The following is a 144179-nucleotide window of genomic DNA, read 5'->3' as shown; positions in this document are numbered from 1 at the left end:
ACATGCCTACCAACCCAAATATACCTTAGCTACATGAAAGAAATAGAAGGGGGAAGGTATCTCCCCATTGTATACACATCATACACATTGAAAAACAAGTGTTAAAGCTTACAATAAACAGAAGGAGGACATAGCATTGAACTGCACAGTTTCACTTGCTTAAACAAAAGAAAAAGCTAAATATAGTCTACTGTGCACACAAAACAGGAATAGGATAAAAAAAAATAAATGGACAATCACAGATACACAAACAAAAAAATATATATAGTTACTGCAGCCTCAATTTTACAGACCAATAATTACATACAAGTGTGAATAAGTGCAACAGCAAACATTTTAGTTCATCTTTTCCCTTTGGTATCTTCTTTTACTTTCCACATCATCAATTCCATGCAGGCTGTAGCATCTTCAGCAGAATCATGCCCACCAACTAACAAGCAAGAAGAAGAGTTAGTGTTTGCAAACACACTAGGTTTCAGTAAACTAGAAGAGGTTTGTGTATTAATGACTTCTATATCCGTTATCTATTATGGAGGCAGCTTATCATTCTTGTAAAACATTTGAATATTTTCCCAGACAATGCAATATTTTATCTTTGCTTAAAATCAGAACCACACCTCTCAAACCCTTCACTTACATGTTCGGTACCCCCCTCCCCATGGATTCAATCCCAATCCCTTGTAAGAAGAGAGGGGGGTTGGGAATATCCCACTAGCTTAAAAAATAAAGTTGCCACCAGACTCATGCATGTGTAATACAGTAGAATTTACATTTTACTTTACTGTATGTTCTATTCCTCCACTATTCTAAGCCTCCATAGGACTCAATGGTACTCGACAGATGAAACTTGTCCAAGTCTGCAGAGGGACACTGAGGTCTGGGCAGTGCTACACTTGTTCTCCTCCATTTCCTTAAAAGGGGCACCATCCATGGGGGGGTGAACAATTACATTTATGGGAGGGGTGCCTAATATACAGACAACCCAGTAAGCAATTATTACACCTTACTTTTTATAGAGGTCAGCATATTCACTAGACAGCTGTATTTTTTTCTTTGAGTTCCTCCTCCCTAGTTTATGAATAAAATGTACAAACTTCTTGCATGTGTGGGTGTTGGTTGGATTTAAACCTAGGAACCCAATGCTAACCACTGTGCAAATAACTTCCAGCAAGTGCAGTGAGTGTTTAATTCTCTCCCTGTTGGGAGATTTCCTGAGTGGGTGCCTGGATGTCTTCTTGGATAGAATGTTTTTCTAAGGTTAGAAAAATAGTCTAATTAAATGTGATCATTGTTGTATTTATAATAATTCTAAGCCTCCATAGGACTCAATGGTACTCAACAGATCAAACCTGCTGAATTTTTTTTTTGCCAAAAAAAGTTAACTAAAAGTTAATAAAATTATGAATTATGGGAGTTATTTAAAAAAAAAATTGAATTTTTCTAGAACCAATATCAGAAAATTTGAGTACTGGCGAAAATACATTCATAAATCTTGAAAATATCTAGAAGTTAAAATAGAATTTTTTTTAATCAAAATTGCTTATTAAATTGTTTAAAGCTGGGCATACACACGCTGATATCGTACAAAACGCGGTTTTGTACGATATTCAATGTGTGTATGGTGGATTGACGAAATGACAGATATCGCGAAAGCTTCAGATATCTGTCTCGCCGATTGAGCGGGACAAAAAATTTTGTGGTGCTGTTGAAGGCGCCAGAGTAAAATCTGCATTTAGGGCTGAATTATCAGATGGGGTAGAATTCCTATTTTTTCTACCTCCAAATCTGACAATTCAGCCCTGAACATTAGTGGAGAGTAAAAACCTGCGACCATGATCGTAACTGTAATGTCCAGCTTAAGTTTTGTGTAGATTTATTAGTCTAAGATGCATATAGGCATATCTTTATAACAGGAGAATTAGGAGTTATTTTTATTAGGATGTGTTTTTAAATCACAAACATGTTCAATGACTATATAAATGCACAATGCCAAATGGCATGTTTTAATATAGTTTATGGAACTTACATAGGTAGAATTTTTTTTATTTTTTGTGTCGTGAGTCATGCAATCCATTACCTGGATCACTTTTTTTTTTTTTATATCTTTGGAAATAGCTCACAGGTAATCCATTGTGCAAGCCATATCCCTACATTACTATTTCAGGTGAATGTTAAAGGGGTCTGGAGAAGATTTATGCTAGCTATACAGTTTAGCATATTAAAAACACATTTTTATTTTCTTTAAATACAGACATGACACTTCAACTTGCGCATCCTAAACACAGAATATCAATCCCAAAAACTATGCTTTCCATGGAAAAAAAAAAAATTCAAACCGTTACAACATAAGGTTTTTTTTTTGTTTTTTTTTTTAAAAAAAAGGCCCTTACCATTATCCTGAATAATGCGTCTAAGGTAGTCGGCTATTAAATTTCGGAGTGATCTTTTATGGGGTAGACCTAACCGATGAGGAAATACTATGGAGGTATCAACAACAGTGTCATGAATGAGCTGCAAAAATAATTTTTGTTAATAACTGGACAAAGCACAATTCATAAATATCTCTCAGATACATACCACAATATGACTAGTCATCTAGACAATATTTACATTTTTATGTCCCCTTACGCTCTAATCTCATTTTTAAATAAAAACTTGATTTTACTTTTAAGTTATTGGTTATGCACACAAAATACATTGGAACAAACTGGTTTTAGTAAGGAAAACAGTTAAGCAGTTAAGTCACCTTTAAATCACTTTCCTTGATTTTTATTTTTTACAGTACACTATAAAGTTATGTTTAATTGCTTTGAGTATTTGGTTTAAATTTTCACCTCTTCTGTTGCCCACCCAGGAGCACCTAACAGTTTAGAGACTTGTCAACCCCGACCTTCTAATGTATTTACCAACCGATAAGAAATCTTTCAGACCTACTAAGCGTGCTCCCTGCACTTTAAAAATAAAAAAAAAAAAAAAAGCCAACCATTGTGGTCATTCCTCTGATTCTGCTGAAAAATAAATGTACCAAATTGTAGCTATTGGTATCTGTTCGAGCTGCATATCTTAAACCCCAGTAGAAAGTGAACAACAACATTTAAAAAAAAAAAAAAAAAAATTTGTTATCCTATATGAAAGCAGTAGAACATGAAAAGTTTTTGAATGGCTCTTATCACTGAAAATTAAAATTGTTGTAGGCAGCAGTAGTTGCTTTAGATTAAGAGTAGAGTTTTGGACCATACGATTTTTGGCCGTGTGTTTGCTCCGAACGATCATCCTATAATTTTCTTGCCATGGTGATCAGTCGTTTAGATCAGCCAGGCTAGAAAACTGGTCAGATAACGATAACATCTGTGCATTTATAGTGTATCTTTGGGGGGGATCTACAATGGAAGACCCTTTCCTACAATTGGTATCCTCCAACTATTTCATGTTCAGAACATCCTCAGATTTGTATTTTAAAGGCTTTATCCTACAATTTCAATCTGAAGGTTTCAGATTCTTGCATTTAAATGTACGACAGATATCCAAATGTTGTCGGAAGACTACTAAAATCTGAACGTGTATGGCCAGCTTTAAACATTTGATAGTCCCTATTTAGCAAGAGAAGTAGCCTTCTTGGAATTTGGAAACTCCAAGGAAGTTTTAAAAATTCTTTGTGATCTTGCCATGTGGATATAAAAAGGATTGAATGGTAGTCACGTGTTTCCTTAAAGTCTTAACACCCACCCCCAGCTAATGAAACATAAAAGAATAAGTTCAGAGGCAGCTCAGTCATACTGCCTACATGTGTAGCACAGCTGTCAGATTATTGCATTGCCCTCAAGACCAGCATGACATGCATCATTCTCATAGAACTACACATTGAAGCTGCTAGACCCAGACAGCAGTGCTTAAGTACAGACATTAAATAGAAATCCCTATCCAACAACTGAAACATGTCAGTATGTAAAATGATTTACTTTGCCATTTATTATTTACCAGGTCACCTAGATCTTCTCAAACAGGAGATATGGTTTAAATGACAACTACAAACAGCCCAAAAATTGTACACCCTTGTGATATCACTGCCCACTGAGAGGGGGTGGACTTTAAAGATACCCAGAAACACTGCTAGGTGAGGGGGTGTGAGGATTATGAAAGTGCAAGCATAAAGGAAAGTTGATAAAAACAGGGATTAGAATACTTTTTCTATAACATGGTTTACCTTTAGAGCTAGGAGGTCATTTTCTAAGCTATGCCCAATTAAAATGGTATCGGCACTGAACATGTTGAGCATAACTGCCTGCACATCCAGAATTGATGTGGAAACATTCTTCAAATTATCTTCGGTAACACCAGAAAATCTACAAACCAATGAAAGTTACTAAACAAGCATTCAAATGTAAATCTCCAGTGTATATGTTAAGTGATACAGGACTTAAGAATTATATTCCTGCTCCCAGTCATATTTGCCACAACCCAAACAGTAATATACAGGTTATAAACATATATGCAGATATAAAGATAGATGAAAGTAACTTAATAGTAAAGAGACAGGTGCAGTACAATATGCTTCTTTACATCATGTAGACAGTAGTAAATGTAGCTATAATATGGTAATTGGCTGAGCTGGAGATGGAAGCTGCATTGATTTGAATATATGGATCACCTATACTTGTGGTTAACAAAAGGCAGACATTTCAAAAGCTAAGTGGCACAGAAATCATTTATTTGTATCTAACAGCATCCTCCTTGGTCTGGGCACACCACTCCCACCTGTGCTTTCCCACAGTTCTCACAATCGCAATAAGAGCTGCTTTTTTTGAGTGGAAAAGTACTAAGAGAAATGTGCTCTAACCTTAGAAAAACAAAAAAGCCAGGAAAAGGGAATCGGCCTTCTGACAAAGCTGAGGCAGAATGAAATGTATGCAGAATGGCTAAGTAGAGTTGGCAGCCAAAACAATCCAGTCATTTTTAGAATATGCATTTAATATGTTGCAATTGTAAGACTATTTCTTTTAGGATTTTATATTTTCTTCAACTCTGATCTATAGATGCCAGTTTACTCTGTTTCTTCTGATTTTAACTACCTGTTGTAATACCTCCAATACCTTGTCCTTAAAATCTTCTGGAGCCATCATGCTTTGCCATTTAATCATATTTTGATTTTTTATTGCCATGCGAACGCTCTCCTTCCTTTGCCTCTAATTATATTTTCCCCTACACTTCCATTTTCCTGCTCTTTGCGAAGACCAACATGGTCTTGTCTCCAGTTTGTTCCCAATAACATCCCACCACTCAAGCCAGTCCTCAGCACTGAACATGAAAAGGTTTGCTTGCCTGCCTTTGAACACCCATAAGAACCCCCAAACTCCCTACAAATAGCTCTTTAGCAACATTGCTTCAGGAGACTGCTCAGAACTCAGCAGTGAGTGTTAGTCAACTGAGGGCATGTGATTTGTACACTTACACTTTGGCCATGGTGAATGTTGCCAGTTTTGTCATAAATGATTAAACACTGTAATGAACCACATTTGGAAACATAAAAGCTAAACAGACATCATGGTTCCAGTATCAGATTCTGTAGTTTACCAACTAATAAGTTTGATGCAATTGCACATACCTGGTGTTGTAGTCAATAATTTCATTATCTGGTTTCACAAATGTTTCATATACCACTTGCAAACTGGGATCAACCACAGAGACTCTTGTTAGCTCCAAACCACATGTTGTATAGCACTGAACAAATTGGATGGGATAACATGTTAATATAGCCCAGGAGAAAACAAAACAAAAAACAAACCTTTTATAAATTACTTGCCATTTCACAGTCCACCGAGAAAATTCCAGAATTTCCATCTGAAGGTGGCAGTTTTATAAAAGTTTTTATAAAACCATCAAGATTTTCCTTTTGCCCATCATGAACATGAAGCTAGTGAAAACAAAGTATTGGTACTAATTTTGCATCAAAAGTATTGGTACTAATTTTGTTTGATGTAAGGAAGGTAAGAGCAAACAAAGCCCCAAAAGAAACATCTACTAAAATAGGTTATCAACATGTTTATCCATACATTTAAACGTACATGAGACCATAAATAGGTTCATCCCAACATGAAGCATCCAGATATATCTAAGAAAGCAAACAATCACTCTTCCTAAAGCTCAACATGAACAGCCTCTTGGCTGCCTTTCACGTTTTAGTATCATCCCTAGGGAGCTAGCCCAACTGTACTGGAGGCATTAAGATAAAGCCAATTGTGTTGCTTCTTCTCTACCCTGATGCAAAACTTTACAATGTAAAAGTTATAATCTTAAAAGAATAATTTATTTTAAATTACACATTAATGCTAAAAAATATATTCTGACTTAAAAACATTAGGGAAAAAAAAAAAATACCTTTGCTATCTGGCATCCTGGAGATCCCACCACTGCCTCACAGCAGCTGTAGCGTGTTTCTATACCACCTGGAACTAAACAACCAAACACTTCATAATCTGTTTAAAGAAAGTTTAATCCTAATAACAGACAGCAAAAACACAACACTTTACTTACCTCTGTGCCGTAATACCTTTCCAGAGTGGTAATTGCACTCTTCCTTACGTGTGTGCTTTCCTTGCATTGTTATGGAATAGGTTTCTCCACAGCGACAGCACACTCTTCGCAGCACTTTTTTTTTTTTTAAAAAAAAAAGTGTAAATATTATGCAATGTATAATAAAATTATACCAATGTAAACCAATTTCAAGGCACTCACGGGTCTGGGTCTAGCTTAAAAAGATAAAAAGTTCTACTAGAGCTCCAAACATCTACATGTTTCAGCCCTCAAAAGACTCCAATTGCCATTTGACTATTGCAAATGGATCCAAATCCTCAGTTACATAATTTAATACAGGTGTGGGACCAGTCATCAAGAATGCCCGGGGTCCGGCATATTTTCTGCATAAGGGGTCTTTCTGTAATTTGGATCTCCATACTGTAAGTCTACAAAAAAAAACTTTAAAACATAAAATAAAATATAAATAAACCCAATAGGATTGTTTTGCTCTAATAAATCTTCTAGGCAAAGGTAGACTGCCGGGCCCCCCAATAACTTATTAGGGTGAAGACAGAGCAATTAGTCGCCGCAATGACCAATTGCCGTGCCGCAAATCAGTAAACAATTAAACATGGCAACATTAGAGATTGTAGTCAAAGTCTTAGACATATATAATAGGACTATGAAGAGACACAAATTGCAAAGACTAGTGGGCAGATTTATTAAAGTACGAGTTCGAATCCAGAAATGGGAAAAATTCGGATTAAATACGATAAATTCTGATGATGGGAAATGTCACGAAAATGCTTATGAAAAAATCACGATAATATCATAATGGCGTTCCGAAAGTCACAAAATGTTCATATCACAATCGTAAATGGCGGGAAAACCTTTCTGCCTTTGATCCTTCTGTGCATGTTTTTGGAAGCCTCCCATAGGACTCAATGGCACTCTGCGGCTCCAACCTGGCCCGAGGAAAGTCACGATACTGAAGCTTGAATGAATCCGAAACTTTCATACTCATTGGGTCAAATACGATTGTCGCACAAATTGATGCAAAGTACAGAAAAAATGCGCAAATTAACGAAAACGTCGCAAAAAATACGCACAGTGTGTAAACGTAGAAAAAAATACAATTTTTTTGTATTCGAAAAAATCGTACTTTAAAGAATGTGCCCCTAGGATACCAAAGAGTAATTTGATTTCAGAAGTGAAACAAAAAATCATTCATTACATTTAGAAGGTTTCTTTTTATGAGCCAACTGATTTTAACAGGAAATGCTGTGTGTAGCATGATGCGTGAGAGTACCTTGTTTTTTTAAGAAGGCTCTATGTAATATAATGTGATATATCAGCACTTTGGTGGAATTAGAATAGCTGAATTAATGTGCTGCTTATTTTAAATAGGACAATATAGGAAATTCCTTTACATGCGTAAAGTTCTTTTCTTACCATCAGTACCTATAGACTTTGTTATTCCATTTTGCAATAAGGCACTACCAGGTTTCTCTGGATTTGGCTGGGGGAATCCATTGTCTTTTAATTGTTCATCAGACAGTACATATTCTTTGAAGAGATTGTAAAGGTCAATTCCTGAAACTTAAAAAAAAAAATAATAAATATGAATTAGTATTTATTCACATAATTTTACTTTTTAAATTGTAAATAGGTAAATGTGAATAATATTAACTGGCAGGATAAAAGTCCACAGGGAGAACAAAATCAATTGTTCATTAAACCAAGTTTATAAATATACCCTTAACTGGAAACATTAAAAAAGGGAGTACACAGAGGCTCAAGCACAGTTTCTGCACTGTACCCCCCTGTACATGCACCTGTGGGCATGCCTTCACCATTCATCCCCTTAAACATGTCAACATCAATGCTAGGGTATGCCTCCTCCCAGACAAAAGTAATTTAAACAGAATATTCTATCCCCTGAAGGATTTGCTTCTAGTGGTGCACAATTTAACAAATATCTGAGCCATTACTTTACTAGTCTCTTTAAAAAAACCTTCACAATATAAGTCATCCTGGTTCAGGTGCTATGCTCCAGACCCTTCACTTTGGGAGGTCTCTTCCTTTTTGGACAATTCAAAGCTTTAACAAATAGGACATGCATATGGTCACTCGCCACGCCGAGTCTGTGTGCAGCGCCCCAAACCCATAGCAAGGGGAGAGAATGTCACAGCAACAATTGGACACACACCACCACTCAGTTTCTCAGCGATGAGAATGCAGCTTTATTTCACATCCCGATGCCTTTTGTAAAACACAAAAATGCGTTAGGATGTTGTGTACATCCAATTGTTGCAGAGTTACAAGAAAAAGTAAGATGTAAAGTACAAAAACAATCAAATTTAAAGTTTACTTCGCATTACAGGCTCACAAACAGATACCTACCACAATTTAATTTTTGGGTGATGAAACCCTTTACCTACAAATTTCAATTGCACCATTCTATTAGCAGTTGTGACAACCCCCCTTTAACTTAAGGTATTTTTTTTTTTTTTAGCCAGTGTTTTTGAGAATACAACAAAGCACCTTTTTTATCATCTTGTTTCCTTAATCCAGATGCAGAAACTTTTGTTTTTGGTTGCTTTGAACCTAAAAAGCATATTTGTGGAACATACACACAAAAAAAAAAAAGTTAGCAACATAGTAAAAAAAGATTTTGGCATCACTTAAAAATCTTTCACTAAGCAGAAATGAAAAATAGCATGTCCAGTCAATTTTAAATCAAAGACACAGCTAGTCACTATCTGGGTACTTATCTAAAGCGGTCGTTCACCTTAAAGTTAACCTTTAGTATGTTATAGAATGGCCAATTCGCCAAGAGGGGAAAAGCCATTTGGTGAAACAATTGTCGAGAAGGTGTTGGGCCACTCCTTGTTACTTTTATATAGCGCACCAACAGACCTAAGACCAACATTTAATAAGGGAAGTTCAGAGTTAAAGTGTGCAGGTTACTCTGGCTGTTGGACCTTGGTGGGACCGCCAATACAATTATTGGACATGCTTTCCTGCACACGGATGTCGCAGATAATTATGTGTTTAAAGATGATCAATGATTTCTTTTCATTTAAGATCTGGATATAGATATACTTTAAATTTTGCTGGCTGAACTGAACAATAAAGGTTGTTCTCATTTATACAAATACCGAATATGTTTTATTGCTTCTGGGGTCATCAAGTCCCTTATACATTTAAGATTCATTATTTTTAAATAAGTAAAAAACTACAAATAAAAAATGATCACCAATTGCAAAGTCTCAGAATATTACTCTAATTCATACTAAAAGTTAACTTAAAAGGTGAACAACTCCTTTAAGTGCATTACACATCAGGGGTGAGGATTAACAGTAGAAGAATTCACTGTTACATCAAAGCATTATCAGAATTTTGTGAGTTTGTGCACTCTAACTACTTTGGTTGTGCAACACAATAAGAGCCATCTTTCCAAGTAGTGTCAACAGAAATAAATACACCCTACCACTTGGAACATTTCTCTGGTCTCTTAGCTTCTTAAGGCTGTTCACAGCTATGCTAAGATACATGTTTCGACTTCCACAACGGTCATATATAGCTTTTTCCTCTGCCAAGGCCTAGAGAGAAAATAGATACACACGAAAAAGATAGCTTTGCAAATAAATAAAATGCACTATAATCTTATAAACAAAGACCACTATCTTGGAAAATCACCCTTTTATGAATTTAGCACAGACATATCACGCGGCACTTTACCGAAACCGTCACTTTGAGGAAATTGGGATTGCAATGCCCAGTTAGTGCAGCCACTAAGACTATGAAAAGGGGGTTTGAAATTTAAAGGATTCCTTACATTTTACTCCCAAGGCCTTTGGCACCGTTACAGTATGTGGAATACTATGAAGATGCATTTCCGCGAGATCTAAAACTTATATTTTTCAGTCAAGGGATACATTGATAACATTAATTCACATTGCAAAAACTGGCAAACCATTAGTGGGAATGGCTGACAACTCCTTGCAGACATTCAAACTAACAACAAATATTTCAAATATATAAATTAAATATTATACATATACACACACACACACTTAACCTTGTCAAATGCCTCTTGAACAGTTCCAGACACTTTTAAGAATTCCTCAACAAAAGAGTTAACATAGCGTTGTCTTGTTTCGTGGGGCACTTTAGAACTAGATTCTGATGCAGCAAAAGGCTTCTTGCGTGTACAGCTCTGAAAGAAAAGACAAAAATAAACAAAAATGTTTATGCCATAACACTTTTCTAAATATCTATACAATTTGATTACTATTACCTTTACAGGGATAGTCTGCACTGTTCTTTTTTGAGGAACACTCATAATGGTCGAAGTGGCAAGTTTGCTTCCTTGAATGAAACCAGTAAATGGACTTCTGTTTGACAAAAGTGGCTGGACTTCAACCAAATTGACACAAACTAAAAAGAGGAAAAAGTTTAAAGAGTGAAATAAGAAATCCAATTTGTGCCTGTATATTACCTGACCACTTAGATTGTAAGCTCCATGGGGCAGGGACCTCCTTCCTACTGTGTCTCATACCACATGGTGCTTAAATTCAATAAGTATAAATACACAGATTAACACTTGTCCTCCCTGTGTGTAACTGTGTATATTGTAAGATTGTACAGTGCTGCGTATCCTTGTAGCCCTTTATAAAGTTAAACATACAAATACAGCAGTAAGCTGTACATTAAAGAGATATGGACACTAGAAATTAAATCTATTTACATCCATCATAAAATTGACTTTTTATGGCAAAATTGAAATTTTGCCATAAAATTATTTGGCCAATGCTGTTACAGTACCTATCTGATCCCCCATGTTACTTTATAAGGGGGCTGCCATATTTGTGCAGCATAAGTTACGTTAGCATTTGAAGCTATAACCGATAGGCTGAGAAGGGACAGTCAGTAACATAGTAAGTTGGGTTGAAAAGAGACATACGTCCATCACGTTCAACCATAATGACTACATATAACCTGCCTAACTTCTAGTTGATCCAGAGGAAGGCAAAAACCCCATCTGAAGCCTCTCTAATTTGCCAGAGGGGAAAAAATTCCTTCCTGACTCCAAGATGGCAATCGGACCTGTTCCTGGATCAACTTGTACTAAGAGCTATCCCCCATACCCCTGTATTCCCTTACTTGCCAAGAATCCATCCAGCCCCTTCTTAAAGCTATATAATATATCAGCCAGCACGACTGAATCAGGGAGGGAATTCCACAACTTCACAGCTCTCACTGTCAGTCTTAGTGAGTCAGATTTAGGAACTTTAAGTAACAATAACTTTCACAAGCAGCACTATCAGTGAAAAATGATCAATATGACCTATAGTTAACTTTTAATGTACATGAATATTTGGAAAGTAGTTTTTTAGTGTCTGTAACACCAAGGGGCCCATTCACTAAACCACAATTATTTATGAGAAAAATTTGTATGTTTTTCGTTAAAATTCCACAACTTTTTCATGGTTTTCATTAACTCCCACAACCAAGTTGTACTTATTGCAAAGACTACAAACATTTTGGAATTCATTCAAGCTTTGGTATCGTGACTATCGTTTCACCAGGTTGGATCTGTAGCGTGCCATTGAGTCCTATGGAAGGCTTCCAAACTCATACATTGAAGGTTTCAAAGTCAGAAAGGCATTTGTGCCGTTTACGAACATTCGGATTAGAAAATTGTGACTTTTGGAAGGCAATTACGATATTTTCCTACGACCGTTAAAAGCATTTTCAGGAGATTTTAGAACATCAGAAATTATTGTGGTTACTCCAAATTTTTCCCATATTGTGATTTTAAGCCCAAAAATTCAGACTTCAGTGAATTGGCCCCCAAGAATATTACAGTGAAATGTGTAGAAATCGAGTCTGGTATAGCATACCCATTTGTCCAAAGTTGTTAAAAGCTGGAGTTATGCAGCCAGTGATTTTCTTTTGTGTTGAAGCTACAAAGGCCTGGCCACTTTTAACTGCTGCAGTTATCTGAACAGCTTGTTGCTGGACATTTAGTATTCTTGCATGAGGTATCTGCTGTTGTGTAGGTCCACGATAAGGAACCAATATGCAGTTGCTTGATTTTGTCTGCAGTTAGAGAAAGCAAATATCCTGAAGAATTTAAAGTAGTTAACTATGGCTTTGTACTTAAGAACATAGAGCAATGCTGTAAATGCTTAGAAGATAGAAGGTATGGTGGATATATTATTATCATCATCAACATTTATTTATAAAGCACCAACATAATCTAGGTAATGTTTTGAAACAAATTCTGGAAACTGGCCTAGCTACTACTTTCTTTATTGAGATTTGAAGCTTAACAGTTGTGTGTACAAAATCAAACATCAGAAATTTGCTACAAAAATGTTTGTCACAGCTCTTTTGAGTACTATTAACCATTGATAAACTGCAAACACTAAAATATAGACTTGTCAGTTCTGGAAATTAAGTATGCAATGCATGGACTAAACAACTATGTAAATAAATATTTATATATTATGCTGCAACTGTCCTAAACATCTGTTAATATTTTATAGTATATAAAATGCTACCATAACTTTTTGCCGTTGTGTCAAGAAAGGGAGAACTTTTGTACATCTGCAGACAGGCTATACATATTATTTTAACAATTATTTAAACAAGGTGAAATATGTCATTAAGGATACATTACTATAACTGCATAAAGAGTGTATAATTCCTAGATTATCACTTCCCCCTAAAGCTCAGGCTGCTGTATAACTTAACAAAATAGAACAGAAACCTTGCACAAAGACAGAACTTCCCTGAACAAAGTGTTATTGCAAGTATACTTTTCACTGTAGCATATTGTCAAGGCATTTGTTGAGGAAGTGGGTATGGTAGGGATGGGGGATGAAAAAAAAAAAATGAGCAAATGTTGCTGATGAATGGATTAGCCAGAATGGGACATTGTTCCTCTATCCAGAGAAGCCATACTTTATCAAATAAACCTGGTCACTTTGTAGACAGTAAGTTTGTACAGCGCAATACAATTTTTTTTTTTTAGTGTAGGTAATGGGGCTAGAATCCCCAGACGACTATTACCTCAATGAAACGAGGGGGTCCAATGGAATAGGACAAGAGTCAAGGCAACAGAATCAATTATTTTTTTCCCCCTCAAAAATACTTGAATATGGGGACAAGACCATGGGGCTGATTTACTAATCCACGAATCCGAATGGGAAAAAATCAGATTGGAAGCGAACATTTTGCGATTGTTTTCGTAAATTGTCGCAACTTTTTCGTAGCCATTACGACTTGCTCGTAAATTGACGCAACTTTTTCGTAGCCATTACGACTTTTTCGTATTGAGCACTCGTAAACGGCGGGCAAACCTTTGCGACTTTGCATGATTTTGGAAGCCTCCCATAGGACTCAATGGCACTCTGCAGCTCCAACCTGGCCCAAGGAAAGTCTGAAACTGAAGCTTGAATGAATCTGAAACTTTCGTAGTCGGCACGACGGCTACGAAAAAGTCGCTACAATTTACAAGCAAGTAGTAATGGCTACGAAAAAGTCACGACTATTTACGAGCAATTTGTAATGTCTACGAAAAAGTTGCGTCAATTTACGAAAAAAATTGCAAAATACAGATTACAAAAAATTCGGATGCTTTTTGGACGTTCGTGGATTAGCAAATGTGCCCCCATATGTAAAAAATATGTCAGGGAGGTAACACATGAAGGACATTCATCTGGGATTCATCTTTTGTAGCCTATGGAGAGGTGGTATTAAAGTTACCCTGGGTGTGCTTTAATACACAGTTGATGAACTTCAGCCTCTATAGTATTGCATGAACAAAATTTTAAAAGTAGAGCAGCATTTCTGTTTTTACCTTTCCTTTTGAGTCCTCAGTGAAAAGAAACCCCACATTTCATCACTTTTATTCTGTATAGATGATGTTCTGTGTCAGACTTCCTGCTCTGTTTGCTCCTCTCTCCCACTCCCCATTCTGCTCTCCCCCCTCCCCTCTGCAGTAATCTGAGCTGAAAGATGTTCCATGCCTGCACACTGCTGCCTGGAAGTGAAGTCTAAAAAATGGCAGCCGCTACCGGTATCTTAAACAGAGGGAGCTTCTATGGCTGTTTACTGTATGGTAAAGTATTTTGCAGAATAAATAACATTCTACCTTGCACTATTGTGATTTATCTATTGGCAATCTATTCACAATAAAATTCCTTTCCTTTTCCTTAAGAGCTAAATGTTGCTACCTTCCCAGGATTTCTAGTGCTGAATTAAACTTAGGAGAAGGCTGTACAAGGAAGGTCAAACAATCTTACGTTTTATGTAGTAATATATTTAAAACGTTCCAGATGAGATGTTCCATATTTGACCCTACTATTGCCATAGTTTGGGAGTGCCTGCAATAGATTATAATACACTATGCTGCTGTAGTACCAACTTTGTGGCTCATTAAAAATGTAAAGTATTTACAATAGGTTTACCAGATCAGCTGAAAAATCAGGGATACTTCTCATAAATCCAAGTTGCATGACCCAATACTTCCAGATCCCTACTTACATCGATTTTAGTAGCTGGATGAGCAATTCTTTTCTTTTGACTAGGAACCATATCGTCTGGCCTAGCTCCATTCATAAACTCTTCCAATTGACTCTGATCAACCTGCAAAGAGCAATATTAAAATTTAAAAACCTTGTCATTTGCAACTATGCAACAGATAAAGGGCATTACAGTTTGCTAACCCTAAGAAGAAAAAAAGGCCATCTCCCACAGACTCCCAATTTAAAAAAAATTCTTCCAATTCTTAGAAATGGATTTCCTTTATCTATGTAACAGTAAAACAGGACCCTGCACTTGATACTAAACAAGATAGAATTAATCCTTATGGGAGGCAAAACAATTCTGTTGGGCATATTTGAAGTTAAAATTTGTTATTAGACTTAAGGTGGCCATACATGGGGCGATTCTAGCTGCCGATATCAGTCCCTTAGAACGACAGGTCTGCCCAACCGACCGACACCTGGCCTGAAATCAGCCAGATCTCGATCAGGCAGGTTTGAAATTTAGTCAGCTCATTTATGCGGTCCCCAAACCGACGGACGCCAATACCTGTCTTTCTAATTCCATTGTTTGGCCCCAGGGCCAAACAACCAAATTAGCCCGATATCTCCCACCCGTAGGTGGGGATATCGGCGTGTATGGCCACTTTAGATCCAAACTACAAAAGAGATCCCTTGTCTGGAAGACCCCAGTTCCTGAGCTTTCTGGATAACAGAATCCATACCCATACAGACCAATGCAAATACAAAATAAGGCAGTCTGAGGTTAAGAAAAGCACACCCAATGGAATCAAATGCAGCTGGTATGTAAAGCACAACTTGAATTTAACATTGCCAATGCAGGACAGTATTGGAAGTCCCATAGAAAATGAGTGCTCAGTGAAGAGTTGGTCTTTATTTTCAAACTGCTCAAGCGCTGAAAACAATTTTGGCAAAATACATTAGCGGTATCCCCAAAGACTTGATGTCCTGAGGAAAGCATTTTATTACTGTATTATCAAAGCTTCCTATCAATATTACTGCAAAGCCTTATGTAGTGGTACATATGCAGTCCTGCTTATAAATAATAAATTTCAGATGAGCCAAAGGATGAATGAAGCCTTTCACGATCAGCCCTTCAGGGATGTTATCAGCAATTACTATAGATTCACATAAAGACACTTCCCCCGCCCTTTTGCTTGTAGGTTATGGATAAAAGAACACATATATACAGTGTAATACCAAATATAAACACATTTAAAATGAAAAAAAAAATCTAATGAAAATAAGGCTCTTGGTAAGACTACAATAGAAGAACCTGTTTGGAATTTCTTGTTGCTTCTTTTTCAGCAAATTCGTTAAAAATCCTGAGGCATTCTTCCATTGGATCATCAGAATCTGAAAGATCTGTTTCAGCTTCAGAACCATCCACTGCATCAGAGGAGGAATCTAAAACAATCACATCATTTGCAGTCAGTGTTGGACTCCCCAGCTGACATTGTTGTTCGGGTTTGGCACTTAATTCAGTTACTGCAAAAAGCTGTTCAGTAGCAGGAAGGCTTGCTTGAATGCCATTAATTCCGTCAGAACCACTATTCCCAAAAACATTTTTATTTTCCATTAAGGGATATTCATCCAACTTACAGCACAACTCATTCTGATTAGATACCAACATTATGCTTTCTAATTGTGGTGGCTTGTGATTATCTTCAATGCATTCTAAAGAGGTGACATGCTTTGGTTCATTCTTTTCTGTTTGAATGGGTAAATGTGAATATGCTGCTTTTGGACTTTCAGAGGGAAGCTTTTTATCATCAGCATTAATATTTCCACTCTGGCTTACAAAGGTTTCAGCCATGTTTATACATTTTGTTTCAGTTTCCCTTTTAGTGGTGTGTTTTGTGGTTTCTTGTAGAGAAATAAGACCACCTTTCTCCGTTGCAGAAGTTATTTGAGCAGTGTTTTCTACAATTTTGTCACAAAATGGCAAATATTTATCTTCAGTAGCATTACATTTACTCGGGTTCTGCTTTTCCATGTCAGCCTCTAAGGGAGGCTCATCTATTACAAGTATATCGTCATCATCGGATTCTTGAAGTTTAATTTCCAGTCTTATTGGAGATGCAGCTCTCAGTTTTTTGCAAGGGGCAACTTCTAAGTCATCATCATGTTGGGGACGTTTTGATTTACAAGTTCCAGTCTCTTTTAGTATTCCTCCAAAAAAACCAGCAGAGTAATTAAGCAGAGGGTCATATTCCAAATCGGTAGCAGGACAGCGTCTGTCAATTACATATTTTTTGGTACGCTCAAAGCTAGGGCCATTCTTTGAAATGTTAGCATGAACATTACTTTTTAAATCTCCGTCTTGCATATCTAGGCCTCTTGCTATATTGCTGTTGCTATCAGTCAGTGGGGTGACTTTTGATGTGCTGTGTATCCCATTTTTGTACAGGAGTAACTTCTTCTGCTTTTCTTCTACTTCATTCTTTACAGCTTCTATTGCTTTATTAATTCTTTCGAGCTCCTCTATATTCTTACCTATAATATAAATATGAAATATTATGAAATAAATGCACATTATAAATGTGTGTATACAAGGACTCTAAAACTACATAACATTTGTATAAACTTTTTTCTATATGGCCACAGTTTTAGGCGATGGCTTTTTAGAGCTGACTATATGGACTATACACAAAGCCAGTCAGGCTCTGCAAGTTGGCACAATCACTGACTGATGTCAAGTAGACAAATGGGATATTACCGTATATACTCTAGTATAAGCCGATCCGAGTATAAGCAGAGGTACCTAATTTTACCTAAGAAAACTGGAAAAACTTATTGACTCAAGTATTAGCCTAGGGTGGGAAATGCAGCAGCTACTGCTAAGTTTCAATAATCAAATTATTTAATAAAAGGACACTAACAAGTGCTTACATGACTACCATATTAATAAACACAAGGTATGGGCTGGAAAATGAGGCGCATCCAACATAAGATAACCATATGCAAGGTTGTACAGGTTAATATCTCATTTAATTTTACATACATATTGAAATTGTGATGTGTAAATTCCCTTTGGCGCCCCCCCCCCCCCCAATAAATAAATTGTGGAGGCAGTAGGCTACTCAATTAGGGCAAACTGCTGTAAGGCACAGGCTGGGAAAGTAGTCAGTGGGGTATACTGTACAATGTTCCTAGGTTTCACTTATACATGGTGAGGGGCTCCAGGGTAAGTGTAAGAAGCTTCAGCAGGCTTAGGCTGGGGGGGAAGCCTGGGAACTGGCTGCATAGAGAGAAGGTGCATCACTGGCAGCATCCAAATGAATACAGAATAAATTCTTTCATGCGTCCAGAGCTGGTGCAAAGCATAACTAGGTGGGAGGTAAAGCGCTTACCTTGTTTGGGGCAGAGGGTGCATCCTTGTCCTACCTGCAATCCCTTTGGCATGCCAGTCCCCCCCGTGTGCTACCACAGCACGCCGTGCTGAAACAGCGCTTACCTTGTTTGGGGCAGAGGGGCATCCTTGTACTGCATGCATTCCCATTGGCGCACCATTCCCCACCCCATGCACCACCCCCAGCACGCCGATCCAGCGCGTCACCCCTGGACGAACGTACACACCTCGCATGCCGCGTCGGCAACGAGTTACCGTATATACCCTAAAAGAAGCGCGTCCACACTCGTCCGTCCCGGGGGGGGTGCGAGCAAGGAGAGCGACTTGGGACACATGCAGACTTACTATGTACTCGAGTATAAGTCGAGGCTTACTTTTGGGGCACATTTTTTGTGCTGAAAAACTCGGCTTATACTCGAGTATATACGGTACTAAGTTACTCCTACTGCAAGGGGAAAAAAAAAAAATTATATATATATATATATATATATATATATAACACATTTCTAACTTTTTAAAAGAATTTCCTTTTTCTCTGCAATATTAAAACAGAACCTTATACTTGATCTCACCTAAAATATAATTAATTCTTATTGGGGCAAAAACAATCTGGTTTATTTCATGCCTAAATTAATTTTAAGACTTAAAAGTACAAAGATTCAAACTACATGAAGACCTCTTATCAGGAAAACCCCAGGTCCTCAGCATTCTGGATCCCACACCTGTACACAGAAAGTTAAATATCTGTGAATGTCAATAGTGTACACAAAGACAGTACTTACTGAAAATATCCCATATATTACTATACTTTGAAATATTTTGCGTTCTGTAACCAACTAAATGAGTATGTTGAAGGCCAATATTCCTTCATTTTTTGAGGTACTTTATCAAAACCTTTATCAAAAGCTAAGTAAAATCACCTCCGCTGGAAGCCTAAGGTCTCACTTACCTTCCCATTGGATGCAATTCAATTAGTGCAGGATTGTTGATTGGTATTAAGATTAGATTGTATCCCAACATTGCTGCACACCGTTGTAAATATTGCCAACATTTTCTAGGGACAGCCTGGTTTTGCCACTATAACCTGTTTTTTTGTTTAAAACATGCAGCCAAGAATTTCAAACATATAGCAGAAATATGTTAACATGAGAAGATGCCAACTATTAACAAGGTTTGCTTTAAAACCACTGTGAACTAATGACACATGAGGCATTTAGTTCACTGCGAAACCTTTAGAGAACCCTTTTGCTTACCTGATAGCTAGGCGAGACAATTTTTTTTCCATAATGACAAAGAGTTGAATGGAACTTCCACTGGAAAGAAGGGTAGTTTACATGACAGTTACAGGGCTCCCTTATTACATTTGAACAAATCATACCATCTGTACTAGTAAGACTACAAACTGTTAATACTGTAGCTTTTAGAAGGTGATCCAAACCTTGGTCATATTCCAAATCATATTGGTTGTAATGAATTTTGCCACTAGAAACACCTCCCTTCCTCCCCTCACAGCCCAAGCCCTGGTAATTGGATGTCCACTATCTAATGAAGTTGGTGCTGACGGCTAAACAAGGGCAGTTTTTAGCCTGCTTTATGAAAATTTTACCCGAAAAGGTACTAAACAAATGCAGATTCCTTCTACATTTTAAATAAACTTTATATAAGCTTTAAAGGAGAAGGAAAGGCTAATAAAGAGTTAATAAAAAGCTGCAGGCATACCTTCAGTTGTCTCAATAGTGCCCTTAAGTCTCCCCATATTTCTCCCGTTCTTTAAACAGGAAGAAAAACTCTGAGCTCTGTAAAGAAAGTTCCCATAATGCCTCACTCCTGCACCAAGACTGGTGTACATGCTCAGTTAGTAAGACTATGAGGAAGCTTCCTGCGGATTGGCTCAGATCCACATTCCTAAAGGAAGGGGGGGGGTTCTTACCATTCTTGAGGGAGGGGGGAGCAGGAGAGAGCAGAGAGCTGCGTGTCTTTGGCATAGGAAAACAGACACAACAAATCTTTTGACAAATAACTCAGAAGTGCAGCATTTCTGTAAGTGCTTATATGGCTGTATTTACATAGACCTTTCTGATAAAGCTTACTTAGTTTTTACCTTTCCTTCTTTAATGCATTATGAAAAATTATGGTACATTTCCCCTTTAAGTAGACTCCCTTCCCCCCCCCCCCCCCCCATCCCATGCACTTGACTTAAAAAGTTCTTTAAAAAAAATTGTATTCAACTATGTATTTTCTAGACAACTAAATCATATTTGGGATATTTGTTCCCAGGTAACACACTGTTCCCAACATGGTCCCTGGCAGGTAAAGAATGGCTACAAAAAAAGGTGGAATTTCTGCAAATTTACAGCAGGTGTGTAATTATCATTGTTTAAATTACAACACTGCAAGGAATGCAACCAATGCAACCAGTGGAATATTTACATTGCATTTTAGACTTTTTCCCCTCCATGAAAATTATGCAGATATATTGCCACACTATTGAGCCCAGAGCTGCCAGAAGCCAGAAATGTATAATGTGCACTGAGATTTGATCAGGCAGGAAAAAAAAACAAACACACACAACAACACATTCCCTTAATAAAACCCCTGCCCTGAAAATTCAAGAAATACAATGTTAGTCAGAAAAGCCACTCCAAAAGGAGAAATAAACCATTTTGTAAATATGCCACATTTTACAACATCTTGGCAAGTTAATTTTTTGTTTTCCCAGTGTTTGATAAATAAACCCCTTAAATGCTGGATTCGGGCATTGCAGCCCAGGAACACACCAGGTTACCTTTAAGCCTACAGTTAAGCATTAAATAACTAACCATTATAATTGAAACGCTTGGCCTGCAGGGGATATTTTCTTCAGTACATTGTGGTGTGTATATAGCAAATCATTCAGCATTAAAACACTGCGAGTAGAACAGGTACACATAGCAATACATATTATTAATACACATTAGTAAGCAGCACATCTCACCTAGGGCTTCCCTGGGAGTCCCGGCGAGCCCCTCAGGTGTAGTGACGCTCTCCTCACTGTCGCTCTGGGTTCCGTCTCCGTCCTGCACAGGACATGCATGGCGGAACTGGCAGTGAGGACGAGAACATCCAATGGCTTCATGCCCAAGAGTGAACGGGCATTCCAGGTTATGGAAATAACCAGAGGGCCGCAACATTCAGGCAGTTTTCCAACACACGCTCAAATCAAAGGTTAAACCACCAACACAGGCAATGGCCTTATCCCGCCTCTTACAGGCAGCACTGTGGCCCTTTCACCCCCACCTTATACCCTCCGCCGCACACCTCCGCGCAGCTGGTTTGGGCAAATTAAGAAACGGCGCCAATAGACATGTGTTTCCATTTAATGCTGTAAACGCTTTTCGTTTGGTACAGCATGCCCAAGGACAGATTCTTTTTTTAAAGTTTTTAAATATGTGTGCTCATCAAAATATATTAGGCAGGACTTCTTTTTCGATAGGTGCTAGATACATATATATGTTAGAACTGACCAAAACATTCTGGGTGCGTTGTTCAGCTGCAACCCAGAGATCTGTTTGGGTTGTAGAGCAGTGAGTGTTCTATAAGAAAATGTAGGACCATGTTTTCCAGCTTAACACATTAGGGGCACATTGATCAAAGCACAATTGATTCCAAATAAAAAAAAAATTACTTTTTCTAAGTTTTCAAACGGTGCGTATTTTTTGCGACTTTTTCATACTGTGCGACAATTTCCACATCAAAATCGCAGTTGTCGCAACAAGTACGAAAGTTTCAGATTCATTCAAGCTTCGGTATGGTGACTTTCCTTGGGCCAGGTTGGAGCTGCAGAGTGCCATTGATTCCTATGGGAGGCTTTCCTTGGGCCGGGTTGGAGCTGCAGAGTGCCATTGAGCCCTATGGGTGACTTTCCTTGGGCCAGGTTGGAGCTGCAGAGTGCCATTGAGGCCTATGGGAGACTTTCCTTGGGCTGGGTTGGAGCTGCAGAGTGCCATTGAGCCCTATGGGAGACTTTCCTTGGGCCGGGTTGGAGCTGCAGAGTGCCATTGAGCCCTATGGGAGACTTTCCTTGGGCCGGGTTGGAGCTGCAGAGTGCCATTGAGCCCTATGGGAGACTTTCCTTGGGCCAGGTTGGAGCTGCAGAGTGCCATTGAGTCCTATGGGAGGTTTCCAAAATCATGCACAGAAGGTTCAAAGTCAGAAAGGTTTTCATAGCGATGGTTTCCATAAGAAAATTTTAGATCGTAACTACGAAATCTTTGTATTCAAATGAACGGAATTTTCATGACTTTTGCAAACATCAGAAACTATCAGATTTCGTGATTCAGATTCGGATTCGTACTTTAATTAATCTGGCCCATAGTGTAGGTCATATAAAGAAGTGATTTAGAAACGAGTGATTGGTCAGCATTAGGGGGCCCATTCATGAAAGTAAGTTACATAAAACATTTCACAACTTTTTCGTGGTACATTCGTTATTTCACAAAAAAGTTGCACTTTTCGCAAACCACTACGAAAATTTCATTATTCGTTCAAAGTTTGCTATTGTTCCAACATCATACATTTTGTTTCAAAGCCAGAAAGGTTTTTGCGCCGTCTATGATTGTTCAGATACAAAAATTTTGTGACTTACGGATCACAACTACAGTATTTTCAGACGACCATGAAAAGAATTTTCGTGACATTTTTGTACATCAGAAATTATTGCGGTCACTCCAAATTTTTTCCAATCGTGTTTTTTAATAGCGAGAATTCGTGCTTTAATGTTTGGACCCCTAGTTTTTTTCCTGAACCCGATTTTTTAGTGCTAAAACGGTATTGGTATTTATAAAGGAAAACCTCCTGAAAACTCTAATGAAAAAAAAAAAGCTTGCGAGTTTATGTACAGCTCAATGGGAGTTGTCCTAGGCAAACTCAAGCCATGTTTTCATTCATTTCATTTGTTTTTTTTTTTTATGAATTTCCATATTTATAAATAAGCAAGCATTAGAATTTTTTTTATAATGTGAGTTTATTTGAACAAGAAAAACAATAAAATACACACATTTGGAAATTCATAAATAAGCCCAATAAAGTTTGTTTCTGTAACAAATGTCCTGCTTGAGCCATAAATGACACTTGACCCCTCCTTATATTCCTCTGTAAGAACTAAACCCATTGTATTTAACAGAGCATTTCTGTAATCTACTAAGTAACCTGCGCCTTTTCTGTATATTTTTCAGCTTGAATAGCTGCCCCATTGCTACACAGTAGGGTATTTATATAAACTAAACTGGTGTGTTTGCTTCAAAAACACTACAATAGCCAGTGCAGGGCAACATTATATTTTACTTAGCTATATGTTTTGGTGTTATTTTCCTTTAATTAGATTAAAACTGTAGATTTGTGCATAAAAAATATGTCATTCACAGCTAATGCGTGAGACACAAATAACCTGGAAAAGTACAGGTATAGGACCCATGATCCAGAATGCTCGGGACCAAGGGTTTGCCGGATAAGGGGCCTATCTGTAATTTGGATCTGCATACCTTGAATCTATTAAAAAATCATTAAAACATAAATTAAACCCAATAGGATTGTTTTGCATCCAATAAGGATTAATTATATCTTAAAGTTAATTTAATTACTGTTGCGTTCCATTCCCCAGTTTTAGCCACATTCTCTTTGTGGGTATTTTAGGGCCTATCCACTGCAAAATGATACATTTGTTTGCACAGAAAAGCAAATTTCAGGCAAGTGAGCTCTGGAATTTGCCCATAATGGCTTTTTGAAAAACAGCAAGTAGACAGCAATGTAGGGAAAAAGGACCAGGTGTGTGGAGATTAGAAGTATGATGTGATAGGTCTCCAAAAGTGCCTCAGCCTGGCATCTATGGCAGTTGCTGTTCTCTTTCCTGCCAAGCAATTCCGCTGGAATTTAATAGACCTGGTACAGGATATTTGTACTGTATCAGTCTATCATGGGAGGAATAATTGGTTCTTAGTAATGCTGCTTGTGTAATGCACTGTATAACTTACTGGATCTTGTGTTCAGGGCCACCATTAGAAGTACTGCCTAGTTGGGAGGGCAGTCCCTCTCCGGAGACCCAGGCTATTCCCACCTTGGCCAACTATGTTTATAGGGGCCCAATTAAAAAAAATATTATTTAAAGTTCAGACATATTTTTCCTGTTCTGCTCAAACCTGCCCAAACCCAGCCCATTCCTGGTACAAGTCTCATACCTTTTGTGGTCTATAATTTACCTTGTCCCGTTGGTCCTTGCTCGCTTGTGCCTCGGAGCTCCTGACCAGACTCCCACCTGTCACTACTTGATGGTGAGCCTGCTTGTATTATAAAAAATAATGTACACCCTGCTATAAGTAGGGGCCACACGGGCAGTATTTCACTGGCCCAGCCAGTAACATATTACATAATAATTTACTGGCAATGCAATTGTAAGAACTAGTTCTCTGGCCCTGACCCACAGCCTCCGATCAACCCTGTCTGCCTCTGTTTCCCTCTCCCAGCTCTCATTTCTACCTTGTGCTACTCACTACTGCCTTCTTACATGTCCAAGCCCTGGGCAGTATTTGACAAGACAAACGGTGGCAACCCTAGCTGTAGGTAAAAAGACTCAATAATTAGCTCCAATACATATGAACATTTTTGGTGACCTTTAAAGGAACAGTAACAGCAAAAAATGAAAGTGTATAAAAGTAACTAAAATATAATGTGCTGCTGCCCTTCACTGGTTAAAGTTTGGTGTTTACTTCAGAAAGACTACTATAATTTATATAAATAAGCTGCTATGTAGCCATGGAGGCAGCCATTCAAAGGAGAAAAGGCACAGGCACATAGCAGATAACAGATAAAACACTATTGTATTCTACAGAGCTTATATGTTACCTGCTATGTAACCTGTGCCTTTTCTCCTTTTTTCCAGCTTGAATGGCTGCCCCGTGGCTACACAGCAGCTTATTATATATAAACTATAGTAGTGTTACTGTAGCAAACACACCAGTTTTACCAGTGCAGGGCAACAGTGCATTATATATTTATTACTTTAAAGCTTTTTCATTTTTTAGTGTTACTGTTCCTTTAATATCCTTATGTTATAAAATAGTGGGCACATTGTTACCTGTTGGGGAAATGTAATGTAAGTTAATTGAAAAAACATGCACAATGCTAGTATATTTTCCTTTAATATTTAAAATACTATTTAATATAGGTTTCCTGAATCCAAAATATATTTATCTGTTAGCAGAAGAACAAATGTGCACATTTTAGTGTGTGCCTACATAGAAAATAGGTCATTACTTTACCACCAAAAGATACACTATTGATGCATGATTTTAACTTCCAGAGGCTGTATAATAAAGACTAAGAATATGCACAAGTTAGTTCTTATTTATGCATTTTTTTCCTATATACAACTTTTGTTACATTTGCCTGGGTATATCATACAGTTCCAAAAAATATGCTTACATAACCAGTCATTGATTTGTATTTTTAAGTCTTTTGCTGCCACCATATGGATACAAGTTAGAATGCAATACTAAAGTGTAGACAAATATTTGGGCACATTTACCAAGTTCAGAAAGGATGCAAAATGCAAAACACCAGCCCAGTTCAAATTGAAAATTATTTGTGTTACCACACATACTGTATCTGTGACAATTATGGGCTTATTTATCTGTTTTTAAGTTTGTGAATTCTACTTCAAATAATTTCTAATTCAAATAAACTCGAATGCCTGCTTATTTATTAATATGGAATACTTATTTAATTAAAAAAACTTGAATACCTCGAATTTACAAGTTTACAAACGCGAAAAACTCAAAAATCTTAAATACAAAATATGGCTTGACTCTAGGACAATCCCATTGACTTCTACATGAACTCGCAAGCTTTTAGCTGCTGAATTTTTAATTTGCTTTTTCAGGTTTTTTTACACTTAATAACAGACATCCAGGTTGTTGAACCATAACTCTATTTTTAGTGCAAAAATTTGAATCATGAAAAAAATGCAAATTCGAATGTTGACGAATTACTTAGAGTTATACTAAAATATTGCAAAAATTACATATCCAGGCTAATAACAAATATAGTATAATAAAATAATGGAAATGGCTAGAAATGCTGTTTTTATATGCTGAACTTAATGTCCTAGTCCATAAGACTAAGGGGCTGATTTACTAAGACACGATTTCGAATCCGAATTGGAAAAATTCCGATTGGAAACGAACATTTTGCGACTTTTTCATATTTTTTGCGTTTTTTTTGGCGTCTTTACGATTTTTGCGTAAAAACGCAAGTTTTTCGGCGTCTTTACGATTTTTGAGTAAAAACGCGAGTTTTTCGGCGTCTTTACGAAAGTTGCGCAAAGTCGCGATTTTTTCGTAGCGTTAACACTTGCGCGCAAAGTCGCGCCTTTTTCGTAGCGTTAAAACTTAAAAGGCGCGATGTTTCGCGCAAGTTTTAACGCTACGAAAAAATCGCGACTTTGCGCAACTTTCGTAATGGCTACGAAAAACGCGCGTTTTTACGCAAAAATCATAAAGACGCTGAAAAACTTGCGTTTTTACGCAAAAATCGTAAAGACGCCGAAAAACTTGCGTTTTTTACGCAAAAATCGTAAAGACGCCGAAAAAATCGCAAAATTACCGATCATTACGAAAAAAATGCAATCGGACGCATTCGGCCCATTCGTGGGTTAGTAAATGTGCCCCTTAGGCTCACATTCAACAAAGGTTCGAATACAAAAAAAATGTTGTTAATTTTTTTTTAAAGGTTACTTTTGTGTATTTTCTGCAACTTTTTCGTACTTTGTGTCAAAAAAAGCGCAACATCCTATTGTCATTCAAGCTTCGGTATCGTAACTTTCCTTGGGCCAGGTTGGAGCTGCAGAGTGCCACTGAGTCCTATGGGAGGCTTCCAAAATCATGCACAAAAGGATCAAAGTCAGAAAGGTTTTCCTGCAGTTCCCGATCGTTCAGATACGAAAAAATCTTACTTTTCGGACATTATACGATAAGATCCGATTTTTTTGTATTTCAAGATACAAATTTTTCATACTTTAAGAAGCACAATACAAAAAAATCTTATTTAATACGATTTTTTTGAATAATGTTTTTTAAAGGTACGAAAATTGTACTTTGATAATTCTGCCCCATAAGGTACTGTTTTATTATTACACAGAAAAAGGAAATGATTTTTAAAAATGTAAACTATTTGATTAAATGGAGTCTATGGGAGATGACCACCCCATAATTCTGAGCCTTCTGGATAACAGTGTATACTATTAGGCCCCCTGAGGAATGTTCCACCCGGAGAGAATGGTGTGTGAATGGCCAGTAACAGGGTTGAAGCCTTGACGTGGCGTTACTGCTTGCATGTGTAAGCATGTGCTAATTCAACCAATTATGAGACACTGGGTATGGTATTGTTGCATGAATGATATGGCATGAAACATATTTCAGCCAACCCAGGTTACTACGGCTGAAAACTCTGAAGTCTTTTAAGGGGTTGTGAACCAAAATGTAACATTTTACAGTATAAAATCACATCTCATTCTACAGAACTTCACAGTATAAATGAATTGCAGATGTTAATAATGAGAATAATAATAGGTGATAATGAAAGCAGTATCTGTCTGTTACTACCGCTGCACTGCAGGTTCTGACTACATACACCAGTACAAAAATGCTACAGTAGTGAGCTACCCACAGTACATTGCATGCTTTACAATTACCAGGTGTATTTATGCAGGAGAATAAAATACAAATCTGAAAAATAAAGTTTTTACAACTCTCAATTTTTGTTTTTATTATTATTTTTGAAGTATGACAGATCCACTATCTAATAAAAATAACAGTGTACAGGGGTATATTTATCATGGTGTGTAAAAAGTGGAGGGAAGCATTACCGATGATGTTGCCCTGGGCAACCAGTCAGCAATTATATTTCAACAGTTAGAAAACCAAAGCAAAGCATCTGATTGCTATGAGCAACATCACCAGTAAACTTTTACTCCAGTTTTTACACAGATTTTTGAAGCACAAACTGGAGTTTACGAAGTCTAAAAAAGACTGGGTTGTTAATAATTGAAAGATTTGGGGTTTTTTAGACAGTTCTAAGTAAACTGTGTCATTGAGGGCCTCTGAAAATGGAAGGAGATCAAAATATTTCTACTAGATGTCTAACTTTGGAAATACTTTGGAAAGCATATGGTACACCCCCCGTAACGTATATATAACTTGTATAATTTCCATTGTGCATTCTATATTAAGCCAAAGGACCATAGCAATGGGAAATACATAAATAACCCCCTAAAAGGTTTAATTTAATCCCACTGGGAATACAACACTTACAACATGAAAGTTGCTTTAGGTTATATTAAGGGTAACGGAGGATTTTTCTGAGAGAGGAAATCAGATACCGAAGAACATGTTTACAAAAAACGAGACAAGAAATCCTGTGTTTCTTTTGTGAGTGCTTATGGCTGTATTTAAATAGACCTTTCTGATAAAGCTTACTTAGTTTTTACCTTTCCTTCTTCTTTAATTCAGTTTATTCCTGGATAAAATTACCCTGCCTTGTGGTGAGCTAGCACAGCCACTGTCTGAATGCCAAGTCTGTGCAGAAGTCTGTTTGTTTCTAAATATTAGAGAAGCTCTATTTTCTGCACCGTTAACCTTCTTACAGTCAGGAGGAAGAAATAGACTATACTTGCTGCTTACACATCTAGCAATTCCACCACAAGTTTAGTAGGAGTGTGCATTATAAACAAATAGCCACTTACTTCCTATTGGCTGACTTGGGAAGCAGCAGTGAGATGAAGGTTTGGCAATAGTATGGGGAAATGTGGGCGAGGAAGAATAAGCAAAAAGAGCACTTGGACATGAAAACGATAATGAACTGGTAACAGGTTTATTTTACAAAGTACTTTATTTTATTTAATTGTTTTTCTTCATGACCCTTCATGAGCCCCTTTAAACAACATGCTTAAAGCCAGGAATATACTTTACTTTCCTTCAAAAGAGAAAGCTCATACATCATTGTTACAACAGAGAAAAAGTGAAGACGATTTCACTGCACTGCTGCTGTGCTTTTAGTCAGTAGCTGTTTTAATAAATATATTTTCTTCTCTGTTGTACACAGCTCATTTCAGCAACAGCAAAAAAGATAAAAAAAACACAAAAAGGTAAAAAAAAATGCTAAACCAATATGTTGTTTTTGCAGAATTAGTTAAATGGAGAATTTACACGCACACCATTTTCAAAAATATAAGCACACCCTTCAACGTTTATCAATAAACTTTGTTTATGTATAATGCAGTATTATAGGTTTTTATCTATAAAAAAGTTTTGCTTGTAACCTTCCAAATGTATGTCAGCTTACAGATAAAAAAAAAAATATATTTACATAGTGATAAAAATATATGCTAATTTTTTTAAAAGTATCCTACATATTGTCTGTACACAAATAGACTTTAAAGTGATACTGACACTAAAAAAATACTCTTCAAAATATTAATGTGCATTAAAAGTTACCTATAGGTCATGTAACGGGTTACAATAACGGATTACTGCTGCACAAATATAGCAGCCCCTCATAGAGGAACCTGAGGAATCAGGTAATGTAAAAGCATCAGGCAAACACTTTTAAGGCAAAGTTATGAATAGCATGCAAAAACAGTGTTATGACAGATGTAAAAAAGGTTTCATTTCTGGTGTCAGTATCTCTTTAACATTCCGAGTCAACGATATGGACTGACAGATTATGAATATGCTGTATTAAACCTATGCAGCCTCCTCAGCAGAACAGTCAATGCCAGCGTAGGTGAACTTTTCATATAGTGTTGTGTTGACATAAGTCTACAAAAAAAAGTGAAAATAAGTAAGTTAGGAACTACATATGACAGTAATTAGACCACTGCCTTGGAAGTTAGGAACTGAATATGACAGCAGTTACACTGCTGCCTTGCAGTGCTTGCAGTTCATTTCTGACCAGATTCATTGAATTTGAATGGAAATAGTAGAGGCCATTTACAAAGACCGTGGACTAGACACATGCTTGAACACCAAGATCCACTGACGCAGGGTCTGATAATGAGTGAGTAAGTAAACGTTGTCTACAATGTAGGGATGCACCAAATTCTAGCATTTTTTGGATTACAATACTTTGGATCCTTAGGGGCTGATTTACTAACCCACGAATCCGACCCGAATTGGAAAAGTTCCGACTTGAAAACGAACATTTTGAGACTTTTTCGTATGTTTTGCGATTTTTTCGGATTCTTTACGAATTTTTCGTTACCAATACGATTTTTGCGTAAAAACGCGAGTTTTTCGTATCCATTCCAAAAGTTGCGTAAAAAGTTGCGCATTTTTCGTAGCGTTAAAACTTACGCGAAAAATGCGCAACTTTTCGCGTAAGTTTTAACGCTACGAAAAATGCGCAACTTTTTACGCAACTTTCGTAATGGATACGAAAACTCGCGTTTTTACGCAAAAATCGTATTGGTAACGAAAAATTCGTAAAGAATCCGAAAAAATCGCAAAACATACGAAAAATCGCAAAATACCGATCATTACGAAAAAAACACAATCGGACTCCATTCGACCCGTTCGTGGGTAAGTAAATCAGCCCCTTAGTGTTCTGCCAAACAGAATCCTAACCCCTTAAAGTGTGAGATTAGAGTTTATCACAGAAAAATGTACCCATATTCTATTTATTACTATGTGATTTTGGAAGCATATTTACCAATAGGTCAAAGTTAGACTTAACTTAATTTTTAAAAGTGTATTTAATAAATACACATTTAAAAATCCCATAAACATGAATGGAAATCTCATATTTTGATAAATCTGCCCCTTAGAGTCATGTGAGTCTTACATTTTGGTAGAAGGACACCTAGCTTTATTAAAAAGTCAATTTAAAGAGATGTGTTTAAAGGACATGTAAACCCTGCATTTTCCAACCATGTTTATAAGTTGGACACATCTCTCCCACCCACACCACATTATTTGTACTGCAAAAATCCCCTCTTTTCCTAAAACAAATAGCAGCTTTCACCAGGTGGGCAATTTCCCCCTGACACATCATCAGTCACATTTACATCTGCAATCAGCACACGTGCTATAAAGTTCATGCAATGAAGAATGCAAGCTTACACAGGCAGAATTTACTTTGCTAAAAAGTTCTGCTTGGATTGAGCAATGTAATGTTACACTGAGCTCAGCAGAGGAGGTTAGGAGAAAAAGTGAAAAGAAAAAATAACAACCTTCTAGTGAAGGTATGAGGTACATCAGTACAATCAAAATAATATTGTAACTGGAAAAATATTGACAGCGATATTATAGTGTTAGCATAGCAAGGTAGTGAGTCAGGAGAATGTGCCATTTAGAAATTGATGAGATATGGCATATATGATATATGTTTGGCTTGTGGGTAAGTGTGTATGCTTAATGTAAGAGGTAAGTTTTAAGGGTATATTTAAAACTCTGTAAGGTAGCAGACACTGTGGGTTAGTGAACTCCACAGGTAGGGAGCTGCTTCTATAAAGTCTTGGAGGTGTGTATGTGAGGAGATTCTAGTGCAGAAGGAAGTTTAAGAACATTAGAGGAGCAAAATGGTGGATTTAGCATGCACATGGAGATGAGGTTTAAAATGTAAAGTGAAGCATTGTTATTAAGGGCTAGTATTTTATTTATTTATTTTTTTTTGCAATATTTTTAAGATCTAATCTGCAAGATTTTGAAGGGATTGGATATAAGGTATTAATGTGAATGTGGAACCAAACATGACTCCAACACAGCAAACCTGCATACCAGATTCAATGATAGCTTTGTTTAGGGCATGTGTGCATGTGTGGTAATATAGCAGAGAAGAGGATATAGCAGAGAAGCTATTAGACGCTTGGGATATGACAGAGGGGAAAAGATCAAGAGATGGGCATGATTTGGGTGTCATCAGCATATAGATATTAAAACCAAAGGAGCTGATGACTTGACCCAGAGATGCAGTGTATAATGACAAGAGTTTGGTCCAAGGACAGAGCCTTAAGGGACCCAACAGAGAGCTGGTGAAGAGGTTTTATCCAAAAATGAGACATAGCAGGAGCGGTTAGAGTGGTATGACTGGATCCAGGTTCTCTGCAATATTAAAAAAACAATGTGCAAGTCTTTACCTTTCTTTCTTCCAGCATTCGGTTAAGGGACACCACAATTTTGGCAAATGATGGTCTTTCATATGGCTTCTCACGCCAGCACTGCCGCATGAGGTCATACCTTTATTTAAAAAAGACAAAAAAAGTAACGATTTTTGCACAAATTATGTATAGATGGTATAGATCAATTCCCTTAAACAACACAGTGATCTGAAGCACCTGGCAAAGTTTTGCAAGTATTTTGGATCATTTTAGCTGCGCAATACCAAACTCTTCACTAGACACTATTATGGCAGCCAAAATGTACTAGGAACTTGCCAATTTAAACCAGTTGTTTTTTTTTTTTTTGAACACTGAGGTATATATATATATATATATATATATATATATATATATATATATATATATATATATATATATATATAGAACCTAATATGCATACTTTATGCAGGTTAGTAAGTCCTGGCCATTTTTGCATGTGCCTGTATACTGTATAATAGCACCACTTATTATTCATTACAGTTTGTCAGTAAAGTCTCTTACTTACACTTCATCATCACAGTTCAGAGGCTTCTCAAGTCTGTATCCTTGTGGAAGCTTTTCATAAAGTTCTGCACATGTCAGCCCACAATATGGTGTTCCACCTTAAAAAAAAAAGGCATAATTTACATATTTCGGTGGTATTTGCCATAAAATGGCAATTGCAATAATATACTTGTTACATATACATACACAGTGAAACATGTTTTAATCTTCTGAATGATCCGTATAGGGGTTCCCAAAATAGGCCCCATTAAAGTATTTTGGGCTTTATATAAAATGTTTGTACTGCACCTAAAAAGCAGCAATGAAGTTGAGGTTTAAATCAGTAAATAGCAATAGTGTATTTATTCATTTCTAAGCCAATGAAGTCAAATTTGGTCCACCTGTCACCACTATATGTTCTTCAGGCAAGCATTTCTGTGGAAATAGGTGAAAGGTGGAGGTGTTTTGCCTGTTGCAATTTTCCACCTTAGATTGGCCCCATGTGCCACAGACTTAAGAGCTGACTTTATGTAAAGTAATAGACAGGCGCTCAACTTATTAATATGAAATATGAACCTACTTTTCTGTCTGTAAACTGATATTAGGGAATTATTTTCACCTTATAAATCATCTCACTTATTTACAGAGCTGTGATTTTTATTTATGTGAGTCAGTGACCTAAATATATAAGCACTTACCCAGGCTTACAATTTCCCACAATAATACTCCAAAAGACCATCTATAAAGATATATTCAGAAAAAAAAGATTAATTTCATGCAGATTTACTAAACAGATTACATAACCATCAACATAATCATGTTATGAAATATGACTAGGAATAAGCGCTAAAATGATTAATTAAGGATAACATTTAGTCAAAGTAAAACATTATCAATTTATCATTTTTTCTGGCATTAAAACGATTTGGCTGCCTCATGATAAAATTGCCCTAGTTTTTAAACTGAGTTTGTTGGGAGGCATTATTTAATGTGAGCTTGATATATAAAGTTCTAAAGTTACTTACACATCACTGTTTGATGTATAGACACTGTAGTTCAAAGACTCAATCGCCATCCATCGAACAGGAAGTCTTCCCTGTTAAAAAAAGATATTTAGGTTTTTTTACTATTTTTTTTATTTTTATTTTAATATTACTCATAGCAAGTACAATGTTCTCATTACGAACATTGTCAAAAAGAAAAGGAAAACAAAATACCAAAATAATTACAATTTCAAATGATAGCTCCCATTTTTGTATAGTACAGTAAAAAAAGCAACAGATCTAAAGATTATCTGGTCCAGAGATATTCTTCCATATTTGCTGAGCTTCCTGTAAGTATCTTTTTCCTGAGATGCTTCTTGGTATTGCCATTTCATATTCTAGGTTGAGATTAACTTCTCTAATTAACTGAAAAATAATTGGTACATCTTGGTTTTTCCAATTTCTGGGAATTAGAAGCCTAACTTTATTTAAGATTTGGAAAATCTCTGTTTCCAGAGCTTTGTTTGGTATGCTGTCATATATGTTAGTAACATTGCTTCTGGGGATAAAACAAAGTTTTGTTAGAAGTAATTTAATAATAGAGAAAAGGCTGAAGACCAGAAGGTTTGGATATCAGAGCAGGTCCACCATATATGTAACAGTTTGGTGTTTTCTTATATTAGTGCTTTCTAAGGCAGGTGGGAAGGTATGTTTGTGCCCATAGCAGTAAGACCAAACTTTGCTCACTATTACATTTTATATCTACCACCAGAAAAATGTACCCTATAGATATCCGAATTACGTGAAAATAGTACAGAATTCTTGCTCTATATTTCTCTTCGAGAGTGAAGGCATTTTTCCTCCTGTTTTACTGTTTTTAAGCATTACTGACACAACTTGCAATTTAAACACTCATTTACTATAACCCTGTCACATTACATGTGGCAATCTTGGGTAAATGCAGTAGGAGGCATTTTTAAGATACTACCTTGGCATATAGCTATATCTATATAGAGAAAGAGATTTAAAATTTTACATTTTTATTTATTTCTTTTTTCTCCGTAATAATAAAACAATTGGCATTAATGGTAACTAAGCTGCATGAATCCACATTCATAGCAGAATAAACACATTACTGAAACACCCCCTTTTCTGAAAAATTCTAGGTCCCAAGCATTCTGGATAGAACATACTTATACCTGTATAAGAAATAAGCAGTATTTATTTTCATTTTAAGGATTTCCATACACAGTTTAGTTTTCTTACCATAGTTTTCTTTACATAAACTTCTTGTCCTCTGGATAAACCAAAATCTGCAATTTTTGCAACATAGTTTTCACCAACTAAAATGTTTCTTGCTGCTAAATCCCTATGAATAAACTATAAAAAAAAAAAAAGTTAAATTAAGGAAAAAAGTTAATGATATCCTTAAATTCAAGATAAAACCAGGAAAAGAATAATGATAGAAATTCTGTAGCTACTTTTTCAGTGTAATATAAATACCTACCTGCTTTTGGCTCAGGTAGTCCATACCTCGGGCCACATCTGCAGCAAAGTGTAGCAGCTGCTGGGAAGACAAGGTAGAGGCCGTGCTGTTGGCTATAGCAAATGCTGGGTCAGTTTCCAGTACCCGGCTTTTTCTTAGAAAGTCGAGTAAATTGCCATGGGGGGCATATTCAATAGCCAAATACAGGTAGCCTAAACAAAACAGAAAATTAAATGTAGTGAGCATAGGTAGGAACTAAGTGGCTCTCAATTATTTGATCATGTCCTGAAAATCAAAAATAAATAACTAAAAATGACTGCATGGTAAATTAAGGTTGTGGGGAGAACGAATCAAAACTCACCTCTGTGTTCACATGCTCCAAGAAGGTTTATGATATTTGGGTGACTTCCAAGTTTACAAAGAACTTCCAGTTCTCCTGCAAAATCTCTGTGATCATCTTTAGATGCATATTCTATTGTGGACAGAATTAAAGAAATATATCAACCCTTCCTAAAAGCCCAGTGATAACAAAAAGTGCATTAAATGATATAGGCAACAACTGAGATGTTTTATTTAGCTTATCTTACATATTTTTGATATCCAGCATTTAAATGTTGAATATCTAAATATTTTGTGATACTTAAAAGCAAATGTATATTGTATTTTATCCAGGATAAGGTTAATACGTTTTTTAAAATGTTAATCTGTACCAGGATGAATGGTAAATCAAAAACATTGATACCTATGTGGTAACACTGTGGTTCTTAAAATCTTTTCTAATATTTCACTCAGAAATGGTTTAGAACCAACAACTGTTTGATGTTCTTAGGTTTCCTATACATTACCTGAGGAAGATCTCATTTTTATCTTTATCAAGCTTTAATACATGCCTAACAATCCTTTTAATAAGGACCAAATCAGTTTTTATATTGTGTAACCAGCAGCACCCCTGACTATATTCCTTTTTTTATATACATTCTGATATATTAATGGGAAACCTGTTATCCAGAAAGCTCTGAATTATGGGAAGGCCATCTCCCGTAGAGTAAATTTAATGCAATAACTATAATTTTTTTAATTATTTTCTTTTCTCTGTAATAATAAGATCACATTTCAGGCAAATCAATTCTACTGTGGTTATTTAATGTTTAAGTGACATCTAAGATCCAGGTCCCAAGCATTCTGGATAATTCCTGTAATACTTCAGTTTAATGGCTCCCAAATTGTGGAGAGTTGTAAAAATATTGAACTCGTAGCAATCCTGATAAGGATTTGGCAAATATGCCCCTTGGTTTCAAATATATTCTGGATTTGTCAAAGAAACAGTCAGCTGTCAAGTTGCAAATAAATATGCCCACAACACTAAAATGCTACTCTCATTATATTTGAAATCTAAAAAACTTAGAAGACAAAATAGTTGTGCACTGCTATATATTTTACTATGAAACATTATTAACATATAGGGGCTGATTTACTAAGACACGAATTTGAATCCGAATTGGAAAAATTCAGATTGGAAAACGAACATTTTGCGACTTTTTCGTATTTTTGGCGATTTTTTTCGGCACCTTTACGACTTTTCGGAAATTGTCGCGACTTTTTCGTTACCAATACGATTTGCGCGAAAAACGCGAGTTTTTCGTAGCCATTACGATTCGCTCGTATCTTGTCACGACTTTTTCGTATTGAGCGCTCGTAAGCGGCGGGCGAAACTTTCAGACTTAGCATGATTTTGGAAGCCTCCCATAGGACTCAATGGCACCCTGCAGCTCCAACTTGGCCCAAGAAAAGTCACCATACTGAAGCTTGAATGAATCCGAACGCTACGAAAAAATCGCAACATTTTGCGCAACTTTTGGAATGGCTACGAAAAAGGCGCGACTTTTCGCGCAAGTTTTAACACTACAAAAAATCGTCAGATTTTGCGCAACATTCGGAATGGCAACGAAAAAGTCGCGATAATTTTCTGAAAAATCGCCAAATACCGATCATTACGAAAAAAGCGCAATCGGACGCATTCGGCCCGTTCGTGGGTAAGTAAATGTGCCCCATAGTGTTGGTACATTAGTGCATTTAACCTAATTTTGCCAGGACATAGGAGATGGCAATACTAACTCTGCTATACAATATAAAATCACATACCTTTCATTCTTTTGATTGCTGCATCCATTCTCAAGCCATCTTTTTTAATACGGGCCTTAAGAACCTGACCAAAGTTCCCCTCTCCTATTACATCTTTGAATTTGATGTCATGCCATTCCAAAACAGGATATTCCAGAGGATCTGGATTGTTCTTTGCTTTCCGTATTTGGGTGAGTGAACCTGAATTAAACTGTACAACAGGCTCTTCTCTCTGGAAAGAGTGAAATAGGATATGCATAAGAAATTGAATAGTATTCATAAATGTTCAGTATGTTGGCACAGCTGGATTGTCTATAGGAATCCTTTTGCAATACTTTGTACATATTGTTCCCCAAATACACTGCAATGTAGTTTTCTCTCTAAGCTATCCAAACTGCAGCGCCAGTCAGATTTGGTGGTAAAATAGGAAACATAACAATTGGAGTGGATTATTTTCTAATAATATACACAAGCCAAACCAGCCTTATATTGTGACATTTATATTCTGTTATACAGTATATTGTAACACAGATCTTCCCTGCAATATTTATGCCCTAAATCTTTAGTTAAGCTTTAGCTATCCTTTATGTTAAACCCAAACAGACAAACATCAATACTTTCCACCTTTTAAAAAGGTTTGACATTGTGTTATTTCCCAAAAAATAACCTACCACTCCATTTTGGAAAGCTTGCGCCATTCTGTTCTGGAAGTTGGCTCGTTTCAGTTGTAGCATGATAATGAACGCCAGTAGAATAGTCAGGCAGGTCATTCCAGCTGAGCCTAAGATAGCGATTAGCAGCATATTTCCATCTTTTGACTCATGTGCTCCTGGCAATGATGAATAGTATTTAAGGCAGAAAGTTGGAAAACATATGAATCAGAGAAACATTTTATTGTGGAACTTTAACTTCAAACTTTACTGGTGGTGCTCTTCTACCAGAGTGCTACGGGTAAGGTCACATGGGTGTATTGTCAGCTTGTGGCTTAAAAAAATCTCCTTGTACCTGCATCTGGAAGCACTGTATGCACCCGGTTGCAGGCACACACAGCCAATATCCAACTAATAACCAACTAACACAAGACTTGGCGTTTGTTTTTGGATAATGGCTGCATGTGCCTACACCCAGGCAGATTCAATACTTCAGGGTGCAGGCACAATGAGAAGGGTTTTTTTTAGCGTACAGGCATATCGCAGTCCTGCGATTTACCGCTAGCTAACAATACATCGATGTGACCTTACCCTAAAGATTGCTTATCCCTAAGGCATATTTGACAGTAGAATTATTGTCTTATGTAAAAATATAATGTTATAGGTTTTACCTTTTATTAATATATATTTATTAATTAATAAATATATATATATATATATATATATATATATATAGTGGAACACACCTGCTATATCCTACAATTGTTCCTGGGTGCCACATGAAGATAAATAAAGCTAGGCACTGTTCAGTAAATTAAAAAAAAAAAAAAAGAAAAGTTTATTGGCGTATCAGTGTCTCAATGTGACCTATATGTTGGATCTATTACAGCCTTTTTATTCCCTTTCTACAAGATGTATGACCAGCAAATACTAATTCTAAACTAATCAGTAGCCTCCCATACCTCTAACTTCTTCATGGGTCTTTAGTTCCTGTACAGGGTTTGGAAAGCTTTGTCCAATATTGTTCTCTGCACACATCTCAACCAAGTATGGAGTGTTGGCTTCAAGCCCTTTCAGCTGGTAATGCACAATAGTAATATTTCTGATCTTTATGTCATGGTTGTACTCAGTGTTTCCATAAATTTTATAGCGGATGATAATAGAGGAGATTGAATGACCTTCTTCAACTGACCAAGTGATAACAGCCGATGAGTCTGTTATATTGAAAATATTGATGTTTCCAGGAGCTGGTGGAATTTCTGTAGATATAATAAAATATACATGTTGCAATTGCATGTTAGTTGCAAAATGTACCATTATGCAACTCTCCTGCAATCAAGTTACCTTCTATACATTAGATATTTTTCTGTTGCATTTAATCTTAATAGTAATAATTTTATTTATTTATTTTTTTCCTCACATTTCAGACAGTAGCCTTGTGGCTAACAGGATCACAATGCATTATTGAAATAAGCCTTATAGGCTACATGACACAGGTTGCATAGCAGATACAATACAATGGGTTTAGTTCTTACACAGGAATCTAAACCCATAATATATATACTACAGACCTTATCTGCTATGTAACCTGTTCCCTTTCTCTGCTTGAATGGCTGCCCCCATGGCTACACAGCAGCTTGTTTATATAAACTATAGAAGGGTTTGGTTTCTGTTAATGTTCATTTAAGACTTTCAACTGGACATTAATGTGTTCCAGTGAAAGACCGCCAGACCAGATTTTCTTATTGTGCAGTCTCCAGCCTGTACTCAAGCTGTACAGTAAGTAGCTGGTAGTAAAGGAGTCCAAGAAATGATAGTATGGGTAAAATTATAGTATGAGTATTTCTCGGTTAACAGAAGAATTCCATTAACAGTGTTAATGGGTCAACGCGATATAGCATGAAATGCAAATTCTCTGCACTTTAAAGGGCAACATTTGTTAATCTGGCAATCACCCATATTGTTTGCATTTTCTCAGAAAACACATTACTAAAATGCAAGTATTTCTGTGTGAATTGTGCTAGGCAATCTGTTGATTTGCAAAAGTCTTCATAGTAGCTTGTCCCTTATAGTGCAGTGCATTTTTGGCACTGTTGTATTGTTTATTTTCCTTTATTTATATGGCATAAACCTTACTCTATATAAACAAGGTCTTAACCTTTTTTCAGTCTTATAAAGGCATATAGCCAATGTCAAACTCCACTATGTTAACAATTGTTTGGTTGCTACTTACACTATTACCAAAAATAACTAATATAATTTACTGTTACTAAAAAGTAGTACTCTTTCTGCAAATGGCACCTTTTCAAATTAATCCCAGTCACCTTAACATAGTAGAAGAGTAAGAGGAAAGCTTTCTGCACTACCTTATACATCTTTAGAAAAAAAATATTGAAACAGTTAGGCCAAACAGTCTCACTCTTACCAAGAACGGTAAATACATTACAATTATTTAAATTGGATAACAACATTACAGGCATGATAAAGAGGAACAAAATAAGTCATCTTACGGTCACTATGAGTCCAGGCTAGCAACATCTCACTCCATTCTCCCTGTGAATTTGTGTTTTCACGAACCCTGCATTGGTATAATGTCCTTGGCTCCAAGCCATCAATGACAATTCCACCTTGATTTACGCTCACTTTTTTGTTTTGAAGTGATACAGTAGTGTTTACTTTACTACATTCCACTTCATATACACGATCTTCTTCATTATTTTTAAAATCTGTCATCCATGTCAAGTTCAGTGAATACTGACTCTTGGAAAGCAACATTAGCCCCTTAGGAGAGGGAAGACCTGCATTAAATAGAGATTTATGAAATGATGAAAGAAAATTAGCAGGGCAAGCATTTTCCATATTTATGTATTAATAGATATGTTTACATACTGTATAGGTGACTCATATATATAGATGATATGCATATAATATATTGTAATTCAAACTTTCATCATCAAACACAGTGAAAGTATTTACAAACTCAAGATCATTTATGAATAAATTGAAATATGAAATGTTCCATTTATCACTACCCTTTGTTATTTATCTTTTAGCCAGTTCTCTATTAAAATACACATACAGTGTTTTCGAAGGCAATATTTAAATAATAACCTTCAGTGTGGTACTGGAAAACCTGTCCAAAATGTAACTTAATCAAACTACTGCAAACTCAAGGTTTAGGTTTTTACTCACCTCTTCCTGGAAGGCAATTATATTTTATTATGAGGATGTATTGCACATAAAGCCATACTGACAAATTCTTATAGTATTATCATTTGCAATATATTCCATTATCTTTTCCCTTAATACCACTCCAGAGTTTTCCTACCAAACATCGGTCAAGATCTTTTTTTAAATAATGGTGTCACAGTACTATTCACCAATCTCTTGGTATCATCAGAGAAAAGACTATCAAAGACAGGTTTGTTTTCTCTGGCAAAAGGGCACTTGCAAGGGGACATAAAAAAACCCTCAAAAGGCCACCCCTTTATACTAGCGTAAAGGCTTATTACACTTGAAACAATGCAAATGGTTCTTTACTTTGAGTCATTACTGTGTACTATAATGTTTCTGAGGCTATGTAATTATTTATCTTTAACAGGGTTTTAGATACCTTTCTTCCAGCACAGGCATAATACCCAGAAATACAGTAATATCCAATGTACTATGTACATTGTCCAACAGAGGAAATGGTAATTTAGGATTCCACCAAAATTCCGTACAGAGTACTAAATGAATATACAACAGTAATATTCGGAGCTACATTATAGCTATCATGTCAAGGATCCTTTAGAGCAGGGGTCCCCAATGTTTTTTTACCCACAAGCGACATTTAAATATAAAAACAGTTGAGGAGTAACACAAGTATGAAAAAAGTTCTTAGGAGGTGACAAATAATAGCCGTGATTGTTTTTTTGGTAGCCCAGTTTTAATTGGCAGACTACAGAAGGCTCTGTTTGGCAGTACACATTGTCTTTATGCTTCCAAAACTTGCCTTTAAGTCAAAAATTAAAAAATGGGCACCAGCTTTGAGGCCACTGGAAGCAACATCAAAGGGTTTGGTGAGCAACATGATGCTCCTGAGCCACTGGTTGGGGATCACTGCTTTAAAGACTATAATCACTGAAGTATTTTATCTCCTGTGAATAAAATAAACTTTTAACCCTCTTTATATGATTTCTGTCATTTCTGTATTAACCTGAACAGAGAGTTTTCTTCATTACATATACAAAGGAGCTCTTACATGGTGGATCGGTTGTTAAGACAGCTTCAGGGCCTGGGTGCCCAGCTCCTCCTTCTCCTTGGCGCCTCAGTTGAAAACAAACTTTATATTCTGTATTTGGTTCCAAACCTTCAAGTTTTATCAGTTTTTCATTAAAAGGAACTAAAAATGGAAGGCAGAATAATGCAATGTAATGTATGAATAATATGGTTACAATCTAGGACTTGAATACTAAATTAACATCATCCCAACACATTTAAAAAGTGAAAAACTATTCACAAGCAAGTTAAATTTTTTAGGACACTTATGTAAACCTATAATATAATAGGTACCCAAAAAAAGCAAGGCGGAGGGCGGCAATAGAAAGGGTTATACCTGCATGAGAGGTGGCTGTGAGGATAATATTGTCAACACAAGAGGTTTAAAAATCTTTGCTATAAAGTGTTAAAAAGTAAAATATTATAAATATATATAAAAACAAGAGACCCTCTGTATTCACCCATTATCAAAATATATAGGCCATTTAAGCCAGCGTTTTTCAACCACTGTTCCGCGGCACACTAGTGATGTTGCCTGGTGTGCCGTAGGCAGGGCCGCAATTTTTACTTTAAAAAAAAAAATCCGGGCCCTGTCATTGGTTGCGCCCCGTGTGTACGGGTGACGTCAGTACGCACGGGGCGCAACGTTATAAAAGGGCCTGTGTGCGGTCGCGTGTAGGTAGAAGTGCAGAGGCGGCGCGCGTGAGGGGAAGATGCTGCTGAAGCCGCCGAAGAGTAAAATGCTGCTGGGCACCAATGTATTAGGGGGGGCCACGGGGCACACTGACTTATGGGGGCACTGCTGCTGGGCACCAATGTACTAGGGGGGCTGGCTCTTGGCACCAATGTACTGGGGGGCACTGCTGCTGGGCACCAATGTACTAGGGGGGCACTGCTCTTGGCACCAATGTACTAGGGGGGCACTGCTGCTGGGCACCAGTGTACTAGGGGGGCACTGCTGCTGGGCACAGAGTTAAATTTTTTAACATTTTCTAATGGTGGTGTGCCTCGTGATTTTTTTCATGAAACAAGTGTGCCTTTGCCCAAAAAAGGTTGAAAAACACTGATTTAAGCAACTAAAAATGCCCTCCCCTTTTTAAACAAAATGGGGATTGTTTGTCCATATTTTGTGCTCACCACTAAATTTTAAACCATTAAGCAGGGGGTGAAATTAGAAAATTCATATAGACAGAGACATCTTGAGGTGGGCATCTTGTCTTTGCCTATATGAGATTTGTGGTCACACTCACATTGCTTCCCCACTTAATGGTTTAAAATTTAGTGGTGAGCACAATTTTCCCTTTTTTGCTATTGAAAAATAGAAAATATAGTTGGCATATTGTCTGTGACTGTCATACAATATTATTCATAGAAATGTAGAATGACACCTTACCCTCTATGGTCTGCCAGGATGCTGATATCAGTGAAGGCTTGTATAAGAGAACTGTTGATATAACTGGGCCATCTCCTCTGTAGGGATCAGCATTGACCTCAATTATAAAATAATGGGGCCCACTGCTATTTAACTTTGGGCTGTTTAGAGCGACTGGTGGAACTGAAAACAGATTAAAACATAAAGCTTTATTGTGTTCTGCACAACCATGGGTTTTACTATTTGTATAATAGTATTAAGTGATCTTTATTCAGGATGGACCCTCTGATAGCATTAAGGTTGCCCTGATGTGTAATAAAAGGCACTACATTTGCCCAGGTCTAGTCACCAATGGCAACCAATAAGATATTTTTTATTACATTACCACAATAGAGTCTTAATATACATTTTTAGACATATGTCCAGGAGCCAGAAACTGGATCTGAAGACAGCTAATGCCACTGTGCCAAAGATGGCCATTGCCACTGTGCAACTATACAGATCTGCACCTGGAACAGGTGGCTCAGATGGAAAGACAGCAATAGGGTTCAGGTGGCTGGGGGGCACACACACAAATTCAGTAGGTGTGTATCATATGATAGCCTTGGTTATCTACATTATACAGAACTGCAATGTGATATGATAATCAAACAATGTTTAAGATTTGGGCATAGCTGATATTATTTAAGTGCCAGTTAGAAAATAATGGTTTTAAAAAAAAACATCCACTGGTATAGCCAAACTAATTTAGCAATTTCCAGCACTGACATGGCTAAAGTATGTTCATGGCTAAAGTATGTTCATGGCTAAAGTATTTTTAACACAGTTAAAAAATAGAGTCATAACTTAAGATATATTGGGGCTCATTTATCGATACTTGGCAAATTTGCCCATGGGCAGTAACTCATAGCAACCAACTAATGATTACTGTTTTACAGCCAACTGCAGGTAGAACAACAAATGTAACAACTGAATTAGTTGACATGGGTTACTGTCTACAGGCAAATTTGCCCAGTGTTGATAAATGACCCCCACTATCCCTTCAATATTATTTTCCTATTTAATAAAAGTCCCATTTTTTTCTTACCTTTAACTAAAATATTGAAATGCTTCTCAGCCATTCCTGCTACTGTCTTGACACTGCATATCCAAATACCTGAATGTCTTTGCTGGATTATTTCCCCCTTAAAGAGTGCAATCACCTCCTTATTTTTGGTAGTAACTGACGCAGCCTGTTGAAGACAATAGCTATAAAAGTTGTGCATTCTAAAACAGTATCAAGTGCAGTCAAGGCCGGAAATAGGGGTAGGCAGAAGAGGCAGCTGCCTAGGGCGCAACTATTAGGGGGCGCCAGGCAGGAGCCTCTCCTGCCTACCCCTAGTCTTCCTCCTTTGTCATTGCCCTCACTGCTTGTCATTAGCCCCCCTGGAACTGCGCATGCCGTAAGCAAAATCAAGTTGTAGTATTCTATAAGGGCCTTGACACACAAGGAGATGAGTCGCCTATGATAAATCTCATCTGCCGCGGCGACTACTCTCCTCCAAATGCCTTCCCACTGACAATAATGTAAATCACTTGTGGGAAAGCATATGCTTCGCTTCACCATTCCAAAGTCATCTGAAGTTGCCTTGCGAGTGACTAATCTCCTCATATGTCAGGGCCCTAATGCAACTGTACAACTTTAGGTTATATAAACCTGTAGCAATTCTGTATCTTTCCTTGATACAGTGTTCTTGACACAGCCCAGGCCTGCTTGATCTTGGCTATGAAAAACAGTAAAATAAATAGTAATTGGGGGCGCTCTAGAGTAATAAGAATTCTCTAAAGGTCAGGTATTTAAATAAAATACATATAGTCTGTCCTACAGGTTTAAAAGTCCCAAAGGTTTGCAGTAGAGATCTTCCTGCAGGATAATATCACAGTCCCAGATGACAGGTGCTGCCACTTCAAAGATGAGTCAAACCCAATTTAATCTATAAAGAAAACTTCAACATAATAAACATGTTGGGCTGAACACTGCACTGATTTTTCTGTTTATTATGCTGAAAGTGCAATATTTTGTTTTTAATAAAACAGTTTTAAACTTTATTACACCAGAGAGCACGCCCTTCCCTCTGCTTTCTTTATAGTAAAATAAACAGCATAACTTTAGGGGGCGTAACACAAAGGAATAAGAAAAAAAGGCTCATAATGCTACCTTTTCATTTTGCTATTGTTGTATATTAATGCATTACAGGTCCCCTATCTATATGTAATATTATGTTAATATTAGTGTAAAGGGTTACATAACTTAGTGGTACTCTACAAATAAAAAACAGTGATGACCAACCTGAAGAACTGTTCCATCTTGCCTGAATAGCTTGAACTCCTGCTTTAATGGCAATGGTTGACCAGTGGCTTTGCAAGAGAGACTGAATTCCGTACCTATATTCATCTCCAATGTTTCTTCAGTTTCCAAAATCATTGGTGTTATATCAGCAGAACCTGTAGTTCAGGAAAGAAAAAATTAGTTAATCAATGTGGCAATTAACCATTGGTGCTATAGAGACAAACTGTGGGACCTAAAGTACATGGAAACCACAAAATGTGTTTCTGTGTGAGATTTTGGTATCACAGATGATAAATCTACAACTGGGAATATGGAGGTAGGAATGAAAAGATAATGTTGGCATAGTGTAGGACAGGTTTATTAACCTTTTTAATCTCAGAAGAGTGGTTAATGGAATTTTAATTAATCTACAAATAAAAGTTACGTTTTATTTTTTCCTGGGCATGAATTTACCTGGCAGATGGGGGAGGGAATGGTGCACTCATTAGGAGTCTTTTAGGTTCACCTGTATGGTGCTCCCTTTACTTTTCTATAATGGTGTAGGACACTTTGGGGAAGATTTATCAAAATGTGAGTTAAGAGCTTCCTGAAAGCAGGAAGCAGTGTTCTGACTATTATGTTAGACATCTGCCCACTCCAGCCTTTATAGATTACATTTTTGCATAACTAACTATATTAAAAATATTTTATTTATTTTGTGCAGTCTATCTATTTTACCCAGTTTCATTTTTACACTGAACTGTTCCTTTAATACATAAAAAGTCACCTACATTCTATTCATTCCTATGGGATTTTTAGAAGTGGATTTATCAGTGGGTGAAAGTTAGAACTCACCATTTAATAAACAGACCTCTAAAAAACCCATAGGAATGAATAGAATGTGGGTGAGCTATTATGTATTAAACTCTAATCTCACATAAATCTGGCCCATCATGTTCAGTAAGCAGTGTAAAGCCCTTGTGTATTTAGTAAGTTGTACACTGGATAAGGAGTGATTTTTGCACTAATTCTTGTAAGAGGTGGGTAACAGTTATCTGCAAAAACCTGCCTTCCTTTGCCATTACTTTTTGGTTCCAGACTAGAACCCTTCTTTCCCAAGATTGTGCTGTGCATTTAGCCATTACCATGTGAAGATGCAGTAGGTTTGAGACTGTTCTCGAACAACAAAGCCTCATCCTACTCTGTTTTCCAGGTGAAGGCTCAAAGCACAGTGCAGACTTTGAAACCAGCACTCACTAGTTAACTATAGAAAGAAAGATTTAAAGACAATTTGTAGGTCAGTGTTTTAAACCTTAAGGACTCAATTCAGCTGAGTTAATAGAGTTAGAACATGGAAAGCTATTGTTACACATAACCTCTCTACCAGATTTTAAAATAACTTTGCCCTGTTGCAAGGCCCCCCTATTAGTCTGGGACACCAATGATATCTTGAGCAGGCAAAAGCTTATTGACTAGGTCAAGTGTATGTTTTGAAATGGGCAGCATGGTGGTGCAATGCTGTCTTGCAGCACTAAGGTTCTAGGATTGACAATATCCAGAGCACTATCTGCAAGAAGTTTCTATGTTGTCTGAATGGGTTTCCTCCAGGCACTCAAAGCATCAAAGAGTTTACTGTATGGTCCACTAGTAGTTATAGTTATACATAGTTATCATATCTACCCGTAAGTGCATCATCTCCAGCGTAAACAGCCACAACTTGGCCAGTCTTTCTTCATAACTAAGACTTTCAATACCAGCTTTCAATACCAGACTTATTCTGTAATATCTCATTTGAGCACTAGAGACCAAAACTGCAATACATATTAAAAGGGCCATACCAGTGATTTGTAAACTATTTACCCTCTCTGCAAATCTTTCAATATGGCTCAAAACCTTGTTTCTGTTTGCAAAATTACCCCTTGGTTCTTCTCCATCATGGATTACTCCCATTAAACGTATAAGTGACATGTACAGTGTATTCTTACATGCCAATGCATAACCTTAAACTTATCAGCATTATTTAGGGCCTGCACATCCAGAATGGATTAACATCTTTTAAACAGATTACTATCCATATGCAAACAACGTAACCAGGACCAACAGATCTTAGTTTACAATTTGGCAGCACTGTATCAAAAGCCTTGGCAAAATCCAAACAGATCAAACCTACAGCAACCCCACGGTCCAAAAGGCTACTTGCTGCATCATTTAACGCTATTAATGATAACGATATTATTTGTACTTCACAAAGCTATGTTAATTACTACTTATAATGTCATTCTACAGAACATAATATAATGTGATCCTTTAGCAAACTTTTAAATAGCTTGCCCATTACAGTTCTTAAACTTACAGCCCTTTAACTACCAGTAATTCCTTTGAAATATTGGATTTACATCAGATTTCTTCCAGTCCATAGGTACCATATAGATATCTATTTTAGAAATCCAAAGCAATGTATGGATTATCCCTAAATCCTTATTAGGATTAAAAGCTCAGAAAGCATACAATTTTGAAAAGTGGCAGCCCTGTGATAATGTTTATGACAAAAGCATTTCCATGGAAAGGGACTTATTACAATGTTACCTTGCTTTACCTTCATTTTCACAATGTAGCCCTCGCCAGCCTATGGGACAAATGCACCCCTTAAATCTATGACAAGTTCCTTTGTTACAAAGACACTTCAGCTTGCAGTCAGGTCCATAAAAGCCATCTGGGCAAACTAGCAAAAGAGAAACAAAAATAAGTAAATATTGCCATCATACACAAATTTAAAATAAATCTATGTCTTTATGTATGTTAGATTAAAGGGATACTGTCATGATTTTATGGTATAAATATTATTTCTAAATTACACTGTTTACATAGCAAATAATTCACTCTACCACTTAAAATGTTATTCTTGAACCAACAAATGTATATTTTTAGCTGTAATATTGGGGTGTAGGCAGCCATCTCAGTGCATTGCGTCCGAGTCTGAGCTTTCAGAAAGAGCCAACACTACAGATTAGAACTTTCAGTTAACCTATTGTTTCTCCTACTCCCATGTTACTGGAGGAGTCCCAAGCCAGACTTAAATTTCTTACTATTGAATGCTATTCTGATATTTAATGAGAGCTGCTATCTTGCTACCTTCCCATTGTTTTGCTGATCGGCTGCCTGGGAGGGGGTGGGGTGTAGTATACTGTACCTTCATCACACATGAGTCCTTTCCAGCCTGAGGCACAAGAACAGCCATATGGATCCATAAGGCAGAACATATGTGATTTGCAGCCTTCATTTCCCTTACAGCTTTCTTTGCACGTTACACCAAATTTATTATCATCACATGCTAGAAAATAAACAGTCAAGTTTAAGGATTGGATAGAACAGAAATGTGGATATGGTGGCTATTATGCTTTTTATCAAAAGTCGGGGGCCTTCGTTGACATAGAATGAACTAAATATTTTATTTGCAGTAGATACATTGTAATCAGATGATGAGGTAATGATTTCTGTGTGGTACAGTTAGGCATTCCACTGCACACAACACATACTTTAATTGGAGCCCTAATCTTTGATCAAGACCAATGTATTGTGTATTCAGTGCTGATCTTTATCTGCCTCAGACTGCCTCTCTGTACTTGACATAAGAACTGAACCAGGGTTATTTCTGGCCACACCTGTTATGCCAACCACGTACAAGGAGCATAAATAAATATAAAGCACAAATAAATATATCTTTAAACTGCCAATAAAAAAATACATGTAAATATAAAATGTGTATTTTAAAAATGATCAAAAAGGAAAATAAGTGATAAGCAGCTCTACTGACATTTCTGGAGGGGGTTGTAGCCATTACTTACACATTTCACATGTTGTTCCCATAAATCCTGGTGGGCAGATGCATTCCCCAGTGTCCTCATGACATACACCACTGTTCTGACACTCAGAGCAATTGTTCTTGCATTGCGGCCCCCAGTTCTGAGCTGAGCACCCTATATAACAAATTCAGTTTAACATACATAGCCCCCAAAATAAAAATAATAAAATAATGGAAAAAAGGAATGCTGCACAACTGGTTTCATTTTACTTTCTCAGATGAGATTATATGAACTCTCTAGGACTCATTTTCTAACAGGTAAAGTTCCAAAAAAATCTATGTAATTTGACATGTTTTCCTGCAGTGCAACATTTTTTCCACAAAATACCAGTCTGATTCTGCAATAGAGCCAGCTGCAATTCAGTTGAGAAAAACCTGTTTATCACATGAATGGGGAAAAAATTTAACTGAATTATGGGAAATATCTTTTTTTGTTTCCTTAAATCGTATCTAGCCCATAAGTTTTCATGTGATAAACCATTAAATAAAATGTTTTCATTGATCTGAATCTGGCCCTATGCCTGAATAATGTTTCTCCATTAACCAACATGCACTGCTCTTAAATGGGCATGATGTGGGCATATATTTACACACCTTTCAATTGCAAGTAATTAACAATTTACAATGGTTGAGTGCAATGCAGAATAGGAGTAGAATTAAAAAAAAAATGACACTTTAGGGCCGTGGCAGATGGGGAGATCTCCCCAATATGCCATCCCACCGGCTAGAATGTAAATCACCGGTGGGATGGCATATGTGGCACCGAAATATCAGATGTTTCCTCTCAAGGCAAATCACCACGCAGCTTATGCCATCCAACTGCCGATTTACATTCTAGCCGGAGGGATGGCATTGCGGGGAGATTAGTCGCCCACAACAAGGGAGATTTGTCGTGGGCGACTAATCTCCCTGTCTTTCACGGGCCTTAATAGCGTGGGACATTCCTGAGCCACTTTGCTTTTGTCTGGGATATTTGTCCTGCTGAGAGATGAACCTTTAAACAAGCTTTAGTGTTTAAGGGACTAAAACAGGTTCCCTCTCAGTATTTTCATGTATTTCACCATCCATTCTTTCTTTTTAAGAAGATACCCAGTCCATGTTTATAAAAATCTGTCCAAGACAACGATGCTACCATCACTTTACTTAAATGAAGAATTTGTTACAATTAAATGATATATTTATTATAGTAGTGTGCACATCATAACAATTAATATTGGACTTACTTCTTACAATTAGTCTGGTGAAAGCAGTGTTAAAAAGGTTTCCTCCCATGTATGTAACTCGGTATACACTTGCATCCTTTGGCTGCACATTTGATAAGGTGAGCTCAAGCACATGTGGCACTTCATGCTTTGGCACAGTATCATAAAACGTCACTAAATGGAAAAGGAGAAAGGTAGTTCAGAGAAGCTCATAAATTCTAAAGTTTATTATAGTTAAAGTGTATTGGTCTTGCAACATACACCAGTAGCCCACTCACATTTAGAACTGGGCCAAGGAGATAGGATTGTCACCTTTCATGAGATGAGAACTTAGGCAGGGGACAGGGTTATGACATCACAGGGTGAGATTTGTGACATTAGGGGTGGGGCAGTCTTGACCGAGGTATCTCCTCCTAAAATGATTGTGCCCTAGGTGCCTCTTCTGCCTACCCCTAGTTTCAGCCCTTCCCTGCCCACACCTTGCAACAGATGTACATGTTAGTAGGAACTGTCAAAGCACTTCAGTTTTACTTACCATTTTTGTAGATCAGAACATCTGATTCTATTGGGTTCTTTTTCAGAAAAACAAGGGTGGTGTTGTCACCTTTACTTGCAGTTACTGTTAAGAATTTGGGAGTGAAAGAAGCTGCAATAGAAAATATTAGGAGATAAGGTAAATTGTGCATAGCTCCTGTTCCACAAAATATGACAATGAAATGTTTTAAAATTATAATTACTGTTATGTTCAGTACCCAAGCAATCTTCTGCAACACTTCTGTCTATTGTATACGTTTGCAGTACAATACTTTTTGCTTTGTGCTACTAATGTCTAACTATTGATTGGCAACTTGACTGGGGTGTATGTAAATAAAATCGTTACTAGTGTGCCTGCATTATTTTTTACTACTTTGGATTTAGTCTACTGTCACTATTAAGAGACAATTATATTATTATTTTCCTTCTTTTTTTGTGAAGGCTAAAAAGCTATACCCTTTCTCATCACTTTTTATAGATCCCTGTTGTTATAAACCCTTGAAAAAAGATGGCAAGGGGCATTTACAACAGCCTAGGGGAAATACACTGATGTAATTGGGTTTTGTCATCTGATGGGACTACAGATGAAATACTTAAGTTTTGTAATTGCCCCTATAAAGAGTTGACATGTATTACTATGTTAACATAGGGATTCCACTATACCAGTGGTTTTCAACCTGTGTGGCTGGCCCTGGAAGCAATAGTTGGTGGGAGGACACACCTTGAAGTTCAGATAGGGTGAGATCTAAGTTGACCGCATTTTAGCCCTGTACAGATATTTGATTGGTTTTCTGCATAAGGGATCTTTCCATAATTTGGATTGCCATACCTTCAGTCTAAGAAAAAATCATGTAAACATTAAATAAACCAAATAGAATTGTTTTGCCTCCAAAAAGGATTAAAGGAGAAAGAAAGGTAAAAACTAAGTAAGCTTTATCAGAAAGGTCTATGTAAATACAGCCATAAGCACTCACAGAAACGTTGCACTGATTCCTCTATTAAAAAAACCCCACAGGATTTCTTGTCTCCTTTTTTGTAAATATGTTGTTTGGGTGTCTGACCTCTCTCAGAAAAATCCTTAATTCCTGTGGTCAGAGTCTGCACAGTTCTCTCCTCTCCCCCCTCCCCTGCTCCCCCCTCCCATAAGAATGCTAAGAATTCCCTCCGCCCTTCCTTAGGAATGTGTGATCTGTGCTATAATGGCTAGACTATATACAGGAAGCTATTTAAAATGGCAGCTGATGTCTTAAGCAAACTGAGAAAGCTTCTAGGGCTCTTTACTCAGGTATGGTAATGCTTTCTGCAGAATAAATATTGTTCTAGGTGGCACTAATGTGGCAGTAAAATGCCAAAATGACTTTCCTTCTCCTTTAATTGTATCTTAGGATCAAGTACAAGGAACTATTTTATTATTACAGAGAAAAAGGAAATAATTTTCTTTTAATGGCGTCTATGGGAGATGACCTTTCCATAATTCTGAACTTTCTGGATAACAGGTCCCATACCTGTACCAGGATTCCCCTCATTAGGAGGGGAATCCTGACCAACTATCAAAACACAAATTGAGGTGTGAGCTAATAATGTCTAAGAACTAATGTTATATGCTAAAACTGATGTCTGCAGAAGAATTACTTTAAACAATCACTATGTACATGAAGGTTTTGCTGAATTTTGCTTGGCACAGAGGAATTCATATGGTAGCCCAGTTGCCTATTATTTCTATGTGTATGGTATTAGGAAACTGTGCTTATTGTTATGTTCCTCCCTAAGGTAACTGTGCATGTTGATCTTTTATGATATAGGGCATCTCATGACATGCTTACAGGCATTCTGAGAGACTTGGTGATCTGATGTAATTGGCACGCATTTAAGGTGAAGTAAACTCAACAGAAGTTTAATCAGTTTACAATATATTTGAAAGTATACAAGGGGGTCTTTAATAAGCCTTTATTTACCTTGCTCTGACATTTTCATAGTACGTGTTCTTGTTGTCACATCTCTGCTTTTCCACTCACAGAAATAACTTCCAATAGCTTCCGTCGCTTTTTCTCTTTTCCACACCACAGTTTTGGCTGATTTCCTTGTTTCATCTTGTATACATTCCAAAGGCTCCTGGGATTGACTTAAAATGGTATCTGTGTCTCTGACTATGGTTATTGCTTCGGGAGAACTCCATTCAGGAGCTATACAAGTGAGAGATGTTTCACGGTTTGAAAATAAGGGAAGTGAATTTACAATAATTAAGTCCCGGAAGGCTTCCACTCCACCTAGGATAAAATAAAAAGAAGGATTTTATAACTTTATTATTAAGGTAATAAAACAGTACAGAAATACAATCCTGCATTATTGTTTAATTAAAAAGTCTTTTATTAGCTCATTTATGGCCAGGCAAATGCATTTTACTTTGTATAAAGTATATTGTTTATTAGACTTTCAACACAATCTCATTAGAGAGTCATTTGCTATCATGTTGTTTTTATTAATATTTTTAATTAGCCGTTTTTGTAATGCCAGCTGACAAATGACATTTAAGAGCTGACAAATGTAAGAACAGGAAACCTTTCACCCTTAAACATTATACAATTTATTCAAGCTCATAGGTAAGACTAACACCTAGGCCTAGCTCAATCACAGAGCTTCCAAAAAAAAGAAAAAAAGAAGGTTTCAGTTTATGGATAGAGGTAACTCTCAGTTAATTGTAAATATAGTGATAGTATTCTTGTAAAGTCATATTCAATAAATTCATTTTTAATGGTCAAATTGACAAGAAGTAAGTTAATGTGTACACCAGCGTTTTTCAACCACTGTTCCGCGGCACACTAGTGTGCCGCGAGATGTTGCCTGGTGTGCCGTAGGCAGGGCACCAATGTACTAGGGGGGCACTGCTCTTGGCACCAATGTACTAGGGGGGCACTGCTGCTGGGCACCAATGTACTAGGGGGGCACTGCTCTTGGCACCAATGTACTAGGGGGGCACTGATGCTGGGCACCAATGTACTAGGGGGGCACTGCTCTTGGCACCAATGTACTAGGGGGGCACTGATGCTGGGCACCAATGTACTAGGGGGGCACTGCTCTTGGCACCAATGTACTAGGGGGGCACTGCTCTTGGCACCAATGTACTAGGGGGGCACTGCTGCTGGGCACAGAGTTAAATTTTTTAACATTTTCTAATGGTGGTGTGCCTCGTGATTTTTTTCATGAAACAAGTGTGCCTTTGCCCAAAAAAGGTTGAAAAACACTGGTGTACACACATAGGGAAGGATGAGGATCTAGCCTGGTTTGTGAAGTATATGTCAGAGTACAATGTGTTTAATAAATAGGGGGAAATGGCAGTGGCTCCATGGATACATACTGTAGCTATAAAATCCTAGAATTTTGTATGACAAGGATATGCATCAGCCACTCTGACTAACAGGATCCACCTGTACCTTACTTCACTACAGTGGATATTTTGCTGTAGCTTTACCATGGAAACAGTGGTGACTTAAATTCTATATAAAGATTATTCTATATATAGATTATTAGTGTATTTGTTAGTCAATGATTATTAATAATTATACATATTGTATGTTTGTATCAAAGCAAACAATGAGGTAAAAGACATGTTTTAACATTATTTTACCATTATTATATTTGTGCATTCAGTCAGTCAGACATAATTCAACCGTCCCTGTTTGCTTTGCCTTGGTTGGTGTACTATGGCTTGAAATACTAAAAATGTATATATAAACTGGTTGCAGCATCCCTAACAACTCTCTCTTTACATATTATACCATCCCCAACTGTCATACTAATTTAATAATTAATAATTTAATAATTCATCTTATACATTTTGATTCCTCTTATTTTAACCTGCAACAGATGTTCAAAGTGGAACTATCATTAAAATGCAAAGGTTATTTAAAGGAGAACTAAACCCTAAAAATGGATATGGCTAGAAATACCATATTTTATATTATTAACAGACTGCACTGGCTTAAAGTTTCAGCATCTCTATAGGATTAATGATATAGCAAACTAAGGGCTGGCAATCTTTCTTTCTCTTTGTGTATAATCAGGGTCGGACTGGGGGGTGCAGGGCCCACCGGGGCTCCCGCTCCCGCCCCAGGGGCCCTGCAGGTGCCCCAGCCGCATCCCCTAACCCCCCCCAGGGGCCCCCCTAACCACCCCGCAGGGCCCCCGCCTGACGTCCTCCCCGAGCGCGTATAAATTGAACGCGTCGGGGAGGAACAGTCAGTAGGGGGAGCGCCGGCAAAGGTCGGACTGGGCCGCTGGGGCCCACTAGGGCCGGGGCCCACGGGATTTTTCCCGGTGTCCCGGCGGCCCAGTCCGACCCTGTGTATAATTAATGGCTTTTTATCGTTTCTAGCAGCTGGTCAACTCCAGAATGTGGGTTAGACCGAGCGCTGGCACAAAGGTGTTTCTAGCAGCTGGTCAACGCTACAGCGTGGGTAAGACCGAGCACTGGCGATTTCTTTCTGTAGGTTGTTACAGTTGTCACAGAAGATAAGACTAATATTGCAGTCTATGCAGTACAAAGTAGGAGAGATCAGAAGGTCATTAGGGGGGAATCCTAATGCATAAAAAGGACATCTAATAATCAGAAAGAAGTTGTGGTTTTTTTTCTGTTTATAATTCTATCACATTAAATAAACAGCACAGTTTTGACCTAATGTGGCCGATTAAATAGACACATAGAGAGGCCTAAAATAGAAGGAAACTTTTTAGATATTGTTAGAGATGCAATGGAAAAGATCATTATTTGGTGTATTTTCCACCAGTGTCGAAGGTGGGATACAAGTGCCCCAGGTAAAAGTCCTGATTTTGCAGCAGGTAATGCTGTGTTTGTTACTGGCTTAGAAAAAGCCAGATAGGTGGGTCCTGGAGTAAATGGAGGGTTAATAGGATAGATCCTCCATTCCATACTCCAGGGGGCTGATTTACTAATCCACGAATCCAAATACGAATGGGAAAAGTTCGGATTGCAAACGAACATTTTGCGACTTTTTTGTAGCCGTTCCGACTTGCTCGTATATTGTCGCGACTTTTTCATATTGAGCGCTCGTAAACGGCGGGCAAAACTTTCAGACTTTGCATGATTTTGGAAGCCTCCCATAGGACTCAATGGCACTCTGCAGCTCCAACCTTGCCCAAGAAAAATCACCATACTGAAGCTTGAATGAATCCGAAACTTTTGTACTCGGCGCGACGGCTACGAAAAAGTCGCGACATTTCGCGCAAGTCGTAACGCTACGAAAAAGTAGCGACAATTTACGAAAAAGTCGTAACGGCTATGGAAAATCGCAAAATACCGATCATTACGAAAAAAACGCATTCGGACGCTTTTCGGACTTTCATGGATTAATAAATGTGCCCCCAGGGGTTAGAGCGGGGCACAGAGCAGAAAGGTTGCCTGCCTGTGTTAGGAACTCCCAGAGGTGCTGGGAAAATTCCCTAGGGATCTTTAACTTAACAGGAAGTTAGGAAGAACAAAAGTCCTTCCCATAACCCCAACAGCAATTAGAGAGATAATGTTAAGATCCACTCATTTGGCAACGCCACCAAATAAGAAGATCTTCTCCTGATATGCCCAGCTAAGGTGGGCTATATTGGGCTAATTTGATCATTTGCAGTCCCTGATCCAAAGGGAAAACCAAACCTGTGCGATCGACACCTTGGCGATTTTGGGCCAGATATCAGTTGGGAAGCCCCCACATGGGCCCCTATACACACGCAAATAAGCAAATCTGATTCTGGATATCACTGCAGGAACTAGATATGTGAAAAATGGGTTTAAAATAAATGCATAAAATTGGTAAGGTTCTTTATTATGTGGTGAAGCAAAGCCTCTACACATCTTCTGTAGCTGGTTCCAAAGAATCAATATACAGTTGTGTTCATGGAGCTTTTGAGTTACCGTCACTTTGCCACCCTTTGCAACAGAAAATAAAATGCCTTGTGCTTAATCCACACAACTTACACCAAGGGGCAATTTGTTAGACCCTCTGCTTCAGGCTTCTGCTATACATGCATATTTGCCATTCTGAGATCTGTATCATGAGCTACACAAAACTGTAATTTGTAAAAAGTTATACTGAATCCTCGTTGGTGTAGCCAGGCATTTGGTGCTGATTTAGATACCCTTTAGATATATATTTAAATAGTCTCTGCAGTCTCTGTCCTTGGGGAGATATTAGGACCTGGGGTCATGGCCACTATAAACCCAATACTATTACTACAAAATAGCGTATTATTTCAAGATCTCAATTTTTATAGTAAATGTATAGGGTAGGGTAGGGTTTGGAAGTCACAGGTGACCCCCAAAATGTTTCTTGACCTCCTTTTTGTTACAGAGTAGCTCCAAATGACAATATGCTCTTCTGCAGTAAGTAGTAACAAGTGAATCAATGTGATCTTCATGCCCACTGATTAACGTCAATCCAATTGCCCCATATTTTCTTTAATCTTTTCACTGCCATGGTTCTTTTATTTTGCCACCCAGCATTTTGCCAGTAAACATGTAGAATGGCATACTGTAGATGAAAGAGAAAACTGGACATGTAAAACCTACAGTAAAATCCTTAACAACTGCTGCAGTAGATTGTATGGTGTTCAACAATTAAAAAATCCAATAAAGCCTCTGGAATCTGGGGATAGAAAATCTGTAATCCATAGATTTGAACAGGAAAAAACAAATGCAGAAAATATAGATATAATAATTATACAAGCACTGCTCACAAATATAGCAATGGGGTCAGTCAAGTTGCATATACAAAACCCTTTGTGGCTAATGTTATCATTAAATACAGATAATTATGTCGACTTGTCATCGTCATTTATTCATGGGTAGAGATTGACAATCAGGAAATAGACGGTATGCACATTAGAGCATTTAGTCATAAACATGAATAGGTGCAACTGAGAATTGGCCAGAAAATTAACCCCATAGATTTGGGTAAAACATGCAAATTTGGATTATACAGAGTAGCAGTGATGTGTAGATTTTGTTTGATATGCCCAAGGCAAGTACCACGATTCGCCTTTACTGCCCACCCTGACAACCTCCCTTCTAGCAGCTGCAACCCCTAACCCACCCCACGGCCTCCTGCCATGGACCACTCACGTCACAGAACTTAATGCAAGACAGAGCGTATGTGAGCGGCTTATTTTCTTATTGTGCCCCCCAGCTGCAGCGCCCTAGGCAGCAGCCTACTCTAGTTCAAGCCCTGTCTATACTGTTGCCTAATGGGGTGCCTTTTGTCCTATGTATGTTTCGTCTACAAAAACTACATTCTGTAAACAAAAAAATATTTCGACATAAAATAAATTTCCTCAGGGTAAATTGTGGCCATAAACACTGATATAAAATATATAAAGCCATAATTTTAGTCAATGAACTATGTAAAAAAAACTTGAACAAAATACATAAGTGGGTAAATAGCTACTGTATACCAAAAGAAAGATTACATATCACAAGATCCATTATGTTAACAAAAGTAAGTGATTTATGAAATTAGAGGCATATTTATCAGTGGGTGAATGTTAGGACTCACCATTCAATAAATACACTCCAAAAAATCCAATAGAATGAATAGAACGTGGGTGAGTTTTTATGTATTAAGCTCTAAATTCACATTTTGATAATCTGACCCCAAGTTCACAAAAATAAAGTTTTCATTTCCACAAAATCAGCTCTGTGAAAAATTATGTCAGTCAAATTACTGAAGCAGTAAAAAGCAAGCATACTTCAGTCTTAAATAAGACCATTTACCGGTATTTCATTCCACTGTTTTAATTATTAAATGGAAATTCTTACAATCGTATGATAAATATACCGCTGTTGGCACAAAACTGGCTAAAATATGGCTTTTGTATATTTACTACCAGTGTATTTGGCTACAATTACAAATGTACCGCAAGAGAAATTTATTTTTTTGTCCAAATTTTCTTTTTTGTAAAAACAAAAGTCCTTAAGAAGGATATTAATGAGCTGGAGAGAGTGCAGAGACGTGCAACTAAACTGGTTAAGGGGATGGAAGATTTAAACTATGAGGTGAGACTGTCGAGGTTGGGGTTGTTTTCTCTGGAAAAGAGGCGCTTGCGAGGGGACATGATTACTCTGTACAAGTACATTAGAGGGGATTATAGGCAGATGGGGGATGTTCTTTTTTCCCGTAAAAACAATCAACGCACCAGAGGTCACCCCTTTAGATTAGAGGAACGGAGCTTCCATTTGAAGCAGCGTAGGGGGTTTTTCACGGTGAGGGCAGTGAGGTTGGGGAATGCCCTTCCTAGTGATGTGGTAATGGCAGATTCTGTTAATGCCTTTAAGAGGGGCCTAGATGAGTTCTTGAACAATCAGAATATCCAAGGCTATTGTGATACTAATATCTACAGTTAGTACTAGTGGTTGTATTTATAGTTTATGTATGTGAGTGTATAGATTGGTAGGTGTGGGTTAGGTGTGCTGGGTTTACTTGGATGGGTTGAACTTGATGGACACTGGTCTTTTTTCAACCCTATGTAACTATGTAACTATGTAACAATGAATTTTTTGTGGACAAAATGTACTTCGTACTAATGGCACCCTATAATTCTGTTTACACAGGGGAGAGACAAATGCAAAACATTCTGGGAGAGTCTTTTTTTATGCAAAGTGTGCTAACAGCGGTTGTTGTGCCCCGGTAAGACTTATAGTTTAGGGGAAGAATGTCTCAGAAACATGTGTAAATATAAAATATAAAGCACAAAGAACTGCATAAAAAGTGAAATAGAGACATTGCTTTACTTTTAATAACAGGGTTCTTAAACGAATGCTTCAGTTTTATTTTACTGATACCGGTTTGCTAAATATTCTTCCCTTCAATATGATTACAGTAATGCTAAAGGAAAACCTTTGACTTCCTGTTCATTGGAATTTCCTTCCTCCTGTGCACACATACATTCCAAGGTTTGTACATCTAAATACTTAACTTTCACTGCTGATGTGGGAGCTGTTCTTCAAGTTCTTGCATTACTTTGAGCTTTTGTGCTTCTTTACTGGATGTGCAAAGCCAAATTATGACATTTTTGGAATATAATAACGAAGCATCAGGCTTCAAATTCAAAATGAAGGAAAACTTTTGTAATAAACTAGAAACAGCAGCCCTCTATAATGCAGCCAATAAAAATATATAATGACTCCTGACCTGTTGTCCAAAGTTCCATAACAAAAAACTTTTGTTCTGAAAATTTAAAAACTGTAAATTTTATTTGATAGCAGCATAAACATAACACCCTAATGCTAATAAGAAAGAGAACTTAAAGGAGGTTATTCTACACATTACAGAAATGTTTTTAACAGTTGAAAAATATTATATACTAAGTTATATTCTTATAAACAGTAGGGGTCATTTACAACCACAAGTGCAGTTGCAGATGTGCCAGTGTCGGCCACAGAAAAAGTTACTCATTCAACTTTCTCATAAAAAATAAGCATTTGACCCTTGTTAATATCAGGGAGAAGAGGAGTTGTGTGTGATGATATTTGTTTTTTATTGTGATAAAACTTAATCAAAGGTTACAATCACTCCTGATGTCAGGATAAAAAGTGGGTTCTATTACATTAGTTTTGTAATAGATATCAAACCTCCATTGGGTCATAGCTTTTATTTGGTCATTTCATTTTGGGATATATCTATGTTTCCTCACCTAGTCTCTTGTTGAAAAGAAGGTGGAATTTCAAAGACAAAACTCTGCAGTTTGGCCTTTATTTGACTTGTAATTTAAACTCTAAACTTATTTTCTTTTTACCTTTTTTATTGTTTTTTCTTCTCTTTTGATCTGTTTGCAGTGCTTGACTTTTCAAGGAGTTGGAGATCATTTGGTTTCACTTCTGGTGCATTACTATGCAAAATTCACTAGGTTCTAGACAGTTGTGTTTTTAGCTGCAACACACCAAGGGAAGTAATTTCTCCTCAAGGTCAATATTAATTCCAGGGCTCCCTTGTGTCTATGCACCATATACCTTTCAACAAAGTAGGCTGAAGGGGATCATTGGCACTAGTTTCAAGTTGGAAGAAGTTTACCCATGTACCCATATTAATAGTGTTCAAGTGTGTGCAATTTTGCTTTGCACTTGCATTCCTAAATAATCTATTCTTTGTGGAAAGCAGTGCTTGGGTTTATAGTTCTAAAGTGAACCATAGACTGCAGAGTCTTGTCCTAAAGACCCAACACCAAAGCACATGATACACGTAATGTGGTCTATGCTGTCCAGTGTAGTGAAGAGTGCTCAGACTTATACACTGAAAAGACAAAACAACCTGTCTGTAAGAGAATGGCCCAACATAGGAGGGCTAACTCCTTAGGACAAGACTATCTATCCACACCTCAAGGAAAAGGGACACTGTTTTAAGGACTTTTAAGTGCTTATTTTGGACCAAGAAGATAGTTTGATGGTTTGAAAGAGGTGTGAAAGAGGCCATTTATGCCAAACTGGAAAAAACATTCCTGAACAGAGGAGGGGGCATGCGACACCGCTTGTCAGCAACTTACAATGCCACTTTGACTTCCTTACCCTGGCAGGTTCACAACGATTCACACTTCCAGTCATGTACTTTGAAAGATTGACACCTGCCTCAGTTAAGAATCATGGTACCATTGTGATTGTATCATACCTTGTTACACCTGCCAACACCTGAAACACACTGAATAAGTTCTATAGAACGTGATTGAATGTCTGTGACCATACTACCCTCAAGGGTTTAAATGCTGGAGAAATGCCACTCATTTGAACTAAGGTCAGTAAACCCCTCCCCTTCAGAGAGGACATGTCAGCCTTCAACCATCTAGCTGAGAGCTTTTAAGGACCAACCAAGAAAAATGTAACCATCTGCTTACCAGCTGAGTGATTATGAAGTTAAATAAAACATTTTGCTAAGATATGATTTGGTTACGATTTTTTTCTTTTAATTTGCTTTATATTTTTTTGTTTAAGCCTGCATGGGTATTCATCAGAATGGCATGTACCAACTGTGAAGGTATGAATACGAATTTGGGCATGCACATGTCATCTACACTAGAGATGAATATTTTCCAGTACAGTGACAGGACTCAAACTGGGACTCTTTGTTTGGAGAATTACTTATTATTATATTATTATTATTATATAAGGAATAATGTACCCACTAATGTAAAATATTATAGGTCAAGGAGGAGTTACATAAAGATAAAATCATAAGGTCATAGGCCATGGAACTCTGACTTCTAATACTCTTTCATCTCAAATAACATTTTACATTTGTTTTATAATACACAAGTTTGAGTCAAGTGACCCAAATTCCATCACTAAACATTTATTTTTACTGATGACATCATCATTAAGCACTATTTATAAGAATATAAGATACAGGGGATTCATTGCTATTTTGAGTTTATAGCAACGTTTTATCTGCTGAAACCTTTCCAAAGATCAAAATACTTTGTAAATCAGTAAATACAGCAGTCATAACAAAGGTGGGGTTTTCTTGGCATTTGCAGTGAACACCCAGACTGCCAGCTCTGCACAAGGTTTAATGGTGTCCTTTGCCTGCCCTTTTTATTTCCCCTCCATGTAGCAAATGTCAAGATCACTATTCTGACCTCACCAGCAGCTTAGCATTGTCTTTTTCCAATCCCTTAGGAAATATGAAATCACTGAGCAACAAAAGAAGGAAAACAAGTGTTGCTAATGAAATTACACTGAAAGTTAATATCCAACTCTGTGTAACTGTAAGAGATAGTAAATGCCTAAAATATTAAATGCCTAAAATATGAACAATAGCTCTCTGTGTTGTAAGGTTTATGAGGGAATGTCAACCATAAAACTCAGCAGGCTAGACATTTGCATTTTAAAGAATGTGCAATATGGAATAATGTCATTGTAGTGTTCTTTCAAAGACAAATCTAATTATTTTGTTGCAATTATTTGTCTAAGAATACTTGTACACTATGTCATATGAGCTACACAAATCACTCTGGCCAATAAACACAGTGGATCATTGCTATTCTGAAAATATGGCTATCAGGCCCTTGTGTTATAGCATCCATTGGAGAAATGTACAAATCTGCTAAGACACAATGATATCCAATAAACTCCACCATAGTAGGTTGGGTATCAAGAGCCACAACTTCATCCATTGATACCATTTATCAATTTCACTCAAAGACAGCATATTTGCCCAATATGTAGGGTATTTCCACAAACAACTAGTAGCCACATGTTTTTTTTATACATGCTTGAGTGCAAAGGAGTAAATATTTACATGGAGTTAAATTATGGAGCGCATCTAGAAAGAGCACTGCCTTAGGTAATAACTTTCAGGCACTCCAGTCAACTAGTTTTTGAGATCCACTACAAGATCACATTTGATTTGCGCACAAAAAGACTATAGTCCAAACATCTAAACAGTTAATGAGGACTAAAAAAAAAAAAGATGATGGTCCATGAAGCTCTACTGTGTAATTTTAAGCATCGTGGAAAACAAAACTTAATTATATTTTGCACCTATTAATACATATTGACACACATACAAATATTTCTGTTTACATACACATATATACAAACATACATGCATATAATCATATTTTGCCTATACAAAAAGACATACAAGCTCTTTTTAAGTCATTAACATGCCATCACAAACAACATCTTTCAGCAGGGCATTCCACACCCTCACCAAAAACAAACCCAACTTTGAAATATAAGCAGAAATGAGTCTAAACCAACTGGTTCTGATTTTTCTTATAAACATTTCACCACTCATCCAAGTGGCTTCTTTAGTTCAAGTGTTTCACACTTTCATACCTCTGTGAGTTCTAGCTAACACCTAACTGTGATATGATGTTGGTGATTGTACTACCCTTAAGGGTTTAAATGCTGGGAATTCCCTACCACTCAGTTGAACTGAAGAAGCCACTCAGATGAGTGGTGAAACCTTTTCAAGAAACTTTAGTTTCTTTCTACTTCTTTCTACTCTATATCATAACCTGAATAAATAAAAATCTTCACAGATGCCAAATTTGAAAGTATTTTCTAGTAGTTTCCTTGTTACGTTACGTAAGGCTTCTTATCTTTTTTTTAATCTCTTTTTATCTCCTTAACTTCAGCTGGTTTATTTCCCTAGAAAAAAAGATTTGCTGCTGAAAGTTAGCATTTCTTGCTAAATCTTAGAGCTATACAACAACATGAAAGCGTGAAAGTAAAAGGGCATTGATGAGGCAAATTACGGTACCTATTAAAAGGAGCCGGAAGGCAACTATCAAGACTTAAGAAGGCTATACCCGTTCAGATTTTAGTCTTATTCCGACGAATGTTTACATTGTTTTAAATGCAATGATCTAAAACTAAAATTCAGACTAAAATTGTAGGATAAAGCCCTAAAAATAACAAATCAGAAGATGTTCAGAACTTGAAAAAGTTGGCAGACACCAATCGTACGAAAGTGACTTCCTCGGAATGCATTGTAGGTCCCCCAAGAGTATCGTCAGATACACAATCTCCAAAGTTTTCTTCCAATATCCTCAATATGCTGGAAGTAGTTTCGCTTTGCGATGGTGGAAACGATCGCTTAAGTAACATAAATGTATTAACTTGTGCAACTATATTGGCCGCTAGAGACTGTGGTAATTTTGCGCTATATACAACAACAAGGATGATCAATCTATAAAAATTTAGCTTGAATACATAAAAGGAATTAACTTTGTAAATTAAGAACTTTTATCTGCCACTAATCCCACCAGGATAATTAAAGTGGAACCTGCATAGAAAATACAACACTTTCCATTTAAGTGACTCTTTTTTGCTTTTTCATTCATTTTGATTATTTTTAGATTTTGTTGGGATTTTTTGGATTTTTAAATTTTACCTCCTGCAATACAGTGTACTTATGGTCTAAAGTAAGATAATATATTAATGTGATTATATGTGGTTGTGAATGATGGTAGGCTGGCCAGCCAAGTTTTAAATTGATTTTGATGCGATGGTATATCAATACTAAATAAATTCTGTACAATTCAGATACACAATACATGCTCAGATTTTATCGTTATCCGACCTAAATTTTCTAACCTGTCTGATTGACTAAACGACCGATCAGCATGGTATGAAAATTATTGGGACAATAATTCTGAGCCCACACACAATCCGAAAATCGTTCGAACCTATGTTGCGTACAATTATATAGTTGCATGTATGGCCAGCATAAAGTCTGCACTAGAAGCTTCAGTTTTCACAAGATAAGAAGTTCCTTTATTCTGTGTGCCACCTTTAGCCCAACTTGCTCCACCAAGCTTGTCATATAGCTCAATACCTGTACATGTTTTCTCACTTTCCAGAATTTCCTGTAACCCATTATTCCCTTTCCAACCATTACTTTTCCTTCGAGTCTCCTATCTGCTTAATCTGTTCCTTAGATCGCTTCCTGCTCCTTGACACTCTTGCCTCCCCTTCCCTTTTCTCTCCCACTACACTGTCTATCCTGCTGACATTGCCTTATTCCACTTAGTTTTGTCTTCTCTCTGTCTTATCCCCTATGCTCTCATCTCCTTTACAATAACAAACCCTATTTCCTGGCAACGTTTTTATCTCTTACAGCTGCTGCTTCCTCCCAAGATTACAGTTAAGATTGATTCATTAAGATTTGATTTTACCAGTGTAAAAATGCTGGTAACTTTTAATTAATTCTCATAAGTTATATTTATATTGGGAAACTGGTTTGACTTAAAAATAATAAATTTTTTTAATGTTTATTTAGAAAAATATTGAAAACCACATAATTATATGCTAAGTGCAAAAACATGTAATAGTCATTATTTTTTTTAACTAAAGAAGGGGGTTGTTGCTGAAAGCCTGGGTGATGAAGGGCATGATTGATTTACCATGTTTGTGGACAAGATTATATTCAATGGAATGTCCACCTTTAGCACCATCCTAAAGATCTGGTAGTACAGATTGATTTGTAGCAGCCTTAACATATGGTGATCCAAATTAAGGAGAAATCCCAGGTCCCAATTATTACGGATAACACACTCTATGCCTGTACTTTGCAAAATAAACATTGATCCTCATTGATCCTTTGGGCATGGGCACATGGGGAGGATTGTCAGCCTGTGGATAAGCACAGGCTGACAATCCGCTCCTATTCCTAAAAAATCTTCTAGTTGGGGCTACACCCGGAAGCACTGGTGCCCAGGTTCGCTTATCCACAGGCTGACAATCCACCTTGTGTGCCCTTGGCCTTACATCCTGCTGTTGAACCTGGCCATTGGCTAAGCTCTTTGTATGACTTTTAATATAATTTTAATTAACAATGTATATTTATTGTATTTGTAAAAAAAAAAAAAAGTTTATTTTGCCTTTTTTTCCAGTACCTTGGTAAGATGTGGCTAAAAGCTGACATTCCTTATTTAAAATCCGCCCTCATACAGGTTGATGGCCATACAAATCCAGTAAAACAGCAGCAGACTTGTTCTCCAGCTCTATGCTAACATGTTTGAACTGCGTTGTATTGCTTTTTTTTTTATCTGTTTATAGAAGGAATGTCTGGGCAGCCCTTATCTACATGTCACATTAGTGGGTGTATATAGTCTTGGGTGTTGGGGACTGTTTTTCACAAGTTACAGTTTTACTGATAGGATAATTATCTTTTTTTCCTTATTTATATTTTATGCTTCTGTTTTATAGTATAAGGTCGGGGTTCCTACCTTATGCTATAAGGCATTCTATTCCGATAAGGATTTCCAGGCAACTATTTCCCGACAATTTCTGGCACAAACAGCTGCAGGAGCTTTCCATGCCATGCTGGGCATATTGTTATAGGCGTGCACATTTCTCTAGAATTAAGAAGGTGTATTTGTGACAAACTGTATTTGTGAAAAACACCGGTGTATATATAAATCAGTCCATCTTTCAATATTGATTTAATTTTTTTAATTGTTTAGAGAGCACCAATGATTTTCCATAGAGGAATATGGGGGAAGGGGAGGCAGAATTCTTGAGAGTGACATGGATTACATGCTAGTGTCACTTACACAGCCAGCAAACCTATTCCACTGTATTCATGTTCCATTGGTGTAGCCCACCACCAAGCCCTACAGCTTTTAAACTGCGCTACTTCAGGTTACAGGTTACTTAAGGAGCTTGGTACAGTGGCAGCCTGGGGAAGTGTGCTGTGTATGTGCAATAAATCAGCACAAAAGAAGTAGGACTTGGTGGAACCTGGAAGGTAAGTTCTACATGAAGGGGGAAAACAGGAAATAGTACTGTGATCTGCCAATGAGCTGGTCACTACTGCACATAGTTTAAAAACTTTGATCAGAAACTGATCTACAAAGACTGATATGTATGGTTTATATTGGGAGTTATTAAAATGTTAACATATTTTATTGATACTTGCTGAAAAAAGGTAGTCATGGTCAGGGTTCAAGGGTTTTCTAACAGACATCATATGTTGATGACACAGATCAGTGTGTACTATAATCAATGTATCCATTAGGTAATACTGACAAGTTCTTATTTCTGGTACCCAGGGATAATATTTTGGGAATATGGCCTTTGCAGAGGTTAAATGACTAGAAGTTTGCATTACTGCAAGAGTCAGGCCGCATACCTCCAGAATTAGTTTTTATTTACCTGCCACCCAGTCATATATCAAGGCAATTTACTAGGCAAAGGAATTACATCTGTCAAAAAATATTGCATTTACATATTTTTAGGAACAATCATTTCAGGCAGAAATACACTATGGGGCACATTTACTAATCCACGAACGTCCGAAAAGCGTCCGAATGCGTTTTTTTCTTAATGATCGGTACTTTGCGACTTTTTCGCGAATTGTCGCGACTTTTTCGAGCTCTCAATACGAAAGTTGTGACAATTCGCGAAAGTCGTAATGGCTATGAAAAAGTCGCGACAATTCTCGAAAGTTATAATGGCAATGAAAAAGTCGCGACAATTCTCAAAAGTTATAATGGCAATGAAAAAGTTGCGACAATTCTCAAAAGTTATAATGGCAATGAAAAAGTTGCGACAATTCTCGAAAGTCATAATGGCAATGAAAAAGTTGCGACAATTCGCGCAAGTCGTACTGGTTACGAAAAAGTTGCGACAATTTACGGGAAAGTCGTAACGGCGACGGAAAAAAACGAAAAAAATACGAAAAAGTCGCAAAATGTTCGTTTTCCAATCCGAATTTTTCTCATTCGGATTCGTAGATTAGTAAATCAGCCCCTAAATATCCCCCATTCGTAATAAAAGGCACAATGTTTGCCCAGGTGCAGTAACCCATAGCAACCAATGTGTTGTTTCCTTATAAACGAGCTGCCGGTTGGCTGCTATATGTGATAAGAACTGTACCTTGATCCATATATTACATAACCCCCTAAAATGGCTTCAGTCACATGAAGGGCAATAGCAACTTTTCAAGCTTATACAGGTTCATATTTACTCATAGGGCAAGAGAAACATTTCAAGCCTATACAGGCTGTTTATGAAGAACCTTACAGGCTTGAAAAATTGCTGTTGCTCTATGAGTGATGTAAACGACAGTTTATTGTCCTGCCCAAACCCAAGATACTTATTTAAGAGATCTAACATCTACCAACAAATACAACTAACTTTTACATGCCATAGAAAAAGTCAGTTTTGGAATTTTTCAAATGTAAAAATCTGGTTTTATGGTAAATACCTACAGTCTAAAACCAGTACCTAGAGACTGCTTCTAAAATTTCTGTATGAACTGGAACGGAAAAAGGGCTAACGTTCAAATATACATTGACATTTTGTATTATACACCTCAAGTAATTATTCAGAATAATTCATGGGAGGAATCAACATCAAATGTCTTCTAACACAAACCCAAACATGATAGGAAGACTTTGCATGCTATTATCCTTTATCTACACTATATTGTCAGGTTTACTATGAGACCAAAGTTGCTTTGCTGTGGTTTCTACAAACATTGCTACTATATATAGAAAAAAGTGGCTTAGTATATAAAGAAAAAAGCTGCCTAATTCAACCCCATAACCTTAGAATAAAGTGTGGGTCTTTTACTTCTTGGTTTAATCCCTTAACTTTATTCTGTGAAGGGGGGCACAGATTTTCATACAATTTAGTGTCTTGTCAAACAAGTGCAAGTGTAAAAGAATCAACAGCAGGGTCCACCAGGCCTAATGTTAATCCATATCACAGATGACCATAAACCTATCCATTGGATCAATGCAATATGGATATGTGTGGCTATATCTCCCCTAAGTGTTCAACTGAGCCTTTGTAAAAATGTCCACTAAATGATACGATTGGACATTAAGGGATGAAAACATAATTTTGCCTCTTTATACAGTAGGTCCGTGGTAAGGCCTCACCTTGAGTATGCGGTGCAGTTTTGGGCTCCAGTCCTTAAGAAGGATAATAATGAGCTAAATTGGTAAAGGGGATGGAATATTTAAGCTATGAGGTTAGACTGTCGAGGTTGTTTTATCTGAAATAGAGGCGCTTGCGAGGGGACATGATTACTCTGTACAAGTACATTAGAGGGGATTATAGGCAGATAGGGGATGTTCATTTTCCCATAAAAGTGATCAACGCACCAGAGGTCACCCATTTGAAGCTGCGTAGGTAGTTTTTCACGGTGAGGGCAGTGAGGTTGTGGAATGCCCTTCCTAGTGATGTGGTAATGGCCGATTCTGCTAATGCCTTTAGGAGGGTCCTGGGTGAGTTCTTGAACAAGCATAGTATCTGTGGTATATATAGTCTATGTATGTGAGTGTATAGATTGGTTAGTATAGGTTATGTGTGCTGGGTTTACTTGGAAGGGTTGAACTTGATGGGCTCTGGTCTTTTTTCAACCCTATGTATGTAACTATGGACTATAATTCTTACTGTATGCAGCAGTGTACAGCTGGCTTGGTAAACCTTCAGTTGGCTGTTAAGATTTTGAGTAATGTTGGGAGTTGCATTCCAAAACAGGTAGAAGAAACCAAAAGTGACTTCCTTTGCCAAAGGTAAATATAAGCTTTGTCCAAGGTATGCCAATAACTTGAGCCTAGCAAATTTGTGGTATTTTAATAACTTGATTGTGGAACATGTGGGTTAGATATAATTATTTCTGCATGATTGCTTGGAAAAATGCAAAAAATGTTGTTTAATCACAATTGCATTTTTCTGCATTTTTCATGTTTTACAAAAGTCTCTAATAGCATAATTGCGAGAAAAAACTTGATTGCCGAAATAAATTATTTTGTATAAAAGTTTAAGTTACACTTTTTAGCTGACTTCTTTGGCATCTTGGCATGTCAGGTAGCAAGATTTGATGTTGGGCCAAAAAAATATGAAAAAAAGATGTGATTAGAGAAAGGAAAACTATAGAAGAACCTCAGTTGCAATGTTTGCTGCAATTCACGGAAAAATCAAAAACACAGAAATTAAGACATTGGCCCATTGTGTACTTCTATAGTATGTGCTCATATGCATTAGACAATATTCTAAATAAAGAAGATTTTGATGTATAGATTCCTTTCTATACAGTAGGTATTTACATGTTTTGACTCAGCACCCACTTATTGCACCTGTTTAGAGTGCTGACACATAATTTGTATATTATATATATATATATATATATATATATATATATATATATACATACAGAGACAGAGCACACCCTAATAATAATCAACTGCCCCGGGTGCTTGCAAAAAACATGTATAAAGCAAGACAGTGAGCCGCACACACAGGGACTTAGTTCGAAGACAAAAAAAAATTTTATTAATGAAAAAAATTTCATTTTTCATTAATAAAATTTTTTTTTGTCTTCGAACTAAGTCCCTGTGTGTGCGGCTCACTGTCTTGCTTTATATATATATCTATATTTATATATATATATATATATATATATATATACACACACACACACAGGTATAGGACCCATTATCCAGAATGCTCGGGACCAAGGGTATTCCGGATAAGGGGTTTTCCTGTAATTTGGATCTCCATATCTCAAGTCTACTAAAAAATCAATAAATAATTAATTAAACCCAATAGGATTGTTTTTAATCCAATAGGGATTAATTATATCTTAGTTGGGATCAAGTACAAGGTACTGTTTTAATATTACAGAGAAAAAGGAAATCAATTTTAAAAATCTGAATTATTCAATTAAAATGGAGTCTAAGGGAGACAGGCTTTCTGTAATTCTGAGTTTTCTGGATAATGGGTTTCCAGATAATGGATCCCACATACATAATAAATATATATATATATATATATATATATATATATATATATATATATACATACACATATGGGTATAGAATCCCTTACCCAGAAATTCCAATTTTTTAAAATTAATAAAAACACTACCTTGTACTTGATGGTAACTAAGCCACATGAATCCATATTGGTGGCTAAATAATCCCCCTGGGTTTATTTCATGTTTAAGTGATTTTTAGCAAAAGGTATCGAGATCCAAATTACAGAAAGAGCCTTTATCTAAAAAACCCAGGTCCCAAGCACTCCAGATAATAGATCCTATACCTGTATAATATAATATATATAATATATATATATACACACTAAAGAAATCTTTTGTGATCCCCTAAAATCATATGGTGAGTCCCAATTATTGCAGATATTCTGCCAAATCAAACTACTGTGGGAACAGTATATTCCAATGCTATACAAGAAGTCAAAGGGCAAACAAATTAATGTCTATAACATAACAGCAAAACTGGGACATCTCATATGGGTTACCATAGACCAGTAGCAGAAGATGGACAAGGGGGGCATTAAATACCTTTATATATATTACTAAAGGGGTTGTCTAGGCTCGAACATTGTGAGTGGCCATTTCGGCATGTATTAAAGAATAGTTTTTAAATACTACGCCATAGTTGGGCACTCATTTCCTTTCTCTTCTATTATTCTAGCCTGCACGGGAACTCAGCTGGAAGTCTGGAAATGGAAGCTACTTGGCTGATAACTGAAAGTGGACAGTGCACAACACCATGGAGCACAGGACACAACGGACCCTTCAACATACAAGTTTATACTTTAGTCACTGCTGCTGCTTGACTAAACCCAAAGGATTACTTCTCCCATAGAGTTGTACCTCCATAATGGCTGCCCTAAGTACAGCTAGAGACAAGGGCAAGATCTTTCACATAAAGCAAATGAGAAATATTGTAGTTTCAGAATCAGAAAAAAGCAAAGTTTAAGTTTGTCACCCTCCACCCTCCAAACTCTAAACACATTTACCCACCCCCCAAACTACATTTCAACAAAGAAAGGAAATGGGACAAAAGTTAAAATCATTACCTGAAACCAGAAGTCTAAAAGCATAAAGAATAATATACGCTAAAAAATCCATGGTTTCCACAATCTCTCCATCCAATTTCCACAACAGTTCATGGAGGTGGATGGCACGTCACATATTCTTTCTTTCCCTTGCTTCTGCTGTGTGGCTTTCACATACAGCGGTTTTCCTGCTTTCCCATAGAGGCTGGTGTGCTACTGTCTCGCTGCTGTCTAAGCACTGGGAGTTTAGGTTCCCTTTTCCTGTTTCCTTTTTAGATTAGTATGTGAAAGGCAGGATCTTAAAGGTACTTTGTGTCAGCAGTGCTGGCAGGACATAGAAATTGTTATCCAGATTTGGAAAAAGATTGCTTCATTATTTAATAGTTAACAGAGGACAGATAAAAAAAAGTCCTCCATATATTACCCACCTACAAATGTTGTTTGGATGCAGAAGCAACCATTTTCTCATCTGCATTTTAAAGCAGATGTTACACAAATGGTATGAATGGTAGGTAAATGTACAAGAACTGAAATAATGCCACTAAACTGAAACAATCATGGAACACATTCTTTGATATGTGTTTATTTTGTGATTGAGTCGTGTTCAGCCATGATTAGTAGGATGTGGCCCCATGCAAATAATAGATAAAGTAATGGAATTAGGCCAATGGCACACTAGGTATTTTCTCTGTCTGTGTAGAAACGCCCAAAGAAACAAAGCCCATCCTCCCCCATCCCCCCTGTCTTGAGTATACACTGACAGTTTAGAAGGGGTAGATTTTGGTGGAGAATTATGAAAAATATTCATTTTGGTCAGAAATTTGCTCAACGCGTACACTGAGAAGATGATCCCATTTCAGTGGATACTGAAGATGGGAAATGCAGGTGGAGAAAATAAAGAGTGTGATATTGGCCTTAGGCACTGTTATTGTATCTGGGGCTTATGTAATCCAGCAGACATCAGATTCAATTTGATAAACTGTGAAATCATTTGGAAAACAAGGATACAGGTATGGGATCCCTTATCCGGAAACCCGTTAATCAGAAAGGTCCAAATTAGGGAAAGCCTGTCTCCCATAGACTCCATTTTAATCAAATAATTCAGAATTTTAAAACGGATTTCCTTTTTCTCTGTAGTAATAAAACAGTGCCTTGTAATTGATCCCAACTAAGATATAATTATCCCTTATTAGATGCAAAACAATCCTATTGGGTTTAATTAATGTTTTTTGATTTTTTAGTAGACTTAAAGGAGAAGGAAAGGCTAAGTCACTTGGGGGCGCCAAAATGTTAGGCACCCCCAAGTGACTTTAATCGCTTACCTTGTACCCCGGGCTGGTGCCCCTGTACAGAGAGAACAGCACCAGCCCAGGGTACCTGTAGCGAGCACTTCCTCCTTCCTGCTTCGTTTTGCCGGGACCCCACGACCGGCGCATGTGCAGTAGAGTGAAAAGCCGACTTCTCGGTAAAGTTCGGCATTTTTACTCTGCGCATGCACGAGAAGCAGGAAGGAGGAAGCCCTGCAGCTACCCCGGGCTGGTGCTGTTCTCTCCGAATAGGGGCACCAGCCCGGGGTAAAAGGTAGGCGATTTAAGCCACTTGGGGGTGCCTAACATTTTGGCACCCCCAAGTGACTTAGCCTTTCCTTCTCCTTTAAGTTATGGAGATCCAAATTACGGAAAGACCCCTTATCCGGAATACCCTTGGTCTCGTGCATTCTGGATAATGGGTACCTGTAATAAAATGCCCTTTTTGGGGAGCTAAATTCTTTTTAAATAAATGCACCAAATACCATCATTGCAGAGGCTCCATAAAGGGAATATTTATTACAATTTGAGATCTTGTATTTTCTGAAATTTGAGAAAACCTCAACAACAAAAAAACTCACATTTACTTGAATTTAAGTTATGTATATTCTTGAAAAAAATTAGAATGAAAACATCTGGCAAGTAAAACTTGGCACGCTTCCATGGAATTCAAAAGGATGTGTATTTTCAACATTCAAGCTATTTTTATAATTTATTATTAATTTTTTTTCACTTCAAGTTTTTTTACTTCAAGTTTTTTTTACTATATACTGTATGCTAGAACTGAGAATAAAATCCTGATTGCAAAAAAAAAAAACTTAGTAGATGAATAAATCAGCCTTCTCTTTTCTATTACGATTGCTTCTCATATATTCTCACAGTGAGTGTGCTCCAGGTCTGGTAACCTATAGTAACTAATCAGTAGGGAGCAGTCACTGGTCCGCTGTCCCACAGCAAATATACAATTTGTTACAGGCATTCAGTTAAAAAAGAAGCAAAGGTATAATCACTTGGCTAGTGCAGTTTTCAGCAATAAGGAGCACTGGCTCAGGGTCTAAGGTAAGCGATTATAACACTGGGGGGTGTCAAATATTTGCCCCCAACCCCCACAGTGATTATACCTTTCAATCTCCTTTAAATCCATAATGCTTCCTGGCAATGTCTATTCAGTTTCGCTGAACTACTTTCTCTTTTCCCCTGTACCTGTACTTTATTCCAAATGTTATATCAATATATATTAATTATATACTAACAGTAATAATAATAATGAAGAAAGATGTTAATATCCCAAACAAAGAAATTCAGAAAGGAAAAATGCTCAGTTTAAATCAGATCAGTTAGAATCAGGATACAGGCATTTCCAGAATCTAATTTTCAATGTTTTTCCCCACTACCAATCGTATGGCAGAGATAGCACATGGGCCATATTTGGGTAAACAGCCAGCCAAGAGCTCCATAGCTACATTGACTTGTATAGGATCTGCAGAAGTCTGCTCTAGCAAACTGCAGGGAAGTGTCTAACTCATATTGCTTACTTAACGTTTAATTCAAATGTTAAAATTTAATTTCCGAAGCAGAAAAATTTGTAGCAGGTAAAAGGCTAAAGATCTGGCAGACAGATTTTGACCTACACAAAAAGCTGGATATCAAGCTACTGATACATATATAAACATTAATATTTATCTTAAATATTATTATTAATATTTATCTTGAATATTTCCAGATATAATGTATGCACAATACAGTAAGAAATGCATTAAAAACCACAATTCACTTATTTCAGATTGTGTTTCCCCTATTCCTACTGTGGGGACATTCTAGCTTTGCTGGTGCCTTTTCCTGTACTACACTTAGGGGCCCATTTACAAAACCTTGATTAAGTATTTATGAGATAAAATCGTATTTTTTCTAACTTATCAAACATTTCGTAAAATCCATGGTAATTTTGTTAAAATTCCACTACTTTTTCATGGTTTTCGTTTACTTCCATGATCTGTCAAGTGCCATTGAGTCCTATGGGGGGCTTCCAAAATCATACATTGAAGGTTTCAAAGCCAGAAAGGCTTTCATGCCATTTATGACTTTTGGAAGGCAATTGCTATATTTCCGTACGACCAATAAAAGCATTTTCGTGACATTTTAGAACATCAGAAATTATAGTGGTTACTCCACATTTTTTCCAAATTGTGATTTTAAGCCCCAAAAATTCGGACATTAGTGAATGGGCCCCTTAGTCTTCTATATTTCACAACTCACAACTAGCTGTAATCTTGCCTGATCAACTATTATTTTCCTGATGTGCTGCCTTCTAGACAGAAAAACTGCCTTTTGACAAAAGCATTCATTTCACTATAAGACTATTACCAAGGTCATTTGCACTGCCTACAGCAAGCAATACTCATCCTTTCCAGCCTTCTTTATTAAAATTGTGCATCTGATCTATTTTTGGGGCACAGATTGTGGTATTATGTACTTTTGCATGAGCATTGGACATTCACTCATTTTTAAAATGTTGAATTATTTTCTTAAAGTGATACTGACACTAAAAAAACTACTCTTAAAAAAATGAATGTACATAAAAAGTTACCTATTGGTCATGTTGATCATTTTTCTGCTTTTGTAATTGTTACTTGGAATTTACCAACCTGACTGTCCCTGCAGTGGAGCAATTTATAGCCATTACTGATTGAAAAGTTTAGTAAACCCAACATGCCTAGTAAACCATTGATCTCCTTGATGGAGGGGATTGATGACTGATTAAACAATAACTGTATGCTAAATATTGTGAATAAACAGGACACAACATTTAAAAGCCTGCTAATATTGAACAAATGTATTTTTGATTTCTAACAAATGCTGAAATAAGAATATCATTTTTAGATGAGGTATGTATTTGACACATTATATGTACATTAGGTAGATTACCTACCTGTGTAAAGTATAACTGTGCTGATTTTTTGTTAACTTAATCTAGGTAAAAATAAATATTACAATTATTAAGCAAATGTACAGCAGGCTATATCTAATAAAACCATGATTCATCTGGTCTATGTAAAAATAGGTCTTTATTATGCTGTCTGCTAATATTTTGCTTCTTACTGCAGATGACTGCAAATGGATTTCTAGCCACAAGTCTAAATTTGTGTTGCAAAGATTTTTTTTTTCCATATTCATATATTAAATAATTATTTTAGTGTTTTGCGATGATCTTTGGCCAACAGCTGATCTGCTGAACGTGCATGTTTGCAGGAAGGAAGAGCTTGGGTTTAGTTCCTGGAGTTCTGTAGAGATTCGGTGAGAATTTTATTATATTCAGCAATTTGTTTAGTTACATTCTTCATCACATTCCTGTAGTCACTCTCTTGGCTCTTTGTAGCAATAACTTAACAAAAGTGCTTAAGGAAAATAGAAACAAAAAAGAATGCAATGTGCAGTTATTAGAGCCCAATTCCCATTGATATCCCTTGGGATTACAAGGAATGTCAATAAAGTGGGTTGAGTGCCTGTTCACCCTAAATATTGGCGACACATAATAACTATGCTCAGTATTTATAACTCACTAATAAAATAATTGTTTACACATTATTCACTATTATACCGAGGCATATGGAGTGATTCTTGGGAATTTTAACCACTGTGCCTTTAAATCCAGCATTAAATCACCCAATCCTGCCACCTTCTAATGTGTCGAATGGGAATGGTCTTACTTCCTTAGTTCTGGTTTTTCCTTTTAATGGACACATAAAGCCTACATTTTCCTACCATGTATATAAATTGGGTACATCTTTTAAAGGAAAAGTAACGCAAAAAATTTTTAACTAAAAAAATCTATTCTACCCTCTCCCAATAATTGCCCTATCCTGAAAACTATTTGTTATTTATAATGCTTTAGAAGAAATACCTGTAAAAAATTTGGCTTCGGGTCATTTCAACAAAGGCGATATGGAGATGCCGGGGAAAGTTTCAGGGGATATGGCCATGCAGGAGAAAGTATCGGGTGAAGTTTAACTATGCGGCGATCGACTGATCGAGTCTAGCCTTCCTTCTGTATAGGAAGGAGTCAGGCTAGACTCGATCAATCGATCGCCGCATAGTTAAACTTCACCCGATACTTTCTCCTGTATTTTCTTCTAAAGCATTATAAATAACAAATAGTTTTCAGGATAGGGCAATTATTGGGGGAGGGTAGAATAGATTTTTTAGTTAAAAATTTTTAGCGTTACTTTTCCTTTAAGGGGATTTCTATTGAACTGACATATTTGGTGTTTGTTTGCCTTGTGTCTAGTTTAAAAGATAATTATCCCTACAGTATTTGATATAGATCTACCTGTTTCAGTAATATGAGGAGTACCAGACTGATCCTTCAATTCCTTAGATTTTAAGTGAAATTGGCAAGTTTGCTGCACTATCCCATTACAACAGAATGGGTATAAAATGCAAATATTGCATTGCCAGTTAACGGTTACTGCAGTGGAACTGTGAAAGGCTTAATCACTGGGGTATGCAAATTACCCCCCACCCCCCCCCAGTGATTAATGCAGATAAGGGAGATGCAGCTGCTGTTTTTACAGATTGCTGTACTTCCACTCAGGCAGAACCATAACCCCTCAGCAAAGGCAAATTACAGTATACAGAATGTTATCTAAATATGTGTAAACTTTTTATATGAAATGAATGCTAACACGTACTGTGCACTACTGTACAAAAGTCATACTGTAATAACATGTATTTATATAACATTAAGTAACAGAAATAAATCTCAAAATTTATAAATCTGAATGTGGCACCACTTTCTCTATTAGTGGACAGTACTGCATAAAGGATACATTCTTTCATCACAAAGTTATTTTGCTCATGATGTTGCCATTTCCTTTCCAAATTTGTGAGCTGAAAGCCAAAAGAAAAGTAAATCATTTAAAGAAAACACTGAAAGCAATGTTCAGATTAACATTAAGTAACATTAGTATTAAGTATTTGTTTTAAATACAGATTCTCCCATACACAGACAAACAATATAAGCAAATAACTTTAATTTCAAATGACACATTCAACTGGCCTCTTACCTACACAGATATCATACCGTGACCATTACAATTCCCTGTTGAACAGATACTGACAGTATAACACCCATATCATCTCAATACTAGATATCCTGGGGATGCAACTTTTATTTTATTTAGAATGAAATCCCAATGTTCACACTTTGGAAAATGGGTTGCTGCCAGTGGAATGCTGTCCGTGACCAGATTACCGAAGCCTCATAATCAAGTTGGGCATTGCTATTTGGGCAGCTGTACCTCCAAAAATCTGTTCTAAGAAAAGCAAAATAATTACCATGATACTGGGTATGACACTGGCATGAATGTATATACTGTTTCTTTCCATTTATCCCAATTTGAATATGCAAAACATGCACTCAAAAATATCCCTCCTTCATTCATTTTGGGGGGAGAAAGACCATACCTGCTTTTCTCTTTAGACCTATTCCAAAGAAACCATTCAGTGATTAAGCGAATAGCGAATTAAGCTCTCCCAACCCCGCCCCTTTAAAGATAGCCTTGCAGCTAAGAAGGTATTTATTCGCTTAATCACTGAATGGTTTCTTTGGAATAGGTCATGCCATATAAAGAGAAAATCAGGTATGGTCTTTCTCCACCCAAAGAAAATATATTCTCTTTTTTCGCTAGGTTAGGACTGACGCAAGGACACTGCCTTGACGGGGCGCGTCAGCTTATGCATACTTTGTACAAACCGTGTAACTAAACGTGTCTCTTTTCACTAAAATGCAGACATTTTTCCTTCAGTGTGTGCAAAATTGGTTTTTAATTTTCTCTTGAAGCTTTATAATGGAGTGCTGAGGTAATGTGTATAGTATATAATACAAGCCACTCACCTACGTGCACCCAATTAGTTTTTATTGATTCATGGGATGAGCTGTATTTTTTTTGGATATATTTGTATGGTAAGGGGAAGTGGCTTTTCCCTTATTGAATACTTGCTCTCCCAACCCCGCCCCTTTAAGGATAGCCTTGCAGCTAAGAAGGTGTTTATAAGCTCAATCGCTGAATGGTTTCTTTGGAATAGGATATGCCATATAAAGAGAAAAGCAGGTATGGTCTTTCTCCCCACAAAGAAAATATATTCTCTTTATTCGCTAGGTTAGGACTGACGCAAGGACACTGCCTTGACGGGGCGTGTCAGCTTATGCATATTTTGGACAAACCGTGTAACTAAACGTGTCTCTTTTCACTAAAATGCAGACATTTTTCCTTCAGTGTGTGCAAAATTGGTTTTTAATTTTCTCTTGAAACTTTATAATGGAGTGTTAGGGTAATGTGTATAGTATATAATACAAGCCACTCACCTACGTGCACCCAATTAGTTTTGATTGATTCATGGGATGAGCTGTATTTTTTTGGATATATATATATATATATATATATATATTTATTATGACAACCACATTGAAATTAATGTAATATTCTTGCCATCCAAATGTTTTTAAATATATTTACATATATCAAGATGGGATCAAAATACATAAGCCTGTATTTGTCATACAGAGATGAATAAATACATTACAATAAATTCCTGCACTGAATTGCTAATATGACTGTAGCTGAGAAAGAGCCTTTACACAGTACCTGAGAGTTTGTCTCATTCTCTTGCAACAGAGACTTTAGCCTGTCATGTTCAGAATTCAGCTGCTCCATTATTTTCTTAAATGTATCCTTGCGCTTGGATAATATTACCTTATCCTCTTGGAGTTTCTAAGAATGGGAACAACAGACAAGGAAATAAACATGTCAGTGGAGTGGAAATAAATCCACAAAACCACATCTATAGAAACACAGCTTAGTATTAAAGGGACAGTAATGTGAAATATATGTGCCTCCAATGCTTCATATAAATTAATATATATAAACTTAGGACATAGGAGGCATTTTGATGAAGCCTTAGCCAAGGGAAGCTGCTTCCCATTGTGATAAATGCAAAATGGGTTGCTGTATAGCAAATGTCAGGTTCCATTAAGAAAGTATTGCTTTGTGTGGCTCTTGTGCAATTTCTCTTTTAAATCTTTAAAGACATGTGAGCAAAAACTTTCTTTTGTGTGCAGTGTGTAGGCATGCACATACAAAACCACACTAGCTGAGAAACACAGCTCATTATATTAACTGCATACAGGGCACTACTATCTCTAGGCTCATGGCAAACATGGCACATCCTATTGGTAGAGAATCGTCATAGGTTGGCAATACAGGCTCTCATTTGTTTTAATGGAAACTGCCTACTTATTTCAGCCCAAAACCAGCAAAGTGCTGGTGACAGGTGTTGCTCCACCAGCTGAAAAATGCTGGCAGAAAATACACCACTTGTCCTAAAAGCCTTATCACACATGGGCACAGGGGTTGTCTGTACAAAAAAATATGAATTATACAAAGACAGGCTAAGCATACACAGTGCCATAAAATTGTCAGGTGTGTGAGACCTGAATTGCAATTAGCAATTTACCCCTCCATAAGTGCAGCTAAGTAGAGATGTAATGATGGCACATTTGGTGGTGCTTTTGCATCAGATAATTGCAGTTGTACAGAGAAGGAATCTTAACAATAAATGCTTTACGTTTTTCTTTTCTTCAGCAGAGGCTCTCAAGGCATCCAAGTTACTGTATATCCCTAAATCTTCAGTCATATTTTGAATCTTCTCCTTCAGAGACGACAGCTCACTGTTAATTTTGGACTCCAGCTGCTCCACTTTCATTAGGTCTTGCTGTAGATTCTGACTCTCTGAGAGACAATAGTTATTTTTGAATTAACATAAAATACATTCATTTACCTTTCCTCAAGCTTCTGTGCACACACTTTACTTTGCCATTTTTTTTGACCTGGCTGTGATTAAGCAATAAAACAATGCAGATTGAATAATGTGCTGTACCGGTGCAGGCAGTTTCAGGAGACTCTACCTCTTCTGTAAAATTAGAAAGCATCAGGCTAATGGCACAAAGGGCAATGTATCTTCTGGTGCCATTCAACAGAAATTAGCAGTGCCCAGCAGCAGACAAAAGGACCCTGCCTGCCTGTCACCACTCCTATTATTATTTAATGGATAGTGCTCTGACTGACGCCATTAGCCTTACTCTTTTGCTTTGTCTTTCATACTAGAGTTTAGCGTGATGGTTAAAAAAAAAAATGCCCAAGGTTTAATTTATCTTTTTCTTCTAATCACAGTGAAAACTCTGCAGTAAAACATTTTTTTTTTAATAAATAAATAATCCCAGTCAGGAAGAGGATACAGCCCAGTTCCTTTAGATATGCGCTGAAGTAGCAGAAGGTGTGTACAAAGCAATCTTGCCTGCGACCATGCTCCGTGACCGAAGGAAAAATATCTTGGAAACAATAGCATCAGTGAATTTGTTTACTTTTCACAGTTTCCTTTTTCTTCTACAGCCCTGATGTCTTTTTTTTTTTTTCTTCAGGTATGCTGTAGACTAAAAGGATACTGGAAGCTGTTTAAAAAATAGTGCTTTAAGGGATATTCTACACTTCAGTTATGCATTTTGAGAATGTTAACATAAATTTTATACTTTTTTCCCGAGAAAAAGAAGGGAGCACCAAATTTCATTTAAAAATGTATCACTTGATAACGGTAAGAAATCTGCAATGGTTCACAATGACTTGGCCACTTATATCAGGAGATTAGGCGGATCAGGGGATCCTGGGGAGATGGAAGAAGGTGGCAACATGGCACACATACACAAGTTTACCGGCCTCTTCAGTTTTCAGTGAAGAGAAGCACTGGCATTTGGGGTCTCAAATTAGCAGTTATAATCAATAAAAGGTACCTAACAAATTTGCATCCTCAGTGATTATTGACTTTCCTTCTCCTTTAAGGATATTCTTATTATTAAAAATGTGATAAAAAAAGTTGTACTCACCAAAGGTCAGATTTTTGGCTGTACTCTGTGATTTATGCATTTCATTTTCTTTAAAGCTAAGGTCTTCCTGCATAATCTTTAGTTCTTCAGCAGTAACAGATGAGATCTGCTTCATTCTGTTCATGTTCTGGGGAAAAATTGAATAGCCTTAAATGAAGCTATAACATTATTAAAAAAGCACACACTGTATTCCACCAGTATGGTACACTAAAATGCTTATGGACTACAACTACTGCCATAAAAAATACTATAAAGTTAAGAGAGTTATAGAGTTAAAGCCTCTTGGAGTGGTACTGCAGCAATTCAAAGGCTATATTCAATGGGTATCCTATCTGCTCTGCACACAGCCAGCTGTTCAACAGCACTGTATCCACCATCCTAATGTGTTATATTGGCAAGCCAAAATATGCAGTAGTTTGGACTGCTTACTTTTACTGTAAGTAAAAATGATAGTGGTGACAGAATCGCTTTAGGCTAGGTCATGTGAGCTACCGAGTTGCCGGGTGAGACCATATTTGATGTGACCTGTGTGGCCTTGTACATAGTAGGATACAGACAACAGTGCAAGACATGTCAGTGATACAACCCCAAAGAAGTAACTGCTGATTTTCTAACAAAACTTAGTTGTTAGGCTGCTAACAAGCCCTTGGCAGGATATTTATAAAGGTGTATAAAATGTTATACACTAAAGAAAACAGTGTAAAAAATGGTTTAAAAAGAATTGTGGGTTCATACTGATTTTACCAATGTACAAGTGGTGATATTTACACACCTTTAGAGTGGTGTAATCCATTGGGAAATGACAGATAGTACACATTGTTGGCCACAGAAAAAAAAATGCCTCTTAAATGGACAACAAATACCCTACCCTCAGTGTGAATTCAAATTGCCACACATAAAACACTTTGCATATGGAAACCTGGCAAAAGAAGTTTATGGCAAAGGGGCGGTATTTTCAGGAGCTTAGTTGTCAGTGGGAGAGGCAGTGTCCCGTGGGTGACAAAGCTCCCTATGTGTTGTTGCCCTAAAATTCAGCAGGGCTAAAGACATATTCTTGATTATCAAGTGGTGTAAGTATAATTCGTAAGAGATGTTTTTTGGTTTACAACATTTTTTTCAGAATTTTAAACTCTGCAACACATTCTGTACACTGCTTTATAAATACACTTGATTTTACACATTGTAGCATGAAGTTAATGGGGTGATGTGCTATGTATTCCAATTCCTATTTTTTACCAAGCTTTACAAATATTTCCCTTAAATCTGTTTGGTCTCTGCTCTGAGTCTTAAATGCCCCACCAAAAAAAACAAAACAAAACAAAAAAACCTTGATTTAAAATTTTAGTACAGTTGTTCAGTGTTGTACCAGTGGTGGGCCATTGTACCAAGATGGTGCATAGTAACACTTACCCTGCTGGTATGTTCCAAAAGGATGACAATATTTGCTTCTAGTTCTGATTTACGCTCATGGTCCTGATTCTTACTTTCCTCAAAGTTGGAAAGAAATTCTAAATCCAAAATAAAACATTTTGAGTTCACAGTAATGGCATCTATCCACTGGGTTTTTATTATTTTTACCTTGCTTCAATCAGGAAAAACTGGGTTCTTATTCATTAAAAATGTTAATACCTAAATTAGGTATTATTATAATTAATAATTATTAATAACTACAAATACCTGTATATAAATGCCTACAAATATAGAATTTAAAATGTTTTGTGATAACTAAGAATTTTATGGGGGCAGACAGGGAAATGGTAAAACTTGATAATGTTCTAAAAGTTATTTCTGCCACCTGAAAAACATTTTTTTTCTTTTGTGCTGGGATTTCAGGAAATATGCAGCACTGATGAGTGTTGGCCACTGATCATTGCAATCCTTAATACTTCAGACCATTCACTTTTCCTGATTCTTTAAAAAAAATCCATTCCCTGTGATTGCAGGATGTGCGAAAAGGCAGGAAGCTAAGAAACTGAAATTTCCTGTTAAACTATATCTGCCTTAAGTAGAAAACACAACTTTTAACGGAAGCCATATAGATAAACAAACACACTGAGCTGGAGACAAATTCTTAGCTACTCTATACTGAACTGGAGACATATTCCTAGTAAGAATAAGTCACACTAGCAGCATTATACATTATAATTGTGCAGCAAGTCAGTATGTGTTGATATGGTGTTGATATATGGTCCTTTACTATACAGTCTGGGTTTGGGACTAAGAAAAATGACAGGTGAAAAAATGTATTGTAGTTCAAAGTAACTCCTTGCTAGGTTTTGTGTAATTCAGCATTCTGGTTCTACGTAATGCTTCTTAGTTCATCTCTGAATGTATCTATTACTTCCTTGCGACACACAGGTTTCCTTTCATAAATAAACAGAAGCCTGTCAATAACAAGCACATCCCTCTCACCTATCCTTATTCATTCACAGGCCATTCTAATGACTGCTAATGCATCATGTTGGCACTTACTGTCCATGCTTTCTTCTCTCTTCTTCAGCTCTTTATACTTTTGTTTCTTCTCCCCTAGAAAATATAAGTGATAATATGTTATTCATAGGTGCCTTTAGACTTTAACAATGTGAGTTATATTTTTAGTGAAGTTATCACATCAAGGCCCATAGCCTTAATTGTTACACTGCCCTGGAAATGTAAATGAAAAACACTAATTTGTTTGAACTGTCTATATTAAATACAGGTATGGGATCCCTTATCCGGAAACCCATTATAAAGAAAGTTCCGAATTACAGAAAGGCCATCTCCCATAAACTCCATTATAAGCAAATAATTCTTATTTTTTTTTTATTTTTCCTTTTTCTCTGTAATTATAAAACAGTACCTTGTACTAAGATATAATTAATCCTTATTGGAGGCAAAACAATCCTATTGGGTTTATTCAATATTTAAATTATTTTTAGCAGACTTAAGTTATGGAGATCCAAATTATGGAAAGATCCCCTTATCCGGAAAACCCCAGGTCCCGAGCATTCTGGAAAACAGGTCCCATACCTGTACTGGGCAGCTGAGACTTACTGATTGCCAGCTCAAGATCTACCAATATATCAAATTCCACTTTTTGGGAACACCTGATTAAATATATACTTAATGTGTTCTTGTCTCCAAAAGCTTTACACCTCTATTATGTCTTACCTTACTTATGTAAAATGTATTTTTATGATAGTTCCCCTTTAACATGTGTAGGTATCTAATGCTAATGTAAAATAAAATGATGATGGCTGAGGATGCATTTTTCCTTAATTCATCTGTATCCGCATCCTCTTTCCTTAATGTGGTAAAATTAAACAATAAGTGATTCCATTGGGACAGCCGGCTAGGGTTTCCTTGCAGCTGTAGGATGTCTTATTGGCTTCCCTTATAGTCTACAGAATTTTCCTTCTGCTCCCTTTCCTCCTTAAAAAAATAATTATAATTCTAAGTGTGATCTGTAATTGTAAAAGTGGTAGAGGGAATGACATTAGGTTGAATGGTGCACCACAATGGTTAAAGAGAAGACACTACATCACTAAGTAACTAGCTACTTTTCCCTGTCTGATCAGTCTCTGATGCTGAGCAATATGAAAAGACCATAGCAATAAATGACTAAGGAGAAAAAAGTTATTTAGTAAATTGTGAAGGTTTATAAGCAGTCTCACATTTGCCCATAATTCAGTTCAGTTGATCAAATCAAAAAGTCGACTAAAATGTTTTCCTGCAAGTAGAAATACTTATAATGTATATGTATTTAAAAAAAAGGTTTTGCTTGATAAAATGGGCCATTTTAAACAGAGCTCAGCATTGTCTGCCAGATGGAAATTCCATTGCTCTCTTTTCTATGGGATTTTTAGAGAAGCATTTATGAAAGTCTGACCTTTTACTTTCGTTGACTGACATAGATGCCCCTAGAAATCCAGAGAGAGTGGCAGAATTTCCTTTGGCAGACTTTGGTATATTCTGTTTTAGCCTTGGAAAAAACTGTAGACAATGTCAGTGCAGGAGTCCTGAAAATCTAGTGAAATGATTAGCTGTCCTACTATTTGTAACATGGTCAGCAGAACAGGAGTCTGAAATAAGTATTATGGCATCAGCAGGTCTACAACACAGAACATTTTAGCTATTACATCTGTATAAGATATTCTTACCTTCTGCAAAGCATTTCCATAGGTGAAAGAAGCAATAGAAAACAGATAAAAAAGCCTCACAGGAAACAGAAGTAGCAAGGTACACAAACAAACAAATTCATAGGGGGCAAAGTTACAAAAAGTTAAACTGGGGAATCCTGAAGGATCAGCAGTAAGAATGGTTTCCTTATTAACTTAAAGGGGTAATTCACTTCTAGTATAACGCAATTTGCAAATTATTTTTTATTTGCGGTTTTGAATTATTTAGATTTTTGTTCAGCATCTCCCCAGTTTGGAATTTCAGCAGCTATCTAGTTGCTAGGGTCCAATTTAACCAAGCAACCAGGCAGTGATTTTAAAGAAGGAAAGCAATATGAAAAGAGGAGGGCCTAAATAGAAAGATAAGTAAAAAAGGAGGGAAGGGATAGAGGGGGGATAGAGGGGGAGGAGGCATATAGGTGCCCCCCTTCTGCTACCTAACTTGCCATTATTCACACACAAGTAAGAAACACTAGTGAGGAGCAGGGAGCTCTGTATTTATCACCTGCCATAATTACAGGGCAGTCTTGTATCTGCCAGCACTGCTCTCCCCACCTCACACTGGATTTTTATACAGAAGTGAGGTGCTGAACACAGCATTACCAAGGGATTTTGTGCCCTTTAGTGCTCTAGCACTTGCATCTGTGTGAATGATAAATGGCCCTTTGTTTCGGCACAGAGAAAAGCATTATGAAAGCATTGATATTTCTTCAGAACAATTAACTCTAGCTAAAACAAAATCAACAACAAAATCTCCACTTACAGAATTTACAGAATAATGTACTAAACTCGCCCAATTCGAGTTATGGTTCAAAATCTATAATGTGTGGTATTTATTAAGTTAAAAAAAATTATGCTTCAAAAACAATACATGTAATGTATTCCTAATATGATTGTATTATAAGTTCAGTAGCCAGTTGGCCTGTAGCTACTGATCATGGGTCACTGAGTGGACATTAGTGTTATATCAGTCTGAAACCCTCTATCTGTGTACCTGAAATCACCTGCCAACATCCCTTTTTGCTGCATACACAGACTGCAAGTAGACATAGGTATTATCATTTTTATTAAAGATATTAATTTTTTTTAATGTATTTAGCTTTTTGTTCCACAGCTCTCCAGTTTCGAATTTCAGCTGCTTTTTGGTTGCTGGGGTCCAATTTAACACAACAACCAGGCAGTGGTTTAAAACAGACACATGGTTATATTGATAGAGAAGGGCCTGAATAGACAGATAAGTAATAAAAAGACAATAACTTTGAAGCCTTAGGGCTCTGGTACACGGGGAGATTAGTCGCCCGCGGCAAAACTCCCTGCTCGCGGGCGACTAATCTCCCCGAGTTGCCTTCCCCCTGCCATCCCACCGGCGAACATGTAAGTCGCCGGCGGGATGGCAGACGCGGCGGGGCGATTTCGGGGAAATCGCCGAAAAAGCCTCGCGAGTCTTTTTCGGCGATTTGCGCGAAATCGCGCCGCCGCGTCTGCCATCCCGCCGGCGACTTACATGTAAGGCAACTCGGGGAGATTAGTCGCCCGCGAGCAGGGAGTTTTGCCGCGGGCGACTAATCTCCCCGTGTACCAGAGCCCTTACAAAGCAGTCGTTTTTTGGCTTCTTGGGCCAGTGACTCCCCCATTTGAAAGCTGAAAAGAGTCTGAAGAGGAAGGCAAATAATTCTAAAACTATAAAAATAAAAAGAATAGGCCATTCTTTAACATACTAAAAGATGAACCACCCCTTTGACCTACTATATGCAATAATATGTAAGTAAGTTTTACTGACAACTCAATGAATAAATAATTCACCTGACACTGTGTTTTTACATATTTTGAAAATAAAACAAAAAATGCACCTTGATGTTCCTCCAAATCCATATCCAGCCTTCCTAGTTCTTCACTGAGCTGCTTGGCCTTTTCCTTTATGTCAGTTAATCTGCAAACAGTAGTAAAAAGAACTTAATGCAAAAAAAAAAAAAAAAAAAGCTAAAACAAAGTGTAACTATCTGTGAATTCCACAAGCAGCCTATGTACATTCTCTACACACCTTGCCCATTCATGAATCAACTACTCTTTTTTGACAATAAAATAGTAAAGCACAATCTCTGCTATTTTAGTGATCATTGAGGTCTATGGCATACAGGGCAAACTTTGGACATTTTGCCTGTCACATTTTTCAGCAAGCAGAAATTGTCACAGCACTATAAGATGCTATATGGATGGTGGCATGGGGTCATTTTGAGCATTTCCTACTTATTAACAAATGTGGTAGACAAAAAAAACACTAAATATACCCTGTGTGCCACTGGCACTACGGTTGCAATGATGTAACTTGCATTTTACAAATGGCGAGCTCTGAAAAGAAATACATGTCAATTAATAAGGAAGCGTTCATATTGGAGGCATATTCATCAGAGAGTGAACAGACGGTCGAACAAGGGAACCTTCAAGCAAAGAACAATGACATACTAAGGCATAAATGACTTGGATAGGCCTTAAAAAAACCCCATAACCCCTGCCAATGTATAAAAAAAAAAAAAAAAAAATTATTACAGCCAGCAAATGGTCACAGGGTTTTGTAGTCCTAGCCAGGCAATTATCAGGTGTTCTTTCAGTCATAGTTGCAGTAGCTGGTTTTCTCACACTTTGTAGAAAATAGGCTAAAATCAAATCATATACAGGCATAGGTTTTTTTTTTATGTGGAAACATAATATTGTGGATGCCGAAGTGAAACTGCTAACCCTTTCCCTTTTTCCTTTCTGTACCCCCTAAACCTTTCAATAAAAATTGTAAGTTACAAAAAAATATATATATATTGTGGATGCCACTGTGATCAAGGGCATTTTCCAAACCATTTATCTTTGTGAACTTTTCAATCAAATACAGTGGCTTGCAAAAGTATTCGGCCCCCTTGAACTTTTCCACATTTTGTCACATCAATTTTATTGGAATTCCACGTGAAAGACCAATACAAAGTGGTGTACATGTGAGAAGTGGAACAAAAATCATACATGATTCCAAACATTTTTTACAAATAAATAACTGCAAAGTGGGGTGTGCGTAATTATTCAGCCCCCTTTGGTCTGAGTGCAGTCAGTTGCCCATAGACATTGCCTGATGAGTGCTAATGACTAAATAGAGTGCACCTGTGTGTAATCTAATGTCAGTACAAATACAGCTGCTCTGTGACGGCCTCAGAGGTTGTCTAAGAGAATATTGGGAGCAACAACACCATGAAGTCCAAAGAACACACCAGACAGGTCAGGGATAAAGTTATTGAGAAATTTAAAGCAGGCTTAGGCTACAAAAAGATTTCCAAAGCCTTGAACATCCCACGGAGCACTGTTCCAGCGATCATTCAGAAATGAAAAAAGTATGGCACAACTGTAAACCTACCAAGACAAGGCCGTCCACCTAAACTCACAGGCCGAACAAGCAGAGCGCTGATCAGAAATGCAGCCAAGAGGCCCATGGTGACTCTGGACGAGCTGCAGAGATCTACAGCTCAGGTGGGGGAATCTGTCCATAGGACAACTATTAGTCGTGCAATACACAAGTTGGCCTTTATGGAAGAGTGGCAAGAAGAAAGCCATTGTTAACAGAAAACCACAAGCCATGTGGGGGACACAGCAAACATGTGGAAGAAGGTGCTCTGGTCAGATGAGACCAAAATGGAACTTTTTGGCCAAAATGCAAAACGCTATGTGTGGCGGAAAACTAACACTGCACATTACTCTGAACACACCATCCCCACTGTCAAATATGGTGGTGGCAGCATCATGCTCTGGGGGTGCTTCTCTTCAGCAGGGACAGGGAAGCTGGTCATAGTTGATGGGAAGATGGATGGAGCCAAATACAGGGCAATCTTGGAAGAAAACCTCTTGGAGTCTGCAAAAGACTTGAGACTGGGGCGAAGGTTCACCTTCCAGCAGGACAACGACCCTAAACATAAAGCCAGGGCAACAATGGAATGGTTTAAAACAAAACATATCCATGTGTTAGAAATGGCCCAGTCAAAGTCCAGATCTAAATCCAATCGAGAATCTGTGGCAAGATCTAAAAACTACTGTTCACAAACGCTGTCCATCTAATCTGACTGAGCTGGAGCTGTTTTGCAAAGAAGAATGGGCAAGGATTTCAGTCTCTAGATGTGCAAAGCTGGTAGAGACATACCCTAAAAGACTGGCAGCTGTAATTGCAGCAAAAGGTGGTTCTACAAAGTATTGACTCAGGGGGCTGAATAATTACGCACACCCCACTTTGCAGTTACTGTATTTATTTGTAAAAAATGTTTGGAATCATGTATGATTTTCCTTCCACTTCTCATGTGTACACCACTTTGTATTGGTCTGCCACGTGGAATTCAAATAAAATTGATTCATGTTTGTGGCTGTAATGTGACAAAATGTGGAAAAGTTCAAGGGGGCCGAATACTTTTGCAAGCCACTGTATAAGTGTATGCATATGTTTAATCTGTACTTCTGGGAAAGCGTTCACACAACTAATGGCACCAAACCAAATGTGTAATCCAACTAGTGCCATCTAGTGTGGCAAAGTGGTTTTTTCTTTTTAAACTGCAAAGTAGCAGCTTTGCAACAACATTTCTGTTCACAAAGCAGGAAATATATGAACTAGAACCTGTCATAAAAAATAGTACATACCATTATACTTAATATAAAATAAAAGTTTTTAATACCAGTGCAAGAAAGGTGTTAAGTGAAAAACTGAATAAGCCAATAACAGTAACATTTATCAAGTACAAATAAAGAAAACAAAAACACAGTGAATTGCAATTTTGCAGGTGTTCGACACTGTCATTCAGGGCCACAGGAATAAACAGAAAGTGGTTGCATAATATCTTTGCAATTTAAGACACAGAGCAGCTGGGAACTTATGCAGGTTTGTATATGCATATGGATCACCTAACATGTTAGCTGTGAGCCGCGGAAAAAAACATTAGAGTTTCTGGCAAACAGGGCAGTGTGGTTGAAGGAGCGTATACAGCTGAAGGTGCATGTTAGTTAAATTTATTTTTGCCGTGGTAATCGCTCTAAGTTCTATTTGCCACATGACTCAACTCACTAAAATACAGAAAACATATATATATATATATATATATATATATATATATATATATATATAGCAAGAAAAAAGAGCTGCACTCACCAGGACTTGGCAAAAATATAGTAAGTTTATTTAAGCAAAGAGATCCTCTTTGCTTAAATAAACTTACTATATTTTTGCCAAGTCCTGGTGAGTGCAGCTCTTTTTTCTTGCTTTATATTTTTTAGCCAGCACCCTGGGCATTTGAATTTCAATAGGGTGTGCTCCGTTTGTTCTTGCTATATATATATATATATATATATATATATGAGTCCAGAATGGGAAGCACACCATATAATGTTACTATACCTTGGTGCTAGAGCAAAACAAAACTTTAAACAGGAAAAGTGTCTGCACTCTTAGGATTTTCATAGAAGGACAAAAAAGTCACCAGGGCTTTTGTAATGCAAACGGTGAGTGTTTATTTCCAACGTTTCAGTCCCCACCTGGGACTTTCGTCAGGGAATTGAAACGTTGGAAATAAACACTCACCGTTTGCATTACAAAAGCCCAGGTGACTTTTTTGTCCTTCTATGAAAATCCTAAGAGTGCTGACACTTTTCCTATATATATATATATATATATATATATATATATATATATATATATATATATGTGCATATATTTAACCAAGGCAATGAGGCAATTTGCAATTGGTTTTCTTTATTTTTTGAGGTTTTTATTCAGCAGCTTTACAGTTTGGAATTTCAGTAGCTATCTGGTTGCTATGGTCTTGTTTACCTGAGCAACCAGACAGTGGGGTAAATAAAAGACTTGAATATGAATAGGAGTGTGTCTGAATAGTAGGAAAATGAAAAAAAAGTAACAATATTAATATATTTGTAAGCACACAGAGCAATTAAAAAACGAAAAAAAAAATAAACCATTAAGACCAATTGCAGATCACTACTGTGCCTTTTATGTTTACATGATAACATGCTCTTTAACATGTTACTTACTGTCTCTCCATGCTTGCTATTTCCTGGTTGTCTTCCTTTACCTGTTAAAGACAAAAAGGGGGCCAAATACATTTTTAAATGGTGGTAAGTTAACATTTACCAATACATATCTATACAAGCCCTTGGTAACTAAATTGGTTTAAAGTAGGACTAAAGCCTATTTAAAGAAGTAGGGCAGAAATGCTGTACATTATGTTTTGGGCTTCTGTCCCAACCCAAGGCAACCACAGGCCTTTAGCATTGAAGAGCTGTGCCTCTGAAGATGTCCCAGTAGCTCCCCACCTTTTTTCCTGCTGATGCACTGAACATGCTTTGTGCTGCTGTTAGTTACTGAGCTTAGGAACTGACGCACAATATACTGTATATACAGAATAAAAATGTCATAACATAAGGCTGATTATTAATTCATTCTGATTCTCATTACATGGCAGCTCTGAAACCTGTGCAATTAGCATCAGAATTTAATAATCAGCCCTGTAGCATCAGCTTTTATGATATGCTATCTAATTTCATGCTTGATAATTTACATCAACAATGAGCATGTATTATATTATGAACTGTGTCAAAAAGAACACAAGCTATACTACAAAAAAAATATATAGAGATGTAACTATACACATCTATATAGAGTTATTGTGTAGGCAGCACAGTTATAGCAGGCTACTCAGAGTATGGTGTCCTAATGAAGAAAGATGACAATTTATACAGTATATTTAATAAATGTGCTTTGTTTCATTAGGTAATGGCATGGTTCTCAATTCTTGCAAAAAGCCATTTATAAAAACTTTCCTGCATAGAAACAAAGGGGGAAAGTGCTATGCTAACCTATTTTGTGGTGAAAATGGAGTGAATATTCATAACAAAACATGCTAAGAAGGTTTGTTCTATGCTGCTAGTATAGACTAAATATATTACCTGCTTCAGTAATCTTTCTCTTTCTTCTTGTGGAGATCCCATGCTTTTGTCCTCTGCTATTGTTTGATCTCGGCGAGACTCCAGTTCATGAAGTTTCTCATACAACTTTACGGCTTCTTGCTTAACCTGAGAATGGGCAATATCCTGAAGGAAACAAACAACAGTTGAGGTAGGTCTAGAACTATAATAAATTAAATATGCATATTAAGTTCACTGTGTGGAGAAACAATAAGAAATCAAATATTAATACAAGGACTGAAACACTAAAAACCACATCTGTGGTTGTGAATTTGTAAATTTTTCCTTAATAAAGATCAAGTGGGTGACAAAAATTATGTCTTAATTTAGTGAATGGAAGAGTATACATACATACTAAAGCATATTTGTTAATTTTTAATGAATTTATTTACTGAAGTGCTAGGATCTCTTTAAACATGTACAACACATATGTAACACCAGATCAGATACAATAAAAAAGATTTGTTTACAAACTAGCTGCAAATTTATATGGCTTGCATTTGGAGGAAATAAAGTTGAGGAAACAAAAACAACCATATGTTACTTTATGTTATCTCTTTCTATTGCATCAATAGAATTCTTTTGATATTTATCCCTATACAGTTTGCTATGAAGAAAGAAGTGCAGTTTGTAGTGTTTTTGCCTGTACACAAAAGCAGCTATTTCTCACATACCATATAACATGTTCCATTGTAAATGTGGCAAAGGTGAAAAACAGTGTGCTTTGTAGGCAATATCCTCAAAAGAGGAAAATAAAGATAAGATATCAGTAGCTCTCTTTGCATTCTATATTGTTGGTATGCACTTATGCAGAGCCTCTGCAACTCATCTTTACGACTGGTTTCCAAAGTTGGTGACCCTAAGGACCAGCAGCAAAAATTATAGACTGTTGTAACACTGCTCATCTATAAAAACAGTTTTTTGGCCAAAATGATGGTTCAAACTGGCACACCATGCGCTAAACTTGCACAAAAGAAAGGAGAGAAATCATAAATGGAAAGCAGAAAATTGTATGCAATTCTCTTTCTTCTAATCAGTTTTTTGTTTTTCCCACTGTACTCACCCAATATTTAGGATATTAAGATATTTTGTGTATAAATGGAAATTAGGGAATGTGTGCACATTCTTTCATATTTCTTTAGAGCTAAATGACTAACTCCTAATTGGAAAGAAGAAGATTTGTGCCTCAAACTAAGTTCACAATGTAAATAAAAGCAATACTTTATATCCATAAAAATGAGATATTATTGGAAAGGGGCTAGACACCATTCCAAAAATTTCTTTTCCTGCCTGTTTAAGCCAGGAGACAAAGAGGGCTCATGATGGGAACAAATACTTACAGCCTCTAAAGACTCTTTCTTTGCATTTAGTGCATCAAGTTCTTGTTGATGAATATCTAGGTCCTAAAAAAACAAAAAACTGTTTTAATATAATGGCTCCAACTTAAAGTTTTTATTGAAGAAGAATGCTATTGAAGACACTGAAATCCAACTCAGGGAAGCACCATGATGTAGTCATCAACAAAACCTGAAAAATGTTCTGTAAAATAATAAAGCCAAAGCCAAACATAGACAAGTAAAGGATACATAAATTGTATTAGTACATTATGGACTGTGTATATTAAAGGCATGACAGCACACTTTGAGCTAGATGTAAGTGCAAAAATGTATACTTTGTTATTTATGATAATTTTCCTTGCCTTTAGCAGATGATCATTCTTCGCTTTCATCTCCCAGTACATAGCTTGCTTTTCCTCTGACATATTTCTAATGATGCCATCAGCTGCTTGTTTCTCAAGTTCAATGTCTTTTTCTACATTTCTAATCAATTCTTCTTTCCTTTAATAAAAGGGATTACACATATATTAAAGAGAGCGGTGTGGGATAACAGCAATGGAAAACAGCTTAAAACTGATCAGCATGGTGGATACCTGTAGTAGAGATCTGAAAATCTATGTACTTACAACTGTGGAGCGTTGCAATTGTGTGCATGGATGCAAGGGATACCTGGAATTAGCAGCAGCCTGGCCACACTAGCAATTTCTAGGGCTTTCTTAGCTGCAAATAACTTGCTCAAAGTGAATCAAAAGCTACAGCATTCTTACACAGATGCATTATAAAAGAAGAGCGCTGCAATTTTCATTTTATTTGCTAAACCTAATGCTCATTTGCAACCAAATTAGTGTATTGTACTTAATTTGCAGCAGGTTCTACTTACACTGCATTGTGGGTAAGAAATGTAGCCTATGATTAAGTGCCCTGTGAGGCACAAAACATGTGAGGCTATTTATATATATTTGTGTATAAATAATAAACTTTGGAATGCTTTTCATATAAACTTAATATCTTTAACTTCATTCTGGTGGTGATCCGGAGTTGTGCCTGCTGTTTTTCCATGGAAATGTGTCCTAAGTTGACACCCAAAGCTAAAGGTCTGGGGTTTGAGCACCTGGAGCCACTGTATTAAGGGGCAAGCCTTTAACTGATGCCATCACATAACTGTTTTTGATAATATTTAAGAAATGTAGCGCCTTGCATCAAAATATTACACTCTGCCCCACTTTCATAAATAAACACTAATGGGTCTTTCTGTAATAAGGGGCACCATGTACTTAAGAAACAAGTCTTACCATCAGCAAGAATTCAACCTAGCACAGATAACATCAGTATAAAGTACAGTACTTTAACTACAGAAAAAAAGCAAATCAGTGAAAATACTGCCATAATTCAGAGCTTTCTGCATAATAAAAGCCATATCTGAATATTTAGATGTATTTATTTATTCTTTCCAGAAAATGACAAATTATAAGACAATATTTTTTGTCTTTTATTAGAGGAGCCTTACATCTATAAAAACACACTAATATTAAAACAAATTAAATACAATTGCTACAAATAAATAGACACCTGTATAAATGAATAATGTACACAAGCCTCTGCAAAGAAAAAACAAAACATCACCCTGAAGCCCAGTCAGGGTTCTTTAAATAGAAACCAGACTCATGGATCAGGTAACAAACATAGAGCTATAACTTGCCTGATATGTTTAGTGATTTAAGTAAGCAAAAGATCGAATCAAGTTTTTACAGATACTTCCTTATTGGCTAAAGACTGGGCTTTATATATGGGTAGGAGTAACTAGTCAATCTTTTGCTAAAGAAGTGTTCCACCTGTTACTGAGTCCAAAGGTTAAAGAAGAACAAGGTGTTCCTACGTCGCTGCACTGCTTCTTATCCATGTGAAAAGAAGATCTGTAGTCGGTATAGACAGGATTTGTGTATAGGTAAGAATTTTCTACTTGTACTTTATAATTGATAGGAGGATTTATATCGTCAATACAATACAGTGCAGTAGTTTATGTATAGAAATTTCTGCATTCATATTTATAGCTATTCAGCTATATACATTGTTCAAGACATCTAGCCTGGCAAGGCATGCTCTGACATTTTAAAGGCCTGATCCCTTTATCAGAAAATGAATCCCCTAAACAAAGCCCTGCTTGTACAGCCTTTTCACCTTTTGTTATAAATGTCAGGCACACAGTTTTGGAATATGGATAGGTGTATCACAATCCACCCTTTTTATTTTAAACAGCAATTATTGAAAGGCTTGTAAACCGAAAAATAATATTTTGCCTAACAAAAGAAACTGTAGTTCTAAGCAAGGCTTCAAACTACTTGTAAACATAATTCCAAGCTGTATCTGCCCCTATTCTCTGCATTGCTAGTTCTGACAGTGTGCACCATTGAAAAATGTTGCAGTAGTCATTTCTTCTATAGTCAAGACTCTAGTTCCCACAATGCCTTGAATATTTCTGTGATTCCCCTTCTTAACAGTTCTTTCAGTTGCGTAACATGCAATCTGTGTTGGAATTAAGGGAGTCTTGGCTGGTAGGAAACCGACTGCTAGTGATCATTTGGTTGGGGACATGTAGCTAGAAACAAAGAATAGCAAGACACAGATAAATATGACTTTCCATGGCAAATAACTTTAAAAATGTCTAATTAATGAATAATGGACAGTTATTTTTTATTGAAATCATGCAAATTTTCATAAATATGCCCAAAAGTCATCACAGGTGAAATGTATTTTTTAGTTTTTTTTTTCCACAAGCTGGTCTTGATACAACTAAAAAGCTTACAATCTAATACCTGCTTGTGGGGGGAAAAAATATAGATTTCTTTTCTTTTAACAGAACAATTGACTGCAGAAAAAGCTAGTGAGATAAGGAACTTCCTCATTATCAAAATGAAACGTTCTGTGCCCTACCTTTTAGTATATCTTCTTGTTCCTGTTTAAATTGCATAAGCGCATTTAGCCAAAAATCAGGATATTAGACTCAGGAATATAATTTACTTTTGGGATTTTTCTCCACGTGGACAATCGCAAGCAGAAGGAACCATTACAATGAATAAACAGGTTCTTTTTAATCATCTGGCACTAATGTGCCATTGATTGGATCTGAACCTACATCCCCCCATGACAAGGGTTGGTGACAAGGGTTGTCCATGATTGCATGCACCACTTCCCCACAGCTAGCACATCTAATCACAGGATCCTTAAGACCCACACCCAGAAAAGGAAATACAGAGGCTCGCACGAGTGCAACCCACAAACCAAATACACTGCAGTGTAGTTTAAACAAAGAATGAAGACGCTAACAATTTAACGTCACCCGCTTTCATATTTATCGCTATGCTTCTAAGAATCCCAAAAGAATGGAAAGTGGGTGAATTTCTCCGTGGTGAGATCTAATCTCACATTTTAATAAATCTACCCCCCAGGTGATATTAATAATATTTTCTTTTCTATTTTACCCCATAAAACAGAATGGTGTTTACTGCTACAGAAGTAGGCAAAACAATTCTGACATATTGGCAAGTTCACCTGCCTCCTAATTGTTAATTCCTGAAATAACGTGCAAGGCAAGATTAATGATTCAGACAAATCTGTACCTTACAATGGCATACCCAAGGAAGCACGGGCCCCAATGCAAAATTTCTTGCCCTGGCCCCCACCCACCCAGAGTTTATCACGAGTGACCCATGATTTCACATGCATTGTGGGTCACCTGATGGTCCCCCTACAAAGGCCCCATCCCCCACGGTTGCGGGGTTTGCTTCTTTCTGTAGTTATACCACTAGTTCCTTGCTTTAGTGCATTCCAGCAGAGAAAAGACGTAAATCTGAAAGCAATATTTTTATTACCGAGTGGTAAGCATAGTACAAAATAACCACTTAGTAAATTGGGCTCTAAACTTCTAAATCTTTCCATATTTAACCACCTTCCACCTAAAATTACCAAAATATTTACAAATATAGAGTTACCGTATATACTCGAGTATAAGCCGTTCCGAATATAAGCCGAGGTACCTAATTTTACCTAAGAAAACTGGAAAAACTTATTAGCTCGAGTATAAGCCTAGGGTGGGAAATGTAGCAGCTACTGCTAAGTTTCAATAATCAAAATAAAAACCAGTAAATTACATAAATTGAGGCATCAGTGGTATGTTTTTAAAATATTTATTTAAAAGAAAAACCATAAACTAGCTCTGTGGAGAAGAGGGTCAACAAAAACAAAATGAGTACAACCCCAAGCTCATTGCGCATTGGCAAACTGGCAGCAGACCCAGTCCCGGAGGACACGTAAGGGGGAATAAGTATTGCGACTGGGAGTGGGCCAGGGCACTGGAGGGTCTGGTTGCAGGTGGCCTAATTTGCACACAAAGGACAGAGGGTGCTAGTCTGGAGGGACCCATGGCACCCAACTCAAGTATAAGCCGAGGGTGACTTTTTCAGCACATTTTGGGTGCTGAAAAACTAGGCTTATACTCGAGTATATACAGTAGTTTATGAATATTTTGTCCAGAGCAGTTTTGGATATAGATAATAAGTATGCTTCCTAGAATAATGTCATATTGTTCTTTTTAGGCTGTGGAAATGAAAATAATTTTACTGATGATATGGAGTGGAATCTCTCTGGTATATCTACAGCAAGTATGTATTTAAGCCAAAAGAAACTAAAATGTAAAAATGTATAGGACAAAGTTGATGCAGTTATGAGACTCTTTAAACTGCCAAAGCACTCACCACTTCTTCTCACTCATAAGCACAGAATTTAATAGCAAGTGCATAAATACTAAATATTTACCCCATACACCATGCAAACTACAACTTGTGGCAGCTTTGACTGCACTGCAAATTCCAAAGGCTGCTAGGGGGGTGCTATGGGTTGTTACTCTGAAGCACTCAAGTTACTCAAAGATCCATCCCACAATAAACAAAATGTACATACACAAAACAATATCAAGTCATAACCGGGCCAAGCTACCCAGTTAAGGGCAGGTCCTAAAGCATACCAAAAAGCAAAGACTGCTGTAACAAACAACTATTTTTGCAAAAGCTGTATAAACATGATGGGCAATAAGACAGGGGAGTGGAATATGCAGGCACTTATTAGTAAGTCTGGGGAACCCAAAGTACTCAGTACTAAATTAAGACTGGGATGGTGTATTGCTATAGTATAGGGCTTACAATCACATATAAAAAAATGTTTCTCAGTTCATAAGGACTAAATGCCAGGAATGTTCTCTATTAAAAACTTTATGAGAATTGCCTTGGAATCAGCACATGCAATGCAGAAACCTCTGTGCCTGACAATTACCTGTGTTCATTTCCTTATGTTTTGATATGACATGGGGAAAAGTTTCAAACAGGATACCCTGTGGCAGCAGTGCCCCACGGGTAACAAGGGCAGCATTTAGTTTTCTATTTCTAGAATATCTCTCTATTGTTTTATTTTTTATTGTTTTTCTAATATTGAATTTTAAAGTTTCATGTTGCTTTTCACCAATAGTGAAAAGTTGTACTTCAGAACTACAAGTTTCACCCATACTGATAGGCCTATAATTGCTTATGGTCTCGGTTTATGTTTTGAAACTAATATGTAGCTTTAAAATATGTTAAGTTATTATAAAGGAAGTTGCCTGCAAGTTGTAAATGGTGAATGAGCATTAAGATGGTTTTGATACTACAAACAGTTTGACTTCATACTGTAATAGGATGTGGCTTTAATGTAAGTACCCACCAGCAAGTAAAGGGATTGGTTTGGATTTTTTCTTACTGCAGAATCTATTGATTTAAGCACAATTGGGTAAATCATGTGTGTATTAATGGATTGTGCACTATAATCACAAGCGTGTGTCTATTATAGTAGACATACTGCATTACATTCTTACATTACATTGCTTTTCCCTCACAGCCTTGTATTATGTTTGAGTGCTCCAGCAGAAGCACAGAGGCTGTGGGCTATAACACGTTATGCAAATTATTTAGCAAACTCTCCCCTTAATGGAAACATGATGGGTTTTTTTTGCTCACACAACCAAAAATAAATTAGAGGGAATAATGATGATCAGCAATCTGTACATGCCTCTAAGAACCGGAACATTTCTGGACTTGGCTTCAACTATGCATACTCTGTGTCTGCACTCACTTTTAAAAGATTTATCAGGACAAAATGGCACCCTTTAGCCATAGAGTGCTACTCTACTATATGTTTTACATGCTACAGGAGGCACATTAATTAGTTTTAATTATTAAGTTAAAAATGTAATTTGTAAATTAATATTTATGTCTCTCTTTTTTTTTTTTTTACACAGGTTAATGCACAGCCATTAGATAATGAAACAGTGACTTGCACAGATACAGTTGAATGTGCAAGCCTAGAAAATTATTCTAATTTGACTAAACTTCAAATAAGAATGAGTAACATAACTAGCTTACCAGCAAACTACTTTTGTGTACTCAACAAAGTAGAACTTTTAAATCTCAGTCACAACTCAATTCAAACTATAAATCAATCTTCATTTGAATGCCTGAAACAACTGAAGATTTTAGATCTCAGCAACAACAAACTCTCATGTTTCCCTTCCAATATTAAACTGCCTTTTAAAACACTTGAAGCCTTATATCTTCATAACAACAATCTAACAAGCCTGGATATAACAGAAGCTTTAAAAGGTTTTAAAAGCCCTCTAAAATTAACAATAAGTGAAAATCCTTGGAACTGCACCTGCTCCCTGAAAAAAGTGTTAAACTGGCCTGAAAACAGTACTGTTAAACTTGGTAAGTTGGGAAATTGTCATTATTTGTTATTGTTTTACTTTATTTATTTATATAGTTAATAATACCTATATGTATTTATATATTTATATGCCTGACTGCAGTTATGACATTTGCCTGCTTGCATACATGGATTTTTGTGTGAAAATGCATTCTCTAGCTTTTATCTGCTCCGCTGTCTGCACCAGGCCGACACTGAAGTGGAGGTGAGTGGTCAGGCTATTTCTCAGACTGCATTTATCCACAGGCCTAGAAACAGTCTGGTCTGACCAGTTGTCTTAGAATTGAAAGTCCCTATCATATGCACACAGTATGGTCATTTTATCAGTCAATTAACCTTCCTGCATGTTTTTTGGAGTGTGGGAAGAAGTCCACAAAAGCACAGAGAGAACATCACCACCCTGCCCTGTCTGGAATTGAACCCAGAACTGTATGTTGCAAAGAAGCAATCCCCTGAGGCCCTAAAGAACCTAAGAAAGTATAAAATCATGGATTTTATGGAAAGACCTTGGAACTCATCAGGACTTAATTAAAACAAGTTTTCATTATATAATATAAAGTTTGATGAAGTTGTGATGTGTGGCATGCTCCTTCTGTATACACAATTCTTCATGAATAGCCATTGAAGTGTGCCACTTGGACTTTATATATATATATATATATATATATATATATATATATATATATATATATATACAGTGGTGTGAAAAACTATTTTCTTATTAGATTTCTTATTCTTTTACATGTTTGTCACACAAAATGTTTCTGATCATCAAACACATTTAACTATTAGTTGAAGATAACACAAGTAAACACAAAATGCAGTTTTTAAATGAGGGTTTTTATTATTTAGTCAGAAAAAAAATCCAAACCTACATGGCCCTGTGTGAAAAAGTAATTGCCCCCTGAACCTAATAACTGGTTGGGCCACCCTTAGCAGCAATAACTGCAATCAAGCGTTTGCGATAACTTGCAACGAGTCTTTTACAGCGCTCTGGAGGAATTTTGGCCCACTCATCTTTGCAGAATTGTTGTAATTCAGCTTTATTTGAAGGTTTTCTAGCATGAACCGCCTTTTTAAGGTCCTGCCACAACATCTCAATAGGATTCAGGTCAGGACTTTGACTAGGCCACTCCAAAGTCTTCATTTTGTTTTTCTTCAGCCATTCAGAGGTGGATTTGCTGGTGTGTTTTGGGTCATTGTCCTGCTGCAGCACCCAAGATCACTTCAGCTTGAGTTGACGAACAGATGGCCGGACATTCTCCTTCAGGATTTTTTGGTAGACAGTAGAATTCATGGTTCCATCTATCACAGCAAGCCTTCCAGGTCCTGAAGCAGCAAAACAACCCCAGACCATCACACTACCACCACCATATTTTACTGTTGGTATGATGTTCTTTTTCTGAAATGCTGTGTTACTTTTACGCCAGATGTAACGGGACACGCACCTTCCAAAAAGTTCAACTTTTGTCTCGTCGGTCCACAAGGTATTTTCCCAAAAGTCTTGGCAATCATTGAGATGTTTTTTAGCAAAATTGAGACGAGCCATAATGTTCTTTTTGCTTAACAGTGGTTTGCGCCTTGGAAATCTGCCATGCAGGCCGTTTTTGCCCAGTCTCTTTCTTATGGTGGAGTCGTGAACACTGACCTTAATTGAGGCAAGTGAGGCCTGCAGTTCTTTAGATGTTGTCCTGGGGTCTTTTGTGGCCTCTCGGATGAGTTGTCTCTGCGCTCTTGGGGTAATTTTGGTCGGCCGGCCACTCCTGGGAAGGTTCACCACTGTTCCATGTTTTTGCCATTTGTGGATAATGGCTCTCACTGTGGTTCGCTGGAGTCCCAAAGCTTTAGAAATGGCTTTATAACCTTTACCAGACTGATAGATCTCAATTACTTTTGTTCTCATTTATTCCTGAATTTCTTTGGATCTTGGCATGATGTCTAGCTTTTGAGGTGCTTTTGGTCTACTTCTCTGTGTCAGGTAGCTCCTACTCAAGTGATTTCTTGATTGAAACAGGTGTGGCAGTAATCAGGCCTGGGGGTGACTACAGAAATTGAACTCAGGTGTGATAAAAGGGGGGCAATCACTTTTTCACACAGGGCCATGTAGATTTGGAGTTTTTTTTCTCCCTTAATAACATAAACCTTCATTTAAAAACTGCATTTTGTGTTCAATTATGTTAACTTTGACTAATAGTTAACGGTTTTTGATGAGCAGAAACATTTAAGTGTGACAAACATGCAAAAGAATAAGAAATCAGGAAGGGGGCAAATAGTTTTTCACACCACTGTATATAGAACATACTATCTTGAATATTACAAAGAAGTTCTCCCTTGAAAGTTAACCTAATATAAATTATTTTTTCCATACACAATGTGATGGAAAAGATATGTTATGTCAGTTTGGAAGATAAAATATACATTGACAGTTTGAAGTGGCATTAATTTATCAGTGGGGGGGGGGTATTAGTGATAGGGGGTATCAGAGACGGGGGTATCAGCTCACAGATGAATAGATATCAGTGACAGGGGGGTATTAGCTCACAGATGGATAGGTATCAGTGACAGGGGGTATCAGCACAGAGGTGGGGGTATCAGCGCAAAGGCAGGGGGTATCAGCGCACAGATGGGTGGGTATCAGTAACGGGGTTTCAGCGCATAGGTAGGTGGTATCAGTGACAGGGGGTATCAGCGCACAGGCAGCGTGTATTTATTTTACAGGACAATGATCCCAAGTACATATCAAGCTGTGCTGGAAGAATTGAAATCCAATCCCTCCACAGTCACAGACCTAGACATCAACCCCATTGAACATTGTTTGAGAAATTGGAAACACACATTGCAATATATTATTATTTATGATAACCTAAAAGAATTCTAATATAATATGGATTTTCAAACCCTGCACAAACGTTTACACTCAATGTCAAAGTACAAAGGGTGATTGAGGCAAATGGTGGCTTTAATAGATTTACTAAAAATAATGTTAGTAACTACATATAAACATTTGTTGGCTAATATTGGTGAAAAAGCAAATACAGTACTTTCTTTTGAAAAACATAATCCAACTGTTTTAATAAAGTTAATATTGAACATCAATTTGCTTGAATGCTTCAGATAGAGGCCCACTGTTAGAACCCCTCTTAGAAACATATTTGGAGAGTAATTTACCCTTTAAAGCTTACATGATCATTAAAAAAAGACACACCAATATGCCGTTCATCTTGCAGTTAAGTTGATGGTTTCATAAAAAGTAGTCTTGGCAGATATTAACAGTTTCATAGGTTATAGCTTTCAGATTTTCTTCATCAGGAGTGAGAGGCATACTTGTAACTAATGACAGACAAACAAATTACACACTAGCAAGGTAAGAAAGTTGTGATAATAAATCACAAGTAAAAGATAACAGATATATACGTCTGAACCATTAATGATAAATGATTCCGATTCCTGTGTTTTCAGAAGATACAATATGTGCCTCTCCGAAGAAAACAATCAAAGATATATTTGCAACACTATGTGAAGACACAAGTTCTACAAAAGTTATTGTTTCCACAACAACTAAAAACACTACAGCTTTTCAACCTGAATCTTTTAATGGAACGACCAGCGAACCTAGAAAAGGTAAGTCATTAAACTAAGGTTGTGCTTGATCAGTGATGTCCACAAGAAATATTAAAATCTGCATATATACATGCAGAAGAAAATCTTCAAGGGTTAGTTGAATTAAGCAAAAACATTTTTAGGTATTCAGAGTGTCTTTCCAGATTAATTTTTGCACCTTTACCAAGTCTAGAGATTTTACTATAAACATAACAATACCCAGCTTTACAGTAGTTAGGTAGTAGTAGGTTACTGAAACCATGCTTGAGTTCCTAAAATCATGTGTTGTTTCTGTATCCAATTATTTTTGATAAATAAAATAAAAAAATGTAATAAAAAACCTGGCAGGTTACAGGTACCAAGCTTTTTGATTTTTTTTTTCAAAAGCCCACTGGACAACAAGCTGAGGTAATCGAATCAGATACCATGTGTGAATTCAGCAACTCACACAGGGTTTCAGTAGCAGATTGCTTAAGCCCAGAGGCTTGAGCAGTCATAAATCAGCCCCCTACTGCCTTTTATTACATAAGGGGGTAAGTCTCCCCCAAAATGTTGGATTCATACTGTCAAGCTGTTGAACTAATTTGCAAGTCATTGCCTACTTGCAAATTAGTTCAACAGCTAAATTCTAAGACACTGCCCAAAATAACTGCAATGACATTCTAGAAGTGTACATAATTCCCATACACTGATTATCACCATCTGCAGCAACTGCATATGGTCCACTGTTAACTTTAACACAAACAAATTGACTTAAAAGATACATATTTACTTGAAGGAACAACAAAAAAAAAAATTCAGTATTACTAAATTGGCCCCTAAGGGAACAAGACTATTAAAACGCTACAAGCAAATCTATAAAAATGTAAATACTAGTAAAGCAAACTTGTCAATAAAACAAACTGTAATTTCAAGCAACTTTTACAATATGCATTAATTAAAATATTCAGTGGTTTGAAATTAATTGTAAATACCCCGTGAAAGCAGTTGTCTTTCCCTATTTTCTATCCTAGTAGTTCTAACTTTTGAAACAATGTAGCAGAAGCCAGCAGATTAACAGAGCCCTGAAGTAGCATGCAAGCTTCACTTCTGATAAACTGTTTCAAGAGACAGAACCAGCAGTTCAGAAACAAATTAATGCTTTTAATTGCAACATGGGGGGTGCTACTAAATCATATACCTCTTGGGCACAAAGTGTTAATGCATCTTCTTGCAAGGGAATAATAAACAAAAATGTTGCCTTAATTTTGGCAATAAGGTTCACTTGGAATAACCAATGACTTGGAATGTTTGTTTACATTTTCCAACAAATAATATTGTCCCATTTATTTCTCTGGTACAGGAAATAGCTGGGCCTTCTTGGTAGGGGTGGTAGTTGTTGGAATTTTTACATCCTTAGTGATATTATTTGCTGTGAAATTCCCAAGATGGTATGACTACCTGCTTAGTTACAACCATCATCGTCTGAAGGAAGAGACCCCAAATATGTTTGAGGAAGAATTTAATGTGGATATTGATCTAAGCAACAACGGAAAAACCATGGAAGAAGAAGAAACAGTAATAGTATTTGAGCAAATGCATTCTTTTGTGCCTGAAGATGATGGATTTATCGAAGACAAGTACATTGATGAACGTGATTTAAGAGCCGAGAGTTAACATGAAAAACAAAAACTTTGTATATATGTACTATATGTGCTAAACCCAGTAAGCTCCATATTACGGACAGGGCATCTCCCATAGAGTCTTTTTTAACCAAATAATTAAAATTTTTAACATTATTTCCTTTTTCTCTACTTGTTGGTAACTAAGCTGCATAAATATATGTCAGTGAAAAAACTATCCTATTGGGTTTAACTAATTCCCCAATATCATAAAACTTTTGGCCCAAACATTCTGGATAATATATGCCATACCTGTACTAATACCTGGGTTTACTTGAATTCAGAAAATACTGTTGGCCAAAGACCAAAAGAGTAATTTATGAATACAGTTGCAAGTGGGGTCAAGCTAAAATTAACTTAAATGTTGCATTTAAAGGAAAACTATACCCCCAAACAATGTAGGTCTCTATAAAAATAAATTGCATAAAGAAGCTCATATGTAAAACCCTGCTTCATCTACAATAAACCATTTTCATAAAAATATACTTTTTTAGTAGTATGTGCTGTTGGGTACTCCTAAATAATTAAGGGCCGCCTCCTGGTATAATAGGATTCACAGTGCACACAACAAGCCAAGGCACACACACATGCTAGGCCACATCAGCCAATTATTGGACAGAGTTCTGTCTTTTGCTTGCACACTTCTTCCTGTTACCATTAGAGCTGCATTATTTCTGGTCATGTGATCTTTGAGGGAGCACACAGCCCATCACTAAATGGTGGATAAAGGGAAAGGATGTAAAAGGGCAATATTTATTAATATATATACTCCACTTTGATGAGATTCTCATCATGTTGATGTGTTGATTAAGCGTTCATCCTTTAAAGATGCTATTTATTCCAAGCTACTTGTGTCCAAACACAGTCCTTGCATTCCTGCATACTTGAATTAGGGGCCGATTCATTAAAACACAAGTTTGAATCCTGAATGGGAAAAATTTGGATTGGATACGATAATTTCTGAAGATCGCCAATATCACGAAAATGCTTACGAAAAAATCGTATTAGTCATGAATATCGTATTGGCGATCCGAAAGTACCGTAATTTTCGTACTGAACGATTGTAAACAGCGGCAGAACCTTTCCGAATTTTTCGTGCAAGCGTACAAAAAAGTTGCCCAAGCATACGGAAAATCGCGCGGGCGTACAAAAAAGTCACGCAAGCACGAAAAAAACTGCGAAAATACACGAACGCTCCGAGCATTCGTGTCTTAATAAATCTCCCCCTTAGTGTTGATGCATCAGATGTGGGTTTCCTAAACCATGCCTCTGCAATTCTGGTGAATATGCTGCATTGTGGGTAAGAAACTGCTGATTTGCAACAGATAACTGCACTTTGGACACCGCACTGTGTTCGTAAATCACTTTTTTATTGGTTTAAGTATTCCGTGGCCACAAGAATTCTACTAGCCCCTACAGTGATCATTGATCTGATCATTGCCAAGATGTAAGTTATAAGAATAGTAACATTTTCAGTCAACTAATTTTTTTTTACTGGAGATCAAATGTGAAACGAAAGACTTTTTTTCCGACCTTTGATAAAACATAAGTAACACATAAGTAAATAAAAGCAGAGATGCAGAATTTTGATTTATAATATGCAAAACACTTTGATAATAACAGTTTTATACTGCTAGTACTGGGCTTCTGTTGCAACAGCTTTCTCTGAAAGTCAAAGAATCAGCATAGGGAAAACTACGGAAGTGCTCAGAGGATGATTCTTAGTAGTTTTACATCAATTCATGTTTTGGATTTAAATCTCCTATAAATGGTTATCATCCATTTATTGGGTCTATTATTATTTACCTGAAAATATTAAAGACTGCATTCTAAAATTTAGATAAATACAACTTCCGGAATCTTTAAAACATTCTGAATAAAACTATAGTGGACAAAATATTTTGAATGATTGGAGGCTCAGCCTTACAAGTTGCAGAGAGTGCCAAAGTAGGTGAACCCAGACACAAACAGCCCTATACCACTAACTTACTATATTCTACAGTATATACCTTACCATTTTTTTCTGTAATACAGCATATGTTGCTATTTGTTGTAATTATAAATGTATTTTAATTTTAATTTATAAAATGTATTTTGCAAATTGATATATCCAATGATTATTTGATTTCATTTATACAGCTGTAGACTATTACTCCAAACTGAAATGTACTGTAAAGGGTAAGTTGACCTATTTGTATAAATTGCTAAATCAAAGGATATGATGGTTCAGGTAACCCTACATGACCTGAATTGCCAACAGCAAAGACAGAACCACAAAACAAACAAAAAGCATTTAATAGAAAACATACCACTTTAACTGGGAGAGTATAAACTGCATCTTGCAGACCAGGGAACTGTTTACATGTATCTCTGCAACACCAGAGCAAAAGGTTTTATCTGATTTGTATGGGTAACAACCATAAATTTTATGAAACACCTAAAATGTTTTGAACATCGGCTTGTGGGCTATGTTTCAGGCACCTTACATTTTATTGGTTGCTGCTGTTGTACTGGCCTTTTGTGCTATTCAGGTGATTATATAATTTGTGGACATCTAAAACTTGTTCCTGTATAGGTGCAATCTGTCATAGAGATTAACAGTAAGCAGAAAAGAGAAAAAAGAAATAGTAAAATTCCAGTTACCTTCAAATAAAGTTTAAACTTTCCTAAATCCAAATCAGTGGCTGCTACTGAATGGCATTACTAACAGGTGAAATAATATTTTGACAGATATTTTTCTGAAGTATAATTTTATAGCAGCAATCAGCGGATAGCTTTAGCATCACTTTTTATATGGCATAACTTTTCTGATTTGAGCATAACCTTTTATAACATTATTTAAAAAAGGTTTTGGGGGCAATTTATCATTATGCAAGGTATGTTTAGGAACCATACTTGTGTGTACCGCTTGCCAAAAAGATACATGGTTTCATATTTATCTTTGCTGGAATTAAAATAATTGTTCAAATTGTTACAGGAGAACAAAAGTGGTTTAACACAATAACCCTAGGTCCTCACCAGAGGACTTTCTCCTCCATCCAAAACCACATCACAGCGAACCCCAATATCGCCCTGCTTGCCACCCCTGTGAATAAAAAGCAGAGTAGTGCCAACACGGATGGTGGAAACCATTTTGCAGCACTTGATATCTTTTTCCTTGAATTTTCTAGCCAAGAACATGCACAGCTGAAGTCAGGGATGGATTGGCATCAACTATGCATGCACCAATGTGATGGAGGAGGACTATGGAGAGGGCTGAGGGTTGCTCTCCTGTAATTCCTGCATGTGATATGCATCTGGGATTAACGATTTGGATATGTTTTAGTGGCCAGTTCTGTTGCTAAGTTGCACTGAGTACTAATAACCCACTGAAAATGAATGTATACGGTCATACAAACTAACACATACTTTAGTTTGATCTTTGATAAATCTGCCCCTTAGCCTTTAAGAGTCTTTTAGTACTTCCAGATTTTTCTTAGTAAACTTTAAACACAGAACATTCAATCAGCAAAACAGAAATTATTGAAATCTCTGTATTTTTTATTGTTAATACTTACGACTGCCGCTCAGTAAAAATTAGATCAATGCTTTGAGCTTCTCGATCATTCTGAGATTTTAGCTGAAATTATAAGAATATTTTTAATATTTCAACAAAGACAAAAAAGAAATGTGGGCAATGTATTTATGTATCTCATCATTACTGAATTATTAGTGCATAATACTCATAACAAACAGCATTAATTACTTGATTTGTGTTTTTTACACAGATATTTGAAATCAATAAATAATAGTAAACTAGATGTAAGCTTTTAAGATCTGTGCTTACATATGTTACAGTTAAAAATTATTCTTATAGACTTCTGCCTAGTATAAAAAACCCATACTCTAAATAGGAATTATGGATTGCACTAATTAATTTTACAGTACATACAATCATTAATAGACTCTCCACGGAAATGACTGATGTTCTATTTTTACTCAAGTATGTGACCAAGTGGCATAAAAACAATGAATAAATTAATAACTAGTTGCAATAGCTGATATACTTTTACAACTATCTGAAATGTCAACAGCTAGATACTTGTAAATCATTTGCATTCCATTCTTTCTGGTAGGAGAGTTACTATTTCTGCAACTTCCTGCATAATGTAGGTAGTAGACTTTTAACTCACCATACTGTAGTCATTCAGCACTTCTTCCATATCTGTGTTAGTATTCAGCTTATCAACCAACTGTAAAAAAAGTGTATGTGGTTTTAATATACCATACACAGCAAATATAGTTTACAATATTTCAAGTGACAGAACACAAATTCATAAAGTCAAAAAACAACAAAAGAACAAACAACAAGGCATTTAAAGTTGTAAATAGTGAGTTTTTTTCTGAGCAGGCAAATAATCAGGAGTGGTGGGTTTGTGATTATGCAAGCAGTTATATTAATTAATTTGTAATAAACTAAATTAACCTTAAATATTTGATAACTATGTTTGTAAACAGCAAAAAATTAAAGTAATTTCAAAAAAATAAAAAGTAATTTCAGAATGTAGGAAGGAAAAATACCATATTGTAGTCTGCAAGTTGCCCCTGCAGTTCTTTGATTTCAAGAGCAAGGGCTTCAGCTCTAAAAAGAGAGTAAAATAAACATTTAGATTACATGATAATCGAGAGAAATATAGAGCATTATCAATACATTTAAATTCCTACGCATAAAAAAAAAAAAAAAAAGAGGCAAAAGGACAAAATAGTTTTGACTACTGACATTTACTACAAAACAAGCAACAGTAATAATGAAATAAATGTGGTTTCACTATTCTACTGTACCTAATTGCCGATTGGTTGCTATGATTTACTTTACTGGGCCCAATGTTAGTAAAGTTACTCAATTTATACAGAGAATACATCTTTTTCATTAAATGAAAACTTGTATTGGGGATAGGAGCAGCACTCTGCATACTGTAAAAATATTGCAAAGTGAAGGAAGGTTTATGACCCTTTCTGCAACTGTACCACAAATGTTAATATCATTGTCTCCTTCCTAGAAGGTAAGAATATAATTTTATATATCTTAATTAATAGGGGCAAGGTCTGCTGGTGTTGTAGATATCTGCAGATAAAGTGGCCTGGGTGTCCTGTTTAAGTGGGAATACAAGATGCTTACCCCAGTTACTTAACCTTGAGTCCCTAAAATTCTGGGTCACTATATCTAAAACAGCTCTAAGGTATTCCAAATAAAGAAGAAAATCATCTATGTAGACGGACATCCTCTCTTCTGTTGTATGAACTTTCAATCCCTGTACCCTCTGTAACTGGTGAATTGGAGCTTCACCGAGGTTGTGATTTCCCTAACTGGTGGCCCGGTACAGATTGAAAGGGGAAGCGGGATGGAAATCAACTCGGATTCATTTGTGGGTGGTTGTAGCGATGCTGAAAGGCCAATACTCTCAGTGACATGTTCATGTAAATGGGATTTTTTAAGAGCCTTGTGGAATTAGTTCCCAGAATCCCATTTGTCTATTTACATACGTTTGAGGCAGTTTTCTCAACCCTTTTGATTTGTTTGACAATATTTAACAAATTATACTTTAAATGTGTTTGCAGTTCAACTGAAGCACTGATGACTGCTTTAAAAGCCATATTTCATTTTTACAGTAAAAAAAAGTAGGCAACTTGCCTTTTCTCATAAGACAGGTAGACAGAGTTCTCCTGGTTATAGGTGTCAATCTCTTTTTTCAGTTTGGTCATTTCTGTGGTAAGCTCGCTGACTTTACTCCTGTTAATAAAAGACATCATATTTTGATACATCAGCATGAAATTCACACATGAAATATAATACCATCTTGAACATCAGAATATATTGATACATGTTATGATATTTTTTAGTTGGAGAAACTATTTTATAATATACATATTTTCAGTTATTAACATGTTTATTATTCAGGGTACCTGTATTTTATATCAATCTTTTTTGCTTTGAGCAGCTGAATCCAAATTTTTTTAATGGGATGCTATAGTTGAGGGGCAGTGCTAGATTACTACTTAATTGATTTGTCAATTCTTTGTTAATTAGTATTAATGTCATGCAAGTCTAAGGGGGAAATTTGTAAAAATCCTTTTCATTTTACTACATATGAATGGTAACAGGTAAAGATATGTCAATATGAAAGTATTAGTAATTTGTTTTTCAGGAATAACCACTGATTCTCAGTATGTGCACATCTACCAGTCAGACCCTAATTTTTTAGGCAATTATAAATAATATATGGTGCTAGTTTCACTTTGTGCTAAAAATGAATCCTATCTGTAAAAATGGCCCCTTTATTGGAGCTCCCTATAGAGCCTATCAGTTCTCTGTCCGTGTTTGAAATAAAGGGTGGGCGTGTTCTAACGGTCCCAGCCATAAGCACTGTAGGAGGTGTGGTAGAGTGACCCAACAAATGAGAGAAAAGGTGAGCTTTCCCTTCAAGTTCTCCATAGTGGGAGATGTAACCTTTAGGAGAGAGGTTGATAAACAGAGAAGGTTTGCTCTGTTTAAAAGGTTGTGCTGTCTGGCCCTGGAAGCTATAGGGTTCAGGAAGGAACAAGCGGATCAAGCGATCCATTCCAGTAGTCCAGCTCACCTATTGGAGCATACTTTCCACAGGAAGGCTGTCCTGTGGAAAAGGTATTTAATGGTATAGAAAGGTGTGAGACAGTCTCTCAGAGCAGGGCACAGAGCAGGAAGGATACCTCTCTGTGTTAGGACTCCCAGAGGGGCTGGGGGTGCTGCCTGCCACTGCCAGAAGCAGAGGGAGCCCAGACTTGAGAAAGCTGCCAAGAGACTGAGGGTCTAAGGAGCTGAAAGGAAAGCCAGGAGGCTGAGCTAATCCCCCAGAAGTGTTGTGAGTACAGGGGTGACCCCAACATTTGTGGTTTCTTACTGGTAGTCCAAAAGGGACCCAGGTTAGTGAGGGAACTAATGTAATGTGTGAAGGTAGTGCCCAGAGCGCAGGATTTATTTTTATGATTTGTTTTGTATGCTGAAATGGGCACCCCTGTGTAAATAAACTGCCTTAAAGCCGAGAAAGTGTCTGTCCTGGATCCCGCTAGTTTACAGAGGGGAAGAGCCACTCACAGCCTTGCACAATCCTTCTATATCTAGAGAAGTATAATTCACTGGTACATTCATAATTTTTATAGGATATGTCTCCTTAAACTAAATGCATGTGGTGAAGTAAGAATGAGGGACACTACACCAGCAAGAGTTGGACAAGTAAAGAAGCACAGCATAAAACACACTGGACAAGTCAAGATTTCATATGTAGGAGCATCCTAAATCCAGTGGGATCCTAAGCTGTGCACCTATGCATCATTGCACAAATTACAAGTTGTAGTTATGCATAGATCCGCTACAAAAATAGTGTGTTCAAGTGGGCTTCTTGTTCCTTTTACATGCTGACCTATGCTACCTTCTCCTGGAACCTGTTGGAAATGCAAACATAGCACTGCAATCGTTCAGATACAATTGTTATGGATGCAAATTTTTTTTTGAGGCAAATGGAAAAATCAGGACTTTCACCTAAAAATATTTAAATGTTTAAAAACTAAAGCAATTTTTTTCTTAGTCAATTTACCTTAGGAGTCCCAGAAAGTAAGACTTGTCCATAATCTGTCTCTGGGGACCTGAGAAACAAAATTAAGCTTTAAATTAAATAGAAAACTTGCATACTTGCAACAGGCATACAATTTCATATAGGCATTATTTTTCCTATTGCCTGCAAGCACCAGTGTATTTTTTGGAGATGTTTATTGTTTGAAAAATTGTGATTGTAAAAAAAAAAAAAAATCAATACATCTGCATACACGAAAATGAATTCACCTGCACCTTAGTAATTGTTCACTTTTTGTGAACAGGCACCTACCTTTCATTGCAGTTTTCATTCCACTCAGACCCTGCTGGGTGACTGGTCTGTCTGCTACTTTTATCTGTGCTGACAGAACTCCTCCAGTGCCCATGGGAACAACACCTCTAGTTCCAGGTCGTGCACTGCCAGGTATCATCTTCAAAAAAAAAATCTGATTTCTGAACCTTGAATGTATATAGCTTTAGCATTTAAACTGCAGTACTGTTCTTACTTTTCTGCAATAAAATAATAATCAGATTTTGATTGACAGATAATTAAAAGACAGCTAGCTCTAATACATTGCAGGCAAATGGAACACAATCAAGATGAAGTATTAAAGCTGTCAATCAAAATCTGACTTTAATTTCTACTTGAATAAAGACATATTGCTAAGGGGAATACTGGAGAGCAACTTAATTATTTCCATGAGATGAAGCTGATATTAAATTTTGATTTTTATAATAGGTCCTCTTTAAGAAAGCTAGCATTAATGTTTAAAGGTTTTTTAGTAGCTTAAGGCATGGACATCCACATTACAGAAAAATGGAAAAAACAAGGTCCCAAGATAATAAAAACCTGTTGTACAAATGTATGTATACAACAACAATTATGGCATATACAGTGGTTAACCTTTAAAAGCAAATTTACATTTTTTTTTCCCTTTTAACATTCAATTATATAAACAGATTTTTAAATTACTTACAGCTGTTGTCAGCCTGCTTGCAGTAGGAGGTGGTCGCATTCCACTTGGTGGTCTGTTTTGTAAGGGACCAATGCCTCCTCTTGTGCTAGGTCGAGCTGATGGTGGTCTTTGATTGTTAGCCATGTTTATTGTTGACTGTGAAGATTAAATAAAATTAAGCAAAGGATTTTAAGGGCAAGTACAGTGATTGCAGCTCAGCTTGTACTGAGGTAAGTTTAAACAAATACTTCATAGCAACTGTAGACAAATAAAAAAAAAAATGTATAAAGGTAATACAATATCACCATTGTGGTTACCATAGATAAAAATGTCAGGGTGGGTGCCAGTGCTGTAGAAACCTACATCCTCAAATCATACAAAGTTCAACACAAGCACAGCATTTCCTTTGTGCTTTCCATTATTACTTTTATTGTCATATTCACGTCAGGTTAGACAACTCTCATACTAGCTAATATATAAATAAGTACTCTTCTTCCCTATGCCCTGACATAAATCCTGTACTAAAAAGGTGTTTAAGATTTTTAAATTTGTGAATGCGACTGGACAAAAATATACTTTGCAACTTGTAACTTCGTTGCAAGTTTGCCACTTTGTAAAGCATGCCTCCACGACAAATCTAAAATATCTATAGTAAAATCAGGAATCCTGCCAGATTATTTCTAGACTAGATGCAATGGAAGTTAGTGTATACTAACCATTCCACAAAGAAAACTAACAACTTTATGCTACACAATACGACTCATATTAATAAATAAATAGGTGGAAGGTTTGCTACAGGTCTAGTCACCTGAAGTGACCAGTTAGCAGGTACTATTTACTGCTCATCTTTATGGTTGCTATGGGTTACTGCAAACTTTGTGCCTTTTATTACACTCCCCCTTAACTTTTCTTTTGGATGGTTCTACTTCTCAATCCTGTTTCAGGTATTGTGAGCTGCATTTCAGTATCACCCGGACAAACAGTGAACACAGATCCCTACAATTGCTACTGCCTACACAAAATTAAATACGACTGGCTTTATTTGCTGTACAGAACAGAATATTTTCTCAAAATTGTTTCCAAACTGTTTAAAGAAAATTATAATCTTTAAACGCGTTAGTCCTAATAACCCCACACGTTAATTACAGGTAAATAAAGCAACACAATTATTTAAACACTATAAATATACATACAGCATAAATCGCTTTCCCAGCTTCTGCCTGAACCTCGGTTGCTTAGCAACTCAATCACGTGATTTACGCTATCCGGCGAACAACGTTCTACGAATGGGAAAAGTATCGTGAGAGAATGAATCAGGCGTGTCCGTAATGACGTAATCAAGAAGGGCTGTGGTTCCTCACAGCTTGTTGGCTGGCAAGCATGATGTATATATACTGATGGTGCAGGTGCTTCTGTACATAGGTAGCCTGCGTGTCGGCTTACCTTAATCGCTCCCATAAATATATCTTAGATCATAGTTCGAGACAAGGATTAGTATGCGTTTGTAAACACGACTATGTGTAAAGAATGACCAGTCCCGATACCATTATGTGTTTTAACTGACTGCTGGCTACCTGAGGTCTTGGGGAGGGCGCAATGCCGTCACTTCCTCCGGTGCCCAGTATTCAGAGTCCCGTCTCATCACTTCCGGCTGTGCTGGTGCAGCAGGCTGCTGTGTCATGTCTCAGGCAGGAAGAGATGGCGGTGACAACTGTTACCGGCTGCGCTGCTCCCTCCTGGGGCACGAATTGGATGTGCGGGGAGTGGCGCGCTGCCCCCTTTGGCCGGGCGAGGGGTTCGTGTCCGTGTCACGTGACAGGAGCGCACGCCTCTGGGTACCAGACAGGTGAGAGAGCGTCTCAATCAAACTATTACCTAGTTGTGGGGGTGGGGGTTAATATGCCGGATTATAGTAATACTGTATATTCTCAGCATCTACTGACTCATTGTTCGCCCCGTGTTTTCAGAACATCATCAGATGAATTTCAAGCCAAAATTATGCAGCCATAAGATTACATCTCAGCTTGTATAAATAACGCAGCAAGGACGTCCCAGAGATACTGACTGACCTAGACTAGACTCAGGGATGTTCTTATGCTACACCTCCTTTTTGATCACCAGTGTAATGGGACCAATAAAGCGTTCTATTGTCAGGTACCCTAGGTACCTAGGATTGACCTCAGCCAGGGTGACCCTTCACCAATATTTCTCATTGCTTATCCTTTACTTTCTATATCATTTCTTCTCTGCTTTCATCATTTTAATTGCCTTTTAAAATATATTTTGCCTATTATTTTTCATGTGTGCTTCTCCGTATCAGTATTATTCTCTATTCCCTTTATTCTTTCTTTTATTCTCATTATGTTCTGTCAGGGAAGATAAACAGTAACCTCCTAAGATATTATTTAGTTAGCATTGCCTTCCAAATTGTTTTTGTCACAACCAAAGCAAAACTAAACCATGCAACATGGTTAGCATAGGTATTGGTATCTATCTCTTCAACCTGCACTAATATCTTATTAATATGATGGGAATATTTTAAAAACAACATTTTCCGGATCTGGCATTGGGGCCAATGGGGTTAAATTCTTGTGTACATTGTATTGGGGCCAATGGGTTTAAATTCTTGTGTACATTGTAGTATGTGGTATTAACCCGTAAAAGAAAGGGGTAGTATTAACCCATTAAGGAAAACTAAATGCTTATGAAACATAGTAAGTAGAAAGTAAGTTATATTTCATAAAAATTGTCTTTTTAATGTAACCATGTCACTGCCAGATTACTGACATTGTGCTGTGCAAGGTGACCACTGATTCGAAAATAAAAAATAATAGTGTATACTGCACTAGATACTATGTAACAAATACATAGTGTTCTGAAAAAGAAATTAAAAAAGTTAACTGACGGTACTTCAACGGCAACAGGGAAGATTATTTAGTTCACTACATGGCTTTATACAAACTAGTGCATATGCAGTAAAGCCAGTAAATAAAAGCAAGGCAATCACAGCATGTGCAGTGCCATCCTATAATAATCATTTGTAGCTCAAACCTTTTTTTTGGATTTTCTTTTTGAACTCTGACACAGTTAACTAGTAAGAACAACAGGACCAAATTTAGTGCAGTTAGCTAAACCTGACAAAGCAAATGGAATCATAAGAAAGGGTCAATAGTTCCCATTTAATAGGTATGACCTTTAGAGCAGTGAGCGTGAAAAACAAGCATCTGGTGGGTATATGTCAATGTGTATGCTTACATATATTAAAACTCAGCATCAATGTTGTTGAAGGCATACTTTGGTTTTTATGCACTAATCATAAACTGTATACAGGTGTGTGTGTGTGTGTGTATATATATATATATATATATATATATATATATATATATATATATATATATATATACTTGCTATACTTTGGCGCTACAGGAGTCCTGAGCCCCTGCTTACTATGGGGGTAACAGGGAGTCTTCACTCTTATTGGCGTGCCTCCACCCAGGGGTAATGCTGTGGGACTATAACTCCCACCCTGGGAACTTGATATTACACTGCAACCTTTCTCAGGGACTCCACACAACTCCCGGCACCTTGCCCCTCCCATGGGGTAGTTGCTTACCGGCAAGTAGGTGATCCCTGGTGCAGGAAAGAGCCAGATACACAAGATGTGATGAACCAGATGAGTGTTTTTATTTGGGTAGAACCTCTCCAGGAGTGGCATACATTCGTCAGGGCATATACTCCTTAGCTTCACCTTAAGAGAACCTCTCTCCTGTTGTCCAAGTGATCCCATTTAGGTGCTCCCCCGGGACTCTCGCAGAGAGACCTTCTCTTAGGGCTCTCCCCGGTACTCTCGCCAGGCTGACCCACCTCCAGGACTCACCCCGGTACTCACGCCTAGGTACCCTCAGATTAGGAATCTGCCTCTAGTGGTGGCTTGATCCACCTACCTAGACACTTTGGGCCCTGCTCTCCAGCAGATGTATTGCTGGGGGTCTTAACCCCACCACCACTCCTGGAGGGGCAATATCCACCCATTCTAACTTACTGACCTACATGTCACTCCTGGAGCGACCTATCACAGAACTAACTATCTACTTACTGATCCTGTTAGACTCCTCTACCCAGAGGCAGTCCCAGGACTAAGACCCGACAGCACATGGCTGCATCCCCTTTTATAACCTTACACACCACCCTGTGGCTGTAACCCGAACTGCAGGGATACTCCCTGTTAAGTACTGACATCCCAGACCATACCAAGTGTCCAATTAACCAGGGCCACCCTGGGGCCTGTACTAGGGGTGTCCATCCTGTGGGGCCCATTTTTGTCAAACCCCTACAATATATATATATATCTCATCTCAAAAGCAACTTTAATATATAGGGGTTTGCAGTATACAGCCTGAAAACCAGTGTTAAGTGTTACATAAAGGCAATTACAATTAGACCCCCTCTGCAGTTTTGCCTAGTAGTGTTCAAGCCATACCCAGTGGGTACAGACAGAGTCCACAACTTCAGATCAGAGAAAAATTACTATTTTATTCAGAGCACAAAGAAGTATACAAAGCATACTTTCTGCAGATTTCTGTGTCCCAGTATAAAATATATGAATTTATACAGAAAGAGGAAGTTATTTATGTCATTTATTTAAATATAATTGGTTATAATATAACAATAATTATTAAAAGACATGTAAACCCCACACACAAAAATGTAATCGGTGAACAGCCTCTTTGAAATCCTTTAGTACCTGCCACTCTGGTTGTCCAGAGCATAATAGTAAGGCTGCAGCATCCTCTTAATTACTTAGATTCCCTTCTCCTCCTGTAACCCACTCGGCCCCCACCCTCAGGAATTGCTTTGACTTATGGCTTGTGAGCATGCTCAGTTGTTCTAAGCTCAGATTACTGAACACGCCCTCCAGTCTAGCAGCCAGTGAAGAGATGGCATTGCTGGTTCCCATAGAAACTCAGCTCTAGCTGTCTGCTTCAATTTTCTCCTGAGCTCAAACAAAGCAGAACTTTTTATCAGAGACAGTTCTGCCTGTTTGAGCCTGCATTCTTGATGAAATGTATGCAGAATAAGGGTCTGTGTGTGTATGCAGATTTAAATGTATCTGATTATGTATCAGAGGAAAAATGGCCATCAGGTGAAAGCTGCTATTTGCTTTAGGAAAATGTGATGGTGCTAGCAAACAAATATGCAGTACGAATGATGCCATTTGGGTGGGGGAGACATGCCCAACTGATATACATTGTAGGCAAATGTAGGCTTTACATGTCCTTAAAACAATACGTGATTGGAGTATACAAATAGAATTGCATTAGTAATTAAGTTGTAGACATTATATTCATCCCATGGACAGCACAGATGAAAAAAAAACTTTTATGGTGAAGACACACAGAGCTTTTAGTAGCAGCTACTTTTCATGGCTACAAAAATAGATAACGCTGATCATTTATTGATTGTCTCTATGTGTGTTTTAGCAGAGGTATATTCTTTTCTCAGTATTGTCTATGGCAGTGTATTTTTTGATATTTAGTAGCCATGACAAGTAGCTGCTACTAAGTAGCTTTGTGTCTTTGCCCTTACACTGGTTACATTTAGTTTTATGGGACAAAGTTCTTCAATTTACAAGTTCCTTATTAGGACATCTGAAGGGTGGTGTTTATGTGTTCTTTATGTATTATTATAGGCCATTGTACATCATTGTTAACATAAGCATTTATTTTGTTGCACTGTTAAGGTTTACTCATGTTGTGCCTTTTTCTCCTTAAATTTTTAGTCCTAACCAAGAATTTGTGGAATTGCAACGTATGAGTGGCCACTCCAACTTTGTGTCCTCTGTATGTATTTTACCTCCAAGTGACCTATACCCCAGAGGATTGATTGCCACTGGAGGGAATGACCATAACATATGTGTGTTCAGCTTGGACAGTGCAAAGCCTTTATATACACTAAAAGGTCACAAGAATACTGGTAAGCATAACTACAATTAATAGCAAATGATTATCAGTCTTCTATACATGTGTTATGGATTGAACTGTTATATCCCTAAGCTGGTAAAGGAGTAATGCATCTAAGTGTCTATGTACTTTGCTTTACTTGATGTACTATACAGAACATAATTTGTTTTACTCCTTTTTTTTAAATACATAACCATAACATTGATCTCATCAAGTTATGCAGAATATGGCTTGAAAGAGGGCAGTCGTTTGTGTTTTCTGATGTTGTGTGGTACACTTAAGGGATGCTCAAATAAATCATTTTTGTAAATGAGTATATGTCACAGATGCAAGGAAAATGCAATTAATAGTGGTCTTTTAGACAGCATATTGGATTAGTGAGGGAACTTTATTCTACTTGTCATACTGGCATAATTTGCATAAATTGTCATCTTCCTTCTGAATGCTGAAGTTCTTGACTGACAACTTGAAAGTAAGACTGGATGCATTAATATTTGATGCTCTTGCTATTCTTCTTAGGTATCCCATTCATAAATTGGAAGTTACAGGTTTTTCCCTCATGTTTATAATGTTTCCATATCAAGAATAGCTAGACCATATGTTAACATGGTGGCCAGTGAGCTCTTTCACAGTGGTGCTTTTAGCAGCAGCATAATGTGAGAAAATGCTTTGGACTATTGTTTCATAGTTTGCAATAAATATTGATATCGCTCATTGTGGATGTTAAACACTATCTTCTTTGCTCTTTTGTAAGTAATAGTGGTTTTTTTTTTTGCCAAATAGAAAATATCAATCATGTTTTATTTATTTTCAGTGTGCAGTCTTTCTTCTGGAAAATTTGGTACCCTGCTAAGTGGATCATGGGACACTACAGGAAAGGTGTGGCTAAATGATAAGTGTATGATGACATTACAGGTAAGGATCATAAACAGAATAGGTGTATACACTATGATATGATATGCAAAATTCACTGAATACAGCTATACATTGTTAGCTCTTTTGGGCAGGGCTATTGGTTATTTTGGTGTGTAAATCTATATGTTCACTTTATACACCCATTTATTGTAGAGAGCTATTTTTGTGCCCTTGCAACCTGTATTTGTGTGCATTTCATTAGAGCAGGCTCACTAGGTCATTGGCACTACAAACAAGCTGAGTAAGGGGCAGGTACCTTTGTTAATAGTGTTTAAGTGCACACAAAATACAAATATTGTGCTTGAAAACGAGTCTTATAATATAGTCCCTGCCCCCAGTGAATTTTATAATCTGAAAAGTACTATATTAGACTATCTCTGATATCCGTTTGATTAAGACAGGACTATGATTTTACTATGCCATGATCTGTGTCCTGAATTGGGGGGAATTCCCCAAATTACAATATTTGAAGCTATAAGTATTGGTAGCAGAGCAGGTTGCTGAAATCTTACTTGTAGCACTCCTTTGCAGTCACAGTTTTTTGCTGATGACACTCATCATGTACACTCATGGTGTACATGTTAAATGTAGGGAGAAGAAGGCAAGAAAGAATGGATCACTGCTTATACAAAATTTACATCATAATTGAGGAGAACACTGTAAAGTATAATTATTATATCATATTTTATAATATGAGTATGATGTGTATTAGTCCTTCCATAATAATGAAAACAAATTTGTCCCCCCTTTTACAGTCCTTCTTTTGGTTAGGCATGTCAGACATTCCATTATATTTTCAGGAATATTTTAGCGATCAAAGCTCTCAGTCCCATTAAATAATTCATGGGTGGTGGCAGCCACTGAGTTAGGAAACTATATTATATCCATGAAAAGTCCAGTTTGTAATAGTATGTCATGAATAAAATGATATTTTACGTAAACATGAAATTAGTTTAAGTGTAAAACTCTGTTTCAAGATCATTTCCTTGCATTTGCATAAAATGTTTAGAGACATTTATGACAGAAACCTAAACTTGTGTAAAATTAGTTGGAGTATAATAAAATCATACTTTGAATGTAATTCACTAAAACAATTGATACTGTAATTTTACTAATCTTTAGCTACCGGTAATCTAAACAATTTTTCTGGGTTTTTTTTTTGTTTTTTTAAATAATGTTACCTGGTTTTTTTTTTTTTTATAAGACATACTTTAATAACGGTTTCTCAGATCTTCAGGGTAACCTTGTGGTTTTTTTTTATTTCAAGGGACACACAGCTGCTGTTTGGGCAGTGAAGATACTGCCTGAGCAGGGCTTGATGTTGACTGGATCAGCTGATAAATCTATCAAACTCTGGAAGGCAGGCAGATGTGAAATGACTTTTCTTGGTATGGCTTTCTTGTATGTATGTATGATATATATATAATTTTTTTTTTTTTTAATTGTGCAAGAGAAGAAAGTTATCCTACAAGTCCTCAAACAGTTCCAGCCATAGTGTTTCAGTGAGGAACATGATTTTCATACTGTATTTGTTTTAACTAATCTTGTTTTTCTTTTTCCAATTTGAAAGGGCATGAAGACTGTGTTCGAGGGCTAGCTACTGTAAATGACACTGAATTTCTCTCTTGTTCCAATGATGCCAGTGTTAGAAGATGGCTGATCACCGGAGAGTGCCTGCAAATATACTACGGCCACACTAATTATATATATAACATTTGTCTCTTTCCAAATTCTCAAGGTATAATATATATATGTTATTTTATTTTTATCAGCATAAAAAAAAGTCTGCCTTTAAACCTGATATACGTAGAAACATTTCCCTGTAATCCCAAAGTTAGGCCCAAGCAGAACTAAACCTAAAAATGCATATGGCTAGAAATGCCATATTTATATACTAAACTTATTGAACCAGCCTAAAGGTTCAGCATCTCTGTAGTTGAAATGATCCAAGCCCTCAAAGTTGTCACAAGGGGACACCATACTGGAATATGTTAAAAGTGACACTTACATTCTCAGTGCGCTCTGGGCAGCTGTTAAGGGGCTAAGCTTACGGGTCATCACAAATTGTCAAGCAGAAAATTTGTCTGTCATAGAGGCTAATGCTACAGGGTTGCTAATTTCTAATGCTAATTGCACTGAGTTCTCATTCACTAATAATATGTATTTTTTTTTTTTTACTAATCAGCCTTATACTTATACACAGTATATTGTGCATCGATCTCTAAGCTTGGGGAAGCTACTGAAGCATCTTTGGAGGCACAGATCTTTACTTCTAAGGGCTCTGGCACACGGGGAAATTGTCACGGGCGACTAATCTCCCCGAGTTGTCATGACCCGCCATCCCACCGGCGAACATGTAAGTCGCCGGCGGGATGGCACACGCGGCGGCGCGGTTTCCTGAAATCACCGAAAAAGACTTGTGACGCCGCGACCCCAGCCTAAAGGGCTGGGGTTGCCTTGGGCTGGTACAGAAGCCCAAAACACAATCTACACAATTTCTAGCCTACTTTTTAAGTTTTAGCTTTAGTTCTCCTTTAAGGGCTCAAGGTACTTTTAATTGCAATTCTTTTTGAGAAATCCAGTGAAAATATTGTTTACAAAAGAGTAATCTCAACTGCTTTGTTTACTTCAGGATTGTATAAGTTGTAAGCAATACCATGTATTAACTAGTGTTTTAAATATATCATGAAAAATCGTTATTATTTTTCAAAACAAATAGTTTGTTGTATAGCTGTTTTCATTTGATTAAAATAAGGTTCTAACCCATTCTGTGAAAGTTAGGTCAGATAAGTTACTTTAAATATACAAATGTGTTTTTAGCAATATTCTTCCCAGTTTAATATAAAAGCAGTAGAACTGTTCCATTATATTACCTATTGATACATGTATCGATTTCATTTAGCAGATGGGGGTGTCCACATTTTTATAATTCTCAGTAGATAATGCTATAATTTAGTACTAGGTAGTAGTCAGGGATTCATTGTATTTATATTACCACTTTTAGTAGACCACTTTATTCACTTTAATAAATTGAAAATGGGTGGGCCAGATCCTATCAATTAGTGTTGCCCATTTAGGTTAATTTGTTTTATATTTATGCAGAGCCCAATTGTAAATGAAAATCCATTGCATTTACCCAAGTAACTTGAGGCTTTTCAAGAAGGTTATTGTATGTTTATGCATGCTTCTACTTTTCTATTTTTTGGAGCGGCATAACTACCTAGGATTCAGACCCTGCAATTGCAGGGGGCCCTACAATGTAGGAGGCCCAGTAAAGCCCTAATTAATGAGAAATTTCAGTTTGCTCTGGGGCCCAGTAACATCTAGCTGCACCACTGATTTTTTTCATTAAAGGAGAAGGAAAGGCAAAGCCAAAATATTAGGCACCCCCAAGTGACTTCAATAGCCTACCTTTTACTCCGGGCTGGTGCCCCTGTTCAGAGAGAACAGCACCAGCCCCGGGGTAGCTGCCAGCGCTTCCTCCTTCCTGTAGCGCTGCATGCGCAGTAGAGTGAAAAGCCGAACTTTAACAGAGAAGTCTGCTTTTCACTCTACTGTGCATGTGCCTATGTGTAAGTCTTAGCAAAACGCAGGCGGAACGAGGAAGCGTATCGCTCCAGGTACCCCGGGCTGGTGCTGTTTTCTCCTAACAGGGGCACCAGGTAAGCGATTAAAGTCACTTGGGGATGCTTAACATTTTAGCACCCCCAAGTGACTTAGCCTTTCCTTCCCCTTTAAACTTCTGGTGAATTTTATTGCATTTTATAGAGATTTGTCTGATATTTTGTAAAACCCTTCTTGCAGATTTTGTAACTACCTCAGAGGACAGATCCATGCGAATCTGGAAAAAAGGAGAGTGTACTCAGACCATTCGTCTTCCTGCTCAGTCTGTGTGGTGCTGTTGTGTTCTTGACAATGGAGACATTGTTGTTGGTGCAAGGTAAATGGAACTTTATGCTCCTTGGCTGGCATGGAGATTTTCATTCTAAAATGTATGTGGAGAAAAAAACATTATACAAGTGTGGAATCAATTATATGGAATGCTAAGGACTGCTACAGTTTTCTGAATAAGGGGCCCCTGCTGAAGGTGGGGAACCATGCCTTAAGGCTACTAAAAAATATTTAAATACCACAGAATTGCTTCACCATGAACACTGATAGTCTAGGTTGGCTACAGTCTTGCAAATAAGTTACAAAAAAATAAATAATTGCTTAAATAAGAGTGAGAAAAGGGCTTGCCATATATACAGTTTTCTTTGGAAAACAGGTTTTAGGATAATATATTCCATACCTTTCAAACCTATGGCACTGTTTATCAATTGCTGTTTATCAATAATCTCTTTTTTTGTTTGTTTAAAGTGATGGCATTATAAGAGTGTTCACAGAGTCTCCAGACCGGATAGCCAGCCCAGAGGAAATTCAGGCCTTTGAAAATGAACTGTCCAAAGCAACAATTGATCCTAAAACTGGCGACCTTGGAGATATTAAGATAGAAGACCTTCCAGGCAAAGATCATTTGAATGAGCCAGGTAAAGCTACCTGTTGTGAATAGCTTACTAAGAAGTATAATGAGTTATAAGAAAGGCACTGAGGATTAGGCTGAGTCCTGCAAATAGTGATGGTATCAGGCAAATCCTGAGACACCCTGTGTATCCCTAGTTAAAATGTCATCTGCCGTTAGAATTATACAAGATACAAGATAAAATATGCACATGCAAAAAGGCAATCAGTAGTTACTAGTGATTTTATGGTGTCATATCAATTGCATGTCTTTTAGCACTAATAATTTACACTTTCCTAAAAAGGGGACTCTGCTTTTCTAGCATCCTTAAATATTGTGCTGTCTAGCGTTAAAAAATGGCTAATAGTGTTATTGACAAGTTCCAGGATTTTATAGGTACATGTAAATATCAGTTCTGCCACTAACCTAGTGGCTCAGTACTAAAACATGGCATCATCCCAGCCTTACATTAAATACTTGTGCTGGCCACCCAATACCTTTTAAGTTACAAAGTGATGATGTTTAGCCTGGGGCACGGGACTAGGAACAGTGGTGGACAAAATGCTCTCCTGCTTGTTATCACTCCTGTAAAGTAAATAAAATCCCTGTAGTGGACTTACATGGCTGGCACAAGACAAGAGGTCCATGGCACCATAACCCATAACTCTTGAGCATTTTTGTGCAGAAGTTCTCCTGACACTGCTCTGTTTGCATTCAATAGAGTTTTACATTTACTGCAATCAGTAGTGGTGACAGGCGTACAAGCGTTTTGAGTGCTGCTTTTCTCCACCAGAGTGCAGTGGTGGTCAAAATACCTATGTGCCAAAGCCCATAGAGTTAAAGCCCTAAAAATTCTAAGCAACACAGTGAATATAAAGACTTATAAAGGGTAAATGTAGACCTGAAACATTGCTGTACTGGTCTGTGCCAATTATGTGAATAAAGGCTTTTATTATAAGAAGATTGAAGTATGGAGTGCTGTCCATAACTTGAGGATTACATACAAGGCAATGTTTTCTTGCAGTGTTACTCAACATTATTTTTAAGCTATAAATAATGGGTATAACAAACAATATAGTGGTAATTTATGAGCAATTAGTGCAGTATGCAAAATGCACTTTTAGATGCAATCACTACTTTTTTTTTTTTTTACCCATACATTTTTTCCCATAATTTCCATGTAAAAGCAGTCGGAAGGGGGCAATGCTTCTGACACCTTAGTAGCTGATTTGTTAAAATAAGCACTGCATCTGTTGACACAGGCTGCAGGGGGGAACCATGTAGATACAGGTTGTGCCTGCATCAGAAGGCACCCTGCACTTAAATTGGAACAGAAGGCATAACTGAATGCAAAGCAGTACGAAAGAGCTTGGAGTGTTTTTTCACACAAGTAAAAGAGCCCTTATGATTCAGCACCTAAGTGTTTTTGTTTTTCTTTTTAATTACTATTGCTTGTTTTACTTTTAAGGAACCAGGGATGGGCAGACCAGGCTAATCAAAGAAGATGGGAAGGTTGAAGCCTACCAGTGGAGCACTGGTGAAGGACGCTGGATGAAGATTGGAGATGTAGTGGGCTCATCTGGTGCAACACAGCAAACATCTGGAAAAGTCTTGTTTGAGGGCAAAGTATGTGAATGGTTAAGAATTTCCTTTCACAAAAGCCACAGTGGAGAATACAGATTTAGGGTGAATACACACAGAAAAACTATTAGCAGCTACTTTTTCATGGCTACTAAAGGCAAACAATACCCTGCCATAGACAATACTGAGAATTGCCTCTGCTAAAACACACGTAGAGACCGTTATCAGTAAATGATCAGCATTGTCTGTTTTAGTAGCCACAACTAGTAGCTTTGTGTGTCTTCACCCTTTGGGCCGTGGTAGACGGGGAGATTAGTCGCCCGTGATAAATCTCCCTTGTTGCGGGCGACTAATCTCCCCAATATGCCATCCCACTGGCTTGAATGTAAATCACCGGTGGAATGGCATATGCGGTGCCACGATTTCCTATATGCCATCCCACCGGCGATTTACATTCAACCACGGCCCTTAAGGTTTATAGCATTGTTGGTAAAAGATAATTATAAAGTGTCAGCAATAGATGTGTGTACACATCAAACATAAAGATTCATACAAATACTGACAGATACAAGAGGTAAAGTGGGGAAAACTAGGTAATGCCTACACTCTAAAAAGTCAGGTGAGTATAAGGAGACGTAAGGTGTCCTTTTTCTGTATTACACAGTTTACTGAAAACAAGCATATCTGCAGTACCCAAATTTGTATAAAACACTTTGGCTGATTCTGACAATATTTTGTCTACTTTTTAAATTTAGTTGTTTTTTGTTCACAGGAGTATGATTACGTGTTTACAATTGATGTGAATGAGAGTGGGCCCTCCTTCAAGTTACCATATAACCTGACAGAGGATCCTTGGCTTGTTGCATACAACTTTTTGCAGAAGAATGATCTGAATCCCATGTTCTTAGATCAGGTAGCCAAATTTATCATCGATAACACTGCTGGCCAGACACAGTCTACAAACTCAGGCTTTGCAGATCCGTTCACAGGTAATGGTCAGCTGAGTATAGCTTTTTTTTTTTGTATGTAGGCTTGCCTTATTAATAGTGAAGTTTATTCAGCTTTACATGCTTTGCCATAGACTAACATTGGGATTGCAGTGAGTAAAACATATTACTCATGACAATCTGCATAATCATTGGAAGTTGTAAGGGAGGCAATTTCCCGCATTTAAGCCAGCTAGTAATATGTTTTACTTGCAGCAATCCCATTACTTGCAGATTGTCATGAGTAATATGTTTTACTCACAGCAATCCCAATGTTAATCTATTTTCAGGGAGATTTGTAGCCAATGGTAGTGATCTTTTAACTACAAATCACCCTGTGTGTCATTGTCCCTAAAGTCTAAATCGCCTATCTGTATTGTCAAGTTAACAAGCTGATTAAAGCAGAGTTAAATCACTTGTGACAAGTAATAATGAAAGGCAGATTGTCCACACTTGAAAACATGACAAGCAGTGACAGAAATCAACAAAAATGACGCCCATTACCAGTACACATTTCAAAAATAAGATTCTCCAATGTTTTTTTTTTTTTTTTTTTACTCTTTCTCTAGGTAGTGGGCGTTACATTCCAGGAAGCTCTTCTACTAATAATATGGGAGCTGATCCATTTACAGGTACATCCAAACATTTAAAACATTATGAAAGTGTAGAAAACTGTCAACAATGTTTCAGCATTAGCAAAGAAATGAACTGATTAAAGCAAAAGTAACAGATCGAGACATCTGTTTTTTTCCACTTTTTGATCTCTGCAGTGTTTATTTTTATACTGTTTGGTGAGATACACTACTATTATGTGTTATGTGGGATGACTCCACTTTACAGGCTAAAACAACACAAATCAAGCCCTGCATTAACATATTATTGGTTTTGCAACATTGCAGGTGGAAATCGCTATGTACCTAGTTCATCATCGCACTCGGACTATTCCACAGCTGCAGCTGATCCATTTACAGGTGAAAAACAGAACTTAATGGTCTTTATAAAAAACAATAGAACCCAATAAACCTGATGGAAAAAAATACATATATATTTGTATTGTATTATCATTAGGCTTTTTCTTCAATCATTTTAAAGGAATTCTTCCATGTTTTTTTAAATTTTGGTTTTAAACCAACAAATCTATTTTTTAATGTTGTAATATTGATGTGTAGGCAGCACTTTTGAAGTTTATCAGAGCACAGTTCACATGGCTGTAGCACCCTGGGAAATGAAGAATATGACTAGTTCCATGTGAAATTTTAAAATTAAATATAAAAAAATCAGTTTGCGCTTTTAAAAAAACAGATTTCAATGCAGGATTCTGCTGGAGAAGCTCTATTAACTGATGCATTTTGAAAAAACATGTTTTCCCATAACAGTATTACTTTAATAAAATCTAACATTTATATCTGGGTGGCATTTTTAGAATAAAATTGCCTTTGTATATGTACTTTAATTAATATTAACAATAGAGACAACAAAGGGTATACGTTCATATGCAGTTAGCTAGGCAGTTAAGGCACTATGACAATCCATCTTTTTAGCATTGCAAAAAATTCTACATCAAACTCAGCTTTAAAATTATTTTTATTTATTTGAAATATATGTTAAGGGATACTATCATTATGATATATCACCCTCCTCTTAACCCCAAACAATAGTTGTTGTAACCTTATTTTCATTTTAATATGAGAGCCATTTTAAGTCTATATATGCTGTTCTTATGTTCTGTTGTTAATTAGGAAAAGTTCAACTGTAAAACATGTGTTTTTAAAAAGTAATAGTAGCAAATAGCAAGTTTTTTGTTCTTAAATTAAAAAACAGAATGCTTTAGTGAAAAGCTGTTTTCCCGTTACTATATGTTAAATATGAATTCAGTTTTAAATGAGCAAAAATGTAGCTAAAAAATCTTTGTGTCCTTTTCTACAACAATTCTTTTGCCATATATTTTTACTTGTTCTTTCTAGGAAAAAATGCATACCGATCTTCAACTGCACCAACCCCAAATGCTTACTTTCCCAAGAAAGAGCCTGTCACATTTGATCAAGCAAATCCATCACAAATTCTAGGTAAGCATTTCATACATACAGTCTCTTAATTTCTGCACAAGCTGTGTATTATATCTTGGCTGGAAAAGATATGATCATATATATTAAATTATATTACATTATTATTATATGCATATGAAAAATACCTTATTTTCTGATTAAGCTCTATATTTCTTGCTTGAAAGGTGGAAGCCTTGCTTAGACCATAGCCTAGCTTATTGTATGAACTGCAGCTATGTCTTTTTCATATGGATTCTTGTGCTGTAGACAACTTTACGTCACACTGTGACCTTTAAAATGACCATACATGTCCAGATTTGGTCAGGCAGTGTGGCCATTTTCAGATCCCAGATGAGCTGTTCTGTTTGAAAATGTTATCTGCCAGTGCAGTATTTCAACAGGTAATCCATGCAAAGCACGTCATACACTTCTAATCACAAAGAAATGGAACAATGGAAGGTAGCCATGCATGTATGATCACTTGTACAGTATAATGTAGGTGCATGTGATTGGTTTCATATTATGGAGGATGAGCCAGTGTATTGCCACCTCAAGGCTAATACTTTGACTGCTGTTGCCATTAAAGGAGAAGGAAAGTCATTTTGGCATTTTACTGCCAATAGATTTGCCACATTAGTGCCCCCTAGAACAATATATTTATTCTGCAGAAAGCATTACCTGAGTTAACAACTCTCGAAGCTTTCTCCCTTTGCTTAAGACAGCAGCTGCCATTTTAAGTAGCTTCCTGCTTACAGCTAGCCCTTAGTAGCTCAGATCACACATTCTTAAGGGTGGGGGGAGTGAGTTTTATGAATTCGTATGGCAGGGGGGAGCAGGAGGGAGGAGAGAACTGGGCAGACTCTGGCCCCTGGAATGAAGGATTTTTCTGTGGGAGGAAGTCAGATACCTGAAGAACATGTTTACAAAATATAAAACAAGGAGTTATGTGATTTCTTTTGCTAGAGGACTCAGTGCAGCTTTTCTGTGAGTGCTTATGGCTGTATTTACATAGACCTTTCTGATAAAGCTTACTTAATTTTTACCTTTCCTTCTCCTGTGGAAAATAGCATCAGGGTATGACACTGTTTCCCATAGAGAGTACCCTATTTGATAATTACACTTTAAAAATCTCATAGGAATGTGGGTGAATTTTTCTCTGGTGAGGTTTAATCTTACATTTTGGTAAATCTGCCCCACAATGCCTTTAAAAAGGATGAGGAAGAAAAACGCTTTTAAAAATTTTCTTTGACAAACTAAAGGAAAAATTTTTTGGGCAAATGATTTTCCTATAACCTTTATAAAGTCTGGCATATATTATTTTAAAGCAAGACTACACAGTACTATTTTCAGCTTATTTTCAAAGATAATTCTAGAATATTTATCTTGAATACAGATGGTTTTGGTACTGATGTTTATCTGAAAACATGTCTGAATCCTTCTTCCTGACAAAATTATAAGAGCTCATGTAGAAGCTGCTTTTAGCTTCTTGAAAGGGTACAAGCTGAAAGCCTTGACAGCTTTACAATTTCCTGTGCAAATCACATTTTAGGAAAACTTAAAGAACTGAATGAGTCAGCTCCTGAAGAACGGAAAATGCCAGAGGAGGATTTAATGCAGCTTGACAAACTGTTATCTGTAGCTGTTAATCCTTCAGGAGGAGCAGTAACAGCTCAGCAGCTGGATACCTTGTGGAGAGCTGTAAATTGGCCAGAAGGTAAGGATCGTGTCCTAATTTTACATATTTTGTCAAATACAAAGGCTATGTTAAAGGAGAACTGCCATTACATTAAAAATATCCCACGGCATATAGTGGATGTTTAGTAAATTTGTTTTAAAAACGAGTTCTTTTTATTTTTCTTGTACATAAATATTTTCATATTAACGGTTTATTTAAAGTCTTTTTTTTTTTCTGCTGCAATCTCATTACGTGCTATAAGTGGACTGATAGCAGGATCCAGTGACTTCACTACGTTAAAATTTAAGTCATGTAAACTAGCCCTCTTTAATTATTGTTATTACAAACGCGGGAATACTTGATTTTACAGAAGTAAAGAATAAAAAAAAAAAATCACAGTTCAGAAATGGGGAAATGCGTCACTATTCTGAGTATCCAAGCACTCTGTTAAGGGGACATATCTAACAATCTTTTATTATGCCTGTCTTATCAGATTTTTTTTTAAATATAAGCTGGCAATATACAGGAATATGCTTTCTTTAGATTATGTTGGTACCATATTGGCACAAACCAATAGCCTGGTTGGGCATAAGCCAGGTAAATTTAAAAAAAAATCCCATCAGGCAAAGACCAGATCACCCGACAGTTGTGTATGGGTCCATATTACTATCCAATCAGCCCACAAAAATCAGGCAAAGATCGCCAAACAAGCAGATCTTTTTTTCATCTCTTTCATTTAAAATTTACTTGCTTAAATCATTTTTCCCTGTCCCCCCAGTCACAAGCCATTCAAGATTTGTTACTCCTTTCATTAACTCTCCAGTCTTATTAGGTATATCTTTTTAAACTGACCATGAGTACTGGATGAGTTCTGCTAAAACTACACTCATTGATGCTTCTTCCCCACTTGCTACTGTCAACATTTATTTAGTGTCTTACACCTAATCTGCTGATCCTTGACATTACCATAGCAACAATGTAATGTGAATGGGTAATTAATGGGAAGATACAACATGTTATGATTACCTATATACTGGTACCACATCATTAAAAGATATAAAATAGTTTCAGCCACATTCCCTGTTGAAGTTTTAAAGGTACCACTATGTTGTCATTGCATCAGTTCAGTATTCAGTCTGCACAGAAATATTTTTTTTATTTATATCATGACTTGATTTGGTCATTGCATTTGCAGAAAATTTTTTTAAGCTGTGTCTCATATAGAAAGAGGTATATTTTGCTTATCCATGGCAAGACATGCAACATATACCATGCAGGCAGAAAAGTTACATTAATTCCTGAAAAGTGAATGCAGCAGTGGGTCCAGGTCCCCTACCATGGGGAAACAACATTGTCACTTTTGCCAAAGGTATACAGCCCCAAAGCACTACCGCTACCATTTTTATAACTGATACCACATGTAACATGCCCCATTAAGAATTATTTAGTCCTCCCACTACAATTGCATGTCAGCTACAAAGAGGTCTAGATTAATACAAGAATAATATATCTTTTAGTTTGAATGCATCCTTAGATAGTATGATAATGCTTATAACGTGTTGGGCTTTTCTAAATAAGGAATACAATAACATACTGGCCTGCAAAAACCAATGTTGATATTGAAATCCAAAGTTTATTAGAGGGAGTTCAGACAAAACAGTGTTACAAGCACTACCATATACTTACTGCCCTATCCTATGCATGTTAATTGTAAGATTCCTCATTTTCTATACATTGGACAAGCTTCTTCATAATGCAAATCACAGCAGCTAAATTAAAACGTTTGTTAACCATAAAATTAATGTTTAGTATAATGAAGAGAGTAATATTCTGAGACAATGAACACTGGTCTTACTTTTTATTTCCAAATAATAAAACAAATAACAATAAAATTGTAGCCTCAAAGAGAAATAGATTTTGGCTGCCGGGGTCAGTGACCTCCATTTTAAAGCTGGAAAGAATCTAAAGAAGCATTTGTCTAAAGGCAAATAATTTAAAAACTATAAAAAAGTAAAAAGGTTTTGATTTTTTTTTTTAAATAATTGCCCTTTCTATAATATACTAAAAGTTAAAGGTGAACCACTCCATTAAGCAAAGTAAAGCAGTGCATGCTGTTGTCTACCAACATGATCTTAGTATTTTATATATAATATTTTTTGTTGTGGATTAGAATTTATAACTGAAATCTAATGTCTTTATTATATCAAAAGCCCATTTTCACTATGTCTACTCTCTGGTTAGTAGACATGGTGTAGACAGTTAGTAGACATGTTAGCTATTTTATAGATAAAAAAGTATGAATTGTTAAACATACTGAAGGTAACCTAAACTCATTCTGGTTTTTTTTGTTTTGTTTTTTTATCCTAGATATTGTGTTTCCAGCCTTAGATGTACTTCGCTTGTCAATCAAGAATCCTACTGTCAATGAAATGTTCTGCAATGAAAAAGAAGGCAGTCAGTTTAGCAACTATCTCCTCCAGCTTATGAGTCCTAGGGGCAAACAAGCAAATCAGCTGCTTGTACTAAGGACATTATGCAATTCCTTCTTCTGTGACCCAGGAGCTTGCCTTCTGATGTCTGAGAGGGACGCGGTCATATCAAAAGCGATATTACTAAAGTCTGTCATCAATAAGAATATCCACATTGCCCTGGCAACACTGATGCTTAATTACGCAATCTGTTTACACAAAGTTAGTGACATAGAAGGAAAGGCTCAGTGTCTATCAGCCATCAGTTCTATAATAGAAGTTGTGCAAGACCTTGAAGCAATTTTCAGACTATTGGTAGCTCTTGGGACATTAATCAGTGATGACAAAAATGCTGTGCAGTTAGCAAAGTCCCTGGGTGTTGACTCTCAGATCAAAAAATTCATGTCTGTCACCGAACCAGCCAAAGTTAACGAGTGCTGCAGGCTTCTTTTAAATATGCTGTAACTATTTTCTTTTTACCAGAGGAAGACAATATATTCCCAATGTGTATTGTTTTCTTATTACACTGTACTATAAGTACATTGAAAATGACATGCTGTGGATTGAATGCTGATTTAAAGAAAGTTTGTCTTCTCTTAAAAAAAAAAAAAAAAAAAAAAACAGGAAAAAAATCTAATTGGTCTGAATAAATTTTTGCACTTACTGTAGTTTTTGTTTTGAATATACGTGAACTTGCAATAGTGCATGTTCATTGAACAGACAGAGCAGAAAGATTATTATTTTGTTAACTTTTTGAGTTAACAGTCTCACTTCTATTTTGCCTACCTTTTTCCCTTTCCATTTCTCCTGGGCTATTTCTTTCCCTCCCACCACAGGGAGTTCTCACTTATTTACCAAATTAACCCTGCTGCAAACTGCAGGGATGATTTCTTATCCTGTGTTATATCCTTTGGTTCTAAACGTAGTGGTACCTTGCTAGAAATGACCAGATGGGGGGATGAGAAGGTGAAAATAGCACGGTTTGGGTGTTGTGAATTGCTATGTAAGTCATAGAGAGGACTTTGTGAAGGAATGTAACTATAGAGTGTGTGATTGTGATTGGGTAAGTTCAATTTCAGGGGGAGACAATTTGCAATTGGTTTTCATTTTTTATTTGTTGTTTTTGAATTATGAAGCACCTATCTTGTTGCTAGGGTCTAAATTACCCTAGCAACGAGACAGTGATATGAACGAGAGACTGGAATATGAAGAGGTCTTTAATAGAAATATAGGTAATAATAGGTTTTTGGTTGCCAGGGTCAGTGACGGCCATTTAAAAACTGGAAAGAGTCAGAAGGCGGCAAATAATTCAAAAACAATAAATAATAATTGAAAAGTTGTTAACAACTGTCTATTCTATAACATACTGAAAGTATATTTAAAGGTGAACTACCCCTTTAAAAGCAGACAGGTCTTTGGAACTTCAGCTGTACTTTAGCAAGCATATGAACCAAGTTTCCTTTCTTCTTATTATTAAATCCTTTGGCATTCAGGATCCTTATGAATATTGTACTAAATGACTAATGAACTAATTAAATCTTACTCTGCTGCACTTGATCTAATTGAGATCTGAAGTTATGGTCATTTATTTTGGTATGTTCATGTTTAGCTTAGAGTATTCAGGCATTTGCATTTCTGGTGTAGTTATAACTGGATCTGATGCTACCAGCATTACCGAACAGTGTTCAAAAATGTTGTGTAATGTAGACAGGCCAAGGGGTTTAGGGTTATGGGCAAAAGACAATTTAATTTACATAGTCTGAGTTGCTCTGTAATTTTTGCATATGCATGGGCTAATATAGACCTTCACATTATCTACCTGGAATGCTTGTTTAATGGCATTTACAGATGTGTTCTACAAATATGAAGGTTCAACAAACAGTAGTTAGAAACTCTTATGAACATTTTATTAAGAGAAAAAGAAAGAAAATAACTTGTTCTCCTCTTTGTGGTAAATTGAAATGCCTTTTAAATTCAAGAATATGCAGTGCTGTACAATCTTACAATATACAAAACCACACACACGCAGGACAAGTATTATAATGAATACAATAGATAAGTATAAATACTCAGTGCCATGTGGTATGAGACACAGTAATAAGGAGGTCCCTGCTCCGTAGAGCTTACAATCCAAGTGGTTGGGTAACATACAGGCACAAATTCAAAGGTAAGAGTGCACAAGGTATGGGCATTGGCCCTTAAGGGCAGTGGCAGACGGGGAGATTAGTCGCCCCGCATCTTCGTTGCCGCAGGCGACTAATCTCCCAGCAATGCCATCCCACCAGCAAGAATGTAAATCGCCAGTGGGATGGCATATGTGTCACTACGATTTCCCGAGGTTGCCCTTGAGAGGCAACTTGGGCAAACTGTAGCGATGCGTATGCCATCCCACCAGCGATTTACATTCTAGCCGGTGGGATGGCATTGAGGGGGCGAAGATTCGTTGCATGGACTGATCTCCCTGTCTGCAACTGCCCTAAATGCAGGATTAGACAAAATAATGTTTTAATGCTCCAGAAGGTAGAACTTTTTTCTTAAAAAAAAATCTGAAAAATCAAAAAAGGGTAAATAATAAAAGTCAACAACAAATTGCACAAACTGATCATTTCTCTTTTAAAAGATAAAGATCTCTCACATACAGAAAGTATTGCATTTATAATGTAATATAGTACATCATTTGTTTAATCAAACCATGTAAAGCCAGTCATTTTATAGTATTGATCAAATATCTAGTGATTTATATGCTTCCTTTTCACTTTGCATGGTAAACACCAATAACAGGTATAGGGTCTCTTAATGAACAATTAATGCATGCATGGATGTATATTTTTGCAGTCCAAGTAAATAAACATATACTGGACAACTGAATCTAAAAATAAGTGCCATGTGCTAAGATACAGAGAAGCAATGGAAATAAAGAGAAAAATGAAGTTGTGTTTCACCTGCTTTCGGCAGTTCCCAGTGGCACAGTGAGTACAAAGCAATAGTGAAGAACGGCTACTCTGATGCTTCTCAACAATCTCCTGTATTTGACCTTTTTTGTGTTTTTGATTTGAGATTTAAAGCTAAAGACACATGGACTCTGCAGGTGGAGAGAAGCTGATGCGCTCCCATCCATTCCTTTGTTTCACTGCACTGACATCAGCCTATGAGCAGATACTGTTGAAAAATTGTATACTTTCTTGTTTTTATCAAAATCTGTGCCGTGTATCCATACATAGCCATACTTTTATGGTGTACATTTTTTTTTATCAAATATGTTTCCACCATGATTCCGTTCATGATTCTGCCCTTTGTTGATGGAAGAAATATTCATGTGTGCATACCCTTAAAGTGGACCTGTCACCCAGACATAAAAAGCTGTATAATAAAAGCCCATTTCCAATTAAACATGAAATCCAAAATCATTTTTTTATTACCACATCCATACCCATTATAAAAGCATTTAAAAATCCCAGCTGTCAATCATATATTGCCTGCCCCGCCTCTATGCCTTAGGCATAGAGGTGGGGGCAGAGAGTTACTTTCACTTTCAATTCAGAACTTTTTCAATGTTGCTGCTCTCCTCACATTCCCCCTCCCCCCCCCCCTCACCATGTAACTGTGTAACCAGTGCATGGACATGGGCATAAGGTCCCCCCATAATGGCACAGAAACCAGATTTTGGCAGAATGCAATGCCTGCTTTGATAACAGTGTCCACAAAATGGCCCCTGCCTGCTTGCTGCAATTGTGAATTCCAAGGCTGAAGAAACTAAGATTAAAATAATTTATATAGTGTAAGTAAAGTTTATTTTGCTTGAAAACCACAATAGAAAACAATTTGGAATTGTTTTCCAGTTTTAGGAAAGGTTTGTGGCTCTACTTTACTTTGAATTAAAAAGATATGTGCACCCACTTTGGATTTGGAGGAATGTGTTCTTTCCGAAAATATATGGCTTTCTAGGGTGAGCATACTTTTTTGTAGCTATAGCTCACATAATGATGTAAATGTGTTGATTTTGCATGAGCTGAAATGAAAGAAGTGATCATATGGGGGTATTTTCATTTTGGGGCCCCTACATGCCACATATCAAAATAAACCTATGCACCTTGACATTAAACTGTTCAGTAGACCCCTGGCATTCATATTTAGGGTGTTTTATTTTGGTGCCTAATGATATGTAGGAGATAAGATGCTGCAATGTGGAAGCTTTGAGGTGATTCTTGGAAATGTCATCAAAATTATCAATTTTAGGAAAGTTTTGCGACTTGGTTGAAAGACATGTACCCATTCTGGATGCGGGGGAACATGTTCTTTCTGAAAATATTTGAATTACTTGGGTGAGTACTTTTTTGTAGCTTTTTCCAACATAAAATCATGTAATTGTGTTGATTTTACGGGGGCTGAAATGACAGAAATGATAGTTCATATGTATGGAATTTATTCACTTTGGGGTCCCTAAAAGCCATAGGCCAGCACTCACAGGACTTCTAGGATTATGACATCAAACGAATAAAGATGTTTTTACAAGAGATCTTGAAGCATGGTTCTTTATTAATCCAACTTTTCAGTTCCAGCCAGGAACTTTCATCAGGAAGTTCCTGGCTGGAACTGAAACGTTGGATTAATAAAGAACCATGCTTCAAGATCTCTTGTAAAAACATCTTTATTCGTTTGATGTCATAATCCTAGAAGTCCTGTGAGTGCTGGCCTATACTGCAGTTTTTATGTATTTTTTGCATTAGCACCCAGGCATTTAACTCCTGGTTTGTGGCGTGCTACCATCTACATGGACTGTGTATATGGGGATGGAACCCTGCATCAAGCCTATATGATACATGATGTTGTCATTTCCTTTTTTTGGACTATACTGTAAATACCTTTTGTTTGAATAATGAACATGGAGTCGCTGCTCACATGCCTTAAGGAAGAGCCTGACCGGGCTCGGAACGTCACTTTTTAATGTGTACAGTAAAACTATGATGTAAGTTTTTCATACAATATATGTTTTTGCATTTAAAATCTGTGTGCTGTCCGTTTTTGAAATTCAAAAACAGACCGCACAAACATGAATTCAGAAGACAAAGACATGGGACTTTACAAAATTGTTGTATTTTTGTACATAAAACAATTTATTTTTCTGATATGTTTATATTATGGAAAATATTTTTTTTCTTCACTTTTTAGAAATGTAAAAGCCTGTATCTTGTTACAGAAGTGGAATTACACAAAAAATATTTTGAAAGCTTAGGTTGTCCTGAAAAAACAATACCGGTATATCGTGTTTCTGGGTAAAGTAAAAGTCTCTGCAAGGAAAGGCCACTTAAGTGAAAGAGCGCAAAATTTTCTAAAACTGGCAAAAAAAGTTCCAGAGTCAAATCGCCTGGCAGTGGAAGGGTTAAAGATGAAGTGCTAAATGATAAACAGACAAAAGAAAGGAGGTCCCTGCTCCATAGTGTTTACAATCTTAGTGCTAATCTATAATAGCATGGTAGGTGCTTAATTAATCACATAAGGCTAAGGGCCTAGTTATCTAGGCTCTTCTGCCAAGGTAGTTGTTTTCCCTTGACACACTGGTTATAAATAAATGTTTATATTGAATTAAATGAATATATACATGGAAAAAAGTTTGTGCTAAATGAACAACATAATTGTGATAATTGAACGGCTACTGTATTTGCAAAATATTACTTTATAATCACAAATACACTGTACACCCTAGCCCCGCCCTGCAACTTCATAGGCCTTGTCTACGTGACATCACTGCCCCGTCCAGTGATGTCACGCCCCACACCCCAGCCGGGGTTAGTCATGGCAAAAGGTGGCAGCCCTAGCTGTACAGAGAATGATAAACTCTTTTATGGTGCCTGAATGTTTGCTGGCAGATTAAAGGAGTGCATTTTCCAGAAATGTTCTACCATTTAGCCAACGCATAATGCATGAAACATAAATTAATGTTTAATATTCCTTTAATGGTCTTTTACCACACAATAAAAATCACACACAAACACACAATGAAAGGACATGTAATGCAGGTACATCCCTTAGAATGCTCAGTTTAATGATGCATTTGTCTGTACTGGCCATGCGTTAGCTTTTTTATAATCCCAGTTTGGGCATTAAATTTACATAATTGTTATTAGAAAGATATTGTATTGCAATGGAAGCTCCAGGTTTATTGAAAGCGAAAGGTTTAGTTCCTTATTGTGACAATTGGAGCAACATTTCCTGGCAACACATTGTCTTCCGAGACTGCTGCCTACTATTCTCAGTATGATCAAATGGAAGATAAACTCTTTTGCTAAAAGACAGTTCTCAGACCTTACCTCCACTCCAGTCCTCCAATACAGTTTATTAAAAGACAGTTTATGGTTTATTGTTCACAGTAATTTTTTATGTGAAGTAATTGTACTGTGGTTAACATGGCAGTATATAGAGCAGGGATCCCCAAACTTTTTCACTCGCGAGCCACAGTCAATTGTAAAAAGACTTGGAGAGCAACAAAATCATAAAAGATCATGGAGGTGCCAAATAAAGGTGGCCATACATGGGCCGACTATAGCTGCCGATATCGGTCCCTTGGACCGATTCGGCAGCTAATCGGCCCGTGTATGGGGAGAGCAGAGCGGCCTGGCCGACCGATATCTGGCCTGAAATTGGCCAGATCTCGATCGGCCAGGTTAGAAAATCCGGTCGGATCGGGGACCGCATCGGCTCGTTGATGCGGTCCCCGATCCGACTGCCCCATTGCCGCCCACATAATCCGATCGTCTGGCCCCAGGGCCAAACGATCGGATTATTATTTTCTTTACCTAAATGCTCCCCGATATCGCCCACCCGTAGGTGGGGATATCGGGGGAAGATCCGCTCGCTTGGCGACATCGCCAAGCGAGCGGATCTGCTCGTGTATGGCCACCTTAAGGGCTAAGATTGGCTATTAGGCAGCCTCTATGCACACTATCAGCTTACAGGGGGCTTTATTTTATAGTAAATCTTGCTTTTATTCAACCAAAACTTGCCCCCAAGTCAGGAATTCAAAAATAACTACCTGGTATGGGGGCACTGAAAGCAACATCCAAGGGGTTGGTAAGCAGCATGTTGCCCCCGAGCCACTGGTTGGGGATCACTGATATAGAGCATAATATTTTCTGTCTTTTACTATGAAGTACGAGACAGATTCAGAATTTTGTGGTGATTTTCTGTAGACTATTTGTACACTAGGCCCATGAATGTGAAATAATTGTTTCTCCATTTTGTATAAGGCAAAGTAGATCTGATGAGAGCGTGTGCAAATGCAGTTAGAAAGGTGCATAGCCTCTTTACACCTCTCTAACTATTCAGTTGCAGGTACTGTATATACATCTGAATATAGGTAGTATAGAAAATGTACAGGTACCTTTATCATATTTCTAAAAGAACTATACATTTGATTGTAATTTCTATGTGGCAGTAAAATAGTCATGACAGCTTTGCACATAGTTTATATACTTAGATATAAAAAGGTGTGCCCAACACCTGCATGGGCAAAAAT

At 36.9% G+C, this 144179-nt stretch overlaps 5 protein-coding genes across 11 annotated transcripts in view; 2 read left to right on the top strand and 3 right to left on the bottom strand.

Moving 5' to 3' along the window:
• Positions 1–21681, bottom strand: part of LOC100036702 (uncharacterized loc100036702) — a 23483-nt gene extending 1802 nt beyond the window's left edge. Inside the window, 16 exon segments of the mRNA NM_001097251.1 lie at positions 1–430; positions 2391–2511; positions 4205–4343; positions 5603–5718; positions 5801–5911; positions 6376–6449; positions 6532–6645; positions 7966–8112; positions 9058–9120; positions 10007–10118; positions 10598–10735; positions 10817–10956; positions 12423–12621; positions 15073–15174; positions 16369–17588; positions 21419–21681. The exon segment at positions 1–430 is cut by the window's left edge and continues 1802 nt beyond it. Of these exon segments, the coding sequence (NP_001090720.1) occupies positions 342–430; positions 2391–2511; positions 4205–4343; positions 5603–5718; positions 5801–5911; positions 6376–6449; positions 6532–6645; positions 7966–8112; positions 9058–9120; positions 10007–10118; positions 10598–10735; positions 10817–10956; positions 12423–12621; positions 15073–15174; positions 16369–17588; positions 21419–21614 (3081 nt within the window). The 5' untranslated portion in view covers positions 21615–21681 and the 3' untranslated portion in view covers positions 1–341.
• Positions 21682–29322: 7641 nt separating this feature from the next.
• Positions 29323–73695, bottom strand: tek (TEK receptor tyrosine kinase). Its single transcript, XM_002933985.5, has 23 exons — positions 73222–73695; positions 53843–54154; positions 51889–51999; positions 51375–51527; positions 50135–50266; positions 49480–49620; positions 48886–49011; positions 46311–46465; positions 45069–45213; positions 44003–44164; positions 42593–42733; positions 40860–41147; positions 39312–39608; positions 38371–38528; positions 37721–37931; positions 35940–36050; positions 35600–35790; positions 35359–35472; positions 34135–34205; positions 33808–33848; positions 33132–33228; positions 32606–32705; positions 29323–30290 (listed from the first exon to the last, which is right to left on the bottom strand). The coding sequence occupies exons 1-23, from the start codon at positions 73271–73273 to the stop codon at positions 30216–30218; spliced, it is 3384 nt and encodes a 1127-aa protein (XP_002934031.2). The 5' UTR covers positions 73274–73695; the 3' UTR covers positions 29323–30215.
• Positions 73696–77312: 3617 nt separating this feature from the next.
• ift74 (intraflagellar transport 74) lies at positions 77313–118263 on the bottom strand. 6 transcript variants are annotated; one of them, XM_012961964.3, is made up of 21 exons: positions 118110–118196; positions 117729–117815; positions 116557–116691; positions 115872–116010; positions 115584–115632; positions 113645–113743; positions 112534–112594; positions 112146–112205; positions 111531–111592; positions 96289–96427; positions 95930–95992; positions 94572–94715; positions 93657–93697; positions 89450–89529; positions 85915–85968; positions 84853–84950; positions 83443–83569; positions 82131–82294; positions 81152–81277; positions 79334–79394; positions 77326–77889 (listed from the first exon to the last, which is right to left on the bottom strand). In XM_012961964.3, exons 3-21 carry the CDS (start codon positions 116677–116679, stop codon positions 77774–77776), a joined length of 1806 nt encoding a protein of 601 aa, XP_012817418.1. In that variant the 5' UTR covers positions 116680–116691; positions 117729–117815; positions 118110–118196; the 3' UTR covers positions 77326–77773. The 6 variants fall into 6 exon arrangements, with proteins under 6 accessions (NP_001016062.1, XP_012817418.1, XP_017948529.1 ...); XM_018093040.2 differs by lacking the exon at positions 118110–118196 and adding an exon at positions 117979–118067; NM_001016062.2 differs by lacking the exon at positions 118110–118196 and having other exon boundaries at positions 77313–77889; positions 117729–117754.
• On the top strand, positions 97783–108450 carry LOC100491155 (leucine rich repeat containing 19). The gene is made up of 5 exons (XM_002933977.4): positions 97783–97871; positions 100519–100584; positions 102249–102714; positions 106172–106333; positions 107655–108450. Exons 2-5 carry the CDS (start codon positions 100528–100530, stop codon positions 107966–107968), a joined length of 999 nt encoding a protein of 332 aa, XP_002934023.1. The 5' UTR covers positions 97783–97871; positions 100519–100527; the 3' UTR covers positions 107969–108450.
• Positions 117848–138232, top strand: plaa (phospholipase A2-activating protein). Of its 2 annotated transcripts, NM_001122803.1 has the most exon segments (14): positions 117848–118381; positions 122315–122508; positions 123310–123410; positions 124678–124798; positions 124981–125148; positions 127215–127350; positions 127770–127939; positions 129380–129537; positions 130265–130481; positions 131048–131110; positions 131378–131449; positions 132443–132544; positions 134073–134237; positions 136566–137279. In NM_001122803.1, coding segments are annotated over 14 exon segments (2400 nt in total). In that variant the 5' UTR covers positions 117848–118214; the 3' UTR covers positions 137132–137279.
• The last annotated feature ends 5947 nt before the right edge of the window (positions 138233–144179 follow it).

The sequence above is a fragment of the Xenopus tropicalis genome, chromosome 1 (genome assembly GCF_000004195.4).
Source record: "Xenopus tropicalis strain Nigerian chromosome 1, UCB_Xtro_10.0, whole genome shotgun sequence".
Taxonomy (NCBI): Eukaryota; Metazoa; Chordata; class Amphibia; order Anura; family Pipidae; genus Xenopus; species Xenopus tropicalis.
This window is presented reverse-complemented; position numbering and strand designations above follow the sequence as displayed.

Bases quoted from the DNA above. Each gene is read 5' to 3' on its own strand.
- tek (XM_002933985.5), bottom strand. From the start codon at position 73,273: ATGGATTTTTTAGCGTATATTATTCTTTATGCTTTTAGACTTCTGGTT. The intron at 39,609-40,859 runs GTAAGATGACTT...TTATATCTACAG, and splicing joins AGCCTGGACTCATAGTGACC to AAATTCCACCAGCTCCTGGA. The intron at 30,291-32,605 runs GTAAAGACTTGC...TTTTTTTTGTAG, and splicing joins GAATGCTGGAAGAAAGAAAG to ACTTATGTCAACACAACACT.
- LOC100491155 (XM_002933977.4), top strand. From the start codon at position 100,528: ATGAAAATAATTTTACTGATGATATGGAGTGGAATCTCTCTGGTATAT. The intron at 100,585-102,248 runs GTATGTATTTAA...TTTTTTACACAG, and splicing joins CTCTGGTATATCTACAGCAA to GTTAATGCACAGCCATTAGA. The intron at 102,715-106,171 runs GTAAGTTGGGAA...CTGTGTTTTCAG, and splicing joins AAACAGTACTGTTAAACTTG to AAGATACAATATGTGCCTCT.
- ift74 (XM_018093038.2), bottom strand. The intron at 96,428-111,530 runs GTAAGTATTAAC...CTTTTATTAAAG, and splicing joins ATTTTTACTGAGCGGCAGTC to GAAAGAAGAATTGATTAGAA. The intron at 89,530-93,656 runs GTAAGTAACATG...TACTGTTTGCAG, and splicing joins ATAGCAAGCATGGAGAGACA to ATTAACTGACATAAAGGAAA.
- plaa (XM_012967174.3), top strand. From the start codon at position 118,215: ATGTCTCAGGCAGGAAGAGATGGCGGTGACAACTGTTACCGGCTGCGC. The intron at 118,382-122,314 runs GTGAGAGAGCGT...TTAAATTTTTAG, and splicing joins CGCCTCTGGGTACCAGACAG to TCCTAACCAAGAATTTGTGG. The intron at 123,411-124,677 runs GTAAGGATCATA...TTTTATTTCAAG, and splicing joins AGTGTATGATGACATTACAG to GGACACACAGCTGCTGTTTG.